At 42.5% G+C, this 144179-nt stretch overlaps 1 protein-coding gene across 1 annotated transcript; it reads right to left on the bottom strand.

Moving 5' to 3' along the window:
- Positions 1 to 60637: 60637 nt before the first annotated feature.
- On the bottom strand, positions 60638 to 142444 carry LOC124777610 (dnaJ homolog subfamily C member 8). The gene is made up of 6 exons (XM_047253074.1): positions 142263 to 142444; positions 115651 to 115809; positions 94345 to 94411; positions 88116 to 88210; positions 63656 to 63895; positions 60638 to 63138 (listed from the first exon to the last, which is right to left on the bottom strand). The coding sequence occupies exons 1-6, from the start codon at positions 142353 to 142355 to the stop codon at positions 63010 to 63012; spliced, it is 783 nt and encodes a 260-aa protein (XP_047109030.1). The 5' UTR covers positions 142356 to 142444; the 3' UTR covers positions 60638 to 63009.
- Positions 142445 to 144179: the final 1735 nt, after the last annotated feature.

Below are 144179 nucleotides of genomic sequence, written 5' to 3'. Positions count from 1 at the left end.
TTCCAAGTCGTATCTTAGGAGTCCCTGGTTTGTCAGTTAGAGGTGGGACTCCATCACCTCTAAAGATACGACTAAAATAAAAATGAGAAAAGAAATAACATATAAAGTGAGGTAAAATATAATGATATAATACTAAAATATTTACATAGAATGGATATATCGTCATCATAGATCAGCTAGCATGTGCCTTCTCAGTGAGCAGGTTACAGTCAGAGGAGTTCATTTTTGGGAGCTCTTCGCCGAGTATTTGCTTGATAGAAACGGAAGGACAAGGAAAGGCGAGGGGGGAGGGGGGAGATAAATAGATTGGTGATATGAATGATGTCATTGTGACTAAGCTTGCGTTGACGCACTTTAATTGGGCTTCTGCCGTCTTTTCGGCTGCACCAACAGACATATTGTGTGGATTTATGTCTAATGATGTACGAGCACACTGTAAGAGCCCCTACGAGTTCTCTATTCTTCCTATCGAGCTTGTGTCAATTTTCGCATGTATGAAGTGTGCTAGCACTTTATTTTTGCATTTGGTCTCGTTTCTTTAATACGTTTGTTTCGTTCGTGTTCCATAATTTTCTTATCTCAACTTAGTTTCCATCACATGTGCATTCAGCAATGTGGCGCCATCTGCTGAAAAAAATCCGATCTTCCCGAATATCATCAAGTGTACACTAGATGGAAACCAACACCGTTTTACGTTTTGCATTATGATTAACTTTTGCTCTTCGATAATATGATAAATAATTTAAATTTGTTTCATTTTTTAAAATTTTTTCTATAGTGTGCTTCTCATCTATGTTTGTTCCTTTTTACTAATTTGTACAATCGCTTTTTGGCATATATAAGTGTACTATGTGGTTGACAAAATCTTAGTCAATATATCCGTTTCCTGTAAATATTTTAGTGTTATATCATTATATTTTACCTCCATTTGTATGTCGTTTCTTGTCTCATTTTTATTTTAGTTGTATCTTTTCGCATAGAGGGCGGGTTTGCTTTGCAGCGCCCCCTTATGGTTTCTCTTTGTCATAGTCAATTCTCGATGTATCACTTTATGTCTTACCTCTGCTTAAGACAGTATTACTACTCAGGGCACATATTCGTTGAAAGGTAAATTTGTGTGTGCATTTTAAATGGTTTAATGCGTCTATATACATTTAATAGGTTTTACGTTGCTTTATGTACATTTATTCATTTGGTCACTGTTATTAATTATTTTTATTTTTATTCTTGCATTTGTAGCAGCGATGATGGCTGTTAATCAGTTGAAATCGATTTGCAAAAGTGAATAAATGAAACATGATGTTGCGACTGGTTGCTGCTTATTTGGAGATTTAAGTTTACTGGTATCAAACATACGCCTTAATTTGAGGAAGAAATTTCTGAGAATGTACTTTTGGAGTACAGCATTGTGTGGTAGAGAAACATGGGCTATGGGAAAACTGGATCTGGAGAGAATCGAAGCATTTGAGATGTTCTGCTTCAGGCAAACGTTGAAAATTAGGTGGTGTTACAAACAAATGTTGAATATGAGGTGGACTGATAAGATAATGGATGAGGAAGTTCTCCACAAAATTGACGAGGAAAGGAATATATGGAAAACACTGACAAGAAGAAGGGCCAGGATAATAGGACATCTGTTAACACATAAGAGAATAACTTCCTTGGTATTAGATGGAACTGTACAGGTTAAAAACTGCAGGGGAAGGCAGACATTGGAATACATCCAGCAAATAATTGAGGACATAAGTCGCAAGTGCTACACTGGAAAGAAAAGACTGGCACAGGAGAGGAATTAGTGGTGGGCTGTATCAAAACAGCCAGAAGACTGATTACTCAAAAAGAAAGATGTTCTTGCTCTAGGCTGTAGATCACAAACTGCATTAGCGACATGTTTGCTGTAAGTTGTGCATTCATCCCTCTTCATTGCTTGTTGTAATAAAGCATATACTTCTTCTTTCTGGTTAGAATATGGCGATGTGGGTGTACATCTTTCAGCTCTCTTCTTGGGTCAAAAACATTGCTTTACACTTCCTTCATTACTTGACAAACTTGTAATATTATCCAATCGTATTTGTTGTGTGGTAGACGGCGGGTTAGTAAGCTGACACAGATGTATCAGACGCCAAATCGTCTTTGTCCTTAAAAAAAGGGGAAGAAATAGAGACTAGAGCTAACTCGTTTCCATAAAATAAGACATGCTATCTTTATTTATGTTGCAGATTCCAGCAAATGAAGATGAGTGGAAACTAAAAGGTAATGAGTTTGAGAAAGCCTGGAACTACCGATACTGTATCAGAGCTGTGGATGGAAGTCACATAGTACTTCAGAGCCAAAAGAATAGAGGCAGCTATTTCTTTACTTACATGTGGTCCTGCAGCTATGTTTTGATGGGAATTACAGATTCTTGTATGCCAATATTGGTTGTCACGGGAGGATTTCTGATGGATAGTGTTTCGTCCAACTTTACTTTACCGAAAGCTAATGAAAGAAAGAACTCGCATTACCAACCCCTCAGTCTCTCCCTGCAAGCAAAGTGTTATCTCCTTACATTTTAGTGGCTGATGAAGCATTTCCAGGACTTAATTTCGACCAGAACGCGCCTGAACACGTTCCGGCACCTCCCAGAGACCCCTTTTTTTCTTTTTCTTTAACAGTTCAGCACCAGAGATTTGAAAAGTACACGTGTATTAAATCGCAACGTAAGTATAATTTGCCGCTGCGCCACTACAAATCAACATGACACAATCGGTCGCCAACGTGATGTGACAGGCAGGAGGTACTGTGTGTGTGTGTGTGTGTGTGTGTGTGTGTGTGTGTGTGCGTGTGTGTGTGTGTGTACAGTCTTATCACTAGGGCCCGGACTTTAATTACCTAAAAAACAGTGAAATATGCAAGCATTTATGACTTAAAACTTACTTAAATATGACCTTAAAAAATAAAATATGACTTAATAGAAGTTTATTTAAAGCATTCTTGTTTGTTTATTTAATTTTTTATTCACCATAAAGTAATACAAAATTCACTTCTCAAAATATTGTAAGTATAGTACTTTCTTTCTGTAGGGTTTGTGGCTAATTTGCACCTATTTTTTGAATGTCTGAATGTTTTATTTTCTAAACACAAAGTACACTGAAAAGATCATCTATCGAAACAGTAAAACAATGTTTTTATTTCTACATAGTATTTAAAGCGTTTCACATTATTTAATACCATATGTCAATCTTAAGTATCTGCAAAGTTGCACTGGATCACAAGGTGCATTTTCAGGTTTTCCATTGTCAAAGATCTACGGTTGTCGCTGAGGATAGTTTTGTACCTGGAAAAGCTCCTCTCCACTTCACAAGACGTCAATGAAGCGTATTTGAAGGCAGGCAGGTCACTGAAGTTCAGCTTTGTTTCAGTATCTTCAAATGTTGCGGCATTCCCTGACAGACTGTCACTAATTTTGCACAGTGTAGAATATCCAGGATTCCGTCAGAGAACACTTTGCAATTTGGTTTTCACTTTGTCAGCCACATGACCACGAGCTCGACCCAACTCACTCTGCACGTGTTGCACAGTACTCAGGGCCTCACATAGCTGAGTGCCAACAGCTTCCAGTCGTTTGATGGCTTTTAATATAACTGAAAAATTGGCGTTGATGTATGTCAAGTTTCGAGATAATGTATCTGTAAAAACTTCTTTCACAATTTTGATAGCACTTGATTCATCGCTATCAAGCTCTCAAGAAGATTGTCTTTATTTGGGCGTAGTTGATGCAATAATACTCAGCAGCATTAAGCCAAGAACCCCATCGTGTAAGAACAGGTTTAGGTGGGAGGGTCGTTGAAGGTGCTTCTTCCTTGAATTTCTGCACAGCCTGCGCAGCCTTAACATAGATTTTCTTGCCACACGAAATTAATTTGTCCACATCAGTGTAAGTTGATCGCACTTCTTTGGCAACTCTGTGCAACGCATGTGCAAAGCAAGTGGCGTACGCCATACTGGGGTAGATTATCTGAAGCCCTTTGGCTGCTTTAGCCATATATGAAGCACCATCTCTTACAAGCAGCAAAACGTTGTCTCTTTTCATACCATCCGGCCACAGTAGCTTCAGAGAGTTGTCAAACAAAATAGCAATCGTCGAATTGTTTATTCTATCGAGAGCTTCACACGTTAGCAGGAACATATCGCCTGGGTCATCAACTTTTAGAACACCAACAACAACATTTGCAATATATCACCCACTAATATACGTAGTTTCATTTATCGATATCAGATTCGTATTTTGTTGAGCACATCATTGTAGTATACGGATAAATAGTTCTTACTCAGTGTAGATTGATCTGGAACTGGATGTGTTGTGTATTTCTCCAAGGAGCGTCTGAAGCGTGGATTCTTCAGCTTTTCGAATGGGATGTTGCAGGACACCATCGTCTCACACAAATCCTTGCAGAAGGATTGCACAGTTGACGATTGACCTGTCTGCTCAAATAACAGCGATTGCGTGCTGTTATTTTCAGCACTTCGTTTCACACAGCTGCTGTGTTTAGCGGTATTACAGTGTTGTTGCACATTAAAGCGCTTTTCTACACTAATTTTAGCTTCATACAGTTTACAAAATAATATTTTCCCTTCAGTACTAAAGAACTTCTCTCCAAATTCTCGAACATATCCTCGCAACTTCACGCTGTCGGAGCACTTTGCTTTAGGCATGTTGAACAAGGCAAAGGTTGTATTCAAACTGGTTACTAGGAACACCTGTGCGGCTGCGATGATTATTACGGCAGAAGTCGACTCTGCGCAACAATGTTTTATGTTCGCGAAACGACTGTTGTGGTACGCCAATTTTCTGCTACAGTCCTGAGAAATAAAGCTGTGTACTAATTTATCTGCTTATCTTTCATGATAGCACGTTAAATATTGTCTCGTGAGCAACATATTCATTTTCTTTCATTTTCTTATTCATGTATCCTGTAAGATACGAGAAAAACGGTATATGCATTTTTAGCAAAAGTTGACGGAAACATGACCTATTATATTAAAAATTAGCCGCAGCACGACCTATTACTAAAATTTGTTGAAATATGACTTTATATTCACAAGCAAAATACATTTTTCGACACTAAAATGCCTAGATTTGTGTATAAATTGTTCTAAAATTCACCCTATAGTTCAGAAACAAATGACTTGTCATTAAAATCCGGGCCCTACTTATCACAAGTCTCCCTCTGTGGCCGGCGGGGGAGGGGGGGTGGAGTGACAGAAGGGGGCACGTTCCGGACGTAAAGATTTAGAAATTAAGCAATGCGCATTTCCCTTACAGGTACACATTATGAAGCCTTATGCAGGTCATCAAGAAAAGGGTTCTAAGAGCAGAATATACAATTACCGAAGAGCACACCCCGCCCACAAAATACTTTCATATTACTAGCATTAGTGGGCCAGCCGACGTTGCCGAGCGGTTCTAGGCGCTTCAGTCTGGAACCGCGCGACCGCTACGGTCGCAGGTTCGAATCCTGCCTTGGGCATGGATGTGTGTGATGTCCATAGGTTAGTTAGGTTTAAGTAGTTCTAAGTTCTAGGGGACTGGTGACCTCCGATGTTAAGTCCCATAGTGCTCAGAGCCATTTGAACCATAGCATTAGTGTTTCATGTGTTTTGAAAACCTTTAATGGTAAATATTGAGAACTCGGAAACTATCATATCTGTGTGTGTGCATATTTACACAATTTTTTAAAGATAAGTAATAATTCAAGAACTCTTTATATGCATTATGCAACATAAGATACTGATACACAAGGTGAAACTGTTATTCCAGGATCATGGAGAAAGGTAGTCGAAGATGATACACGTATGGTGAACTTATGGTGTAAGCCACAATAATCAGATGAAGATGCAAAAAAGTCCAGGAAGAATTCGTTAGATATTTTGTGTCAAAAGAAGATAAGGTGTCTTGGCTAGACAAATACTAAGAGTCCAAACACACACTCTACAGATGTAAAATAAATGTGTTTAGCTGCAGTATTATTTCATGACTTAATTTCTTCTTATCACTCAGAAGTATCAAAAGGTCAATTCAAGAAAAGTTATTTTTAATATTTATTTACTAGAATCTAAACTGGAACACTAATTTTTACTTCCTATGAGCTAAATTGGTAAACACTTTTGTACGCAATCTGTAAATAAAGCCTATACTAGTGAACTATCTATTATGACAATTTTTAATACAGTGAAATCACAGCTGTACATTTCTCACCACTATGTTTTTTTGCGTTTATACATTGTCCGAGGAGGGACCGAAAGAATACAAGGATATCATTGCCATGGGCAGATCTCGTGTAGTAAGCATTTCTGCCGCTAGGTGTGTATAGCGCAACTCATTGCCATTTCAGTGCTGCCTGTGTTGTCGACCTGGCTTGTTCTCTTCATCTGCAGTGATTGTATTTGCTAGCGCTATTTTGTTCTTCTTTCGTTTTTTACTATGGCAAGTTTAAGTGAACAACATGCAGCTGTGAAATTTTGTTTTCTACTTGGTAAAAATGCTGCTGAAACTTTTTTAATGTTGAAAACAGCTTACCAAGATGACACTATGGGAGAACCTCAAGTGTACGTGTGGTTTGCTCAATTTAAAAATGGTGTCAAGTCGATTGTTGACAAACCTCGTCCTGGACGTCCAACAACTGCTCGACTCTACGAAAATATTGAAAAAATTCGAGAACTTGTGCTCACAGACCGTCGACGACTTTTGACCAACGGTCAGATGTTAGTGGCTTATTTTGGAGCTTGGTTCAGTGAACTTTAATGGAAGATTTTGGAATGAAAAGGTTTGCTGCCGAGCTTGTTCCTTGGGTTCTGACCGTCATTAAAAAGGAATGTCGAGTTGAAACATGTCATGCTTTGAAACTGATTCAGATAGGTCATTACTGGTGATGAGTCATGGTACTATGGCTACCACCCAGGAACAAAGGAACAGTCACGCCAAAGGCAGACGTCATCTTCACCCCTCCAAAAAAAAATGTTGTCAAGTCAAATCAAACATCAAAACAATTTTGATTTGCTTATTTGATGCCAAGAGCGTAGTTCATTCAGATTTTGCCCCCCCCCCCCCCCCCCCCCCCCCAGGTCAGACCGTCAATCAGACATCTTATTTGGAAGTTTTAAGAAGATTGTGCATCAGGGCTCGTCAAAAAAGACCCGATTTGTGGAATACAGGGGACTGGTTATTCTACCATGACAACACACCTGCGCACACAGCAATTTCTGTTAGACAATGTTTCGCTAAAAATGACATGGTTCCACTGCCCCACGCATCGTACTGGCCTGACTTGGCTCCGCGCAACTTTTTTTTTATTTCCATGCATGAAAAGGGGCATGAAAAGACACCGATTTGTCAAGCAGGAGGAGCAGTCAGCCATTTCAAAAGATGACTACAAAAAATGTTCCGAACAGTGGAAGCACTGGTGGGACGAATGTATTAGTTGTAATGCAGAGTATTTTGAAGGGGATAAGGTTGTTTTGTAAACAATTTGGAAATATATAGCTTTTAAAAAATAATTCCCATTTTTTGGGTTCCCCCCGTATATTGTGCACTTTTTCGATTTTGGATACAAAGTTACCTCATGTTCACATTTTCCGGTAATATGTTTTCGCATTTTTACGCTATTTTTTTACTCCCCAACGCGCTTATACATTTTAAAGACCAAGAAGTCATCTGGAAACGTTTCGTATATGGTGTGGGCAGTGACTGTCGATTTACTGCCTGCATTCAAACTTGCAGTCATTATTGCAGGCTTTAGCTAGAGTAAACATGGCGACACTGTTGTTCATGACTTTGTGGCAATCGATTTCAGAACTAAAGTGGGCGAATGCAGTCTGCAGTCCAACAATCACAATATATAGCGGTGGCATATAGTTTTTTTTTTTCACATATCTAGGCGCTGCAGTAGGCCCTACGTAACGACTGCTTGGTATCAGCTATGGGGTGAAGGTTGTAGGACGCCCCTCGATAGATCAGGGGTGCACTACACACAGGAAGCAGCTACATGAGTAGCACAGTACTTGTGGCGTGCACATGGAAAAATTACAGTTCATGTCACTGATGTGGGTGTGCCAACTGTAAAAATTGTTAGTTCATCTAAACAGGTCATTCCAAAGGATTTAAATATGCTTAATCTCATGTTAGTGAATTGCCGAAGAGTCTGCAGCAAGATCCTCAAGTTAATCTCCGAAATAAACAGTAGCAATGCCAATATTGTTTTAGGCACCGAAAGCTGGTTGAAACCAAACATAAAAAGCAGTGAAATTTTGAATTCTGATTGGACAATGTTTAGGAGGATAGGACTGATGCTATGGGAGGTGGTGTGTTCATTGCAGTTAAAAGCTGTTTAAACGCAGTTGAGATCGATACTGGGTCTGACTGTGAAATAGTCTCGATAAAGCTATCAATTAGACAAGGATTGACCACTGTATTACGATGTTTTTATAGACCACCAGCATCCGCAACAAACGTCGCAGACCGTTTCAGGGAAAGTCTTGAGTACATAGGAAGTAAATATCCAAATTATCCATTAGTTATAGGTGGAGACTTCAATCTGGCATCCATTGACTGAGAAAATTACACATTTATCACAGGGGGCAGAAGCAAAGATTCGTGTGAAGTTATTCTAAGAGCGCTCTCAACATACAACCTTGATCGATTGGTTAGAAAACCAACTCGAGATGGGAACATATTAGATATCTAGGCGACAAACACACCTGATCTTTTTGAGGAGGTTAATCTAGAAGAAGGTATTAGCGACCATAATGTCGTTGTGGCTTCTATGTCAGTAGAAGCTGGAGAAAAAAAAAGAAAAAAAACCAGCGTAGAGTTTTCTTGTTTGGGAAAGCAAATAAAAGTGTCTATGAATATCTTCATAGTCAGCTCCAAGCATTCACTGTGGGACACAAAGATATTGAGCATCTTTGGTCGGAATTTAAAGGTATTGTCCACCATGTGCTAGAGAAGTATGTGTCTAGCAAAAGTATAGGTGAGGGAAAGGATCCACCTTGGTACAACAAACATATTATGAAGTTTCTGAGAAAGCAGAGAATTTTGCACAGTCGTTTTAAACGTAGTCACTGCCCCGCTGACAAACAGAAATTATAAGAAATGAAAGCAGCTGTCAGAAGGACAATGAGAGACTCTTTTAACGAATTTGAAAGCAATATTTTATCAGTAGATTCTAAAAAAGCTCCAAAAAATTTTGGTCGTACGTAATATATATGAACGCTACAAATAATTCAATACCTTCTCTTGCTGACAGTATGGGTAATGTAACTGATGATGATAAACAGAAGGCCGAAATTCTAAACCTAGCTTTCAAAAACTCGTTTACGGTAAGGCACTGTTGCACCAGCCCCCCTTTCAATTATCGAAGAAACGAAAGGATGGCTGACATAGTGTTTAGTGTATCTGGGATTGTAAAACCAGTTAAGATCCTTAGACGCCAGAAAGGCATCTGGCCCAGACGGTATCCCCGTAAGATTTTATGTTGACTATGCTACAAATATAGCACCATTCTTATCCGTCATCTATCAGAGATTATTGAAACGGCGGAAAGTTCCACAGGACTGGAAGAAGGCCCAGGTCATAGCAATCTATAAAAAGGGTAGAAAATCAGATGCACATAATTACCGGCCAATTTCACTGACATCGATTTGTTGTAGAATCATGGAACATAGTTTGTGTTCAGACATAATGACCTTTCTAGACTCTGAGAAGCTCATCTGCAGAAACCGGTGGGTTTTAGGAAACAGCGGTCATGCGAGATACAGCTGGCCCTCTTTGTGCATCGTATACAACAGGCTCTAGATACCGGCTCCCAGGTTGATGCCATATTTCTCGACTTTCGAAAGGCATTCGACTCAGTTCCGCACTGTCGATTGCTACAAAAAGTGCGCGCTTACGGTCTATCTAATGACATATGCTGTTGGATAAAAAGTTTTCTAACAGACAGGGAGCAGTATGTCGTCCTGAACGGGGTAACTTCAACAGAAACAAGAGTAACTTCAGGTGTGCCCCAGGGCAGCGTAATAGGTCCTCTGCTTTTTATGATTTACATAGACGATCTGGTTGATGGTATTGACAGCGGCCTTGGACTGTTTGCCGATGATGCTGTAGTCTACGGGAAGGTAGTATCACACGAAAGTTGTGAACAAATCAATGAGGATTTGCAGAAAATTAATGCATGGTGTAATGACTGACAGTCATATCTCAATATTAGTAAGTGTAACCTAATGCGTATAACAAGGCGAAAATCCCCATTAATGTATGAGTACAAAATAAATCATCAGTCTTTGGAAGCGGTAACATCAGTCAAGTATCTGGGTGTGACTATTCGAAATGATCTCAAATGGAATGATCAGATTACACAAGTAACGGGTAAGGCGAACTCTAGATTGCGGTTTATTGGAAGAATCCTGAAGCGATACAGTCCTTCAACAAAGGAAATGGTTTACAATACGTTAGTTCGTCCAGTCTTGGAGTACTGTTCGTCTGTATGGGACCTTACCAGTTGGGGCTGATTCAAGAGATTGAGAAGGTCCAAAGAAAAGCGGGAAGATTCGTGACTGGTACATTTAGCAATCGCGAGAGCGTTACAAATCTCAGAGAGAACCTGCAGAACGTCGTGAAGAAGTTTCGTGATCATACTATTGTAATAGGGGGAGACTTCAATCTACCAGGTATAGAATGGGATAGTCACACAATCAGAACTGGAGCCAGGGACAGAGACTCTTGTGACATTATCCTGACTGCCTTGTCCGAGAATTACTTCGAGCAGATAGTTAGAGAACCAACTCGTGAAGCTAACGTTTTAGACCTCATAGCAACAAATAGACCGGAACTTTTCGACTCCGTGAATGTAGAAGAGGGTATCAGTGATCATAAGTCAGTGGTTGCATCAATGACTACAAGTGTAATAAGAAATGCCAAGAAAGGAAGGAAAATATATTTGCTTAACAAGAGTGATAGGGCACAAATCGCACAATATCTGAGTGACCACCATCAAACGTTCATTTCTGAGGAAGAGGATGTGGAACAAAAATGGAAAAAATTCAGAAACATCGTCCAGTACGCCTTAGGTAAGTTCGTACCGACTAAGGTCCAAAGCGAGGGGAAAGATCCACCGTGGTATAACAATCATGTACGAAAGGTACTACGGAAACAAAGAAAGCTTCATCATAGGTTTAAGAGTAGTCGAATCATAGCTGATAAGGAAAAGCTGAACGAAGCGAAAAAGAGCGTAAAGAGAGCAATGAGAGAAGCATTCAACGAATTCGAACATAAAACATTGGCAAACAATCTAAACAAGAACCCTAAAAAGTTTTGGTCATATGTAAAATCGGTAAGCGGATCTAAATCCCCTATTCAGTCACTCGTTGACCACGATGGCACCGAAACAGAGGACGACCGAAGAAAGGCAGAAATACTGAATTCAGTGTTCCGAAACTGTTTCACTGCGGAAAATCGTAACACGGTCCCTGACTTCAGCCGTCGCACGGACGCCAAAATGGAAAATATTGAAATAAACGATATCGGAATTGAAAAACAACTGCTATCACTTAGTAGCGGAAAAGCATCCGGACCAGACGAGATACCCTTAAGATTCTACAGTGATTATGCTAAAGAACTTGCCCCCTTTCTATCAGCAATTTATCGTAGATCGCTGGAAGAACGTAAAGTACCTAGCGACTGGAAGAAAGCGCAGGTCGTTCCCATTTTCAAGAAGGGTCATAAATCAGATGCGAATAATTATAGGTCTATTTCGCTTACGTCAATCTGTTGTAGAATAATGGAACATGTTTTGTGTTCTCGTATTATGACGTTCTTAGATAATACAAATCTCCTTCATCCTAACCAACATGGATTCCGCAAACAGAGATCATGTGAAACTCAGCTCGCCCTATTTGCCCAAGAAATTCACAGTGCCGTAGACACTGGCGAGCAGATTGATGCCGTATTCCTGGACTTCAGGAAGGCATTTGATACGGTTCCGCACTTACGTTTAGTGAAAAAAATACGAGCTTACGGAATATCGGACCAGGTTTGTGATTGGATTCAGGATTTCCTAGAAGAAAGAACACAACATGTCATTCTTAACGGTTCAAAATCTGCAGATGTAGAGGTAATTTCGGGAGTACCGCAGGGAAGCGTGATAGGACCTTTATTGTTTACAATATACATAAATGACTTGGTTGACAACATCGGTAGCTCCGTGAAGCTATTTGCAGATGACACGGTTGTCTACAAGAAAGTAGCAACATCAGAAGACTCGTACGTACTCCAGGAGGACCTGCAGAGGATTAATGCATGGTGCGACAGCTGGCAGCTTTCCCTAAACGTAGATAAATGTAATATAATGCGCATACATAGGGGCAGAAATCCATTCCAGTACGATTATGCCATAGGTGGTAAATCATTGGAAGCGGTAACGACCGTAAAATACTTAGGACTTACTATCCGGAGCGATCTGAAGTGGAATGATCACATAAAACAAATAGTGGGAAAAGCAGGCGCCAGGTTGAGATTCATAGGAAGAATTCTAAGAAAATGTGACTCATCGACGAAAGAAGTAGCTTACAAAACGCTTGTTCGTCCGATTCTTGAGTATTGCTCATCAGTATGGGACCCTTACCAGGTTGGATTAATAGAAGAGATAGACATGATCCAGCGAAAAGCAGCGCGATTCGTCATGGGGACATTTAGTCAGCGCGAGAGCGTTACGGAGATGCTGAACAAGCTCCAGTGGCGGACACTTCAAGAAAGGCGTTACGCAATACGGAGAGGTTTATTATCGAAATTACGAGAGAGCACATTCCGGGAAGAGATGGGCAACATATTACTACCGCCCACATATATCTCGCGTAATGATCACAACGAAAAGATCCGAGAAATTAGAGCAAATACGGAGACTTACAAGCAGTCGTTCTTCCCACGCACAATTCGTGAATGGAACAGGGAAGGGGGGATCAGATAGTGGTACAATAAGTACCCTCCGCCACACACCGTAAGGTGGCTCGCGGAGTATAGATGTAGATGTAGATGTAGATAGAAAGTTAGAAGTGGGACACACTTGCAGATAGACGACGCGCTAAACAGAAGGGGCTGCTCACTAAATTCCGAAATCCAATCTTCACGGAGGATGTAGAGCATATATTATTACCACCAAATTTCAAATCGCGTAATGATCATCATTCAAAGATAAGGGAAAAAAGAGTTCGTACTGAGGCGTTCAGAATGTCGTTTTTCCCTCCCGTGATCCACGACTGGAAAAGAGGGGGGGAGGGGGGGGGGGAAATATGTCTTTGGCGCGAATTACGCCCTCCGCCACACACCGCTTGGTGTCTAGCGGAGTATATATGTAGATGTAGAAGCGGAACACAATAAGCCAGTGCTTTCGAAAAAGTGGTGTCACAAAAAATGAAACTGAAGCTGAGCCCAAAAATTTTGAAGATTTTGATGTAGATTTCGATCAGAAGACAGTGACTGGACTCGTATCTCAAATGGAATTGAACTTGATGATTTTGTTGTTTGTGATGTAGATACTGCCATGTGTTGTGTGCAAAATTATGATGAAATAATTAGATTTCGTCACACTATTAGCAGAAAAAAGAGTTCTGTGATAATTCCCTCCTATGTATGGCAAGGAAATATACAATCACCAACACAATGTAGATTCAAGAACAATTTTATTACGTAACTGACCACATATACACAAAATATTCAAGAAAGAACAATGCAGAGACAATCATATCAAACTGGATTTTCTGATGCTGTGAAATCAGAACGATCGATGTTTTACTTGGTAAAAACTCTCCAAAGCCAAGATTACATAAATATTTATCTATTTACAAACCGGAACAGGTACCGGTTGTTTGTAATCAAAGAAATATTTATGCGACCTTGGCTTTAGAAAGTTTTTACCACACAAAGATTGCCAATCAAAGAGTCTACCAGTCAAACTCGAAGTTGATGTTACTTGTGGGCAATAGTTGTCACAGAACCCCCGCACTGCCCTTGGTTGGGCATGGGGGAGGAAAATGTACTGCGCTGTCCTTTAGGCATTGACCACCCGTAGAAATAACACGGTACAAGCAGACGCTAGCAACACTGCGACACATAGGACAGAAAGCAACGCCGAACTGTAAAGGCTCTACCTTGGAATACTTCACTTAGCTGTGCAGACAAGACAGTGCCCGAGATCAACGACGTAATTTGTGTATTTAGTAATGATCGTCTACCCAGACACACCAATGACAAGTAAGCTTCGATGTTAATTTTCTCTCATTTCAGATCGCACTAAGTATCACTACAACGACGCTATGTACAGCAGGATAGCCAAAGTCAGTATTTTCGTGGTATAATGGGTCTAGCTGTAGCTACCAGGATATGTTAATATTGATCTCAATAAGACATCTGACTCACAGGATAGCCGGCCGGGGTGGCCGAGCGGTTCTAGGCGCAACAGTCCGGAACCGCGCGACCGCTGCGGTCGCAGGTTCGGATCCTGCCTCGGGCATGGATGTGTATGATGTCCCTAGGTTAGTTAGGTTTAAGTAGTTCTAAGTTCTAGGGGACTGATGAGCTCAGAAGTTGAGTCCCATAGTGCTCAGAGCCATTTGAATTTGAACTCACAGGATATCACTAGGTTCGTGTCCGCGGCTCGTGGTCTTGCTTGACGTTCTCGCTTCCCGTGCACAGGGTCCCGGGTTCGATTCCCGGTGGGGTCGGGGATTGCTCTGCCTCGAGACGACTGGGTGTTGTGTGTCTTTCATCATCATTTCATCCTCATTCATTCGCAAGTCGCCGTAGTGGCGTTAAAGAACTTGTGGAGCGGCGGCCAAACCGCCCCGCGAGGGATCTCCCGGCCACCAATGCCATACGCTCATTATTACTAGGTTCGTAGTGTTAACAACCACCGAAAATACTATGCTCAAGAGTATACTATGGATAGAAACCAGATACTCCACTTTAACACTGCCAGCGACAAACTAAAATCTCCGGTGTATGAACTGACAATACGACAACGTACTTCAGTAAGCAGCAGCGTAACCAAAATATCCCACCAACATATAAAATTAATAAATATGGACTCTCTGATTCCACTTAAATGCTTTTCCTGCCAAAGGTTCGAAGTTTTAAATAAACTCATGAAATCAATGTGGGTTTTAAATATTTTTATGTAAAATTAAGTTCAACTTCCAAAGACGTTATTTAATCTTTACCTATCAGTCGTTCTAGCCAATGGTAGGGTCTATACGTAGCGTCTCACTACAACAAGATCATTGGTTAAATTGAATTATAACGTGTTAACTCCTTCTCAAAAATCTCCAACTTTCTGAACAAGCTGGATTCCGAAGCAATTTTAGCACTATTGACCACATTCTGACCGTTAGTGAAGTGATAAGCAGAGCGAATGAATACCAACTGCCTCTCTGCATTGCCTTTGTTGACTTTGAAAAGGCATTTGACTCCGTTAGCCATGTAGCTGTCCTCCAAGCTTTGAGTGAGCAAGGAGTGGGAGCAGCATACATTGAAGAGCACAGGAAAATCTACGAGAATTCTTCAGCTTATGTTAACATCGGCGAATCAACTCAAGAATTCCGCATCATGAGGGGTGTCAAGCAAGGCGATCCCATCTCCCCAAAACTGTTCTCTGCTGTATTGGAAATGGCTATGTCAAAGCTGAGCTGGGAAGGTAAGGGAATTAGAATTAATGGAAGAAGGCTTACCAACGTGAGATTTGCTGATGATATTGCCTTACTGGCCAAAGACTTCGCAGAGCTCCAAAACTTAGTTACAGATCTTGCATCGGAATGTCAGCTGGTTGGCTTGAACATGAACCTTTCCAAAACAAAAGTAATATCCAACAAATGGGTCCCAGCTGGAGATGTGAAAGTCAAGGACAGTCTACTAGAAGAGGTCAGTGAATATGTCTACCTTGGCCAGATTATAAATATGAAGGGAGACATAAGGCCAGAAATCTATCGACGCATCAAGCTTGGCTGGCAAGCATTTGGGAAGAATTCAAAAGTATTCAGATCAAAAATGCCAGTAAATCTGAAGAAAGCAGTATTTGATCAATGCATTCTTCCTGTGATGACGTATGGCTGCGAGACATGGACACTGAACTCATTCACAAAAGGGAAACTTAGGACAGCACAGAGAGCCATGGAGAGATCAATGCTGGGCTATACAAGAAAGGACAGGAAAAGGGCAGATGACATCTGGTCTGCGACGAAGATTAATGACATCTTAGAGAGAGTAGGTTCCTTGAAATGGCAGTAGGCTGGCTACGTCGCAAGAAGAAAAGACAACAGATGGACGAAGCTAGTACTGGAGTGGACTCCGAGAGAGCACCGGAGGCCTAGAGGAAGACCACCAGACAGATGGGACAAAGACATCAAGAAGATCGCTGGTAACACCTGGCAGAGAACTGCCCTAGACCGTCCCACTTGGAGAAGACTTCTGAAAGCCTACCTGAATCCACAACTCGAAGAGGCCACATCATCTAATGATTGAATTGGCTGATGATGATGATGATGATGATGATGATGAAACCGTAAACTATCTTTCCCTTTGCTTAAAGCCTTAATACCTTTCCGCTTGCTGTAAATCAATAAATATAAATTATTATTTCAGTTTCTTTGAGGGTTAATATTCTTTACTTCGACACAGTGCTAACATTTTTCTTTACGTATCTGTGGCGTCTCTTTAATACTCTGCTATACTGACAAATTAATCTTGATAATAAAAAAATCGAACAAAAAACATGAGTATCATCGCCACTTTTAAACTATGTGTACTTTAAATGAGACCCAAATCTTAACCACTTCAGACGTTGATTTTCCGCGAACCCACTAACATTTAAATATTTAATCACACAGCACTCTTTATGCACTGAAGAGCCAAAGAACCTTGTACACCTGCTAATATCTTGTAGGGCCCCGCGAGCACGCAGAAGTGACGCAACACGATGTGGCATGGATTCGACTAATTTCTGAAGTAGTGCTGTCCATAAATCCGTAAAAGTATGATGGGGTGGAGATCTCTCCTGAACAGCCCGTTGATATGCTCAATGATGTTCATGTCTGGGGTGTTTGGTGGCCAGCGAAAGTGTTTAAACTCAGAAGAGTGTTCCTGGAGCCACTCTGTGCCAATTCTGGACGTGTGTGGTGACGCATTGTAGTGCTGGAATTTCCCAAGTCTGTTGAAATGCACAATGGACATGAATGGATGCAGGTGATCAGACAGGATACTTACGTAAGTGTCACCTGTCAGAGTTGTATCTAGACGTATCATGGGTCCCATATCACTCCAACTGCACCTGCTCCACACCGTTACAGAGCCTCCACCAGCTTGAACAGTCCCCTGCAGACATGCAGGGTCCACGGATTCATGAGATTGTCTCCATACCCGTACATGTCCATCCGCTCGACAAAATTTGGAACGAGTCTCGTTGGTCCTTTTCTTGCAGAATCTCTTTGCGGCCACGGCAATGTCGGAGATGACAATGTGTTGAAAATGGTTTTCATATGCCTCGATGCATGCAAGTACGCACTGTAGCACATTCTGCCTCATGTGTTCACATCGGCCAGGTTGCATCCGAACAGTGTCAAAGGCAGCATGAATACGCTGCTTCGGTGTCTCCACATTTGGAATGGGCTCTGCCTGCACGATAGATTTGAGATGGCCTCATAGCCAGAAATCGCACAGTTTGAGGTCCGGTGTGCGAGCAGGCCATGCAACTGAACCCCTCGTCTGATCAATCGACCAGGGAAAACATGATTGAGATATGTATGGACGTTAATGGTGAAGTTGTTGGAGCACCATCATGTATGAGCCCATAACCCTTCGAATCATCAATGGCACTTCTTCCAGCAGGGGAGGCAAAGTCAGCCGCAGGAATCGCTGATAGTTCCGGCCTGTTGGTAGACGTGGAAGGAAGGCTAGTCCAAAATACGATCGCCAGTTATCGCGGCCCACACATTCCGGCTGCACCGACGCTGGTAATTTGCTGTCACCATGCCATAGGGGTTCTGCATACCATTCCACAGATGACTGTCATGAAAGTTGAAGATACCACTCCGCGCAAAGGTGGCCTATCTGTGAATAGGATGGATGACACAAATCCCAGAATCGTGGTTGCCTGGTGAAGAAACCAGTGACAAAACTACTCCTGATGTGGAAAGTTTGTCGCTCGTACGCCCTGCAGACGCTATAAATAATAAGCATACTAACAGTTGTCATGGAGAATGTTCTGCACCAGGCTGTTCCAGCTCGTTGGCTCCGTTGTGAGCCGCGGAGCGCTCCCTGCTCCAGGGAGCCGTGTCGCTCGCTGTGACCATTCAAGTGGGCCGGCACGTGGCACGGCTGGCTGAGGCAGGCAGCAAGGCAAGCGTTTTGATGTGCCAGCTGCGTCTTACAAGATCGACAACCTCATACTCTTAGCTGCTAAGACGTGGTGCAAGCTGCACCAGGAAATAACAAGTTCGGGAAATAAATAAGAAACAACTGTTTTACAAGAAATTGCGTACTAAATTTATCGGGCCTCTGTAGCTCGACATTTTCTTTTCATTACAAGATCGGAAATATCAGGCGTCAAAGTGTTTGCAGCGTTAATGCGGAGGATGGCCTTCATTGTTGCATCCTGAAGAAACGATCGTTCCTTACTTTTTCCTCTTTTCATTGCTGAGAAAAGCTGCTCACAACAATACGTAGATCCAAACATGCACATGACGATACCATCGTGACAAATCCAACGTGTTGTAGTACCTCTCTTTCAACAAAGTTGAATTTTTGCAAATCAGTTTTAACTTTGCTTGGTAATCGCCGAAACTAGTACCTTCAGGTTGTTTTAAAGAAGCAAGACGACTGAAGAACGTTAAATGTCCATTACTCATCTGCCTCTCAAATAAACGTAACTTTTCCATGAACTCTTTGATCTGGTCGTGCATGTCAACGATTACCTGCCCTTTGCCCTGCAATAACAGATTTAAATTATTCAGATGCATAGTTATGTCAGCTAGTAACGTCTGGTCTGATATCCATTTTATATTTTTCAGAAAAACGCATTTCTTCCCCTTTCATTTCGAGAAAAAGCAATATTTCCTCACGAATGGCAAAGAAAACATCAAGAACTTTTCCCCGGGTCAGCCAACGAACTGTACTGTGGTAAGCTATATCCCCATACTCCGCTTCCATATCTTTCAGGAATCCTTTGAATTGGCGATGATTCGTACCGTGACGCCGCACAAAATTCACACACTTGACGACATCTTTCATTACGCCACCTAGCTCTACTGTTTCAGCACACAGTGCCTCTTGGTGAATAAAACAATGAAGAGTCAAAATGTCTTTGCCGAATTCGTCCCTGAGTTTATTTTTCAAACGAGAAGCAAAACCTTGGTGACGCCCGGTCATTTGTGGTGCACCGTCTGTCGCTACAGAATGGAGCTTATCCCATGTCAAATTCATATTGTCCACTGATTCACAAACAGCTTCAAAAATGTCACGTCTTGTTTCGGTGTAATCGAGTGGTACCACATCCAAGAGTTCTTCAGTTACTTACAGCTCCACGTCGACACCACGCACAAAGACTGCAAACTGAGCACAGTCCGATACGTCGGTGCTTTTGTCAAGCACTAACGAAAATGCAACAAAGCTCTCCGCCTTTTTCCTGAGCTGTATCTCTAAATCCGCTGCTATTTCCAGGATTCGACGAGACATTGTTTGCTTCGACAGGCAAACCCCTTCAATTGCCTGCACCTCCCTTGGAAACAAACATTCTGCAATTGCTACCATGAACGATTTTACGAGTGGTCCCACCGAAAACGGCTTGCCACTCGTCGCAATGATGTGAGCGACCCTTGTAGCTTGCTCGAATTGCAGATTCAGTAGTGTTTTCTCCGCTCTCATTCACCTGAAAATTATAAACGTATTACAGAACATGAACTATGTTGCATGTTTTGATACCCTCCGTATTACGAAACCGTTTTGAAACGTACGTCTCTTGGTATGTCGTTCGTAAGCCAGGCTACCAGTTCTCTGCGTGCAACGCCTTCTACCTGATCGTAGTGCGCTGCGTGAAGACGTGTATAATGTTGTTATATATTGTACCTCTTCGCAGAATTAAATACTTTATGACATACAAGACACTGCGGGCGACCATCCCTCTCAATGAATAGAAAGGTATCCTCCAATAGAGGTACAGGGCTCCCGCGGCTAGTCATAGCTGTCATTGAACACGGGTTATTCCGTCAGTGGCGGCTGCATGCGGCCAGGGAGCAGTGAGTTCGCTTTCCCCCTCCACGCGGGCTCCGAGCTGTCGCAGTGAGCGCTCCGGCTCCCTGGAGCTCGGTTGGAACAGCCTGTTCTGCACAGTCGTCTGGGTTACCCTGTACTGGCGGGCCAGCTGCCTGATACTTCGACAGTGTTAATCATATTTGCTCCAAGTCTGGTTTCCGAACATTTAGGGTACGTCTTTCATGATTTCCTGCTTCCTGAAAGGACCTTGTCTCAGACAAATGGCAAAACAGGCAAAACACTGTTGTAAACAATGAGTGTTGTGGTTGTTGTCGGTGGGGATAGGTCTCTTGATACAACTTTCCTGCCTATCGCTCTTTGCCATTTGTCTTTCCGTAAGTAAACGCTATGTCGGCAAGTTCTCGATTCGAATAGGAACCACTGAGTACAACGCTATATCACCTCCACTACAAGGCGCGTCAACAAGAGAAGTGAATCGGACAACATTATCAATTACTGTAGCAGGATAGGGCGCTAGGGCATGACTTATGAGGAACAGTACAACCCTCTAGGAGGTAACCATGTGTACTGTAACTACGGCTGCATGGTACGGCATTTATTAGACCGCACTCTTTGTAACAAAGTGTAATTGAATAAATGGTCTCTAGCATGAAAACCATGCATTTCCGGACATGAGTAAATGGTTCTTACTTTGTCGTTTAGGGACCGTGGAAAAAGCTATAAAATCGAGATAGCATACGCAAATCTCCGACAACTCCCGATTGGTTCTCAATACTACATTAACAACGTAGGACTTCCACTCCTCTCGCAACAGCATTTATACTTAGAGTGTATCTCTAGAGAGATTTGCAATACTTATTGCAATAAACGACACTCAAGCTAAAGTCACAAAGTACATCCTAACGCAAAAACACAAATTCTCGTTTCCTGCGTGCTTGCTTTACATTCCGCAGCCACTATACACAAACGCAGCGCCACTATTCCTTAGTGCTTGCTATAAACCATATCACAAAATTAAATAATGACTTCTTGTGATAACGTCTCTCCTCTTCCACAAACCAACGGAAAACCTCCAACTAAATGAGGCATCTACATCTACATGGATACTCTGAAAATCACATTTAAGTGCCTGGCAGAGGGTTCATCGAACCACCTTCACAATTCTCTATTATTCCAATCTCGTACAGCGCGCGGAAAGAATGAACACCTATATCTTTCCGTACGAGCTCTGATTTCCCTTATTTTATCGTGGTGATCGTTCCGCCGTATGTAGGTCGGTGTCAACAAAATATTTTTGCATTTGGAGGAGAAAGTTGGTGATTGGAATTTCGTGAGAAGAGTCCGTCGCAGCGAAAAACGCCTTTCTTTTAATGATTTCCAGCCCAAATCCTGTATCATTTCTGTGACACTCTCTCCCATATTTCGCGATAATACAAAACGTGTTGCCTTTCTTTGAACTTTTTCGATGTACTCCGTCAGTCCTACCTGGTAAGGATCCCACACCACGCAGCAGTATTCTAAAAGAGGACGGACAAGCGTAGTGTAGGCAGTCTCCTTAGTAGGTCTGTTACATTTTCTAAGTGTGCTGCCGATAAAACGCAGCCTTTGGTTAGCCCTCCCCACAACATTTTCTATGTGTTCTTTCCAATTTAAGTTGCTCGTAATTGTAATACCTAGGTATTTAGCTGAATTTACGGCTTTTAGATTTGACTGATTTATTGTGTAACCGAAGTTTAACGAGTTCCTTTTAGTACTCATGTGGATGACCTCACACTTTTCGTTATTTAGGGTTAACTGACACTTTTAGCACCATTCAGATATTTTTTCTAAATCGTTTTGCATTTTTTTTTTTTTTGATCTTCTGATAACTTTATTAGTCGATAAACGACAGCGTCGTCTGCAAACAACCGAAGACGGCTTCTCGGATTGTCTCCCAAATCGTTTATACGGATAAGGAACAGCAAAGGGCCTATAACACTACCTTGGGGAACGCCTACAAGCGTTGGGCTATCAAGCAGCCCAAGGTTCAGCCACTGTGACTGCACAAAATTAACAAACTGGAGAAACCGATCTCAGACTTCAGTTAATCGTAACCTCAACTGCTACTACTCTCAAAATTCCACCTTTCGTCACAAATTTACCTTTTGCTTGTCCCTCCACATCTTCTGCTTTTACCTCCACAAGGAGCTTAAGTTCCACCCAAATCGGCGAGACAATTACTTTCTCCAACAAACCGGTAATATTTTCAAAGTATCTACCTAAATGACTCAAGAATTGCCTTGAAGTCTCCAGAGTCTACACCCCATAGTAGACAAACTTGCAACTCGCTCATTGAGACAAACTCTTGAGACCATCGCTAGAGACTAGCTCTTGAGAGACTAACTAAAATTCTTAACGGGTAAGCCAAGAACCATTTACAGCGAACAAACTCACGCTAATTCTCTGTTTAACAACAGGTGTTTCTTCTTAGCAGCCGCTGGCGTAATCTTGTAAAGGCGAGCTACTCTGTAGCTGTAACCTTTACCACACGATGCGCCTCTGCAATCGGCTGGACGTAGTAAACTCGCAGACTTGACTGGAATCTGCTTTTCATCAGGCGACAAAATCTACAACTTTTCATCACACATACATATATAAGAAAACTTCACAAACTCATAAATGAACTCTCGATTCTTCCAAATACAGTCAACTCCAATAATTAGATCACGCGATAACACCTGGTAATGTGCTTTAAGTTTGGTGCATTACGAACAGAGTTGCTATCCACACCGAAATCTTGAACACATATAAGTGGGCGAAGGTGTCATCCCACACTGGAGTGGGGAGGTTCATAAGGTGGAGAGACGTCTGTGAGCTGTGAGCGGAGAGGCACGACAGCAAGAGGATGGCTTTGCCTGAGATTTTGGCCACTATGAGGTCCTGTTTGGCATCTGGTGGGAGCTCAAGGTATTTCAATGGCTGCGTGTTAGTTGTTGAGGCGGCGTGTTGCATCAGCAGAGGGACAGCGAAAACGAAGGCAGTGCCGCCTTGGACCTCGATGGAGCGGTCGTCTGGGTTGATATCTGTGATAACGACGGTAAACGCTATCAAGAGGGACGAAAGATTGGGAGGAGAGCATCACAATGGGTGGTGAAATCGTTGCACACTGCAAGCGTTGTGTGCAATAGAGGAAGGTTGTTGACTGTAGGTGGTGAAGCTATGGGAACAGATAGCTGTAGATCATCGGTTAACTACCAGGCTGGCTTTACCCTACTTACTGAGTCTGTTTGGCGTTTTCCATTTAGGAGAATCTCCACTGTGTTCTATCTCTAGTTGAGGACTTTGTGAGGGCACAAGTATGGAGGCTGCATAGATACGAGGGTGACTCAAATGAAAACCTTAAATATTTACCAAATATTATTTATTGTGCAGAAGTGGTACAAAGCTGTATCACTTTTCAACATAATCACTCCACGCTCAATGCAAGTCCCCCAGAGCTTACAAAGTGCATAAATTCCTTTAGAAAAAAAAATCTTTTGATAGTCCGCGCAACCACTCATGCACAGCGCGGCGTACCTCTTCACCAGAACGGAAATTGCGTCTTTGAGTGGTCCAGACATACGGAAATCACTTGGGGCTAGGTCTGATGAGTATGGTGGATGCGGAAGACACTCAAAATGCAGGTCTGTGATTATTGGAACGGTTGTACGGGCAGTGTGGGGCCTTGCATTGTCATGTTGCAAAAGGACACCTGCTGACAGCAATCCACGTCGCTTTGACTTGATTGCAGGCCGCAGATGATTTTTTAGGAATCTGTGTATGATGCACTGGTGACAGTGGTCCCTCTAGGCACATAATGCTCCAAAATGACGCTTTTTTTGTCCCAAAAGAGAGTCAGCATAACCTTCCCTGCTGATGGTTCTGTTCGAAACTTCTTTGGTTTTGGTGATGAGGAATGGCGCCATTCCTTGCTCGCTCTCTTCGCTTCCGGTTGGTGAAAGTGAACCCACGTTTCGTCCTCAGTACGATTCTTGCAAGGAAGCCATCACTTTCTCGTTCAAAGCGCCAAAGAAGTTCTTCACAAGCAGCAACACGTCGTTCTCTCATTTCAGGAGTCAGCTGCCGTGGCACCCATCTTGCAGACAATTTGTAAAACTGCAGCACATCATGCACAACGAGGTGTGCTGACCCATGACTAATCTGCAAACATGCTGCAATGTCATTCCGTGTCACTCAGCGGTTTTCCTTCACTATGGCATCAACTGCTGCAATGTTCTGTGGAGTCACAACTCGTTGTGCCTGACCTGGACAAGGAGCATCTTCCACTGAAGTCACACCATTTGCGAACTTCCTACTCCATTCGTAGACTTGCTGCTGTGACAAACATTCATCACCGTACTGAACCTTCATTCGTCGATGAATTTCAGTAGGTTGCACACCTTCACTAAGCAAAAACCGAATAACAGAATGCTATTCTTCCTTGGTACAAATCGCAAATGGGGTGGCCATCTTTATTCTGAGACTGCGACGGTATGTGTGCATCTGGACTACTCTGCCACCTACAGGCCATTCTGCATGCTGTTTGTACCGCGTTTACCAACTTACAAGATAACGGCGCGAAATTTCGATTTGTTATTACAAATTTGAGGTTTTCATTTGACTCACCCTTGTACATAGTTGGAGTTGTCGCTGAGCGTAATGAAATCGCAAGATGCTGGATTTTTGTGTATGAAGACTCATGGTAGGGAATCTGGTTTTGATGGAGGAGTACAGATGTGCGAAATATGTTCATGTACTCGATCAGGAAGTACGTCCTCGCTCAGAAGGTCCGAGTGTTTGGCGAACTCGGCCAGGATGATGAGTGGTTTGCCAAAGAGGATGTCAGCAAGTGACATTTGTAAGTCCTGTGCAGGTGTTGGCGACAGAGTACGTGTGGGCGTGTCCCTGAAGTGTCGCTGGGGTATGGTGAATGCTCGACAGAGAGCTAGAGTGTCTGATGAGTACGCGTCAGTTGTGTGGATACTGTATCATTCATGATGTGCGCATGTAAAGCATTGGAAGCACAGTGCTCGAGCTAAGTTCAAAGAATAATGCATTGAGTTGAGCTATTATATTGGAGCACTCAGAGAGAGCTAAGGAGGGGATCCTTAGAAGGAAAAAGGGAATATAGCTGAACGAGCCTGTGACTTGGTGACCGTGGGCCAGCAGAAAGTGGCCGCAGCTAGCGATGCCGAAACTTTGTCCGCAGTGCTGTTTGTAGTGGTGGTGGTGCAGGAGACAGGTGGTCCTCCTAGATCTAGTGCGCATGCTACAACGTTCAGGAAAAGCCCCCCCCCCCCCGTTGATCCGTTGATAAACTCGTGCGCCATCTCTGCTCTGTTGCGAACCACTCACTTCCACAACCGAGGCTGCGTCCACATAACGCCGCTCCGACGTGGTATGGGCATTCTTCTCATTCTCGGAGTCCATGCGCCGGTGTGACGTAGGAAGGATGAGGCCTCCAGCAGAGCAAGTTCAGCTGAGGGGCGATCCATCACACTATTCGCTCAAGCGGCCGCATAACGACTTCTCGGGCGCAATTCAGTATTCGTCTCGGGGTCCGTTGTCATCTGCAGGTTCGTCGTTGGTAGGGGGCCGGATGGGGCCACCGGCAGAGCGTGGGAAGGCTATCCGTTTTCGGTCCGTTGCAGTTGTAAGTGTTCCCTCTGCAATACGCTCCCGCTAGCAGCGTACTTAGGGGTTCAGTCTTTGATCTAGTACGCCATGGCGCGCGCTGGTGTTTCGTCTTCAGTTCCAGGTACCTGTCTGAGCGCTCGCGTTGTGTTTTCGATCTGGTGTTCTGTTTGCGGTCCACTCCTAGCAAAAGCGCACTGCAACCTGCAACGTTCCATCTTCATTCAGGGGTTCGTTTTCCATGTCTACAACCTCAGTTAGTTCCTCTTGTTGTGGAATTCTGCTGCTGCCCCCATTTCGTTTTCAGCAAGTCCAGTGCAGGATCCCATGCTCTACTGAGTTGGTACCCTGTGTCACGGTTCATAAGGTTTCATGTCAACTTTTTCTCCAAGGCTCTCATTTAACACTGTCCCAGTATCTGGGGGTCTGTGCTAGATCCCTCATTTCATCACAGTTCGTGGAATGATTGAATTCCAGACACTGCTTAGCAATGGATGATTTAGTTGTCTGTCTTGGTTGAGTATCTGTTCTATCTTTGCATCTGAGGTCTAATGTCCTAGTTGGTTAGTCGATGTATGACATGCCACATTGGCAAGGTATATTACAAATTTCTGGTTGTTAGAGTCCTGGGTCGTCTTTCACATTTGCCAGTAGTTCTCTTATTTTGGTCAGTGGTCATAACATCCTGTAAGTTGGTTCAAATGGCTCTGAGCACTATGGGACTTAACATCTATGGTCATCAGTCCCCTAGAACTTAGAACTACTTAAACCTATCTAACCTAAGGACATCTCACAACACCCAGTCATCACGAGGCGGGGAAAATCCCTGACCCCGCGGGAATCGAACCCGGGAACCCGGGCGCGGGAAGCGAGAACGCTACCGCACGACCACGAGCTGCGGACTGCTGGAAGTATCCTGTTTGTATGTTGGCAGCGCTATAGATTTTGTTAATATCGTGGACAGCGCTCTGCGGCCTCGGCAAGAGATTCTGTGGTTGGACGGACTAGCAGTTAGTGAGCGGATGGAGAAGTGTATGGACATGTTTTTTCTTAGTGGAGACTGTGTTGGTAGAAGATGCATTGTAAAGTGAGACGCAAGGAAATGTAAAATGAGGATGATGTTGTTGGTAATGTTTGGGTTGTGGAATTATTGACAGCTATATAATTTTTGGAACTAGATGTCACATGAATAAGGTTAAATTTTTCTAAATACATTGTTTGCTCTTCAACAAAATATCTCTATTGCTAACGATATGCCTCCTTGTAGTTACAGTCTATAGCAGTTAGAATCTTTTTATTTAGCTGGCTGTAGTTGCAGCTTACTGTAGTTGCTGTAGTTCATGTTATGAAGATTTTCTGTGAGGTAAGTGACTCATAAAATAAAAAAGTGGGGTTTGTCATTGAAATGAGTTTAGGCAATTAACAGAGTTGGAGGTAGTTTCATATTTCTTTAATTTCATATTTTTTGGGTTTTTATTATTGTTAGGATTTCTTGCAATTCATGGCCATTGTTTTGTGTTAATTATTGGAAGTCATGTTGTCTCTGTATAGCAGTCACAATACGTTGGGCTTGTATACGAATAGGTTAAGCTTCAGTTGCTCTGTCGGGGAAAATTCTGTATGTCAATGTTTAAATGATAAAAATAAGTAAAGACATAGTTTCAACACATTTAATGTTGAGCTTTCTGAGAACCCTGTTGATTTGGCAGAAATAGATCCCACATAGACAGGTGCCCCTGAGTCTCTGTCTATCTTGCTCCTCTCCTAGGTTTTGTGGCAGAGTGGCTGTGCTTTGCGAAAGACGGGTGGTCCTTCAATAGTGTCTGTCCTGTGCACAGTATCTCTCTTAACGACATAGTGGCTATGGATTTGAGAAGCACTAGCCACACTTAAGCGGGGGATCATGTCACCAGATGAACCGCCACTAACCAGTAAGTATTCCACTAATCCTGGAAGAATGTTGTTCTGCGAAGAGTTGGAGTCACCAGCGATGATTCCAGTTATTTAGTGCACTTGCGGATGATATGTACTGCTTGCCTGCACCAGCGTTACATGTCCTCATTGCCTCTAGTATCCACCACATCCAAGTCCAATAGAGTCTTGGTAAGTAACACATCCAAGTATTTCCTTATAGTCCTTGGCACTGTCTTTGAAGCTGTGTATCTACTCCGTAAACTCTCTCCAGTTTGCAGTATGCCCCTGAGACTGTAATCAGGGTACGAATGATGATTAACGTTAGCACCTGTGGAGACCTTCAGCGATGATAGCTGACATTCTGCCTCAGTCAGTTAGCATCACTTGTCATGTAAAGTCACACACGAATCTTCGTCCTGTAATGCCAGGCAATCTCTTTTGCTGCCTACGCACAAATGAGTCGTCGTAGTCAGCTGCTCAGCTCTTGATGATTTCAACAGCTGAATTTCACATACCAAAGGCTTTAAGGGCCCTGCTTGTTGTGGAACAACTGAAACCAGAGGTCTGTTGGCCATACCTTGAATGAAATCGCCAGTCACTTTGTTGAGAAGTAGACTCTCTCTTATATCAGGACACCAATGATAAAGGTGCAGGAACTCAACCTCTAGCATATTTTCGTTAACGTCAGCTGACATAGAAGTCCATGTAAATGTTTTTCCTTGATCTAAGTAGACGTTGCGAGTAGCGGAATTGTAAGTCGTCGTAGATGAACTATTCATAGCCCTGAGCTGCGACAAGAGTCTTGAAGTGTGATGGAGGACAGTTTTTCTTGGGATTGTGCTTATCTCAGAACTCGAGTCAAACTACAAAATGTTGGTTGGTACTCGCCTCGAGAACATAGAGACGCCATTGTGGTTGGAAGCATGAAGCTAATTAGTTTGATTTACGTATATAGTAATCCCGCAACCTCTGACGCCTAATGAACATCGCAAAATGGAGTTAGTATGCTCGCATGGGGAAGTGCATTGAGTTTAGCAGTGCTGAAATACACATGGAATCTGCGCCAAGGTGCAGTCTGTCCATCACTGTTGGAACTCTGGGTAGCATTCGGTGCTGCCTGGTGCATCGTTTTCAGCTGATCGCAGTGCATCTCCGAGGTTGTTTACTAAAACAGTTTATTAAAAGATTCAATCACATACATGCAAACAGCACTAAGGAGGCATTTAATTTCGTAACATGCCAGGAGGGCAAGAATTTTTTTTATGGTTGTGTCCTGGGAGCTTTAAGGTAATTTATTAGATAGACCAGCAGTTCCAGATGAGCTCAGATTACTGTCCACTCTTGATGATCGTTCCACATATCTGACCACCAAAGGTGAAAGTTAAAGTCATGTTGTAACTGATAGTGGGTTAGAAACCCTCTCACAAGTACTTAAAACATTTAGAGGGCGAGATGTGTTTAATAAACATGCTTCTGCAATGCTCTGCACTGGCCATACGCATACCGAAGTCCTACATCGAGAAGAACATGCTATAGTGGCTGGCACGAAAATAGGGCTTCGAGGTCTTAAAGCATTGCCAACTTTTTAATAGTGATAATTTCAAATGTTCATAAAAATTCTAAATAAAATTGGGCAACTCTATTTTTAGTCTAGAATATTATGGAGTACTTTCCAAAAGTAAATTCTCACTGGCAGCTAGGATAAAAATGAAACCTAACATTACAAGAAATTTTGGAGGAAAATAATTTTTTACTTTAACCTGTGGTAGTAACATAATCACTAATGTAATTGAACGGAAAAAATGAACATCCTCAAAGTTTATAGATGCATATGTTGCATCTTTTATTTCGGAAATATAAAAGTGTTCTGAGATAAAAAATAAAATATTATGAGTTGTGAAACTGTGACGACCACATAGGGAAAAATGTAGTCGCTGATGAATTTTCGTTCTCTAGGACTGCGAAGAATCTTCCCATGAGAAAGTTAAGAAGACTTGTAAATTATTTTTGGTAACATTTCAGACATCATTATTGTATCGTATCACGTACAGGAGCAAATTACTTCCGTGATATTTCATGTGCAGCGGTGCGCGAGCCGTCGTAGGCCATGGCCAAGAGTTTTGTTCGGACGGCTCGCTTTAATATGACCGAGAATATTCCCTACATCCCGAAAATATTTTACTGGCTGCTAATACATATCCTTCATTATTGCATCCATCACTCAAAACGCCAATATACGCTACGCAAAAGTAATTGTAGTTTTACGGTATATCGACAATTTTTACTTTATGGACCGTCTGACAGCAACTGAATATAACACAATTTTAGCGCCATACACGTTTCGCCTTTATTTTCTGCAAGGCATATATGTATATATGTTTACTATTTAATTTACATTTTGGTCACTCTACCTATAAGCTATAAACAGTTCTGGTGGTTGGAATTTCCTATGAAGTAGTAATATTTTGAACTGTAGTTACAGGTTGCATGGACGATGTCCTACATATTAAGCTCCTGTCGCATTTTTGGTGTTCTTCTTCTTCTAAATGCCAATTTGCGGTTTTTTTCCCCACATTTCACAGCACTATGAACTTGACGCTTGTTTCGATGCAGTGTTTTGGTTTGTGTTGTCGACTGTCAGACGGTATTGTCAAAGATTGAATACTATTGCACAACTATCGAGTGTAATTATTGGAGAGAGAGAGAGAGAGAGAGAGAGAGAGAGAGAGAGAGAGAGAGAGAGAGAGAGAGAGAGAGAGTGTGTGTGTGTGTGTGTGTGTGTGTGTGTGTGTGTGTGTGTGTGTGTGTGTCCAGAAGGGGAAGGGGGAAGAATTTTTTTCCTGGTTGTGTGAGAGGGACGATTTTTCATCTTATCATTTCTTTTATTAAGTGTAGTAGGTAGCCTGTGCTGATGTTGCTTGTTCATTTATCACGTTTGTTTTCAGCGATGGCTTTCTGAATGTGGAAGTTTTCTTGCATTTGTACAAGATGTTTGTCATGATTGCTTATTCTCATTATTTTCATTTCTTGTTCCATGTTTGTAGGATGATGGTTATGGCGTTTTAAATGTTCTGCAAATGTGGAATGGTTTGTTTCGTACTTCCAACACCTGACATGTTCTTTGTACCATGTTTTAAAATTCCTGCATGTCATTACGGCATCAAAACTTTGACATTCAAGTTTATATATTCCTGATTGTTGGAATTTGTCCCTCTTGGTAGCTGGTTGGCTTAGGTGTGATTGGAGGGTTTTCCCAGACTTATATGCTGTTTGTAAGCCCTGTCTCTTTAGGATGTTCGCAACTTTGTGTGTTAGTTTGTGTGTGTAGGTCATGGTGTACCATCCGATTCTTTTGTGTGTGGTGTTGTCATTGTGTGTGTTTGTTGAGTGTTTTTGTAACTTTTCAGCTTGTGAGTTCTCTTGTATTCTGGAAATGTTGCCTTTATTCTGTATTTGTGTTTTTATTTTTTGATTGAGCCTGTACTACATGTGTGTCATACCCATTGTTCCTAGCTATTTGTATGATTGTACTCATTTCTTTTTCATAGTTTCTCTTGTTGAATGGGATTATGTTTAATCTATGTGACATATGTCATTGCTGCAAGTTTCTGTCTGTGGGGGATGGTTAGGTGTGAAATGTATTATTGCATCTGTGGCTGTTAGTTTTCTAAAGATGTTAAATGTATGTTTGCCACTTCCTTTTTTCATTGTAAAGTCAAGAAAATTTATTTGGTTTTCTTTTTCAATTGTGAATTTTATGTTCTGATGAGCTTTGTTGATTTCCGAATGGAGTTAATCTATTTTTTAACTTGGCTCATCTACCAGACAAATAATGTCATCCACATATCTGTACCAATATATGATTTTGAAACTTTCATTAGTGGTTGTCTTTTCAAATGTCTGATTTTCTAGATGACTGATCAAAATTTTTGCTAATGTTCCTGATATTGGGGATCCCATGGGCAGTCCATCACTTTGTAGATAATATTCATTCTCATACTGAAAGTAGTATTGTTCAGTTGTCAGTTTGAGCATATTTGTTATTTCTTGTATTGCTTCTGTGGTGAGGTTTCTGTGGGATGAGAGACTTTGTTCTGATTTCTATTGTTTCTGTGATAGGGATCGAGATATACATATTTTCTACATCAAATGAAATCAGTGATGCTGTGTGTGGTACCTGTATGTTCGGTATGTGTTCTATTAAGTTTCCTATGTTTATCACTGTTCTGTTGTTTTCTACTTTATAGTGTTTTGTAGCCAACTTTTGGAGGTGTTTGGCTATGTGGTGTGTTGGGACTTTCTTGAAGTTAATAACAGCTCTCATTGACATGCTCTTTATGTGCTTTTGGTTGACTGCGGAGTGTTGGTGCTTGTGGGTTTTTCTGTATTATATAGTATTTCTGTGAGTGTGTTTTCAATGTTTTTCAGTGTTCATTTCACGTCTGATTGGAAACGTGTAGTTGTGTCTGACTTCAGTTTTTGTATAGCACTGGTGTTTATGTATTCCTTGGTTTTTGTCATGTATTGCTCTTTATGCATGAGTACTGTTAAATTTACCTTGTCTGCTTTTGTTATTAATATGTTATTGTTTGTTAACTTTTGTTTTAACCTTTTCATAGTGGCTGCTTCTGTTTGGTTGTTCTTATTGTGTGTCTGCTGTGTTTGTTTTATTATGCCTTTTATTTCTTCTTTTGCAAGTTCTCTTGTCAGTCCTATGTTTATTTCACAATTAGTTTGTTGTTCTTCTCATGTAAGAATGTGCTCAGTTTCTACTTTGCTATTGGTGCAGTGTTTCAAGCCTTGTTCCAAGAGCATTTTTTCTTTCTTGTATAGTTCTGTCTCTGTTAGGTTAACTAAACGCAGATGGAATGTGTGTTGGTGTTCATGTGACTTCATGTTTAAAATGTAAATGTATTTTTGCGTCTTTTTTACTGTTTCATTATCTTCTCTTTAAGCTTGTTTTATAAATGTTTCACTGCTGTGTAGGCCTATATGTTGTGTTCAGTTTTTTCTGTTAGTGCCATGAAAGCTGTGGCGTTTCCTATGTTTTTGCCAATTCTAGATGAGTCTCGTAGAGCATCATGTTTAAGTATTGTCTTTTCGAATATAGCATCTTAATTGCATTTAGTAACCAATATCGTTCTGCAACTTGATTTCGACTTTTGGGCCACTGTAGAACTGTTTTTAACCTTAACATTAATGTAACTTGGAATTAAATCGTTCTTTGTGCATATTTTGTTGAATTTTATGTGCTGTATCGTCTTATGGAGTCTCAGATGTATTTTCTTGAACCTGTTGTACATGTTGACAGGGAACGCTTGACACAGTTGTATTGACCTCTTCAACTTTTGTAGTCCTGTCTTCCTCAGTTGCTTGTAATATTACGGTATATTGATAATTTTTACTTTATGGACCGTCTGACAGCAACTGAGAGAAACACAATTTTAGTGCGATACGCGTTAAGCCTTTTTTTCTGCAAGCTTCTTCAGTGGCCTGGAATATGTACATATGTTTGCCATTTAATTTACATTTTGATCACTATACCTATAGGTTATAAACAGTTCTAGTGGTTGGTATTTCCTATTAAGTAGTAAAATTTTGAACTGTGCTTACAGGTTGCGTAGACGATTTCCTACGTATTAAGCTCCTGTCGCATTTTAGATGATGTTCTTCTTCTTCTTCTAAATGCCAATTTGCGTTTTTTTCCCCACATTTCACAGCACTATGACCTTGACACTTGTTTCGATGCAATGTTTTGGTTTGTGTTGCCGACTGTCAGATGTTATTGCCACAGATCGAAAGTTGTCGCCAACTTTCGAGTGTAATTATTGAAGTATCTGTGATCTGTTTGTGAATGCATTTCTGTGTGTGTGTGTGTGTGTGTGTGTGTGTGTGTTCAGATGGCGGAGGGCAGAAGATTTTTTTTTTTTCCTGGTTGTGTGAGAGGGCGATTTTTTATCTTATCATTTCTTATGGTCCATAAAGTAAAAATTATTAAAATACCGTAGTATTACACGCAACTGAGGTAGACAGGACTACAAAAGTAATTGTAGTTTTTTTAAGCCAGTATTTTCACTGAGGTCGAGCAAAATATTTGTTGGAAACGTTTTGTGAAACCCAAGTTTTATCTGAATTTTCTGTAAGCCTATTATTCTCAGCAAGCAATACGTGCTTGGTACACAAATACCTTGTTCTTACTACTGCAATGTCCCTGTCTTGTGTTACAAATTTCGTCCATCATTACAGTTTCTGAATTAAAAACTAAGTGGGCGGAGAAGACAGTGTATTGAAGTGACTGGCCAGAATAGTCAACATTATCACGGACATTACCCTGTATTTCTCTAGCCATCGGATACTATCCTCAGTCATTCTAAAATGGTGCAATTCTACGTTCTAGCTTTTTGTAAAAGTCGTCAAATATTTTAGATTTCTATGCTCTTCTTGGAGAATCAGAATAGGTGCTGGGACTGTTCTGATGTTACTGCACTGTTTATATACACAGTCGATACAGAAGCACCACAACGTTTTGTCATTTTATGAACTGCATTATCCTTACTACGAAACAGTCAGTAAAGCCTTCTATGAAAAAAAGGTATTAAATTTCAAATGTACAAGTTAACCGAATGCAGTAAGATTATATCCGAATGTAAAGACATTCGATACAGGTTTTTAGCAAAAATTGTTGTTAATTAATGCAGAATTGACAATCTTATTTGAATTGACAGTTACTGTCGAGTAAACTAATCGCCATCACTTGTGATAAATTTATCAGACGTCTACTGTAAGGGGAAAACATTTACAGTATGTCCTCTATAACTGAAATAAATAGACAAACATTTAAATCAAGTCAGCTTATTACGTAGACGGCAATTACCTAAACTGAAGGATCTCCTGGCGCCATGTCTTCAGATTCACTGTCGTTTGTTTCAGCTAGGTGTATCATCACAGATTCCACTATGGTGTCTCTTAAACCCTGATTCAAGAAATCAGATTCTTGCAATGCTTCTGCGTGTTTTACGCACCTCTTCCAGTCCTGCTGAGTCTACGATTTCTTCCTTGGACAGGAGTTGAGCCTTCATTTCATCGACTGAAAATGAGATATTCTTTCTCTTTAACCATTCCATAATATCTGCCTGCGCCAATTTGAATGTGGCAGCTTTTCTATCTGAATGGAATGGTAGCTGACGTTATCCATCACGATAATTGACCCTTCTTCCAGCGCAGACAACAGTCATATAAACCAATTCTTAAAAATTTCTCCATTCATTTCTGAGTGGTAATGGGATTGCCAAGAACGTTTCCCACCACGAAAACCAAGTTTGGCCTCTGGTATGAAGCCTGTGGTTAATGAACCAGCGTGGGCGATGATTAATCGGCCACCTCTACCAGTAGGCACTTTCAAACCGCCGTTTCCTCTGGAGTCGTGCCACGTATATTTATTGGTGTGGTTCTGGAAACTCAAGATTCATCCAAGTACACTAGGGGCCTGGTGTCTTCAGCACGCAAGTGCATTGTGTGCAAAAACTTTGCTTTTGCTGCTGCAATGTTTCTGCATTCCGTTAAGAATTTCCGTCCGTAATTACACTTCTTGAAACGGAAACCAAGGGAGCGGATAAGACGAAGAACGGAGGTCTCTGAGCCCGAGTAATTAATTTTTTCATGGAGGTCAGCCTGTATTTTTTTAGCCGTTGGATACTCTGTCGTAATATTCAAGAACAGTTCTACGCGCGAGCTCTTTGTTAAAATCATCGAAGTCGGTTGATTTCCGTTCACGTTCTTATCCCTTTCTTGGAGAATCGAAACTCATTCATGTTTGGAGATTCTGCCAATGACACAGATTTGCTAGTACGGCCTATGGTTGACTTGGGAGACACCATATGCTTTAGCAGTAAGTTTATGAATTTGCTCAAAATTTAACTTATTCCTTGCTTCTTCATTGTCGACCAGATTATTAAAAAAACTAGAGCACATTCTATATGATAATTCTCTATTGTTTATGAATGTCTTTCTGCCATTTACGCACACTGAACAGAGGAGTATTACAAATAGGCCGTTGCTCTTGAATTGTTGTTCACCACCGAACACACGTCAAAGCACCTTTCTAAAGACAATAAGGCACTGAGATCAGACGTGAATACTAGATATAGCACGCAAGAAGTACATTGTGTGCAAAAACTTCGCTCTTGTTGCTGCAATGTCTCTGCATTCCGTTAAGAATTTCCGTCCGTCATTAAACTTCTTGAAACGGAAACCAAGGGAGCGGAGAAGACGAAGAACGGAGGTCTCTGAGCCCTATAATTAATTTTTTCACGGAGGTCAGCCCGTATTTTTTTAGCCGTTGGTTACTCTGTCGTAATATCCAAGAACAGTTCTACGCACGAGCTCTACATTTACATCTACATCTACATGACTACTCTGCAATTCACATTTAAGTGCTTGGCAGAGGGTTCATCGAACCACAATCATACTATCTCTCTACCATTCCACTCCCGAGCAGCGCGCGGGAAAAACGAACACCTAAACCTTTCTGTTCGAGCTCTGATTTCTCTTATTTTATTTTGATGATCATTCCTACCTATGTAGGTTGGACTCAACAAAATATTTTCGCATTCGGAAGAGAAAGTTGGTGACTGAAATTTCGTAAATAGATCTCCCCGCGACGAAAAACGTCTTTGCTTTAATGACTTCCATCCCAACTCGCGTATCATATCTGCCACACTCTCTCCCCTATTAAGTGATAATACAAAACGAGCTGCCCTTTTTTGCACCCTTTCGATGTCCTCCGTCAATCCCACCTGGTAAGGATCCCACACCGCGCAGCAATATTCTACCAGAGTTTAACATTTTAAATGTTCGGATAATAAGTTGCCGTCTCTTTAATCTAAGAATAGATGATCAATGCAGCTAGCCGCTCTCTCTGTGTAATGTTTTGTCTGTATATACGTGTATCTGTTGTCTTTAAGATCCCTTTACCTTCACACACAAGTCTATACAGTAAAGTAAGGCCCTCCCAGTTCTTGGCTGATCCGTGATAAGACAGGCGAAAAATTAGGCTAATGGAGGATTATTAGTATTATCTCTATTTTCATTCGCTCTTTCTCTTTCTCTCCTTTATCTATGTATAGTTTTTAATATACGATTTCATTACGTGATAAAAAGAATCAGCCAAATAGAATCTTTGATGGAGTCCTTCGTCTTTGTAATCAGCGGCTGGCTTGCTGTAAGAGATCTTTACATTTATTATTACTGTTAAACACTGCAGTCAGTCGGGAGAATCAATCGTTTGGACAATTTGTTCCTTTTACGAAAGATTGCGAATTCCAGATGTGTACGAAGCCTTTTTGGACGATTTAACACAGACTCAGTGATTGTAGGCTGTCTTCGACACAGCTGAAACTTCCCCACTACTTACAGGGCCAACGTGATCAACAAATGATTCAGAAAAAAAAACTCATTCGTTCATTCACTCCAGAACAAAAAAGTCACAAACCTTATTTATGGAGGAAATCGTGTATTAAATCCATTTCCATTACATGTCCAGATCTCCGGTGATTCCACGCCTTAATTATTTTCCTTTTACAATCTCTCTCTCTTCAAAACAAACCGCCAACGGCACAAATGTTAATTGGCTCGCTTTAGCGAGAAGAAAAGCAGAATATGTATCTCCCAGAAACACGTCAATCCCTCAACAGATACTCCAAAAGCTGTCCTAGTTACCACTTTAACAACCATGGAGAATGCACATATGCATCTCTGTTATTTCAAAGAATAAACGCACTAGAAAATACTTCGGCGTCGACGAGCTGTCGCCGCATATATTACGAGTAAATCAGATCAGATAACTTTTCCAAAGTGAATGAATGTGGATGGTTTGATTGAAAATGATTAATTGGTACGTGGTAGAGGGTATTTGCTGTGGGGACATTACAAGAGGACGAACGAGTGTAGTGTAAGCTCTCTCTTTAGTGGACTTGTTGCATCTTCTAAGTGTCCTGCCAATGAAACGCAACCTTTGGCTCGCCTTCCCCACAATATGATCTATGTGGTCTTTCCAACTGAAGTTGTTCGTAATTTTAACACCCAGGTACTTAGTTGAATTGACAGCCTTGAGAATTGTACTATTTATTGAGTAATCGATCTCCAACGGATTTCTTTTGAAACTCATGTGGATCACCTCACACTTTTCGTTATTTAGCGTCAACTGCCACCTGCCACACCGTACAGCAATCTTTTCTAAATCGCTTTGCAACTGATACTGGTCTTCGGTTGATCTTACTAGACGGTAAATTACAGCACCATCTGCGAACAACCTAAGAGAACTGCTAAGATTGTCACCCAGGTCATTTATATAGATCAGGAACAGCAGAGGTCCCAGGACGCTTCCCTGGGGAACACCTGATATCACTTCAGTTTTACTCGATGATTTGCCGTCTATTACTTCGAACTGAGACCTTCCTGACAGGAAATCACAAATCCAGTCGCACAACTCAGACGATACCCCATACGCCCGCAGCTTGATTAGAAGTCGCTTGTGAGAAACGGTGTCAAAAGCTTTCTGGAAATCCAGAAATATGGAATCAACTTGACATCCCCTGTCGATAGCGGCCATTACTTCGTGCGAATAAAGAGCTAGCTGCGTTGCACAAGAACGATGTTTTCTGAAAACATGCTGATTACGTATCAATAGATCGTTCCCTTCGAGGTGATTCATAATGTTTGAATACAGTATATGCTCCAAAACCCTACTGCAAACCGACGTCAATGATATAGGTCTGTAGTTCGATGGATTACTCCTATTACCCTTCTTAAACACTGGTGCGACCTGCGCAATTTTCCAATCTCTGGGTACAGATCTATCGGTGAGCGAGCGTTTGTATATGATTGCTAAGTAGGGAGCTATTGTATCAGCGTAATCTGAAAAGAACCTAATCGGTATACAATCTGGACCTGAAGACTTGCCCGTATCAAGCGATTTGAGTTGCTTCGCAACCCCTAAGGTATCTACTTCTAAGAAACTCATGCTAGCAGCTGTTCGTGTTTCAAATTCTGGAATATTCCATTCGTCTTCCCTGGTGAAGGAATTTCGGAAAACTGCGTTCAATAACTCCGCTTTAGCGGCACATCGTCGGTAACAGTACCATCGGCACTGCGCAGGGAAGGTATTGACTGCGTCTTGCCGCTTGTGTACTTTACATACGACCAGAATTTCTTCGGATTTTCTACCAAATTTCGAGACAATGTTTCGTTGTGGAACCTATTAAAGGCATCTCACATTGAAGTCCGTGCCAAATTTCGCGCGTCTGTAAATTTCAGCCAATCTTCGGGATTTCGCGTTCTTCTGAACTTCGCATGCTTTTTCCGTTGCCTCTGGAACAGCGTTCGGACCTGATTTGTGTACCATGGGGGGTCAGTTCCATCTCTTACCAATTTATGAGGTATGAATCTCTCAATTGCTGTTGCTACTGTATCTTTGAATTTGAGCCACATCTCGTCTACATTTGCATAGTCAGTTCGGAAGGAATGGAGATTGTCTCTTAGGAAGGCTTCTAGTGACACTTTATCCGCTTTTTTAAATAAAATTATTTTGCGTTTGTTTCTGGTGGATTTGGAAGAAACGGTATTGAGCCTAGCTACAACGACCCTGTGATCACTAATCCCTGTATCAGTCATGATGCTCTCTATTAGCTCTGGATTGTTTGTGGCTACGATGTCAAGTGTGTTTTCGCAACCATTTACAATTCGCGTGGGTTCGTGGACTAACTGGTCGAAATAATTTTCGGAGAAAGCATTTAGAACAATCTCGGAAGATGTTTTCTGCCTACCACCGGTTTTGAACAAGTATTTTTGCCAACATATCGTGGGAAGGTTGAAGTCCCCACCAACTATAACCGTATGAGTGGGGTATTTATTTGTTACGAGACTCAAATTTTCTCTGAACTGTTCAGCAACTATATCATCGGAGTCTGGGGGTCGGTAGAAGGAGCCAATTATTAACTTGTTCGGCTGTTAAGTATAACCTCCACCCATACCAATTCGCACGGAGTATCTACTTCGACTTCACTACAAGATAAACCACTACTGACAGACACAAACACTCCACCACCAATTCTGCCTAATCTATCTTTCCTGAACACCGTCTGAGACTTCGTAAAAATTTCTGCAGAACTTATTTCAGGCTTTAGCCAGCTTTCTGTACCTATAACGATTTCAGCTTCTGTGCTTTCTATTAGCGCTTGAAGCTCAGGGACTTTCCCAGCACAACTACAACAATTTACAACTACAATTCAGACTGTTCCATGATCCAAGCAAGTCCTGTATTTGCCATGCATCCTTTGAGATTGCAGCCCACCCCGTACTTTCCCAAGGCCTTCTAACCTAAAAAACCGCCCAGTCCACGATACACAGCCTCCGCTACCCGTGTAGCCGCCAGCTGAGTGTAGTGAACTCCTGACCTATTCAGCAGAACCCGAAATCCCACCACCCTATGGCGCAAGTCAAGGAATCTGCAGCCAACTCGGTCGCAAAACGGTCTGAGCCTCTGATTCAGACCCTCCACCCAGCTCTGCACCAAAGGTCCGCAGTCGGTTCTGTCAACGATGCTGCAGATGGTGAGCTCTGCCTTCAACTCGTAAGCAAGACCGGCAGCCTTCACCAAATCAGATAGCGGCTGGAATCCGGAGAGAATTTCCTCAGATCCAAAGCGACACACGTCATTAGTGCCGACATGTGCCACCATCTGCAGCTGGCTGCACCCTGTGCTCTTCATGGCATCCGGAAGGACCCTTTCCACATCAGGAATGACTCCACCTGGAATGCACATGGAGTGCACATTGGATTTCTTCCCCTCCTTAGCTGCCATATCCCTAAGGGGCCCCATTACGCACATAACATTGGAGCTCCCAACTACCAATAAGCCCACCCTCTGCGACTGCCCGGACCTTGACCGCTGAGAATCATCATCTGAAACAGGGCAGGCAGCTGCATCTGGCTCAGCAGAGACAGTGCCTGAAACCTGTTTGTCAGACGCACCGGGGAGGCTTTCTGATCAGCCTCCAGGGACGTCTTTCGCTGCCTGCCACGCCTAGGAACGACCTCCCAATCAACCACAGGCGAGGGCTCACCCCCACTGGGGGCAGCAACCGGGGCAACCACAGCGGCAGACCGATCTGGGGACAGACGGGACGAGGTTGACATCCCCGTGATACCCAAGTCCGGCTCCCCACAGTGGTGCCCATTGGCAACAGCTTCAAGCTGTGCGACCAAAGTCAGCGCCGCTTGCAGCTGTGAGCGAAGGGATGCCAACTCAGCCCTCATCCGAACACAGCAATCACAGTCCCTGTCCATTCTAATCGATGGTATTACAGGGTACCAAGTGGAATTTATTACTTCTGGGTTTTTTGGTAGGAACAGCACAGCATGTTGTCTTGGTTGGAGAGCCATTGAGAGACGTAGAAGTAACTTTGGTGTGTCCCAGGGATATGTGTTGAATAGTAACGTCACACCTTTTGCAGAAAATGGCAAAAAAATAGCATGCACAAATATTCAGTCAGATCATGATAAGATTTCAAAGTGGTGAAAGGACTGGCAACTTGCTTTAAATATTCAAAAGTGTAAAATTGTGCACTTCACAAAACGAAAAAATGTATCCTATGACCACAGTGTCAGCTAGTCACAGCTGAAATCGGTTAACTCACGCAAATACCTGGCCGTAACGCATTGTAGGGATATGAAATGAAACGATCACAGAGATTCAGTCACAGGTAAAGCAGTGGAACACTTAGTTTATTGGCAGAATATTAATGCAATGGAAAAAGTCACAGAGGAAGAGGCAGCCACTGCCTTTGTACCGAACACAGGCACACTTTCGGGAAAAAAAACGGACGCATATTGAAGAAGCACCAACTAAAAACTGTCTTTTGCTCGCCCAATAAAACACGAGCTTTATTGAGAAGATAATATCGGTTTGTGGACGGCTGATGTATACCAGATTCCATGTCAATGTGGAAAGACATATAAAGGACAGTCAGTACACACCATCGAAGATCGTTGCCGAGGGCGCCAGAGGCACACTCGATTCATGTACTCCAACAAGTCAGCGGTCGCAAAGCACTGTTTGTCCGAGAACCATGCGATGGAGTACTAGGATCTTGACACAGACTTCCACATGCTGAGACATCGTCGTTAGAGAGGCCATGGAAATTCGCACATGGGAAGATCTCATCGACCGAGATTGCGGCTATAAGGCTTGGGAACCAGCAATGAGCTTAAGAAAACTCTCAGCAAACAAAACGACCTGGCAACAAGGGCGGCCGAAGTTTCTACACCAAAGCTACAAAGACGCCGACGCTAGCGGCTCGGCGACTGCCGACACGCGTCGCGCGCGCGGACCGCTGAGGAAACGGCTCGCGGGGGGGAGGGGATGTAAGTCGGCCGCTACCGAGAGGACGAAACCAAAACGAGAGGTCAACGTTTTCAGCATGAATCTCAGAAGCAGGAACAGCACGCACTTTTTAACCTAGATCACCTACGGTTGACGCACGCGAGTCGCCTCTGTCTGTCTGTCGGGAGTTCAGTTCACAGCGCACCTGACGATGGCATGTCCGATCGTCGAAATACATTACTTGAAAAGTTTCATGAACCTACATTACATCCTGAAGCTAGGACTGTACTACAAAAAAATTGCTGTGAGCACTATGGGACTTAATTTCTGAGGTCATCAGTCCCCTAGAACTTAGAACTACTTAAACCTAAATAACCTAAGGACACCACCCTTACCGAGGCAGAATTCGAACCTGCGACCGTAGCGATCGCGCGGTTCCAGACTGTAGCGCCTAGAACCTCTCGGCCACTCCGGCTGCACTACACTACAGACCCCTACATATTGCTCCTGTGTGCATCGAAGAGACAAGATCAGTCTAATTACAGTGAGCAGAGAGGCGTTTAGGCAATCATTCTTCCCGTGCACCAAACGTGAACGGAACAGGAAGAATCCCTAACAGCTGGTACAATGGGAAGTACCCTCAGCCAGCAATTCACAGTGGTTTGCAGAGAATAGATGTAGATGTTGATGTAGGGACACTCTGAGGTTTCCCATAAAAATATACACTGAAGAGCCAAAGAAACTGGTACACCTGCCAAAAATCTTGTAGGGCCCCCGCGAGCATACAGAAGTGCCGCAAAACGACGTGGCACGGATTCGACTAATGTCTGAAGTAGTGCTGGAGGGAACTGACACCATGAATCCTGCTGGGCTGACCATAAATCAGTAAGAGTACGAAGGGGTGGCGATTTCTTCTGAACAGCACGTTGCAAAGCATGCCATATACGCTCAACAATGTCACGTCTGGGGAGTCTGGTGGCCATTGAAAGTGTTTAAAATCAGAAGACCGTTCCTGGAGCCACTCTGTAGCAGTTCCGGACGTATGGGGTGTCGCATTGTCCTGCTAGCATTGCCCAAGTCTGTCGAAATCCACAATGGACATTAATCGATGCAGATGATCAGACAGAATGCTTAAGTACGTGTCACCAGTCACAGTCGTATCTAGACGTATCAGGGGTCCCATCACTCCAACTGCACACGCCCTACGCCATTACAAAGCCTCCGCCAGATTGAAAAGTCCTCTGCTGACATGCAGTGTCCATGGATTCATGCGGTTGTCTCCATACCCTTACATGTCCATCTGCTCGATACAATTTGAAACGAGACTCAGCCGACCAGGCAACATGTTTCCAGTCATCAACAGTCCAATGTCGATGTTGACGGGCCCAGGCGAGGCATGGAGCTTTGTGTCATGCAGTCATCAAGGGCACTCGAGTGGGCCTTCGGCTCTGAAAGTCCATGTGCTGGGGTATTATGAATCAATAATGATGGAATATATCAGAAGACAGGAAAGGCAACAATAACAACTGAAAAAAAGAAGGCGCACATTTTTTTCAAACATTTATGCAAGACAATTGACAATAAGCTGGTCTAGTATCCCCAAAAAAATAAATTGAGAAGCTGGAGCCAAGAAGTTAAAAACGATTTACAAATGGATAACATAAAAGCAAAAAATGCGGTGTTACATATTTCCAATAGAAAGTGTTAAATTTAGGACTCCTACATCTACATCCACATACATACTCCGCAATCCACCACACGGTGCGTGGCGGAGGGTACCTCATGCCACAACTAGCATCTTCTCTCCCTGTTCCACCCCCAACCTGAACGAGGGAAAAATGACTGCCTATATGCCTCTGTATGAGCCCTAATCTCTCTTATCTTTGTGGTCTTTCTGCGAAATGTATGTTGGCGGCAGTAAAATTGTACTGCAGTCAGCTTCAAATGCTGGTACTCTAAATTTCCTCAGCAGCGATTCACGAAAAGAACGCTTCCTTTCCTCTAGAGACTCCCACCCGAGTTCCTGAAGCATTTCTGTACCACTCACGTGATGATCAAACCTACAAGTAAAAAATCTAGCAGCCCGCCTCTGAATTGCTTGTATGTCCTCCCTCAATCCGACCTGATAGGGATCCCAAACGCTCGAGCAGTACTCAAGAATAGGTCGTATTAGTGTTTTATAAGCGGTCTCCTTTACAGATGAACCACATCTTCCCAAAATTCTACCAATGAACCGAAGACGAATATCCGCCTTCCCCACAACTGCCATTACATGCTTGTCCCACTTCATATCGCTCTGCAATGTTATGCCCAAATATTTAAACGACGTGACTGTGTCAAGGGCTACACTACTAATGGAGTATTCAAACATTACAGGATTCTTTTTCCTATTCATCAGCATTAATTTACATTTATCTATATTTAGAGTTAGCTGCCATTCTTTACACCAATCACAAATCCTGTACAAGTCATCTTGTATCCTCCTACAGTCACTCAGCGACGACACTTTTCCGTACACCACAGCATCATCAGCAAACAGCCGCACATTGCTATCCACCCTATCCAAAAGATCATTTATGTAGATAGAAAACAACAGCGGACCTACCACACTTCCCTGGGGCACTCCAGATGACACCCTCACCTCCGATGAACACTCACCATCGAGGGTTCTATTACTTAAGAAGTCTTCAAGCCACTCACATACTTGGGAAACAATCCCATATGCTCGTACCTCAGTTAGGAGTCAGCAGTGGGGCATCGAGTCAAACGCTTTCCGGAAGTCAAGGAATATGGCATCCGTCTGATACCTTTCATCCATGGTTCGCAAGATGTCATGTGAAAAAAGGGCGAGTTGCGTTTCGCAGGAGCGATGCTTTCTAAAGCCAAGCTGATGCATGGAAAGCAACTTCTCTGTCTCAAGGAAATTCATCATATTCGAACTGAGAATATGTTCGAGAATCCTGCAACAAATCGATGTTAAGGATATTGGTCCGTAATTTTGAGGGTCCGTCCTTCTACCCTACAATATACAGGGGACACCTTCACTTTTTTCCAGTCGCTCGGGACTTTACGTTGGGCAAGAGATTCGCGATAAATGCAAGCTAAGTAGGGAGCCAATGCAGTAGAGTACTCTCTGTAAAACCGAATTGGAATCCCATCAGGACCTGGCGATTTATTTATTTTCAACCCATTCAGCTGCTTCACAACCCCAGGGATGTGTATCACTGTGTCCTCCATACGGGAATCTGTATGAGACTCAAATGGCAGTATGTTTGTATGATCCTCCCGCGTGAAAGATTTCTCAAATGCTAAATTTAAAATTTCAGCTTTCGTTTTGCTGTCTTCCGTTTGTAATGTCCCCACAGCAAATACCCTCTACCACGTACCAATTAATCATTTTCAATCAAACCATCCACATTCATTCACTTTGGAAAAGTTATCTGATCTGATTTTCTCGTAATATATGCGGCGACAGCTCGTCGACGCCGAAGTATTTTCTAGTGCGTTTATTCTTTGAAATAACAGAGATGCATATATGCATTCTCCATGGTTGTTAAAGTGGTAACTAGGACAGCTTTTGGAGTATCTGTTGAGGGATTGACGTGTTTCTGGGAGATACATATTCTGCTTTTCTTCTCGCTAAAGCGAGCCAATTAACATTTGTGCCGTTGGCGGTTTGTTTTGAAGAGAGAGAGATTGTAAAAGGAAAATAATTAAGGCGTGGAATCACCGGAGATCTGGACATGTAATGGAGATGGATTTAATACACGATTTCCTCCATAAATAAGGTTTGTGACTTTTTTGTTCTGGAGTGAATGAACGAATGAGTTTTTTTTCTGAATCATTTGTTGATCACGTTGGCCCTGTAAGTAGTGGGGAAGTTTCAGCTGTGTCGAAGAGAGCCTGCAATCACTGAGTCTGTGTTAAATCGTCCAAAAAGGCTTCATACACATCTGGAATTCGCAATCTTTCGTAAAAGGAACAAATTGTCCAAACGATTGATTCTCCCGACTGACTGCAGTGTTTAACAGTAATAATAAATGTAAAGATCTCTTACAGCAAGCCAGCCGCTGATTACCAAGACGAAGGACTCCACCAAAGATTCTATTTGGCTGATTCTTTTTATCACGTAATGAAATCGTATATTAAAAACTATACATAGATAAAGGAGAGAAAGAGCGAATGAAAATAGAGATAAAACTAATAATCCTCCATTAGTCTAATTTTTCGCCTGTCTTATCACGGATCAGCCAAGAACTGGGAGGGACTTACTTTACTGTATAGACTTGTGTGTGAAGGTGAAGGTATCTTAAAGACAACAGATACACGTCTACACAGGCAAGACATTACACAGAGATAGCGGATAGCTGTATTGATCATCTATTCTTAGATTAAAGAGACGGCAACTTATTATCCGAACATTTAAAATGTAAAACGTTGACAGGCCAGATTGATCAGTGAGTGACTGGATGGAAGCCTTCGACCCGCTTACCGATTTTACATAAGACCAGAATTTCCTTGGATTTACAGCAAGATCTTTTGCTAAGGTATGATGGTGGTAGTGGTTGAATGCTTTGCACATCCCTCTTTTTACGGCAGCACGAATCTCTACTAACTTTTGCCTGTCCTCATTCTCCTGATCTTTCTTGTACCGCGAGTGCAACTGCCTTTGATTCCTGAGCATTCTCCGAATTGCGCTGTTAAAGCACGGTGGGTCTTTTCCATCCTTAACCCACTTTTCCGGCACATACTTGTCCAATGCGTGACTTACAATGTGTTTAAAATTTGCCCATAATTCTTCCACATCCATCGTACCGGAAGAAAATGAAGTCGATTCACTTACGAAGTGGGATGCTAACAACTGCTTATCTACTCTTTCTAGAAAGAATACTCTCCTAGCCTTCTCGACCGACTTCTTAACTTTCGTAACCATAGTCGTAATGACAACATCATGAGCACTAATCCCTGTCTCAAAACTGACACCGTCGATGAGGTCTGGTGTGTTCGGTGGCTACCAGATCTAAAATATTTCCATTACGCGTTGGCTGTCGATTTAGCCGCTCAAGACAGTTTTCAGATAATGTGTTCAAAAGTAATTCACACGACGGCTTGTCTGTACCACCTGTAATGAATCCATAGACATCCCAGTCTATACTAGGTAGGTTGAAGTCGCCTCCGACTAATATAGCATGATCCGGGTACTTCTGCGATACAGAATGTAGACTCCCTTTGAATGATTCTAGAACTGTCATGGTGGAACCTGGTGGCCAGTAATAACACCCCACAATTAACTTTATTTCCCCTAGTCCTGTTAAACGTGTCCAGATAACTTCACAATCACACTCTACTTCGACCTCAGTAGACACAATATTTTTGTCAACAGCAATGAAGACACCACCTCCTACGGTGTCTAATCTGTCTTTCCAATACACGTTCCAACCCTCACTAAATATTTCAAAACTTCCTATCTCAGGGTTCAGCCAGGTCTCAGTCCCGAGAATAATTTGCACGCCACATGCTTCCTGGAGGGCAGTAAATTCGGGAACTTTATTCCGACCACTCTGAAAATTTACTGCTAATATCTTGATAGCTGAAGTGTCTTTACACTGAGCGTGTCCTGACTCCCCTGCCTGCACGTCGACTGGTGAGTTCATCAGGACATCTCGCACTACTGCCTAGCCTAAAAAACCCCCATGTGCACGCCACAAGTACTCTGCTACCCGAGTAGCCGCTTCCTTTGTGTAGTGAACCCCTGAACTATCTAGGGGCGTCCTACAATTCCCCACCCAATAGCGCAAGTCTAGAAATCTGCAGCCAAGACTGTCACAGAGTCAACGAAGCCTCTGGTTGAGACCTTCTACTCGGCTCCAAACCAAAGGAGCCCAATCCACTCTGGGAACGATGCTGCAAATAGAGAGCTCTGCTTGCACCCAGCGTGCGAGGCCAGCGGTCTTCACCAAATCCGCCAGCAGCCTGTACGAAGTGAGGATCGCCTCAGAACCCAGGCAACAGGCATCATTGATGCAGATGTGAGCAACTACTTGCAGACAACTGCACCCCGTACGCTCTATATCTGCAGGCAACGCCGCCTCCACATCTTGGATGAGGACCCCCAGACAAACCGAGTACACGTTGGATTTCTTTCCAGCCCTGTACGCTATTTCTCTAAGGGGCTCCATCACACGCCTAACGTTGGAGCTCCCAATAACCAGCAAGCCTTTTCCCCCGTGTGCCTGCTCAGGCCCTGCTGAAGGAGCGGCCACCTGCCCACTGACAGGACGAATGGGTGAGGCCAGCCCGACAGCCTCCACATTGACCCTCCGTCTCGAGCAACGCAAACGTGTTGCAGTCCGCCACTCACCATGAGATGAGGATGACCCCAATGCGCTGGGTACACTAGAAGGTGCCTCGGCGGCTGAATCAGCAGACGCAGCAAGCGACACCTGGGGGTGTCTCAAGCAACGCGCCAGACCCTCTGCCGCCGCTGCACCTCGAGGCAGCAGCCTGAAGGCGGCTTTTTTTTTGTGGTTTTAGGGCGCAAAACTTCTATGGTCATTAGCGCCCAGCCCGTGACGTAGGAAACAGGAAAAAAACGAAATTTAAAATCAGCAGCAAGGGGAACAAAGTCATAAAATTTGAGAAACTAAAGGCAGAAGGAATGCTTAAAAATCCACTATAGAAAGGGGTTGGTTGTCCCCAAAAAAAAAAAAAAAAATCAAATGACTGACGTCATTTCACTGTCACTAATAAACTGTAGAACGCGGTCAGCTGAGCGCGCGTCATCTGCTAAAAATCAACGATAGATCAGGCGATAGCTGTAGACGGGAGCGTAACGGATTAAAATAGGGGCATTCAATTAAAAGGTGTCTGACCGTCCACAGCTGAGAGCAGTGGGGACAGAGTGGGGGAGGATCACCGCTTAAAAGATGTCGATGGCTAAAAGGACAGTGCCCTATCCGGAGTCTAGCTAAAATTACCTCCTCCCGACGACGCGTTCGGGAGGAAGAGGTCCAAGCGCAAGGAAGGGCTTTCACTTCCCGCAATTTATTGTGGGGAAGTGTTGACCAATGCGCATGCCATAAATGAGCAACTTGGCGACATAAACCGCTCCGTAGATCGGTAAACGGAAGAGACTGAATAGCTGGCCGAGGAAGAGAGACTGCAGCCTTGGCCGCTATATCGGCCGCCTCATTCCCACAGATACCAGTGTGTCCCGGGAGCCAGAGGAACGCCACTGAGACGCCCCCCAGGTGGAGCAAGCGCAGACAGTCCTGAATCCGGTGGACCAGAGGGTGCACAGGGTAAAGAGCTTGGAGACTTAGGAGAGAGCTGAGAGAATCTGAGCAGATTATGTACTGTATCCGCTGATGGCGGCGGATGTAGTGGACAGCCTGGAGAACAGCGTAAAGCTCCGCAGTATAAACCGAACACTGGTCGGGAAGCCGAAAGTGATTTGGGGTGTCGCCAACAATATAGGCACTCCCTACACCTAACGATGTTTTCGAGCCGTCGGTGTAAATAAATGTGGCTTCCGTCATTTGTGCACACAGAGCAGCAAATGCCCGACGGTAGACAAGTGTAGGGGTACCATCCTTGGGAAATTGACATAGGTCTCTGAGCAAGTCGATCCGGGGACGGAGCCAAGGCGGTGCTGTACCCCAAGTTGTCAAGAAGGTTTTAGGAAAGCGGAAGGAGAGAGAATGGAGCAGTTGACGAAAGCGGACTCCCGGGGGTAGTAGGGAGGAGGAGCGGCCTGCATACCCGACATCAAAGGAGGTGTCGAAAAAAAGGTCATGGGCTGGATTAGCAGGCATGGAAGACAGATGGCTAGCATAACGACTCAGAAGGACTGCCCGCCGATTGGACAGCGGAGGTTCAGCAGTCTCAGCATAAGGGCTTTCCACAGGGCTGGTGTAAAAAGCTCCAGACACTAAACGTAATCCACGGTGGTGGATAGAGTCGAGACGCCGAAGAATAGATGGCCGAGCAGAGGAGTAGACTATGCTTTCATAATCCAATTTCGAGCGCACTAAGGCGCGATAGAGGGGGAGAAGGACCACTCGGTCCGCTCCCCAGGAGGTACCATTCAGGACACGGAGGGTGTTAAGGGAACGCAGACAGCGAGCCGAAAGATAGGAAACGTGGGAGGACCAGCACAGTTTTCTGTCAAACATAAGACCCAAGAATTTAGCGACGTCGGAAAACGGAAGGTTGACAGGACCTAGATGTAAGGAGGGCGGAAGAAACTCCTTACGTCGCCAAAAATTAACACAAACGGTCTTACTGGGTGAGAAACGGAAGCCGGTTTCGATGCTCCACGAGTGGAGGCGATCGAGACATCCTTGAAGACGTCTTTCAAGCAGGCTGGTCCGTTGAGAGCTGTAGAAGATCGCAAAATCGTCCACAAAGAGGGAGCCCGAGACATCAGGAAGGAGACAATCCATAATTGGATTAATGGCGATGGCAAACAGTACAACACTCAGCACGGAGCCCTGGGGTACCCCGTTTTCTTGGGAGAAAGTACGGGAGAGAGTAGTGTTCACCCGCACCCTAAATGTGCGCTCTGCCATAAATTTGCGAAGAAAAAGGGGCAGCCGGCCTCGAAAGCCCCAAGAAAACAGTGTGCGGAGGATGCCTGTCCTCCAACAGGTATCGTATGCTCTCTCCAGATCAAAAAATATTGCTACCGTTTGGCGTTTCCGGAGAAAATTGTTCATGATGTAAGTGGAGAGAGCAACAAGATGGTCAACTGCAGAACGATGCTTTCGGAATCCGCATTGGGCAGGTGTTAAAAGCCTGCGGGATTCCAGCCACCAAGCTAAACGGTAATTCACCATACGCTCTAAAACCTTACAGACACTACTCGTGAGAGAAATGGGGCGATAGCTAGAGGGGAGATGTTTGTCCTTTCCAGGTTTCGGAACGGGAACGACAATAGCTTCCCGCCATCGCCTGGGAAAGGTACTGTCGGTCCAAATTCGATTGTAAAGGCGAAGGAGGTAACGCAGGCTATGGGTTGATAAATGCAGCAACATTTGGACATGGATACCATCCGGTCCTGGGGCGGAGGAGCGAGAAGAAGAGAGGGCATGTTGGAGTTCCCACATGGAGAAAACAGTATTGTAGCTTTCGCGATTTTGAGAGGAGAAAGCAAGATGTCGCACTTCCGCTGCACGTTTCTTCGGGAGAAACGCTGGCGGGTAATTTGAAGAGCTCGAAATCTCAGCAAAGTGCTGACCCAATGAGTTAGAAATTGCGACGGGGTCCACTAAGGTATCATGCGCGACAGTGAGCCCAGAGACCGGGGAGGAACTAGGCGCGCCTGAGAACCGTCGAAGCCGACTCAAAACTTCCGAGGAGGGAGTGAAGGTGTTAAATGAGCTAATAAAGAATTTCCAGCTTGCCTTCTTGCTATCGCGGATGACGCGACGGCATCGCGCACGGAGCTGCTTATATCGGATACAGTTTGCCAAAGTTGGATGGTGACGGAAAATGCGAAGAGCACGTCGCCGCTCACGTATTGCGTCACGGCATGCCTCGTTCCACCAAGGAACTGGGGGGCGCCGGGGCAATTCGGAGGTGCGTGGTATTGAACGTTCCGCAGCTGTGAGAATAACGTCGGTAATATGTGTGACCTCATCGTCGACGCTGGGAAAGCGACGGTCATCGAATGTCGCTAGAGACGAAAAAAGTGTCCAATCGGCTTGGGCAAACTTCCAGCGTCGCGAGCGCATATATGGCAGTTGAGGCTGCAGTCTAACACCACATGGAAAGTGGTCACTCGAGTGTGTATCATCAAGGGCGAACCATTCAAAGCGCCGAGCTAGCGGAACAGTACCGACCGCAAGGTCCAAATGAGATAAATTTGTCGTGGAGGCAGACAAAAATGTGGGGACCCCAGTGTTGAGGCAGACTAGATCCGCTTGGTGGAAGACGTCTAGCAATAGTGAGCCACGTGGACAAGGATGTGGAGATCCCCAAAGCGGGTGGTGGGCATTGAAGTCCCCAACCAGCAAATAGGGGGGTGGAAGCTGACCAAGAAGATGAAGGAGATCAGCTCGTGCCATTGGTGTGGACGATGGAATGTATACCGTACAAAGAGAGAACGTGTATCCAGAAAGGGAAAGACGAACGGCGACAGCTTGGAAGGAACTGTTTAAGGGGATTTGGTGATAATGGAGAGTATCGTGGAGCAGAATCATGAGTCCTCCATGGGCTGGAGTGCCTTCAACAGAGGGGAGGTCATATCGAACGGACTGAAAATGAGGGAGAACAAAGCGGTCATGGGGACGCAGCTTTGTTTCCTGAAGACAGAAGATGACCGGCGAGTAGGATCGTAAGAGGATCGACAATTCATCCCGATTGGCTCGAATGCCGCGGATATTCCAGTGGATAATGGACATAGGGTGAACAGAAAATGGAGGAACGTGACCAAGGGTGCTGTCAACTCAACGACTGCTCAGAGCTTGCGACCGACAGCATGGAATGGCATTCAGTCGAAGGCAGAAGATCCTGATCCATAGGTTGGTCAGGAGCAGCTCCAGCCACCAACGATCGGCCAGTTGACCGGCCACCAGCAGTGCGCCTCGGCGACACAGAAGACGGCCGAGGGCGATTTCCGCCAGGTGGTGCTGTAGATGGGACATGCCTTGGCGGAGAAGGAGAGGAACTGTGTTTCTTCGTAGCCTTCTTGGAAGTATGATGTTTAGATGAAGGAGGAACCGATGGTTGTGAAGTTGCGGTACGTAAAAACTCTTCACGAGAATGCTCTTTTTTCGAAGACTTGGCGTCTGACTTTTGGGCTCGAGATTTAGCAGAACCCGACGAAGGGTGAGCCATTGAGTGGACAGGCGAAAGTGGTGAGGTTGAACGGGCGATCTTTGCGCTGGCCGATCTGACGACCGTGGTACTAAAGGTGAGGTCGCAAGTCTGCGTGGCCGCCTCCTTTGTTGGCCGAGGAGAAGCAAGGACAGTGCTGTATTTTCCTTTCTGAGGCACAGTGGGCTGTCGACTGGCGAGTAACTTTCGAGCAGCAAAGGTCGACACCTTTTCCTTCACTCTTATTTCCTGGATGAGTTTTTCGTCCTTAAAAACGGGGCAATCTCGAGAGGAAGCAGCGTGGTCACCCATACAGTTGATGCAGCGAGGGGATGGAGGTGGACAAGCACCCTCATGGGCATCCTTGCCACACGTAATACATTTGGCCGGATTGGAACAGGACTGGCTGGTGTGATTGAACCGCTGACATCGATAGCAACGCGTAGGGTTTGGGACATAAGGGCGAACGGAAATTATCTCATAGCCTGCTTTGATTTTTGATGGGAGTTGAACTTTGTCAAATGTCAAGAAGACAGTGCGGGTTGGAATGATGTTCGAGTCAACCCTTTTCATAACCCGATGAACAGCTGTGACGCCCTGGTCAGACAGGTAGTGCTGAATTTCTTCGTCAGACAATCCATCGAGGGAGCGTGTATAAACGACTCCACGCGAGGAATTTAAGGTACGGTGCGGTTCCACCCGGACAGGGAAGGTGTGGAGCAGAGAAGTACGCAGCAATTTTTGAGCCTGGAGGGCACTGTGTGTTTCCAACAACAGGGTGCCATTCCGTAATCTGGAACAAGACTTTACAGGACCCGCACAATTGCGTCGACACCTTTCTGAATAATGAAAGGGTTGACCGTGGAAAAGTCGTGACCTTCGTCAGACCGAGAAACAACAAGGAACTGTGGCAACGATGGAAGAACCGTCTGTGATGAGACTCAGTGAACTTACGTTTGTGAGCAGACATAGTGGAAGGTGAGGAAACCATTGCGGAAGAATCCCCCATGATTACCGGTGTCTCCGATGGCGCGCTCCTTCCTTGTGGGGGCCCTCACCGAGGGCACACCCGTCTTAGGTGATTGTTCACACCTCAGGTCACACCTCCCGACAAACGGACGGAGGGACCAATCGGCACTTTCGGAAGGTATCAGCTCGGGTAATCACCCCTCCCTGGGCCTGGCCGTTACCAGGGGGTACGTACGTGTCCTACCTGTCTACCCGGGGCGGGGAATTACGCGTTACCCCGTCACCGGCTACGCATGGAAGTGCGTGGGTCGGCCTTCAGACACGCACAGGGAGGAAGAAAGAGACAGGGAAAGGAAAGAAGAGGTCTCAAACGCCGCAGCGGAGAAAAGGGTAAAGAGAAGAGGTAAAGAGAAGAGGTAAGGAAAAGAGAAGGACGAAGAAAGATGAAGACATACAAGCAAGGAAGGCGAAGAGTGCGGTACATTTACAAGCGTCCGTCTCCGGACGTAGGCACAAACCATACTCCCAGAGGGGGAGAAAGGGAAGGAAAGAGCCAGAGGTGAGGGGGGGGGGGGGGGGGGGCGAAGATGAGGGATGGGGAAGGATACGGAAAGGGGGGGTATGCAGCCCGGAAAAGAAGGAAGGCCACATTAGCTCGGGGTCCCGTGCTCGCTACACACGTATCCACAAAAGAGTTGTGGATCCCCTGGGGGGCCTGAAGGCGGTTGACCGTGGCCAACAGCACACACAGCTGCTTGCAAACCGCAGCCAGCTCCTCCTGCCCCCACACACAGCACGCACACACCCTATCCATCCTACTGCTAATATCTAACGACTCCGCGAATTTATACTCTACAGCTATCAATAAGCAATATTACTCCTCTGAAATACGAGAATACGCAAGGATTTTATGTAATTCAATATGCAAGTGCACAAACACTTGGAAAGAAATTAAGAATCAAACTACAAAACAAATATGAAAGCTAAATATGCGACTCACTACTGCACTGATACTTCACCAGCGGCTGCTCAAGACTCCAAAGTATAAGTTGTAAGAGAAATGGTAAAAAGTGGGTGAAGAAGCAGGGCTAAGATAAAAAGGAAAAATAGATGGCACAAAAATGAAATATTGGAGAAAAAGAAAAGAGCATAAGAATAAAGTTATAACTGTCAAATGGTTCATAACTGTGGCTGCAAAATTGAAGGCACTGAATTTCCAATTTGTTGACTGTGTCCCCTATTTACTTGACATGGCCCCCTGGGACTACAATGTTCCCACACTGTGTGGTTGGCATTTTTGTGTCACTGGCATGCTGCCAGGAGCTGCTCAAATCAGCTGCAACAGTTATGTTAAACTTTACTGGTCTGGATTCGGAGAGGGTTGGGAAAGGTTATGTTGAATAAGAACTACTATTCTTTTTGCACAAACCCAGGAACTTTACTACCTTCTAAACTCCAGAGTTAACTACAGTTTGATAGCAAAGTCTCTATCATACAATATAACCACCTGTGGATGAAGCATCCGAAGTAATGAGCAATCCCTCTCCAGGATGCTGGAGGTCTTACTAAAGCTTTAACAGATAGGCATTACCCATCAAACCCAACACACAAACAGAACTCCCATATCAAATCTGTACACGCCACTAATTCTCCAATTGCTTCCACAAACTGCGAAGGAGCACCCTCCTCATTACCAAATATAACACTGGACTGGAACAACTTAACACGTCGGCGTCTGTGAGGCCACCAGTGGACACAGCAGAGGTGCACACCTGAAGCCATGTGCCTCTTGCTGGCCAGGTGCTCCACTCTCTTTAGTACAGTATATCTTTCAATTTATCCCACAATAAATTTATGTCTCGCTTTCACAATATAACAGTACAGCTGCAGAACTGCTACACAAAGGAGTGAGCTACAGAAGAGGCACATGTTGGGACTACAGTGCTGTGATGAGTGTACTCGTCCTTTTACATGACTGAGTTAAGGAATTGATATCTGGGCACTAGCCTGCAAATCCTATAAATGTGAACAAAATCAGAAAGGTTCGGTCCACAAGGTCCTCTACTGAAATATACAGATGGACTAAGACAGGCAACATCATATTCTCTTGAGAGTTGAAAAATGCTATGAAAGTTGGTTGAATTCTTGTATATTTGTTGTGAACCACTGAAAAACTTATCTTGAATTATTGTAAACTATTGTAAATTTGCAATCTGACAAAAAACACAATTATTAAATAATGATTAACGTAAGTATTAACATCACAAACAACAGGGAAATAAATGTATAAGGCTGCAAATACACTTGTGTCCAAAATTAAAAGAACAAATCATTATTTCCCCATCCTGCGTCTAATTCACAAGACTCATACAAACTGTCACCTGATGTACGTACAATCGTTCTCTGCATGGAGGACGGCGTTCCGGTCAACGAACAACGGCACCAACGACGACATCAGAGCTCCTATCAAATGGGATAGTGTCTGCTGTGTAGTCACATCCACAATTGCTGTGTACACAGTCACAGACAATGCATTATGGCGCAGAGAAGATGCCTACCAGACTCTCTGCTGCTTTAGGAAGAATGGAGCACGACAGTCGCAAACTGATGTGGCCCAATGGCTTTATGTGAATTGTTCTGTTGCTTCTCGGATGTGGTGAAACTGTATCCCAAGACAGGCAGGGCCAAGACAGAACAATTATTTGGCTGCAAGAGCACAATGGTACAGCCTCCATACTGCATGGTAACTGGCATCTGACCTCACAGCATCCACTGAACATGTATCGAGGCAAGTGGTGTACAGCAAGCTTTGGTAGAGTGGTCTTTATTGTCAGAGAGCTGCTGTATGTGTACCCCTGAAGTATCTTCACATAAGGGTATGTCGACGAGTGGAGTTGTCATGTCACCTGGGCTGTCGAGCAGTGGGCCAATGTTCTCTACACAGATGTGACTTGATTTAGACTGGAGTGTGATTCTTGACGAATTTGTATCTGGAGGGAATGTGGAACATGATCTCGAGATCCAAATATTGTAGACGGAGACCGATATCAAGGTGGATCCCTAATGATGTGGACAGGGATTATGTTGGCCACTCTAACACCACCTCATGGAATTGTACAGGTGAATTAGCAAGGTTTAACTACTGTCAGGTATCGTGACGAGATCTTGGGATCTGCTGTGTGGTTGTTGCAAGACGCTGTGGGCCCAGACTTCGTATTGACGGACAATAATGCTCGACCTCATGTTTTTTGGAAACAGAAGTTACTGCACACATGATGGGGCCTGCTCACACCCCCAATATGAATCCTGCAGCACACATCTGGGATGCATTAGAGAGATGGGCTGCATAACGTCATCATCGACAAAACCACTTTCCGAGACTAGCAAGCAGATCAGCAGGAAGAATGGATGTTATTTCCTGGACATGAGATTGATGATGACATTCACAGCATGCCCCATTGTTACCAGATCTGTATTGTTCCCAGATGTGGTTACACACCATACTGAGCATAATTTCAGTTGTCGGAATGGGTGTGCAAATCCATTAAGTTTAAAAAAGGAAGAGCACCTTTGTCTACTGTTATACATGTGCAGTTGTTTACATTCTGTATTCTTTACATTGTTTCTACTTTACTATCACCTGTTTATACTGTTTTGTGGCAAAATAAACACAACCTTGCAAAATTTCTGTTTGTTGCTTAATTTTGGACAGCAACATATTACAATGTTATGAAAAGGATGGTTGGTATTCCTCATATACCACAGATACTGAGTTGCAGATGGGCACAACAGAAACAGTCAGAAAATGAGCTTTTGGCCAACAAGGACTTTCTCGGAAACAGACAGCACTCCTGCAAACATAACTCACACACCCACGACCATAGTTTCTAGCTGATGGGGCCAAATTGCGAGCAGCAGTGCATGATGGCAGAAGCAACCAGGTTGTGAGGGTAAGGAGGCAGCTGGAGTGGGGAGGAAGAGGGATAGCAGGGTATAGTAAAGTGCTGCTTGTGGGAGTGTACAGGGATGATGTTGAGAGGGTAGAGCAGCTACGTGCAGTTGGGAAATTATATGATGGGGAGAGGGAGGAGGGTAGCGGGAAAGGAGAGAGGTAAAAACACAGTGGGTGTGATGGTGGAATAGAGGGCTGTGTAGTGCTGGAATGGGAGCAGGAAAGGGGCTACATGGGTAAGGACTAACAAAGGTTGAGGCCAAGAGGTCTATGGTGGGAAGCACTGAGATGGCACAGGTTGTGGAGCAGTCACTGAAATGAAGAACATGAGTGTTGGGCTCAGCAGTGGGGTGATCCAGCTGTTTCTTGGCCCAGTTTGTTGGTGGCCATTTGTGCTGACAAGACTGTCAGTTGTCAAGCCCATGTAGAATGCAGCACAGTGGCTGCAGCTTTGCTTGAAGATCATTCTCCTCCAGGATTTCCGCTATCTCAAATTGCCCCCTGAAATGAGGTATGTGCTACTCAATATCCTTCCCACCCGACCACAGGGGTATTCCGCAGCCCACCGAACCTACACAATATCCTCGTCCATCCCACCACAAGCCCTGCTCCCATCCCCTTGCTTTATGGCTCACATCCCTGTAATAGATCTAAAGATAAGATCTGTCCCACACATCCTCCCACCAGCATCACCTACTCCAAACCAGTCACAAGCATCACCTATCCCAACAAAGGTAGGGTCACCTGTGAAACCAGTCATGTGATCTACAAGCTAAGCTGCAACCACTGTGCTGCAATCTACATGGGCATGACAATCAACAAGCTGTCTGTCCACATGAATGACCACAGACTGTGGCCAAGAAACAGCTGGGCCTTGCTGTTGCTGAGGTTACTGCTCAAAACGACTTTCTGCATTTCAATGACTGCTCTGCAGCCTGTGCCATCTGGATGCTTCCCAACCGACACCAGCTATTCTGAATTGCACAGGTGGTAACTCTCCCTGCAATGTATCCTATGTTCCCATAACCCTCCCGGCCTCAAACTTTGTTAAGTCATCGTCCTTACCCATGTAGCTCCTTCCCTGTTCCCATTCCAGCGCTGTACAGCCCCCCATTCCACCCACTCTTTTTACTTCTCTCCTCCTCTGCTGCCCCCCCTCCTCCCCGACTTACCCACCTTCTAACATCCCGACTGCACCTAGCAGCCCTACCCCTTTACACCTTGTCCCTGTAGGCTCCCACAAGCAACAATCTACTGTCGCCCACATGTACTCTGCTATCCTCCTCCATCCCCACCCCAACCTCCTCCTCGGCCCCACCACCCAGTAGCCTCTCCCATCGTGCACTGCAAGCTTGCAGTTGGGCCTCAGCAGGCACAGACCGAGGTCACGTGTGAGAGAATTGCGTTTGCACGTGTGTGTGTGTACACATTGTGTATTTCTGACGAAGGTATTGTTGGCCAAAAGCTCAGTTTCTGACAGAGGTTGGGTTTTTTTTGTGCCTATCTGCAACACAGCATCTCCGCTATATGGTGAGTAGCAACTATCCTTCTCATAACATCGTTACATTCCATCCTGTATTTTCCATTGTTGGATACAAATATTTTTGCTTCAAATTACCTTTTCCATCACCTTCTTCCACACTGACCTTGGACACCCAAGTAGATCAAATAATTTGAAAACAAAAGTGACTTCAGGTATAAATTACACCCGCTTGCTTGATAAAGCTTTCCAGCTGATCTCATTTTGTGAAGGAAAAGTAATTTTCACTATTTCAATACATCTACAATTGCCATGGACAAAGCAGAACATTTACTGTCACTGTCACCCATAAATTCCCAGATATGATACCTTGTAACCACTTTCCAGTCTTTAAGAAATGGTTCAGTCACAGAAAAGTTGTTCTGAAGGGAGACATTGTGGTGAAAACAAACCTCGTTGACAGTGTTTGAGAATCTTATTTATTGGAAGACTTAGATGAGTTGAGAAGAGTATTAATAATAAAGACAACTACTAAGAATTTTATGTTAATAAGAAAGATTTAACATTTCAAGGAAATTTTTAACCATCCATTATGACTGGTTTCATGCATCAATAATTAGCAGCTTGCTTAAAAGCAGAATATTTCATTTAGAAATGGGTAACGGAGTGAAGGGGATAGGTGTACAGGGAAACGTTTTCGCCCATTATATCTTACAGACTCCTTTTCAAACAATGGAAAATCCAAGACTGAACAATTAGAAGGACTGCTAAAATATTTGAACTTTCAGACAATCTTCTGAAACACACACACACATGCACAGAGAGAGAGAGAGAGAGAGAGAGAGAGAGAGAGAGAGAGAGAGAGAGAGAGTGTCGCTTGGCACTGCAGCTCCAGCACCTGGATACAATGACCACGTATGTGTGTGAGTTGTGTTTGCATGAATGTCTTCTGTTTAGGAAGAAGGACTTGTCCGAAAGTTTAATATTTTAGCAGTTCTTTTCATTGTGCCTGTTTGCGACTCACTGCCTCCTTTATGTGGTGAGTTACATACTTCCTTCGTAATTTCTCTTCTTAGTTGATTGAAAAAATTTGTAATGGTCACTCCATACCAAAGTGTATCACATTCTCTGATAAACATAGCTTGTCGACTAGTCGGGAAGGGAAGAATGGTAAATATGAAGAAGTCCTCTGTTACTGATATTTATTACAATAATACAAAACCGATTTTACAGACCTCTGGAGGAATACATCAGAGAGCATATACAAAATTTTGACAGTAAGTACAGTTCTCACATATGACTAAGCTAGGTAACCTAAAACTTATTTTGTATTAACGTTAACCCAGTAAATGCTAAAATAGTCACAAAAGGGGTTTCTTTCAAACTAAAACTGAAACATTTGAAATGACACACTGGGCATCACCTAAGTATCTTCTGTCTCAAATGTTCCGACTGTGGCATATCACACACGTGTATTTAGTCCTTTGTCATATACAATAAAAGGAAACTTAAATGTCTGATGATACTTCAGTATTTCTACAAATAAAGCAGGTAATATTCGGCAACAACATGCCAGTTTGCAACCTGATTATAACAAAGCAAAAACATACTGCCCTTACAAGTTCCATCTGCAGGTGACTAAAGAGAAAGTAGGAATTGTGGAAGTTTCTCTTATTCATGTAACACCTCTCTTTACTACATTTTTATTTTGGCTTTGTCAACAGGACACCACACACAGCCAAAACTCAGGACGTAATGTCAGCCTCTTCCACAAACTGCAGAAACAATTACCAGGTAGCAAGTATATCTTTAGGTACACCAATTCACAAAGTTTTATTAATAGTAATCAATGCCTACGAGTCCTCTCCTGAATTTTAAAGAAAACATGCCACACCATTCTATAAAGTTATCACATACTATGTGCAATATGTGCAAAATTACTGAAGGGTTCAAAAAGATGCAATAAAATGAACAACTGTACACTATGGCACACGTTCAAGATGATGTCTAACAATGCAAACTTCAGCAGAATGATCAAATAATAATTACATATAGTGTTTTGTGTACTTTCATTTTTCTCAGACTAAAGCATTTTTACAACAAGAGGACACACTTTGTGTGATAAGTAACCCAAGGTACGCAGTGATTGTTTCCTTTCTTCTGCAGTATTAATACTGGTCATTCGAATTTCAGTATTCAAGATTTTCAAACAAACTGTAATTTACATAAAAACATTAAATCTACTTTTGTCTGTACAATAGTTTTTGTCACCTTACCATTATGCTAACGCCCATTTGACAATACTGGAAAATGGGAAGAAGCCAAAACTTTATTTATAAGTATCTGACAAACCATCAAATACTGAGCTCAATGGTCCAATATTATCAAGTATTCCATACAGCCTGTTAAAACAAGACCTGAGAAACACAACTCCTGGAGACACACTGTAGAGTCAGTAAAACTTAATTCACATTCACACAATATATGGTACTAGTCAAAAGTCTGTGAACTTGCTGACTTAAGACAGTTTCAGTTTTGAAAGTTTTTGGTTTCATAATATTTGATGGAAGTTTGTGAAAATGACTTGTACTGAGATTTTATCTACGAACGATGAACAAACGCAAACTGCTACATGAACCAAACCTCTTTCTTGTTTTAAGGTATTTGATGTACGATAGGTGCCAATAAAATTTACAGAAATACTAAACACAACATTACAATTTTGTGGCACATTAATGCTGAGAATATGCTGCAGTTATTTGTAAACATTTTGTGGATAGTTCAATTAAAATTTATTATTATCAAAACACATTTTTCAACATAAAGGGTTAGCTGTTATTGCAAAACAATATACGTATTAGCACAAATTATCTGAGACATTTGGGAAGTTTGCTAATACAATAATTTACATCAAGAAAATTCTGACATCAAAACACCTATGTCATTCGTAAGTAAAAACTAGATTTTTCTCTACTCTATTATCACCCTGACAAAGTAAATCCATAACAGACGACTACCAGACTTCCATTTTGATTACTTCAACACTTATGCACAATTTTTTTTAATCCCAAAATTCAGCTTGGCAAAGAGCGCACAAAATTTAACACCAGTCAGTCAGTCAAGACTGACGGGTAGAAAGTTCTTTTAATATTCTGTGCATAATCTTCAGTGAGATGTTATGGAAATTTTTCAGCAATTCAGCTCGTAACAACTTCTAGACAGAATATTCTCTTAAGCCCCTCTCCCCGCCTAAATCGTCCTTCGCAAAAACAGGTGTTTTCAAGAATTGCCACAATCAGGAAAAATCCACGATTTCAAATAAAAGCAGCAGACATTTATGAAAACTATTAATTAGTCAATTAGCATTTTACTTTTGTAAACACAATAGCAAACATAAGGAAATCAGTGACAAGTATTTATACACAGGTTGTTCCAAGGGAACTAATAAAAGGTATCCTGAAAACACATGGATGAAAATGCTACGAAGAATGATATACAAGGTTTACCGATGTATGAAATAAAAGTAATTAACTGTTTGATGTAATCTGCAATATCGATTATCTAGACTCTGCTTTGTGCTTTGGGGGTTTGAATGTCCCTTTAAACTTCTTGTTTTTAACTTTTCCTGATCCGGAGCTCCCGGCCTGGAAAGCTTTCCAGCTGTTAACACGATTTTGTCGAGATTCCTACAACAGAAAGAGAATTATGAGACAGTCAACATTAACAACGAAGAAAACACATTACGAAATCAAAATGAAAATCACAAATGCACATCATGTAAGAAAAATTTAAAATTTTTGAAACTGAAGATCTCTCTCTACTATAAATCTGCAGCATACTGAGATTGTCTCTCAGTTCAGTAAGCTGCTTATGAAGTTTATATACTATAGCAACTGCACATGTAAACTGTCAAACTGTAGCAACACAAAGAAAAATCACCAATTCTGTGGGGCACAAACTATATCAACTGATTTTATATTTATACTGACAAAACCTATTTTAATGTTTTATGACGTACTTGTATCAAGATAACTAAATCAGTACTCAAACCAGTTTCCTGTTAAATACAATTCCAGTTAACTAAAGTGAATCAGTTTCACTAAAATTGTGAATTCAAAATAGTCAGAGGTTATACTTGTAGCAAACTCTTTGCTGAAGTTTAGCATATTTTCAATAATCCAAAAAAATTACAGCACAACTAACTTCGAAATTCTTCTGCCATTCTCTCTCCAAATTTGCCTTCTCTTCTTCTTCAATTTCCTGTTCACGTTTACGTTTTCTTTCTTCCATTTCTCGCTGTTCTAGGTCCCGTCTCTTTCGCTCCATATCCGCAAACAATTTCATCGTCATTACATATACAGCATGTTTGTAATTTGCAGGGTCATCCTCATCAATTCTTGGATCTTTGCCTTCTTTCTTAAGCTTTTTCCGTTTCTCTGAAATCTGAAATAAAATAAAACTACATATTTTTTTGATGTCTTGACACTAGAAATAAATGTTATACATGTGGCAGTACAAATGGGTAACACAAATGAAAAAGAATGAATCTGAAAACAGCTTGTGATAAAGCCATTTCTCTCGCATTAAATGATGACAATACGCTCACAATTAAACCCTAGTTTTTCCATGTCCCTTGGATACAGTAATTCTTTCCGAAACTTCATCAACTTTTTAATAAATTATCCCTCTTTTCCTGGCAGTAAGGTTGAATGATATAGACAGCATAAAATCAGTCAAAGTCCATTAGCTAGTAGCCTCACTAATAGTTAATGCTGATGGAAACTCCTGATCTATTCACACAGGACTGAAAAGAGTACAGTATAAGAAAAGATATGCAGCTGACAACTTACAGTTTGATGGCAAAAACAAAGGTAATACGATGAAAAATGGGAAACAGCATATTACAAGTGAGATAAAAATTCAGAACACCTCCCAGGATACAAAAGAAGCATAAGATATGTACCTAACAGGAGTACAAGTCTCTCTCTCTCTCTCTCTCTCTCTCTCTCTCTCTCTCTCTCTCTCTCTCTCTCCCCCCCCCCCCTCCCCCCCAAAAAAAATCATGAGGCACATTCTACACTTTTTCATTTTATTGAAACAGCATCAACTACTCTTTATTAAATACTGACCAAAATGAAGGGAGCAGGTCCAAAGATGCCTTACAATGGAGGAGGAGAATGCTTACAACCGAAAACATTAGAGAAGTTCAAGAGAACTAAGAGTTTGGACAACAGCTGAATTTGCTATAGTCCCACAATGACTTGGTTCTTTTAAGCTTCGCAATGTTGTCATTCGTTTTCCAATATTTTCATTAAACTTTTTCCCAGATTTATTTAATTCTTGATATTTTTATTTCCAGTCTTACTAATCCCACATTTAATATTGATGAATAATGGAACTTATTTTTTAGCAATATCCACATTTAATTTCAGTGAGTATTGTAATCACTTACTACGAAAAAAAAATAAGCCAATTTCTGCTGTCTGTAGTATCCTTTAATTTTAGACTTTTTGAAAAGAAAAGTCTATGCACCTGAAGCACAATGTACAGTCTCCAAACGAAATGACACTTTCTCATATTCCCCCTACACACTACTCTCTTCAACTATTCAGTTTGTTTAGACTTTAAACCTTAATTACAAAGTTATTGCTTCCACTTATAAGGTGAATTAAATAAGAAACAGACTGGAATAAGGTGCATTGAAACACAACTCAGCTGGAGGCTGTAAATAGAAACTATTAAATGGATCCTAATGTCATTCTCTGCAGAAGATACAGTCCCTATAATAGATCTGATGTTCAAACACTCTGCTAGAGGGCCACGTTGCACCCCCACCCCCAATGACTGTGAGCAAGCACACACATCAACCATCCACTGTACTCCGCCATACTGAAAACAATGGCATCAAGCCTTCAAAGGAACAGTAAAAGGGTGTAGCACATTTCCTGACAGTGGAAGGAATGCAGGGAACAGAAATTCATCTTAGAGTGGCACAAGAATACTGAGCACTGCATGGGCTGTTGCAAGGGTCAAGGCATGACACATACAGCTCAGGGAAGGATAGACCTTGTCTGGCAATTATGCATGGTTTGGAATATCACAGGGAATTAAAGGTGGCATTGTCCAGGAGGTAAATGCCTTCAGCGTTCAAGACTGACAAGTTATGGTAGCAGCCATTGCCACAGAGGTCGGATGGAGTAAAGTGTTCATATCATCATTAAAGACAATTTGAAATTTCACAAACTGTGTAGCCAATGTGTGCCTCACAGTCTCCAACCAGTAAAGGAAGCATGTTGACTCTCTTGAACATCCGAAATGCTATGCCATGAAAGAGAGTGAGTTCCTGCCATGTGTGGTCAATGGAGATGAGACACAGTATCACCACTTTGAACTCCAGTCAAAACCATAGTCTCCAGTGGAAGCATGCAGTGATGCTATCATCTAAAAAATTCAACGCCATCAACGCAAGTGCGGAAAAGTTTATGCTTGCCACCTTTTTGACCAAAAGGGACTGCTACTTATTGAGTTCCAGCAGCATTGAACAATGGAGAATGCACAGCGATATTCACAAACACTGTCCACCCTTCACAAAGCAATCAAATCAATATGACAAGGGCAACTCATCTGAGGAGCCATTCTGGTTTACAAAAATGGAAGGCTCCGTACACTCAACTTAGTACATGAGCTCTTGCAAACATTCAAATGGGAGGCTCTCATTCACCTTCCATACAATCCGGACCTATCTCCTGGTGATTATGTCATTTTTGATGAGCTAATCAAGGCTCTCAGAGGCAAATGATCAGCTCTTACAAGATCAACATGCAGTACATTTTGGAACTGGTTCACAATGTAGTGCAAGGAATATTACAAGACAGCCATTCACCATCCCAACGCAGTGGGACAAATGCTTCAACAGTGCCAAACAATACTCTTAATATAAAGTTACATGAAGAGTTTTGCTTACAGGCTCCCTCCCCTTTTTTAGGCATCTGTTTTATTCCTTTTATACCCCCTCATACTATCAAACACACTAAAAATTTCCATCCCCTGTACAGTATCTGGTAGTATTCCATTTAGCAAGATCAGCTCCTCTACTAATCAAAAATCCAGAATGGAATAACTGTACGAATCCAACAGATTGCTATTCACCACAGAGGATTTCAAGTGGGAGACAGAAACATTTGAAGGCATACTGCTGGAAAATCTCAGCTTTCAGACAAAATCCTTCATTCTATCTGATTTTTTTTCAGCAGTATGCTTTTAAATGTGCCTATCTGCCACTAACTCCTCTGTGGCCAGTATGAATCTATCCAATTCACATATTGAAACCACTCTACTACTATAATCACATTTCAAAACATTACCTATAACTGAAAATCCTACAAAATTCTGTTATGTGAATAGTGTAGGTTTAAATGTGAAATATTCACCCAAGAGCACAAAAATTTACCACCGCTCAGAATTCAAAGTCCAGTGATCTGCATGATCTGACAACACTGTAGGATGCAGGAGTGTCTGAAATGTTGTCTACCCCTCAAGTTGCTGCAGTACAATAGCTGCACCTGGTCTAGAGGTAAACGTCATGCAGTGTAGTCATGAAGTCCAGAGTTCAAGCCTAATCATTTCACTGTTTTTTTAAGCGTATTTAATGTGTCTGCTAAAGTTATCAGTCTAATGAAACCACCTCAAAAGGCAGTTCCATTCACTCTCCAACCCGCCGGTATGGGTAAATCCTTCCACAAAAGAGCTCGAGACTGCATCAAGATTAGAACAGTTTATGCTTGAGGCTTTCCTCACCCTACAGCGGCCACCAGCAATCTGCCACCTGACACCATCTGAACAGATGAACATGGTGCATCTTGAGCACATTTCTGCATTCATAAGCATGTTGTCTGATTTTTCATGCAAAATAAATTCTATAAACTGAGGGAACAACATGCAGTTACACAACATACATAGTTTACTACGAGAATTTGATCAACTGCCCTTTTGTTATTTGAGGTTCTAGTATATATCATGTAGCTAGACACTGTATTTTGTATACTTTAATCTCATGAAAGTTATTAAGCATTAGAAAATAAAATCAGAAGTGGAAAAAGGGGAAGGGCCAATCTTGCGACATATTGTTCACTTTGCGTTTGAAAGAGGTGTGAAAACAGCAGGGGCAGATTGCAACATTTGTGTCATCTGTGAGGTGAATGCTATCTGACAAATCCTGGCAGAAAATGATTTTATCGTTTTGAGAAAGACTGTCTGGCATTTCCTGGATTTAGGAAGTCTCTACAATTTATGTATGTGATGAATTGGGACCATTTAACTTTTATGCCACATCTGCAATCAACAGGCACAGTTCTGAAGTCAGGTGTACAAAAAAAAATCATCGAAGGGCATTTTTGTTTGAACGTCATCAACCCACTCATTGTGCATTCCTATGCAGTATTGTTACTGGTGACAAGTTATGATGCCTTTATGTTAACTTCTCAAGAAGAAATTAATGGCCAAGTTCTAACAAAAGACATTACTCACACAAAGGCAGCGTGAACATGTAATATTTTGCATCCAATGGCAGAAAAAAGGGTGTTATGCACAGCAAACACCTTGCCATGTGTGTGTCCATTGCAGCTGGCATTTAATGCCAACAACTGGGACACTTAAGTCACAATGTAAGAGAAGTGGCCGATAAAGCTTCATCAAGTATTGCTAGTCCTTGGTGATGCACTGTGCTGATTTCACAAACAGAAATATCCACAGAATCATCCCTCACACATTTACTCGTCAGATCTTGTGCCTTCAAATGTTCACATATTTCATTCCTCATTGAACTACCATCACGCAAATTCCTTTCCTGACAAAAATGCACTTCAAACTTGGGTTGACAACATCTGTCAACTGCTAACGAGTGGGTTTTCATTGATGCGCAATTGGTCAACTATCTGAGTATTGTCCGAGTGTTTTAGACAATGTTAAACAATATATTGATGGTTAATTTCTCTTAAATTTACTGTCATGTTGAATAAACTACACTGTAAGCTGGCCAACACTGACCACTGTTAAAGTAGTGAGAGTTCGCTGTCTCAGACATCCTTGGTATAGTGCAGCAACTTTAATTACTAAATAAAGAAGTCTTCCAATCCACACTGTATACCAATAAAGTTTCTTTCAGAGTACGCTGATACAATAGCTCCTTATTTAGCAATCATGTACAACCACTGCTCGACAGAAGATCAGTACCTGCATACAGGAAAGTTGCTCAGGCCATGGCAATGCTCAAGAAAAGAAATAGGGGAATCCCCTGAATTATAAGACACTTATCACTGGCATTGATAGGCAGAAGGATTTTGAAACACGTACAGAGTTCAAAAGTATGAATAACCTCTAGGGAAACTATTTATTGACACAAAGTCAGCTCGAATTAGGAAAAAACCACTCTTGTGAAACATAACTACCTCTTAATTCGCAGAAAGTAATGAGTTCTAGATGGCTTTTGGCACTGGTCCTCACAAGCTATTGTGTACCTATGGAGCATTGTTCTCAGTTGCGATTTCCTGTCAGAAAGACCACAGTTCATAGTAAATTGACATAAAGTCATCGAGTGATATCTGGCGTTCCTCAAGGAAGTGTTATAGGGCCTCTCCTGCTCCCAATTTATGTGAACAATTTAGGAGACAATTTGAGCTGCCCTCAGATAGTTTGCAGGTGATGCTGTCATTTATAATCTGAAAGTCATCATCTGATCGAAATCAACTGCAAAATGATTTACACATTTCCATTAGAGACTGCCTGCACTTTCCTTCTCTGTCCTCTACTGGAGTACTGTTGCTTGGTATGGAATCAGTACCAGATACAATTCACAGAGGACATCGGAAAGTTCAAAGAAGGGCAGCTCCTTTTATATTATCATGAAATGGGGAGAGGGAGTCATGAATATAATATGCGAGTTGGAATGGCAATAATTAAAACAAAGGCACTTCTGTTGTGGCAAAATCTTTTCACAAAATTTCTATCACCAACTTTCTCCTGCAAGTGTGAAAATATTTTGTTGCTGCCTACCTAGAGTGGGAAAAATAATCTTAACAAAATATGAGGAACTTAAGCTCAAAAGGAAAGATTTTTCTCCCCCACATTATTCAAGAGTGGAATGGCGCAAAAATAGTCTAAATTGGTCCGATGAACCCTCTGTCTGGCACTTAAATGTGAAATGCTGATTAGTCATATAAATGTAGCACCAGCAGTGTATGGGCAGTGCCTACAAAATCTAAAACCGTCTACTGGTCTGTGCCATCACATTACACCTCCATAATTCTCAGAAGAATTTGTGGTAGTCCAGAGGCATCATTTGTACAATACCATCACGGACATTCTGTACTGACTGTAAGGTGCTGTGTAGAAAATCATCACAATGATTAGGTGAACTTCTTATAATTTTGGGTTCTCTGTCCTAAGCATACTTTAAGTTGAACAGCTCTTTAATATAATTGCTTTCTACAGTAGTATACTGTAATCACTGTGTAGATGATACTTTTCGTTCTTGCAGTATTGCTTGAGAAGGCCGTATTCCAGTGATTTTTAGAGCAGGAAGCAATGGGAAACCCTCTTTCAGGGCCAATTGTCTGTATATAAGTAAAACTTTTTAGCTTCATTTAAAGTGAGCAATGGTTGGCTATGGAATTTCAAGCAAGGCACAGTATTCGTGAGCTGAATTTAAGTGGTGTAAAACTTTAAGCTGACCCAAAATCAGCATGAAATTTCACTGAAAAATTAAAAATTTGAGCAGAATCTTATGCCTCTGAACTTTTATAAATGACAGATGAGACTGGCCTTCCCTGGAAGGCTCTGTGTGAAACTTTAGCATAAGTTTAGTAAAGGAAGGCATTACAGCTCACTGTCAAAAATTGAAGTTAAAAGACTGCTCTTCAGCAGTGGCAGAAGCATGGAGTTTAGTTAAGACAAGCATTTGAACTTAAGACGAGGTACAACGTAATTGAAGAAACAGAAAATCTAGTCACCAAGTGGCAACAGGAGAACACACATATAAAGGTACTGACATATGCAAGCTTTAGGAGCCAACACACTTCCTTCACAACAGAAGGACTGAAGGGCAAGGAAGAGTGAAGAAACAGAAAGACTGGTGAGGTTTAGACAATGGGGAGAGTTCAGAAAAGTCGCCCAGAATCCTGGGTCTGGGGACAGGGTGAGATGGTTCCTTCTCATCCCATACGATATGTCTCCCCTGTGACTTTGCATCTACACTGCGCGACCTTCACTACTAGACCACGAGCAGATAGAGCACTGTAGCATCTTGAGTGGGACAACACTTCCTCCAGGTTCTTCTGCACCTTGCAGTGTTGCCAGATCATGCTGGTGGCTGGACTTAGAATTCTAAGAGCCAGCTAATTTTCATGTTTTCAAGTGCACTTCAAATCCACAGAAGACACTCACTCCTTCAATAGACCTCTCAAACCAAAATGATAATGTGACTGCGAAAAATCTGGTCTTCCCTGAAAGCTAAGCTTATATTAGTTAAATACACCTTTTTGGTTATATTATTTTACTGTTTCGTTAATATGAACATGTGCAGTATCTTTTCTGTTTTAAAACATTGTAGACAAATGATTTATCCATACAAACCAATAGTTTTACACTGTACTACAATACTGTACTCTGGGCAAATATTTCCCAAAATTATTCATTCTGGATATTTTCTATATGATTTCTATGGGAACACACCAAATAATACTTTCTTTGTTCTGCGGGGGGGGGGGGAGGAGAGGGAGTGGTGGGGGAGGAGAGGGAGTGGTGGGGGAGGAGAGGGAGTGGGGGGGGGAGGAGAGGGAGTGGGGGGGGAGGAGAGGGAGTGGGGGGGAGAGGGAGTGGGAGTGGGGGGAGAGGGAGTGGGAGTGGGGGGAGAGGGAGTGGGGGAGAGCATGGGGAGAAGGGAGTGGGGGGAGAGGGGAATGGGGAGAAGGAGTGGGGGGAGAGGGAGTGGGGGGAGAGGGAGTGGGGGGGAAATGGGGAGAGAGGGGAATGGGGGAGTGAGGGAGGGTGAGTGGGGGAAGAAGGGTAAGGGGGAGGGGATGAGAGAGAGAGAGAGAGAGAGAGAGAGAGAGAGAGAGAGAGATTGTGTGTCTTATCGGCAGTTTGCTATTGGTCTCTGTCTTGCACTAAACCTCTGGAAAAATTGCAATGCTGTGAAAACTACTGTTTGAGGATATTGTTTCTTCCACACAAAATGCTCCCCTCTTACTTACTACAATAATATTGGTTGTGTCCTTTGTCAGATGTAGTTAATATTCAATTTTAAAGCAGCAATGAACAAAAAAATCAATACTAGAATTTCTATGCGCACTCTAGTAGGGTGCCAATCTAAATGACACTTCCAATGTTTGTATCTGCTAATCAGCAAAATTTATGCAGTCAACTGAGTAATCTGCAAGGTACCATATTGCTACCTGACTGGTAGACTTCAAAGTAGCCCTGTACCACTTTGACAGTTTGTTGGTATGTCATACCATCTGAGCATGAGGCTGTTTATAAAACTTCATCAATAATTTTTTTTCTATAGTGTTAAAATGACTTTTTGCACAAACTTTAACAACATGTACACACTGAACACAAAACTTATTTGTCATATGTTACAGTCTTAACTATGCCATTTGATGTGACTTTGCTTTTGAACCATAACTTTTTCTTAGAGCACATCTACTCCTTCCACTGAGACATGTTACAATTAAATTCAGAGCATGTAAAACACAGAATAAAATAATTATTAAGGTCCACAAGAACAAAGAGACGGTGAACTTTTACATACCAGACAGCAGTTATCTGACAGGAACCTAAAAGGGTATAGATACATATTCTTTCACGTCCTTAGGTTCCTTTGTGTCAGTAAGAAGTAATTATGGAAGTCACCTGCATGAATAAGAGACAATAGACAGTGATACCAAAAAAATCAGTCTGCTGCTGCCTGGTACTATGTTTTTGGACTGTTTTCCATATAAGGTCTTCCACAAAGCATTTTAACAGGAGTATCAAAGTGGATGGCAACACACACACACACACACACACACACACACACACACACACACACAGGAATGAATGTGGGATGATGACTCCCAAAGTCCCATATACAAACAATGTGTTACAATTAGCTGCAATTACTACACTAAAATTCAATAGTCTCAAAGCTCAAATTTACTTTGTCAATTAAATTTATTTGATTAAGTGCATTAACATGTGGTTTGTCTTCTGTAAATTCAATCACAGCATCAAGAGATCAACTTCTTTGCTTTAACAATAATTAATAAGAGGTTACTTTGTATTATGTAAATTTAAAAAAATTAAAGTATTTATCTTGACACTGCACTGAAACACTGTAACATTACCTGCTTTTATCTTCTAGTGAAGAATGCAAGAAACTAGGTGATGTGATATACACATGAAACCAAGTTACCAAGGGTCTTCCAGCATATACGTGCAGATGAGATCCAACATTCTTGGAATTTCCTTTCCTGTATTGGAGAAACAGGATAACGAATGTCTCGTCACAAAATTACAGCAAGAAAATGCTAAAAGGCTCTCAGCAAGTTCCGTAGACTTAAGGAAAGGGGCACATAGGGTACACAAACGAGAAAACATGTACAGGTACAATGGGAAAAGAAATTCCAGGAATGGGGGCATTTGCACCCCATGAACTGAAATACAAAAGAATTAGAACAGTTACTGACTGCACTTACATTCCTAAAAATATAATTTAACTTTATTTTCAGACACATAAGTTACCATGTAGGCTAGACAGAGCAAGTGCATTGACTTATTTTGTAAAATTCACAAATATCTAAAATTTTAGACGTATTACAATGCATGACATCATTATAGGTTGTGAATTAAATGTTTCTCAAAATACTAATTGTATGGCCACATAAGTACCCATATTTGCAAACATTAACATGGAAATTATGTCACAGATATTTTGTTATTCAAAAAACAAAAATACTGAAGAAATCAGAATACAAATAAGAAACAAACAGTGCCTACTTAATAACAGCTAAATAAGAAACCCCTGCTAACTGAAGGAAATGTAAGTTAAACCTGGAAAAAGTTGTCACCTCCAGCTCCTTACCCACACCTTGTGCCAATCTCTACTTTCTGAAACTGAGACTAATTTAAATCTGAATGATCCACTACATTACCTTCTCATCAAACACCAGTCCGCACTACTCCACCTGTAAGTATTTCTATTATGTTTTTCATTTCCTATGTTTTCCCAGCACAGAAACTGCATTCCAAAAGCCTGAGACCAAATCTAAGTCTGTTTTGGTCGAAATTTCATTATTAACTTACATGTCAATAGAGCAGCACTTCTCTTCACTTTGCTTTTGTATTACCCTAAAACCAAGTAAAGCTACCTTAATGCTACATGTATCATTTTATTGTTACTTCAGTTGAATTTTTGACCCAATATACAACAGAAAATAGCACAGAAACTGGATCTTAACTTCTCACTTCCTGTGAATGACAATTCCAATTGCAGTTCACCTCCCAAGGCTCAGACAAGCTGAAATGTATTAAAGGTGCCTTAAAGGCTAGAGACAACAGTCGCCTTGTTTGTGTGTTCTACGTGTGATTAAGGACTAATTGTGACAGCTGAATAATATCTAGCAGTTTCTTTTAATGTGCCTGCTTGCCACTCAACACCTGTATGTGCGGAGTACAAATCTATCCTTTGCATATTGTTGTATTAGAGGAAATCAGAACTTATGTACTCTGGCTGGTGCACCAGCTTAAGTGGGGCTAATTTAAATTTGCATTTTACACTACATTACCTTTCTATCAAATGTCAGCCAATATTAAAAGTAATATAAACATGGTAAATTGAATGCATATTAAAAATAACAGGGTCAACACAAGTAAGCTTGGAGCTTGGCTGAAGAATGTCACCACTAGAATCTTAAAGTAGAAAGCAGAAGTACGGAGTGAACAAATAGTTACTTGTGAGGAGTGCTATATGCACTGAGTACTGCAGGCCGAAAGACGCAGCACTGCGTAAAACACCCAACACAACAATTGTGAATCCAATAACAACTGAATATGGTACTGCAATAGATACCAATGTTAAATATGCCTCACATGGGTGGACTATCAATGAAATTTATTTGCTTCATGCCCACTGGATGACTAAATTGAGGAAGGTCTGAAGAATGAGCTATAATTTTTATACCACTCAGTAGTAACTGTGTGATGCTACAATCCATTATTCAAACTGGCCACTAGGTAGTCCACAGTTTTGTGGCTGTGTATAGTGGGAATATTCAGATGCCAAGTATGTGAATCCCTAGTACCTGTAGAAAAATGACATATGGGGCTGCTATCTCATTTTGGACTGGGTGTACTCAACAGTGTGGAACTTTTCTCAAATTGTGATTGTATCTTTAATTTTACAGTAAACTTCATTATCATGCTTGTCTGGTGCCATCTTAGTTCAAGGACCTCACAGACTGCTCACCATATTCATTTAATCTCTATCCCATTTAGCACTGGTGCAGTACACTGGAGACAGTATACGGGGTGGTCCATATGAAGTTTCAGATGAGATTATCTCGAAAACTATACATCAGGTAAAAATAGAGGGTAAGAGAAGTTTGTAGGCTCAAAGGGGACATCAAATGATACTATACGTGACCTCCAGCCCCCGGTCCCCTTGGGTGGGGTGGGTGGCAACTTTTAAATCTTAAGTGGAAACACCCATTTTTTATTGCAAATTCGGATTCTCCATAAAAAAGCAATCAAGTTTTGACTGAAACATTTTTTTAAACCATTGACAGATGGCGCTGAAATTGAGAGAAAAGTAAAATTGGGGAAGAACTCTGATTTATTTACAATTATCCGAGAAAGATGCATCAAATCGATAAAAATGTGCACCAATTCTTTCGTTACGCCAAATTCAGCTTTTTTTGTACAAAATGTACTGTATCCTACTTCTAGCGTTACCCAGAAACAACGACATGGACATAGTAGAATGGTGTTCCCATGGGGTGCTTCATTAGTGAGCCCCCATGCCTCTCACAATTTGGGGTGCTTAATTAATGAAATTAGCCACAAAGTAATTGTTCAAAATTATCCCCATTTGCTTCAATGCATAAAGTCAATCGTCTGTGAAAGTTGTCCACAGTTTTAAGCAGCACATCCTGTGGTATGGCTGCAGCACATGCTCTTTGAATGCGTTGCTTCATACTGTTTCGGGTTGTGGTCTGTCTGTCACACACAATATTTCTTAAATAACCCCACAAGAAAAATTAAGGAGATGTTAGGTCTGGTGAACGTGGAGGCCACTGAATTGGTCCGCCGCATCGTATCCACCGACCAGGGTAGCGTAAATTTAAAACGTTCCACACATTATTAGCATAAGGGGAGCTGCAACATCCTGTTGGAACGACATTCATTGCCTAGTTTCTTCCATTAGCTCCAACAAATCATAGCAGAGAAGTTGTAAATAAGATTCCCCAGTAAAATTTCGGTCAAAAAAATATGGTCCTATCAAGTAACCGTTTAAAATTCCACACCACACCATTAACAACCATTTGTGTTGATTGACAACGGGTCTGTGCCAGTGTGGTTTCACAGGGGACCAATAACGACAATCATGACGATTTAATTCGCCACTGTTTTTGAATGTGGTTTCATCGGTGAACATAACGTCGTCGTTGTTGTGGTCTTCAGTCCTGAGACTGGTTTGATGCAGCTCTCCATGCTACTCTATCCTGTGCAAGCTTTTTCATCTCCCAGTACCTACCGCAACCTACATCCTTCTGAATCTGCTTAGTGTATTCATCTCTTGGTCTCCCTCTACGATTTTTACCCTCCACGCTGCCCTCCAATACTAAATTGGTGATCCCTTGATGCCTCAGAACATGTCCTACCAACCGATCCCTTCTTCTGGTCAAGTTGTGCCACAAACTTCTCTTCTCCCCAATTCTATTCAATACTTCCTCATTAGTTATGTGATCTACCCATCTAATCTTCAGCATTCTTCTGTAGCACCACATTTCAAAAGCTTCTATTCTCTTCTTGTCCAAACTATTTATCGTCCATGTTTCACTTCCATACATGGCTACACTCCATACGAATACTTTCAGAAATGACTTCCTGACACTTAAATCTATACTCGATGTTAACAAATTTCTCTTCTTCAGAAACGCTTTCCTTGCCATTGCCAGCCTACATTTTATATCCTCTCTACTTCGACCATCATCAGTTATTTTGCTCCCCAAATAGCAAAACTCCTTTACTACTTTAAGTGCCTCATTTCCTAATCTAATTCCCTCAGCATCACCCGACTTAATTAGACTACATTCCATTATCCTTGTTTTGCTTTTGTTGATGTTCATCTTATATCCTCCTTTCAAGACACTGTCCATTCCATTCAACTGCTCTTCCAAGTCCTTTGCTGTCTCTGACAGAATTACAATGTCATCGGCGAACCTCAAAGTTTTTATTTCTTCTCCATGAATTTTAATACCTACTCCGAATTTTTCTTTTGTTTCCTTTACTGCTTGCTCAATATACAGATTGAACAACATCGGGGAGAGGCTACAACCCTGTCTTACTCCCTTCCCAACCACTGCTTCCCTTTCATGTCCCTCGACTCTTATAACTGCCATCTGGTTTCTGTACAAATTGTAAATAGCCTTTCGCTCCCTGTATTTTACCCCTGCCACCTTTAGAATTTGAAAGAGAGTATTCCAGTCAACATTGTCAAAAGCTTTCTCTAAGTCTACAAATGCTAGAAACGTAGGTTTGCCTTTCCTTAATCTTTCTTCTAAGGTAAGTCGTAAGGTCAGTATTGCCTCACGTGTTCCAGTGTTTCTACGGAATCCAAATTGATCTTCCCCGAGGTTGGCTTCTACTAGTTTTTCCATTCGTCTGTAAAGAATTCGTGTTAGTATTTTGCAGCCGTGACTTATTAAGCTGATAGTTCGGTAATTTTCACATCTGTCAACACCTGCTTTCTTTGGGATTGGAATTATTATATTCTTCTTGAAGTCTGAGGGTATTTCGCCTGTTTCATACATCTTGCTCACCAGATGGTAGAGTTTTGTCAGGACTGGCTCTTCCACGGCCGTCAGTAGTTCCAATGGAATATTGTCTACTCCGGGGGCCTTGTTTCGACTCAGGTCTTTCAGTGCTCTGTCAAACTCTTCACGCAGTATCATATCTCCCATTTCATCTTCATCTACATCCTCTTCCATTTCCATAATATTGTCCTTAAGTACATCGCCCTTGTATAGACCCTCTATATACTCCTTCCACCTTTCTGCTTTCCCTTCTTTGCTTAGAACTGGGTTTCCATCTGAGCTCTTGATATTCATACAAGTCGTTCTCTTATCTCCAAAGGCCTCTTTAATTTTCCTGTAGGCGGTATCTATCTTACCCCTAGTGAGATAGGCCTCTACATCCTTACATTTGTCCTCTAGCCATCCCTGCTTAGCCATTTTGCACTTCCTGTCGATCTCATTTTTGAGACGTTTGTATTCCTTTTTGCCTGTTTCACTTACTGCATTTTTATATTTTCTCCTTTCATCAATTAAATTCAGTATTTCTTCTGTTACCCAAGGATTTCTACTAGCCCTCGTCTTTTTACCTACTTGATCCTCTGCTGCCTTCACTACTTCATCCCTCAAAGCTACCCATTCTTCTTCTACTGTATTTATTTCCCCCATTCCTGTCAATTGCTCCCTTATGCTCTCCCTGAATCTCTGTACAACCTCTGGTTCTTTTAGTTTATCCAGATCCCATCTCATTAATTTCCCACCTTTTTGCAGTTTCTTCAGTTTTAATCTACAGGTCATAACCAATAGATTGTGGCCAGAGTCCACATCTGCCCCTGGAAATGTCTTACAATTTAAAACCTGGTTCCTAAATCTCTGTCTTACCATTATATAATCTATCTGATACCTTTTAGTATCTCCAGGGTTCTTCCATGTATACAACCTTCTTTCATGATTCTTAAACCAAGTGTTAGTTATGATTATGTTGTGCTCTGTGCAAAATTCTACAAGGCGGCTTCCTCTTTCATTTCTGTCCCCTAATCCATATTCACCTACTATGTTTCCTTCTCTCCCTTTTCCTACACTCGAATTCCAGTCACCCATGACTATTAAATTTTCGTCTCCCTTCACAATCTGAATAATTTCTTTTATTTCATCATACATTTCTTCAATTTCTTCGTCATCTGCAGAGCTAGTTGGCATATAAACTTGTACTACTGTAGTAGGTGTGGGCTTCGTATCTATCTTGGCCACAATAATGCGTTCACTATGCTGTTTGTAGTAGCTTACCCGCATTCCTATTTTCCTATTCATTATTAAACCTACTCCTGCATTACCCCTATTTGATTTTGTGTTTATAACCCTGTAGTCACCTGACCAGAAGTCTTGTTCCTCCTGCCACCGAACTTCACTAATTCCCACTATATCTAACTTCAACCTATCCATTTCCCTTTTTAAATTTTCTAACCTACCTGCCCGATTAAGGGATCTGACATTCCACGCTCCGATCCGTAGAACGCCAGTTTTCTTTCTCCTGATAACGACATCCTCTTGAGTAGTCCCCGCCCGGAGATCCGAATGGGGGACTATTTTACCTCCGGAATATTTTACCCAAGAGGACGCCATCATCATGTAATCATACAGTAAAGCTGCATGCCCTCGGGAAAAATTACGGCTGTAGTTTCCCCTTGCTTTCAGCCGTTTGCAGTACCAGCACAGCAAGGCCGTTTTGGTTATTGTTACAAGGCCAGATCAGTCAATCATCCAGACTGTTGCCCTTGCAACTACTGAAAAGGCTGCTGCCCCTCTTCAGGAACCACACGTTTGTCTGGCCTCTCAACAGATACCCCTCCGTTGTGGTTGCACCTACGGTACGGCTATCTGTATCGCTGAGGCACGCAAGCCTCCCCACCAACGGCAAGGTCCATGGTTCATGGGGGGGGAACATAACGTATCTAAAAAAAAAAATTCATTGTCACCTCTTACCATTCCCAAGGCCCACTGGCAGAAATGCATGCGTATTTGCATATCTTTTGGCGTTAATGCCTGTGTCAGTGTGATATGATACGCATGATATTTATGTGCCTTCAAATTCCTCAAAACAGTTGATTTCGGTATTCCAGTTTGTCTCTGAATCGCACTACTCATTTCGAGATCCAGTTGAACACAGGCGAGAACAGTAAGGATACGAGCGTCATTTTCATTGTATTCGCAATGACGAGGTAAACGGTGCATGTATCCATTTCGAGCTCGTTGCGTGCAATTTCGAATAATGTTTTCACTTGGATGTCGTCTGTTTGGGAAACGATTCGCATACAACTGTACAGCTGCAGTGTAATTGTTATGGCATTCACATAAAAATTATCATCATATCAACAATCTCTGTAGGAGGATAGTGAGCCATGTTTTGCTAAATAATAATTTACATTCATCAGTCGATGTTTACGGTTCATAATCTGAAATTGGAGTGATGTCTGATCACACTGCACCAACCTTTATACTGAGCTATAGTTCGCAGTTTGGCCATGGTAGCACCACAGTTGGGTGAGTAATGCAGTTGTGAAGAGTTCCCCAATGAGATTTTAATATCATTCCACCTCCCTCCATCAAAAACTGTGGTGGATAGGATGGATTTTGTAAAAAAAAAGCTTAATTTGGTGTAATGAAAGAATTGGTGTACATTTTGTACCGATTTGATGCCTTCTTCTCGGATCATTCTAAATAAATCGGAGTTCTACCCAATTTTAATTTTTCTCGATTTCAGCGCCATCTGTCAATGGTTTTAAAAAAATGTTTCAGACAAAACTTCATTACTTTTTTTATGGAGCATCCGAATCTGCAATAAAAAATTGGGGGTTTCCATTTAAGAGTTAACCCCCACCCGACACAAGGGGGCGGGGGCCACATGTAGTATCATTTGATATCCCCCTTTGAGCTTACAAACTTGTCTTACCCACTATTTTTAACCATTGTATAGTTTTTGAGATAATCTCATCCGAAGCTTCAGATGGACGAACCTGAATTCCACCTCAACAAACTTTTTGCTATCACCAAACCAGAGTGAAACTTATTTCAAACAAAATGTGGCTGGACAAACCACAAGACTGCTGATATCCCCTTAAACACTAGCAATATTGCACAAAATGAGAAAGCAGAAAATAAATACTTTTTAAAAAGACAAGCATCCTTAAAATGATTCCAGACCATATCTCAAGCACTTGGATACAATGCAACCTCGCATCAGTGAACACTTATTTTCCTAATTCAATAGTAAATCAATGCCTTGTCTTTCTTTGCAAAAACACAACAGCTATAATACACTGGCAATATACTCATATTATCTAGTGCGAGTAAAGTGAGTGTGTGTGTGTGTGTGTGTGTGTGTGTGTGTGTGGGGGGGGGGGGGGGGGGGGGGGGGTCTATTTTATCAACATTTATTAATAAGACAGTAAAACACTAAGGATTGCAGCAGGCAGTGCTGCTGATTGGTGGTAGCAGACAATGCACGGCAGGGCGGCACAAAAGATGGAGAAGTTGAACAAAGACAACGTTGCAAACTAATGTTTGCGGATCTTTCAGGGTCTCTTGTAGTTATCGACTGCCTTATAGAGTGGTCGAGAGCAATCCACATAGCCACAGTAATAATATAGTATCACTTTCACGGTGATTTCATAGAACAGTCTGCTGTTCCAGCTCTACATCCCAATCAGACAAATAATAGCTACTTAATTTCACCACATTGTAGCATTAAGGAAAAAGCAGAAAGTAGACAAAAAAAAAAACTTCAATTTAACATAGTTACTACACTTAGTAAGTGGAAAGATTACTTTTACAGCCCGATTTCTGACCATCTGAACTGTCAATAAATTACTTATCACCACAGTAATTTTCTTGAACTGATTTGCATGCCATAATCAATGAGCTTATTACTCTACTTCGTTACTACTTCTTTGTTGTGAACATGTGATCCATTAAAAGTTCACAGAATATAAAGGTGTTCAAACAAACCACAGTTTTATTCTTAATACAGCCTACAAATGGTGCTCACTGTTTCAGGCAGCACATTAAGTGCAGAGGATGCCTGCCTGATGCAATTTTTCATCTCTTCACAGTTTTTAAACTGTTCTGCATACACTACATCCTTCAGCATCACTCAGAAATAGAAGCAGAGGATAGATGGATTGTATAACCTTGTTGGCCAAACAACATCCACACATCTCCCTGTTGTTTTATTGAGAAAGCAGTCTCAGGCTGCTTGGGGCACAGGTGGCGCACAGTGGCTGTGGACACCATCCTCCTGCATCCACATTATTTGCCTTACATCAATACATCCGAGGACATCAGGCAGTTCTTTCTGAAGGAAGGTCATTATGTTATGCCATTCAAGAACACAGCAATTGACAGTCAATTTATGTTGATGAGCTGCCTCACACAGCCAGTGGGGGTTCACAGACAATAATGATCCACAGAACAATCTGGTCTACCTGTGCTGCAAAGCGCTGACTTGTGTGAATACAGCCTTCATAAGAAAGCCAGCAGCATGGTTTAATGCTGTAGCTGACTGGCCTTGACCTTTACTGAAAACTTTCACTGCGTTTTTGAGGCTTTCAACATGTCACACACCATGATGTATGTTATATTCTCTAGTGAGCATCCATGTACTACTGCATTGATCTGCTTTGTACCATATACAATGCAACGGCATTTTGCACATGCCAGTTTCTTTGGCATTTAACTAGGCAGAAATCCCCAGCGTCTCAAGCTCATTTTACTACAGCCAAAAACTTGTCTGCACTAGGGTGTTTCCCTACTCATTCTGGATAACTTCCAGGATACATCCAAGCTGCCTCCCTGAAATTTCTTTACACATGTCTGGGCAAATCAACTTTATATTACAGTATCTTTTCAGAAAGATTCACTACAGCAACAACAAGATGCACGTCCAGAAGAGCCTTGCCAGCACTCACCCTTAATCAAAACCGTGCCTCCTACTTCTGAAGGTGTTTACATGTTGCATTCTGCATGCACCATGATGGAAAGAAGACTAAGGTGCATTAACTTCCAGCTCCCTGGTCCTATTGTAGTTGGAGCTGGTCCTATTGTAGTTGCCATATTGGTAAATATTTGTTCACCATGTCCCTTCTCGTATTCCGCCCTGCCCTATGCTGTCTGCTACTGCCATGCAACAGTGCTACTCAGCTGCTGCCAGAGAGTCTGTTATTCTTTGTGTTTCACTGTCTTGGTAATACATATTAATAAAACAAGCGTTGCATTGACCAAATTTGGGACTGCTCCATAAAAAGAGCACCAAAATTCTGCTTTAAAAACATTTTACTTATAATGGGAAACAAACAAGTTTTCCACTGACACTGGTTGTCACACAAAATGTGATGAGCAGTATTTATATTTTAGGGCAGAATCCATTTCAACACTGGAAAAATGATACTGCAAATATCTGAGAACCAGTAGAGAAAATGTGCCTGATGTCTCTTGGGAGAGACACCCTATACGGTCAACATATTGCGGCATAATCTTCATGACAATGACCAGTTCACTGACAGGCAGCTTATCAAATTGCCTGTCTGGAGCACATGCTGTGACCTCTTACAGGTTTCCATGCTCCATGAGGAGTAACAAATGAAACAGAGTTTAGTATCATTTCCTTTACTTAAATTCATTTTCAATTTGTGGATGTACAAATTTTCCTTTTATTCTACCAACACAACAATTTGGGAATGCACACAGCCCTTGTTGACCTTTCCCAGATTTCTTAGCAATGCAACATCTGTGTGTTAACCTGTCTCAACTTAATTTTTTGAGAGGTGATGAAATTTAGTTTCGATTTTCAATATCCATAGCCACCTTTACAGTTAAATATTTACACGGTATAAAAATTATTCTCTCAAAGCACATTGTTTTGAAAATGTTAACGCTATGCCCTTGGTGATTTTTGTTTTATGGACATCGGGCCATAGTCCAAGACATATTTCTCTGCACAATGTTTTATCTTCCAATGCTGTAGACATCTTCAGAGGCTATAATGAATCGAAAAGCAGTTACAATCTCAAAAATGCTCAGCAAGCTGAACTGACAACATTTTCAGCCTTAAAAGACTAAGCATTAGGCAGAGAATGTGTGTGTGTGTGTGTGTGTGTGTGTGTGTGTGTGTGTGTGTGTGTGTGTGTGTGTGTGTGTGCGCGCGTGTGCGTGTGTGTGCGCACGCGCGCGCGCATGCACACACACATACTCTAGCTCAAGAAAGGATTAGTCTGAAAGCTAGTGCAGTTTACAGTCTTTGCTTTTTTGAAACTTGGGATCCAAATGGCTTACAAAATGATTTTTGCAGTCCCCAAGCGTACTTTGCTGTTGACTGGATTATCATTGATCTTTACAGTAGAACAAGGAGCTTTCTGCATTTGTATACCCTATCACAAGTGCTGATATCATGTCACTGCTGATATTTGTCATCAGCAACAATTACAAAAAGGATAAATTGCTAATCATCGTAAAGATGACATGTGGAGTTGTAGACAGGAACAACGGCACTGAGCTTTGAAGCAAAGCCTTCTTCAAAAGACACACACACACACACACACACACACACACACACACACACACACACACACACCTGCTACTTACAGTTATTCTGGGCAGACCAACTGTTGCACTGAACAGAAACAGTAACCTGGAGTGGGGCATGAAAGTAGGAGGGATGTCGTGGAGTGGGAGGGGAGGGAAGGAAGAACACTGTTTGCACTGTCTGGTGGAGCGTGCAGGGACTAGAAAGTGACAGAACAAAGTTGCTTGGCACAGCATCAGGGGCAATGAAAACTGTTGGGTTGAGGGTATGGGGACAGTAAGTTATTATAGGTGAGGCTGGAATAGTTTCAGAAACAGAGAATTTGTTACAACAGCGAACTGGACAGTTAAGGAAAGCTGGTGGCTGGTGGTCGCAGGGAGAATCCAGATGACCTAGGACATGAAGCAGCCATTGAAATCAAGCACGTTATGTTAAGCTGCATATTGTGCCACAGGGCAGTCCACTTTGCTCCTGGTCACAGTCTGGCAGTGACCATTCATTCTGGTGGACAGCAGCTGGTTGGTGTAGTCATAACAATAAAAAAAAAAACCTGTGTGCAGCAGTGCTGGTATATGACATGGCTGCTTTCACAGGTGGCTCAGTCTCTGATGGGGCAGGATAAGCCTGTGACAGGACTGGAATAGGAAGTCCTGGGTGGTTGGATCAGGAATGTTCTGCAATTAGGCCTTCCACAGGGCAACAATCCCTGTGATAAGGGACTGTGATTGGGAGTGGCACTGGGATGGACTAGGATGCTTTTCTGAATAGTGCAAATGGGAGTTACCCTTACAACACATTCTCCACCCCAGAAATTATCAATGCCTCAACCTACGATAACCTGCTGTCCCCACACCCTACACCGAATAGTTTCTGTCCCTCTGTCCTATCACCATCTCCAATCCACGTCACCTCAACCTCACTGTGCGCAACTCTCTGTCAACACACCCTCCAGTTTTTTCCTCCCTGTGGTCTTCTCCTATTCTGCCCCATATCCCTCTCCCACAGCCTCCCAACACTGCACCTGGGAGCTTTGACTCACCACCTTCTAGTCTCTGCATGCTCTGCCAGAAAGCACACTTCTCTTCCTCCACGCATATCCTGTTATCCATTCCCCTTTCCTGCCCCACTCTAGACTGCTGCTTTCATTCAACCCAACAGTTGCAGTCTGCCCAGAGCAGATTGAGATAGCAGCCGTGTGTGTGTGTGTGTGTGTGTGTGTGTTTTTTCCTTTCTTTTTTGACGAAAGCTTTGATTGAAAGCTCAGTGTGTAAGTGTTTTTAGTTGTTCCTGTCTGCAACTCAATGCATCATCTTTATGATGAATAGCCATCTATCCTTTTCATAACTTGATATTCCAACCTCGATTTTCCACTGTGTGTTTTGATGCTAGCAGCTAATAAAACATAAATTATGTGTTAGTTTCTCCACCTCATGAAATGGCAAAATAAACTTAACAAAGTGAGAAAAACAACGACAAAAACAGGTATTACATGGGCATTAACATTTAACATCTGCACATGCACTAATAACTACTCACTAAAAATCAATGCAGGGAAATAAGATATGAAATCATGGTCTCACAATGATCTGACAAGAGTATTTCCACTTGTTTATTCCTTCAACTTTTGAAACAATTTAATCATTTGGTGTGATATTGCCTAGCAACACAGCAGCTTGCCCGTGCAATCTGTCGAGCACAAATGTATTTTGTTGGAACAGTAGCCTCCTCTCTGCAGTTTACAAGATGGTTACTAATATTATCACCAATCATATGGGGGGAGAAGGGGGAGACCACATGCACAAGTTAGAAGCTGTGAATGGGAGAGCAGAAAGTGATGATTCTTTACAATGCTGCTTGAGATTCAGAAATTATGAGAAAGCTTTTCACTAAATTTTAACATAATCCGTACAAATTTCATCAAAGACACAGTTTCAATAGATTCAATTATGATGATGATGAAGTCCCATTCTCCGTGACAAAGCATAGGGGAACGATGCAGAAGACCTGCACCGCCATATTCAATTAGACTCAGGAAAACAAACTAAAAATGAGATGGGAAAAGCTTCCATATCAACAAAACTAACTATTCTACAACAAATTTCTAGATCATTCAATTGGGAAAATGAAGAAGGAATATATTTTAATGGGCCATATAACACTGCCTTTGTTTTAGTGGCACTGTACTGTTAGCCTCTAGTGCATATGAATTTCAGCAAGGGGAAGAACTTCGTAGTTCAAGTCTGAAAATAAGCATGAAAATATTATAATTCGATTAATGGAAAATCCAGGATGGAATGTAACACTATTATGAAAAGGAGAATTGCTACTCACCATATAGAAGAGATGCAAAGTCACAGACTGGCACAACGAAGACTGTCAGAAAATAAGCTTTCAGCCAACAAGGTCTTTGTCAAAAATAGATCTCTCTCTCTCTCTCTCTCTCTCTCTCTCTCTCTCTCTCTCTCACACACACACACACACACACACACACACACACACACAAAACCACAGCATGGCTTCAGCTGCCAGAGACTGTCGTAATGTGTGTGTGCGTGTGTTTGTGTGTGTGTAGCTTATTTTGTGAGAGTCTTTTTGTTGTGCCTATCTGCGACTCAGCACCTCTGCTATATGGTGAGTAGCAACGCTCCTTTTCATAATATTGTCATAATTCAACTAAAAATAATGTACAATCAAAAAGAAAAATTACAAATTAATAATGGGGGGTCTGAGGTTTTGGTAAACTATATATAGTATTCAAAATTAACTTTCTGATGTCTATGAAACCGTAAGTTTACATTTAATGTGTGTTGCCAGTGTTGACTTTAATCAGCCAAAGTTGGACTTCTGAAAGTGAGAAACCATTAAAAAACTGAAGATGCCTCAGAGCAATGGAGAAATGCACATGGGAATTGCCACAACAGGTAGGAAAAACAAATTGCTCACAAAACAGACTGGAAGATCAAATTATGACTGTACACTGAAAGACAGGTGGGCAGCATATACAGCCAAGTAAATAAGAGGACAAAATCAAACAATGGAAAATCCAGGAAGCAATAATGACAATATTATGAAAAGGATAGTTGCTACTCACCATGTAGCAAAGATGCTTAGTCGCATATAGGCATAACTAAAAGACTGTCAAACAAAGCTTTTAGCCCAACAGGCCTTTCATCAGAATTGGGGAACACACACACACACACATACGTGTGTGTGTGTGTGTGTGTGTGTGTGTGTGTGTGTGTGTGTGTGTGTGTGCGTGTGTGTGCGTTTTGCCTAATTCTGATGAAGACCTGCTGGGCCAAAAGCTTTGTTTGACAGTCTTTTTGTTGTGTCTGTGAATCAGCATCTCCACTATATGGTAGTAGCAACTGTCCTATTCAGAATATTGTCGTTAAATAAGAAGAGAGATATTTGATGAGTAGGGATCTAACCTGACATGATCTTTGATTTCCCATCATTTTTCCTACTCTGTCTGTCCGCATTTATTCAACTTTCCCTTCTAATCTACCATTTGTCAAATGCTTTCTACCATTTGTCAAATGCTTTCTTCCATTTGTAAAATGCTTTCTTACTAAGTCTAACTCAAATGTTTAAAAACAGGTATCTATTCTGGAACACTACTACCAGACTTTGAACCTGTATAGTGTGCCTGGTCTGGTGTTCCTTTGTACTTCCAAGCTTCAGATTCTACAAATATTTTTAATGCTCTGCATAAGTGCATTACAATAATTTTCATATCCAACAATTTAATCACTGATACCAAAAGCTTTCATATCTTATTTTCTTGTTTGTATTTGTTAAAATTAAAACTTTGACATTGAAATGGTGTAAGGGAAATATATACCAGGAAAAAAGGTAAATAAATAAAACAAGACACCATAGTCTGAATGACAAATTTACCTTGCAGCATAAATTGGCTATGAAATTTCTCTCTTAAAGTAAACAAAAAACTTGCAAGACAACTTAATTCAGAATATGTGTTACACAAGGAAACACCTCAAGCTGCAAGAGTCAGCCAGTGATAATAATTGTATCTTACCATATGATCAGTTCGAGCTTTTGCTTCTTCAATAACATCAAGACATTTCCTCCTCGTCTCTTCATTTTCTAGTGTTTTCCACGCCTTATTAATAACTACAAGAGGAAAAAATGTAAATGTCAAATAATAGATAATAAAACACACTTCTTTAATTAGAGAGACCAGATTAGCATAAGCACTGACTACTACTATATTTACCTAAGTGTAAGATGACTTTCATAATAAGACGACCCCCTTTTTCTCACAAGGCTTCTTGAGAAAAATTTATTTTTAACATATTCTTGACTAATCACAATTATAAACTGTTTTCTCAATAAAGTATCTGTCTAAAAAGTTAACATTATACCTATCGTAAATTTATGCCATTTATTGATTGTCTACATTTCTGATACTGCAAGGAGAAATAAAATAATGAGAAGAACTGTTTTATATTAATTTGTGGACCATTTTCTTTTTTACAATTTTTGCTTCTAGCCTTGTCACCTGTGGTATCACCACTTTTATTCACCATCCTAATAGCACAGCTGTGAAATTTGTATCACTGTTCGCTGGCCCTTCTGAATATGTTAATTTCTGTTGTGGTTGTTACCCGTGGGACCTGAGAACACAGCTGTTTTTATCTGAATATGCATCAGATTTTGATTCTATACCAATGTGAGAATAGTGTAACAGGAAATGCTGCAAAATGGTTCAAATCTTATATCTCTGGCAGGAAACAAAGGGTGTTATTAGGAAAGAGACACGTATAAATCTATCAGGCATCATCCAACTGGGAACTAATTACATGTGGGGTCCCACAAGGTTCCATTTTAGGGCCCATGGAGAGCTGCATCAAACCAGTCTCAGGACTGAAGACCACACCAACCACACTTTTTCTTGTGTATATCAATGACCTTTCATCAGTAACATTTCCAGAAGCCAAGTTCGTTTTGTTTGCCGATGATACAAACATTGCAATAAATAGCAAATCAAGTGTAGTCTTAGAAAGGTCAGCTAATAAAATATTTATGGGCATTAATCACTCGTTCCAAGCCAATTCTTTGTGTCACTAAACTTTGAAAAAACACACTACATGCAGTTCAGAACTTATAAGGAGTGTTCCACGAGTATATGCCTAGCATACGATGACAAGCAGAAAGAAGAAGTGGACAACGTTAAATTCTTGCGATTACAGCTTGATAATAAATTCAACTGGGAGGAGCACACCACAGAACTGCTGAAGCGTCTTAACAAGTCTCTATTTGCAATGCGAATTGTGTCAGACATATGGGATATAAAAATGAAAAAGCTGGCATACTATGCTTACTTTCATTCCATAATGTCATATGGGATTATTTTTTGGGGCAATTCATCAAGCCAAGCTAAAGTTTTCCGGGCACAAAAACGTGCAGTATGAGTTATATGTGGTGTGAGCTCAAGAACATCCTGCAGAAGCCTGTTTAGGGAACTAGGGATACTAACTACTGCTTCCCAATATATCTATTCCTTAATGAAGTTTGTTATTAAAAATATCTCACTTTTTCAAACCAACAGCTCAATTCATGGAATCAATACTAGAAATAAGAATAATCTTCACAAGGATTTAAAGTCACTTAGTCTTGTACAAAGAGGTGTGCATTATTCAGGAACACACATTTTCAATAACTTGCCAGCAGCCATAAAAAGCTTAACAACCAATGAAATTCAGTTTAAGAGGAGCCTAAAGGATTTATTGGTGGCCAACTCCTACTCCATTGATGAATTTCTCAGTAGAACCAACTGATTAGTATATAATAGAAAGAAACATTCCACGTGGGGAAAATATATATAAAAACAAAGATGCTGTGACTTGCCAAACGAGAAAGCACTGGTAGATAGACACAATAAAAAACACACAAACACACACACAAATTTCAAGCTTTTGCAACCCAAGGTTGCTTCATCAGGAAAGAGGGAAGGAGAGGGAAAGACGAAAGGATGTGGGTTTTAAGGGAGAGGGTAAGGAGTCATTCCAATCCCGGGAGCAGAAAGACTTACCTTAGGGGGAAAAAAGGACAGGTACACACACACACACACACACACACACACACACACACACAGGCAGACATGCAATCTAACTTCTGCACCAATTCAGTGCAGTAATGTGTTCATTGTAAATAAGTATTTAGTAGTTGTATTACAAGTTTATTACCTTATAAATAAATATAAAACTTTTTTATTGTAAATTCAGAGCATTAGTATTTGTAAAATGATTCTTTCATATAGCGTTCATTAAAAAATGACGGCCATGCCACTTGGGACCTGTGGAATGGTACATTAGCTTTATTTGTTTGAGTTGTAAATATTTGTCATGTATTGTTGTTTTTCTGACATGTTCTACATCCTGGAGGACCTCCTCACTATGGATCAATTGGAATGAAAGTAAATCTAATCTAAAAAAAAGAATGCTACAATGTTTCTTGCTTGCAAACTTATCATCTGCCTGCTGCACTCTCATTGGATACACAGGACCAATAGCTGACATACCCCCTTTTGTTCCCATCATTCATTACACTGAGCGTCAATAACACTGTGGCATGGAACATGTAAGTATGCCACTGACCCCAATCTAGACTTTTACTGTCTTCTGCAAAAATACCTACTGTTGTTGAATAGTTGTCCAATTTTCAAGTAAATCCAATTCCGAATACAACTCTAATCATGCAAACTGCAGTTTAAATGTGGTAGACATTCCTAAAAAGCACCAGTATGCTGTGTAGATTCCCATGGTTGGTAGCACAACGTAATTTGTTGTTCACATACTGTTCCCCTCCTCTCCCCGCACTCTTCTAGTTCTCGACCAAGTTGGTTATCACTGTTCCCCCTCCAAACCTTCCATAGTGCTGTGATTGAGCAACTGTGAAAAACAGACTGCAACGTCTTCTAAGGTGCAAGTCATACGTAACAGCAGCAACTAATACATTAATAAAAGATAAAAATCATGAATCAGTCCAATTCTCTAACTTTCGCTCGTCATCTACTGACATCAGTTGGTACTATCTCCATAATGGGTCTTGCTGCTATAATTTATTCTTGCAACACCAATTACAGTCTGTTTAATTCTGGATTAATTTCCCTTCTTGTTTCATCTGAATGTCATTATCAGGTTCCAAAGCCAATTAAAAGCTGGTAATCTTTTTACTCAGTATTCTGCTACATGAACAGCAACTGAATCTCTCATTTGCAATTCACTTAGTAAATCATTAGTCCTTCGTAAACGAATAAAATATTGTTCTCAGTTCAGAATCAAGTAATGGGTTTGGAAGAAAATTTCCACTTTTGAATGTTACCTTTCGTTAAAAAGCTGCATCAATGTTTGTTTGCAGTATTCATACATGGATGAGAACTTTTATTGCAAACCTGTTCAAATACAACACAAGTTTGTTTGACAATAAAATTGAGTGCTACTTCCTCATGTGTTTCACAAAATTGTAAAATGTTAAGCAGAGCAATACACTGTTGTGGTGGCTAGTTCATAGTTTCACATGTATCCCTCACACTAGCATCACACGAGTGAAATGTCATGCAATTGTTCAAACCACATTGATATTGTATCAAGCACCTCACCATATCAGAACATCTTGAGCCTCTTCAAACGCAAATATTGTTTGCCCAATCCTCTCCCCCAAACCCGAGCTATGTCAGATGTGTAATACACTATTTTTCAAACAACTCTGTGTTTTGTGCTTCATAATTGGAAGGGGTACACCTCTACAAATAAAACCCCTCCTCTCCAAGAAATCAAGGTAACACCTGTTGAGAGTCTCTGAATTATTTCATCATTTCAAAACAAATGGTACAATGAGTCTAGCTCTAGATAATCACTATTGGAAATATCTGGGAGTGACTAGACTGACAGGGGTCTTCTGGCATACACCAACTGAACAGAGTCCAACAACCAAGAAAAGTTTGGCAAGCAATACATGAATAAAAAATGCAAACAAAGTATAAATAAATTTATTTCAATGCCACAATAGATTCACAGAAACCAAAAATGTAAAGGGGACTGTGTATAAATCTCTATGTTTTAAACAGAAGGAACTTAGTGTATCATGAAACCAATTATAGCATAAAAATTGTGCAGCACATCATCAGGAAGATGTAGATATGCATTTAACAATAATGATAAATAAACAGGATAAAGAGACAGCACATTACCACAGCACATCACACACATATATTGTTATTTTAATTTTTAACCCTTTTGCTGCTGTGTGCATGCACACACACCCTGCTACACCGTTCCCCAAGTGTTGTGGGTGCGTATAAGGACGTCAGTCAGTTTTCCTACAGTACTGTGTATGTCTGAATGCATTCTGAGCCGCCAACCTCTCACTGTTGCTGATCAGTTACTTCCATATTTAGTTGAATACAAAAGTTTTCAGTATTTATCATACAACATATGTGCCTCACTGCATGCTATCATTTGCGGAGAACCTTGTTTCGATATCTTAAATTGTTTATGAGACAAGACTATTGGCATCAAGGACATCTTCCCTCATATACCAAACTGAGTAACTCAAGAAAAATGAGATGATGTCCTGGTCCCAATTTTAAATAAAATCTAGACACCTTGTCTACATTTCAATGTATGAGCTAAAATCAATCACATGCAAAGTTTACAGAATGCATTTTTTAACTCTGCAAAATATTTAAAATTTCATGCAATATTTTACTTAATTTGCTGCAGCAAAGTAACTATGGCATAAATGATAACAAATTAAGTCTTTTATCAAGCAAAGATATCAGAGCATAAGATGCATAAAATTAAAATTTTTTCTCCCACTAGTTTCTTCTTGAAAATGGATGGTAAGTGTTTCATAGCAGCTGGCAAGTCAGCATGGACATCGGATATAAAACCCAATAAATAGAGAATAAAATGAGACAACATTCTGCTCTCAATTTTAAATAAAATTTTCATATCTTATCTACATTTCATTTCATACACTAGAAAGTATAAACTAAAATTGCCCATACACAAAATTTTCACAATCCATTTTTACCTCTGCAAACTCTTAAAAATTTGTGCCATGTTTTAATTAATCTGATGCAGCACAGTAAGTATGATGCATAACGAAAGGAAATTCAGTTCTTTATCGAGTGAAGATATCAGATTGTAAGATGTGTAAAAATCTATTTTTTTTCACCAACAGTTTTCGAAAGATCAAATGACAAGTACTTCATATAAGCCAGAACACCCTCTTTCAGCAAAGGCATCAGTATTTGGTGAGCAGTAAAGCCATGACAAAAGCAGCCTCAGCACGGAATGCAAAGAGCTTGTCTGCAGCAGATAGAGTGTTAATGAATGTGTTGCCATTATGAAGTATCCACCCAAGAGAGCACCATTTGATTCACTGAAATGTTCTCCAAACGACAAGACTGGGAGTTCAATTTAATACTGCTTCTTGTAGGCAATGTATTATCAGATTAGCTCACACACAAAATATTCTCCCAAAAAGAGACTTTGCAAGTACCTCCCACCCCCTGCCCACCAGTCTTATCAGGCATCAGGCATTTTGCCACATTTCAGTTCCCCTCCAACACGAACAACTTTTTTAAGACCACAGACTACATCCCCCCCGCTTCAGCATTTATTATTCATATTATTGTGTATGCTGTGACAAAAGTGAAAGCTACTTTTTTCCAAAACAAATTTGTCCTCACCTGTCTAAAGATTACTCTATGCTAACTGACTAGATGAGATTGACCCTTTTTCTTTCATAAAATCAACTTTTATTGAAATAGAATGAAACTGTCATCCTGAAAAATTGCAACTGAAAAGATATCTCCAACCCCCAAACAAAAAGTAATTACACAAATACATAAAAAAAATGTTCAACAACAATATGGAAGAGAAACAATAATTGAAATTGTTATATACACTTGCCCCCTCTTCATATTTATAAACAAAAACAACAGTACAGTAGAGACATAATAGCAGCACATTTACCCAGTGTTACTGAAAATGTTAATCAGCTTTGGTTTCAGCCACAAATTAAGTAACAATGATGCCTATGATTAAAATACAATGAGTAGCGTATTATTAGTTATACTGGTTACTGCAGTACAAAAAAACAATTTATAGACATTGGCTTCAAAAATTCACACTCGAAGGGTCTGTGTACAAGGATCTTAAAACACTAACTGAGTAACGAACATCACCTTCCTCCAACTAGTTTTGACAAAATAATTCTCTAACTTGAATACTCACTTTCAAATGCCTGCTGAGCACGTTCTTGGTCATCTGGGTTCTTGTCTGGATGAACCAATATGGACAGCTGAAAGTTAAATTTTATTATTTATTAAACTTTCTGCATTTCATACTTTACAGAAGGAATAATCTGACAACCAAATTGACACAGAGATGACCTAATGAACATACGGACGAATATTCAAACAATGCAAATTTAGCATCAGTTCTGATATAATGTCTTTAAAATACTTTATATTAGTAACTTAACCAACAAAATTACAAATGGCTGCTTCCATTAAATTTCAGGGCAAGTCGAACAGAACTTTCAGGATTAAAAAATCTTGTGTACATCCAGAGCCACTACCCAACCTTTGTTCCCACCTGCATACCATCCACTGTCCTGTAGCAGTTTTAGTCACTGACTGCATATTTCAGATTAGATTCTCACCTCCTGCCAATGATTCCTAAATTCAAATTTTCAAGTTCAAGAAGATTTAAAGGCCATATTCCAATGACAGAGTGCCTATGCAGAAGGAAGTTCACCTCTGTTTGTGTTGTGATTTAATGTTTTTCTTTCACTAATGACACTGCTCTCTTATTCAGTAGGTGATTCTGATTACTATGAAAAAATTTGGAGGCTCGGGTACTTCAGATCACCACAACCTCCACTCAATTGCACACAGAAAAGAGAAGTCAAGAAGCTCACTCACAGGTATAAGAAAAATGAAGGTTTTGTTATGTCTGTAACACTTCCTGTTCCTTTGTTTACTGGCAAATCAACACAGCTGCTATCATCAAATCTTCACAGTATGGAGTCATATTCAAGTCTTATTTTCATGTTAATACTTCAATGTAAACTTTGCAAATGTTAGGTCCATAACCAAGGAATGAGCCTTACGCAATTAAGAACCCCAACACAGGTTGTACATTGCTCTTTAAAAGTAAAGCTGTCCAAGTCAAATGCTGCTTTAAAACACAAGAGTGCTTCACTAATGACAGCCCTATCAGAGTTGTTGCTATGATATTGCCTTTCTCCAACCTTTGATCTGACTCAGCAAAATAAGGGGAGGGGCTCTAGCCAAGATGCTATCTGACATTTTTCACACTTCATGCCAGAAGCAACATGCCAAAACAAAATGGTTCAAATGGCTTGAGCACTATGGGACTTAACTGCTGTGGTCATCAGTCCCCTAGAATTTAGAACTACCTAAACCAAACTAACCTAAGGACATCACACACATCCATGCCCGATGCAGGATTCGAACCTGCGGTCGCGCGGTTCCAGACTGTAGCGCCTAGAACCGCTCGGCCACTCCGGCCGGCCGTGCCAAAACATCCTAGAACTGACTAAATCTTGAGCCCTAGACCTTGCAATGTGTAGGACACTCCCTAATGCATCAAGCCCCATCTGCTTAATCCAACGTCCATTAACTGCACATCCTTCATTCTTGTATTTGGCAGACACTGGTCACAGTCCAACTAAATGGTTTTTCAAGTCAAGAACCGGCGAATACAAAAATGCAGTGGAACACTATGATGTGCCTCCCAATGTCTCCTTTTACTTTGACAGAACAGCACAGAAATGGCTGAAAACATCAATAGCTGCAAAACATACTAGTTGGAAACTGTCAACACACTTTCAAATTATGCAATAAATTGCATAATTTCCTTTATCACTTAATGACTAGTTCTGAGCCTAAACTCACTATCACAGCATCCAGTAAGCTATGCAATAACACATTATGACAGCCACATAAGTTTTCATTGTAGTTCAACACAGCAGTACAGGGCTGAGCTTCATTCCCTGCAAAGCTTCATTCACTGATAAATCTTTTGGTAACAACTAGCAGCCACATCACTTGTGTTGAAAGAAATGAAGCATAAAGCATGTATGAAGGAAGACTGCAGTCAGATATACAGATTTATATTGTATCAAATGGTGAATTTGAATATTGTAGAAGCTGATATAGTTTCACACAGAACACAATGTGAAACTAATGATGATATAGCAAGCATTCTTTCTGAATGATGTCACTAAGAGAAGGTAGTTCACAATGTACTGCCCAGAACACTGAGGCAATATACCAGGAAACCAGAAGGTGAAAATAACACAAGAATTTGACAATCATGACTGAAAAACCCCGCACACCTGGAGGAAAGGGCAGTTGTTCACAAAAAGCTGAGCTGACCTTTCACACCATTCATGGAAATAAAATGTCCGATACACAATGGAAGCATTGCAAAATGTGCATTCAAGTTGTTTCTCCTTGCAACAGCTCCTCCCTTAACATAGAGCAGTGGTTCCTAAACTGTTATAGTTCCCTCTTCCATTAAAACAGTACTTCAGGATTTTTCTGCAGTGCACCAAGTCAAAACACTAGCCTGCTTAATGCAGCGATCTATTGACCAGATTTATCATTAACAGGATGTAGCTAAAGTAGACACTGCTTGCAAGGAATATAGTGACTGTTGAAATCAAATTTATCAGGACACCCACAAGTCACAACCAGTATGTGTAATTTTTATGGTTTTCTTCTATAACTTTAAAAGAGTATCATCAGCAGCTCTGTAATTTACAGTTTAAAGTAATCATCCAGCTAATATATTTCAAACTGTGAGTTCCGTTTCTGATGATGCTATTGTAAAATTATAAAGTGAAACTGATAAAAATAAAACATACTAATTGTCTCTTGTGGCTGTCCTGGTAAGCTTACTTAATGGGATGGATGAGCTTTGCTGTTCACTAGGAACTTCTCAAATCTAGGAATCAGTCTGCACATACTCATCTCTTGTTCCTTGTTAACTTTCACACAATCACTAGCAGTGGATGGCATGTACCTTGCAATGACTCACAAATATAAGTAAATGGAGTTTTTTTGATTGATTGAGGGGGGTCATGGGATTAAACAGCAAGGTCATCAGTCCACAATACAAACGTTACACGAGTAAAATAGAAGCATCTGGTAAAAGTGGGCAGATTCAGTCAGAGCGGTCACACTAAAAAGCGAGGATGCTGAAAAAACACACAGTAAAAGACATAAAAGGGTACATCAACTCTAAAAACTGGAAAACCAAAGGGATAAAAGAGCAGCCTTTTCACGGGGGAATGGCAATGGGTCACACACCTATAAAACACAAAGAGAGACTCCAATCACAATCACCCTGCCGCTGTTCCAGGAGGAAAACAAACCTTGTAACTGAAAATAAAAACCACTTTCACAAAGGAAACTGAGGAACAGTTCAACATTCAATGAATCGTCTGCTAATTTTTAAAGACAAGGAAATTAGAAGGCTATACTTAGTATGAAGGGCCAAAAGAAGGGGACATTTGACCAATATGTGGGAGATCGTTAGTCTGACTCCACAACCACACTGTGGAGGTGGCTCATTACACAAGAGAAAACAATGTGCGAGTCTAGTATGACCGATGCGTAGACATCATAGGACAGAGGACTCCTACCGATAGGAGCAGAGGGAAGAGTGCCGAACTGATGTAGTCACCTTGATTGTGCAGAGTTTGTTACTGAGAGCAGTAGTGCACCAAATGTCATTTGACTTTTGGGCGAAAAGAGGTTTGTAAATAAGTTATACAGAACTGCAACCAGTCACTTTTTTGAATAATTATGTTTTATTCCATGAACTGGTTTTCGAACCTTTCTAGGTTCATCTCTCTGAAGATTCAGCAGATTCAGTCAGAGCGGCCACACTATAAAGCGAGGACGCTGAAAATACACACAGTAAAAGACATAAAAGGGTACATCAACTCTAAAAACTGGAAAACCAAAGGGATAAAAGAGCAGCCTTTTCACGGGGGCGTGGCAATGGGTCCCACATGGTTTCAGGAAGTTACATCATTACTGCTAGCATAATGCTGGGTGCTGGCTTGCGACAGCCATCCTTGCAATAAGATTTAATAAAAAGTGTCTTAGAAAATGTGACTCCAAATTATATCAGAATAAAAATAATGAGTCAAAATATGTCAGCCAAGATAGCAGAAGCACGATGTGACTGGACATCAAAATGGAGGCAGACAGATGGACACTAACCGAAAAAAGCTGCCTATACTGTCGCAAGCCAGCACCCAGCATTATGCTAGCAGTAATGATGTAACTTCCTGAAACCACCTGAAGATGAACCTGAAAAGGTTCATAAACCGGTTTATGGAATAAAACATAATTATTCAAAAAAGTGACTGGTTGCTGTTCTGTATAGCTTATTTACATTCAATATACAGTCACAGTTCTAAGATATCCGTAATGGATAAGCATAATCTGAAAAGAGGTTTGATGTGATTCAGCATATCTGCACCTGGAATCATGAAAGGGAATGGGGAGTAAAAATCTGCCTCTCTAGTCAAACTGTCAGCCAATTCATTCCCTGGGATACGCTCACGTGGGGCCCAGAGAAAGACAATTGAGCAGGTGACATGGCCAAGGGCAGAGATAAGGTCATGGATAGCAGAGATCAAAGGGTGACGAGAATAGCATTGGTCTGTAGCCTGCAGGCTACTCATTGAGTCAGTGCATATTAAAACTCTGTGGAGGGAGGCCTGACTAACAAACCAGAGGGCCCTATTAATGGCTTGCAGCTTTGCTGTGAACACAATACATGATCCTGACAGTAAATGGTGTTCCATGCCACTATCATCTCTGAACCACCATTGTAGAAGACCCTGCAATAGGTTAGTCCTGATCTGTGGTCGAGGCACCACCCAAGGTGGGGTGCAGGAAGAATACACAGTGCACATTCCAGGGAGTGGAGATCCCAACAGAGGAAAGTGAGACACGTGCCAATCGGCAAACCCACCCAAGGGCAGGTATCAGAAGATGGGATACAAGGGATGGCCAGGGAATCGTTGAATGGCGTTTGCATGAGAAACCTAGAGTTGGTTCCGTTGTATTTGTAGAGGGAGAATACCTGCATCTGCGATTGATTGATTGATGAACTGAGAAGGGGTTACGGGACTAAACGGTGTGTTCACCAGTCCTGAGATTCCAAAGTTACTCCCAGAAGAGAGAGGGTCTGCTAAAAGTGGACACATGCAGTCAGAGGTGTCAACCATAAAATGAGGAAGTTAAAACACACACACAGTAGAAGGCATAAAAGGATAGACCCAACACAAAAACTGGAAAAACAAAGGGATAAAATAGCAGTCACTGCTCGGGGAAGTGGTCATGGGTCCCAGACCGAGAAAACTGAAGAGAAGAACCAACCACAACCACCCTGCCCCTGCTCCAGGAGTAAAGCCAAACATTATATCTGAAAATAAACCACTTTCACAAAGGAAATAGCAGACTAGTTCAACCATTATTGAATTGTCTGCTAACATTAAAGATACGGAATCTGTGAGACTATACGCAGTACAAAGGGCTAAAAGAGGTGGGGACATCCACCAATATACAGGATACCGTCAGCCTAGGTCCACAGCCACACTTGACACATTACGTGAGAAAAACAATGGGTGAGCCTGGTATGACCAATGTGTAGACCGCATGGGACAGTGGACTATTCCTGAGACAAGCAGAAGGAAGTGTGCCAAACTGCAGTAGTCTCCTTGATTGTGTGGAGTTCACTACTGAGAACAGCAGCACACCAGATGTCATTCCACTTTCGGGCAGAGAGACTTGATGTAGATCTGCATATCTGCAGCTGAAACCATGTAAGAGAAGGGGGTGTCAGTATCTGTTTCTCTAGTGAAACGGTCAGCCAGTTCCATTCCCTGGGACGCCCACATGATTTGGGACCCAGAAAGACAACTGAGCAGGCAGCATGGCCAATGGCAGAGAGATGGTCAAGGATAGCAGTGACCAAAGGGTGACAACAATAGTGTTGGTCTGTAGCCTGCAAGCTGTTCTTTTAGTCGGTACATATCAAAACACTGTGGAGGGAGGCCCAGGTAACAAAATGGTAGGCCCTGTTAATGCCAAGCAGCTCTGCTGTGAACACACAACATAATGCTGGCAATAAATGGTGTTTTAAGCCAATAGGAGACATGAAAGCATATCCCACCTTATCTATCAGCCTAAGTGTATAAGATGGTAGCACCCTGGAACTCCAATGGTATTGAATGTACAGGACGCCAGATGACCAAAGGCGTGACAGAGACCGTGGAATAGGTCAGTCCGAGGTCAAGTATTTTCAGAGTGGAAAGAGCGACTGAGCCATAAGCCTAATTACCATAATCTAGTGTGGACAAAACCAGACCACAGTAAAGATGGAGAAGAGTAGCACGATCTTCACCCCAAGATGTGTGACCCAAGAGACAGACAGCATTAAGCTTCTGCATGCAGATAGCCTTCAGGTGGCGAATATGGTGCAGCCATGTCAGCTTTTTATTGAAAATAAGCCACAAGAAATGGGACTGTGCTACAATATCTAGGAATTGGTTGCCTAAATAAAGTTCTGGATTGGGGTGTACTGGAGGTCGAAGGCAAATGTGCATAACTCGCTTTTTGGAGGGAGAAACCTGAAGCCATGTGAGAGGGTCCATGCAGAAACCCACCGTATGGTGTCTTGAGGGCTGGCGCTCAGCAGATGCTATTGAGTATGAGAGGCACCAGATGCAAAAATCTGTCCACATACAACGTTGGGGTAACCAGATGCCAACAGGAGGTACAAGTCCATTGACGGTGACGAGGACGAATGTGACACTTAACACAGAACCCTGTGAGGTACCGCTCTCCTTAGTCCAAGGAGTGCTGAGTGAGATGCAAACTCGAACCTGGAAAAGCCGAAGGGATATAAGCTCGCAGATAAAAATCAGATGGGGACCACAAAAGCCCCAGACATGGAGGATAACTAAAATGTGATGGCACCAAGCTATGTCGTACGCCTTATGTAGGTCAAAGAAGACCACGAAAAGGCATTAGTGGTTAGTAAAATCCTATTGATTGATGTTTCCAGTCTGAGTAAATGGTTAGTTGTAGATCGTCGTCCTTGGAAGCCACAACGATACAGGGGACTAAAGGCCCCTAGATTTGAATGTCCAACGTAATCTGAAGCTAACCATCCTCTTCAGCAGTTTACAAAGTACATTGGTCAGGGGCTAATTGGTTGGTAGCTGTCTAGAGTTGATGGTTTCTTCCTGGGCTTAAGGACATGGATAACAACACTGTCTCGCCATTGCAAGGCAAAGACATCCATGAGCCAGATGCGGGTGGAGACCCTGAGTAGATGCTGCCTCTCGGTAACATCCAAGTGGTGGATCATCTGGTTGTGGATGGAACCTGAGCCTGGGGCTGCGTCATGTGACGAGGTAAGAGCCTACATGAACTCTCATTTAGTGAAGCGTTCATTAGATGCTCCAGCCTGGCAGTGGTTGAAACAGAAGGCGGGGGGGGGGGGGGGGGGGGGGGGATTTCAGCTCATCGTTTCTCCCAGAGAAAGGTAGCAGGATAGGAATAAGATGCCAATGTTGTCACAAAGTGTGTTGCGAGCGGATCAGTGTATGGAACACACTGCAGGATAAGGCCCTGGCAGCCCAGAAGGCTTAGGAGCTTGGACCAAACATGTGATGAAGAGGCATGCACCCCAAGGTAGGAAACAGTGCTCCCAGCATTCATTTTTACTCTGCTTAATGACGTCGTGAGACTTAGCATGGAAATGCTTAAAAGCAATAGGGTTGGTTTGTGAAGGGTGTCATTTAAATTTTAACAGTGCCCGTTGGCAGGCCTGGATAGCAACTACAATATCCTCGGTCCAACACGGTACTGGCAGACAATGAAGGGGGACCTGTGGATAGTAGGATAGCAGTGCCAGCAGAATGAAAAATCTTGTCAGAGACTTGTTGCATGACCACATCAATACAATCCGAGAGGGGGCTGTCTAAGTGCACAACCCATGTATGTAAAAGCCAATCGACTCTGTGGACTGCCCAACGTGGGGGCCTGTCTGCCTGGTAGTGGCAGCGAAACGATAGAATCACTGGATAGTGGTCTGTCACGAAGACCATCATGGGGTGACCAACGTTGGGAAGCCACGAAAGCAGGGGAGGAGATCACGAGTCAACAGAAGAAAAGGCCCCTTGAGTAGCACTGTAGTGGGTAGGGGAACCATCATTGAGGGGAGACAAATTGAAGTCTGCAATAAGTTGGTCAATTAGAAGACCCCTATCCATCGAAGTGGCACTCCCCCACAGGCGGTGCTGTGAATTAAGTCCACAAGGGGGAAAATGGCATCTCCGGCAGGAGTTGATTGTATTTTTGATGAGCCTCAGCGTAAGAAAGGTGATCCAGGGACTTTTACTCTTTGATCTTCTTTTCTCTGTTGTAAGCTGGGCAATCTGGTGAGCATGGAGAGTGGCAGTCATAACAATTTACACACACAGGTGACCGAATGTAGGGGCTTCCCCTCATGGAGTGGGTGTCCACAGTCACCAAACAGAGGGTCCACCATACAGCAAGAAGGCATGTCCAAAACACAAGCACCAAAAGCACCTTATGGGTGGCGAGATGTTCGTCTTCACATCACATTGGTAAAAAGACTCCACTTCGCAAAAACTTGTCCTCAGCGTTCTCCACAAAAAACAACAGCTTTGTGGCAGTGAAACGTGTTCCTTTCCATCCTATTATAGACCAATTAGCCGAGAAAGTGTTTCATCCCACCTATGGCAAGTCTAACCCTTGTTCCAGGGTATGGCCAGGGAAGAGATGGCTCCAGGGTCATATGAAGCACCATTTGGTAACATTGATCATCCAGAGTTGGTCATTTGAGAATGGCCAGATTTTTGCAGCTTGATATACTTCATGCACCAAACATCCGCCCCAGTACCACCTACTCGCTCAGGTCAGGGGCTCTTCCCATGCGCACCACCCAGCCACAGCAAGTGCCGCCTGGCATGGCGTGCTGTTGCTGGGACTTCCGATTGCTCCAGGATGATAAGCAACCACTCCTTGGCATAAAGAGGAGGCAACAGCTCAGGTATCAGCACAGTGATCCCTGTGTTGTCAGGGGGCTCAGCCAGTTGGGTACATAAACCAGCCCCACGACACAGACTGGCTACATGTGCAGGTGACTAGCAGGGTGGAGGGAACGGCTGTGGCAGGGCAGGAAGAGGAGGGAGAGGAGATCCACACCACAGGCACTAGGGAGAGAGTTCTTCCCCAAATGGCTCACACTAAAGACAGAAAATTGAGAAGTGGAGGTCAAATCCCAAGAGGGGACAATAAACACCAAAAAGGATGAAAAACCAAGGAAACCTCAAGGAATAAGGAACCAGGTGGATAGCCAGGTTGACACAAATCAGAGCAACGAGAGATAAGGAGGAGGGGGCAGCGGAGAAGGAGCGAGGATAGGGAGGGAGGGACATGGTGAAGGAAATGCAGCCAGGGAAGGAAGAATGGACTGCAATAGCTCAGGGCCCTGTGTGCACCACACACTAACTCACAAAAGAACTGTGAGCCCACCAGGAGGAGTGCCGTTTTTTCTCCTACACTCTATATCAATCACTGTTGTAAGACATGTCTGACACTGGAATATTTTCGCAGTGGCTCTGTAGTAAGGATGTCGTGCCTTGGAGCCCAAATTTTGACAGCCACTGTCATACAAAGAAAGTAGTTAGTTACAAACTTGAAAATGGGCAGCATGTGAACATATACACTAAGTGCTCAGAAGTATCAGGACACCTGGCTGAAAATGACTTACACGTTCACGGCGACCTCCACCAGTAATGCTGGAATTCAGTATGGTGTTGGCCCACCCTTAGCCTTGATGACAGCTTCCATTTTCACAGGCATATGATCTATCAGGTGCTGGAAGGTTTTTTGGGGAATGGCAGCCCATTCTTCATGGAGGGATGCACTGAGGAGAGGTATCTATGTAGGTCAGTGAGGCCTGGCATGAAGTCGGTGTTCCAAAACATCCAAAGGTGTTCTATAAGATTAAGGTCAGGGATGTTACTGTTGTGTAATCACTCTGCCACAGGCCGTGCATTATGAACAGGTACTCGATCGTGCTGAAAGATGCAATTGCCATCCCCGAATTGCTCTTCAACAGTGGGAAGCAAGAATGTGATTAAAATATCAATGTAGGCCTGTGCAGTGATAGTGCCACGCAAAACAACAAGGGATGCAAGCCCCTCCATGAAAAACACGACTACAGCATAACACCACCACCTCCGAATTTTACTGTTGGCATTACACACACTGGCAGATGACGTTCACCGGGCATTTGGCATACCCACACCCTGCCATCGGATCGCCACATTGTGTACCATGATTCGTCACTCCACAAAACATTTTTCTACTGTTCAATCGTACAATGTTTACACTCCTTACACCAAGCGAGGTGTTGTTTGGCATTTACCAGCATGATGTGTGGCCTATGAGCAGCCTCTCGAACATGAAATCGAAGTTTTCTCACCTCCCGCCTAACTGTCATAGTACTTGCAGTGGATCCTGATACATTTTGGAATTCCTGTGTGATGGTCTGGATAGATGTCTGCCTATTACACATTACAACCCTTTTCAACTGTCAGCAGTCTCTGTCAGTCTACAGACGAGGCTGGCCTGTACGCTTTTCCACTTCACTATGGCATCGGAAACAGTTGACCTAGGGATGTTTAGGAGTGTGGAAATCTCGCCTACAGTTGTACAACCCATGTGACACCCAATCACCTGACCATGTTCGAAGTCTGTGAGTTCTGCAGAGTGCCCCATTCTGTTCTCTCTCAATGTCTAATGACTACTGAGGTTGCTGATATGGAGTACCTGGCAGTAGGTGGCAGCACAATGCACCTAATATGAGAAACCTATGTTTTGGGATTGTCCAGATACTTTTGATCACACAGTGTATATTTTTTTAATTGCCTATCCCATCTTTTGTTCAACTAACACACTGCACATCATAATGATGTTAAAACAGATTTCCACGAAATTCAACAGTGTAGTTATTAGCACCTTTATCCTTATAATTAATGAGCCAACAGAAGGGTTGCGAGTAATGTGGATAGAGGTGAGCCAAGAGCTGTGATGATGCCCTAAGAAATGACTTACAGAGAACAGTGAACCTAAAGTATTGATGAAAGAAGATTTAGGACATGCACATATAAAGTAGAGTAGCAGGAGAAGAGCACATGCTTAGGTTTCCCAGAGCACCAACAAGGGTGAAATATGTGCCGTACAACTCCATTGCCCACTGCATCGACACTAGGGGTGGGTATCATAAAAAGGAAAAGTCATTTAATACATTACATGTGATACAAACAAATGACATACATTTAATGTACGGAGGGTTAAGATTTGGAGTTTATGTCTCTTTATGTCTCAACTGGGGTGGGGCTGGGCCACGTTCTCCCTTTGAACAAAACAACTGTCAGGAAATGCCCCTCCTAACTAACACCTAAGTCATCTACAAAAAAGAGTGATTTTAAATCAAATTGTAATACGCATTTTCCCCCACAGGAAGGTTAAAATGTGATCTGATCATATTGCATGATCATCTAGGATATGTGGTAATGTTTCCTCAAGAAACAATTTACACAGTAGGTGTGGTGGTGGTGGTGGTGGTGGTGGTGGTGGTGGTGGTGGGGATGATGATGATGATGATGATGATGATGATGATGATATAGGGATTAGGGCAATTATTGGCACAGTTATCAGCAGCCTTGCCAAATATGAATTAAATGCTTAATGAAAAGAATTATTTTCTTATGAAAAGAACTATTAAAAAACTGTGCTAATTTAGAAGTAGTCACCACAATGGACAGACCCCAAAATACACTTCTATCAAGCAGTCCTAAATATCCGTTTGAACAATATACAAGCACAATCTGTTGCCATGTATAGTCAGCACACTTGCACAACAATACTGACTTAGTTTTTTATGGACAAGCCTCTATTTATACTTATTGTAAATTATCTAAATGTACACGAATGTTTATAACATTTCTCTTATTTAAATACTGTCAGAATAGTTTAGTCTAGGAAGTGGTCAAGATGAGTTAAATCATGTCTGTAGTACGAGAGAACTATGTATTTTGGTGGGGATGGCCTTCAGCCAATGGAAAAGCAGACAGTGGTGGAACACTATGGGAGTTAAGTGGAGACTGGGACTTCTTGAGTGAAGAGTTAAAGGGAGCAATTCAACACTGTTTCAAGTGCTGAAAGCATGCAGACTTGACCATGGTAATGTGCACAATTCAGTTGTAGCTTTTGAAGGGACTAACATGAGAGCTCTGAATGTGTTCCAGAGTAGGACTCTCTAACTTTTGCAAATGGAGTATGAGTTACTATTCTTTGCATCAAGTGTGCTAATTTGTAAACCATCAGGTTTAGCTCTGAACCATTTTGAGCTGGTGAATGTTTAATGTACAGTATTATGGTCATGAAATGGGCTTAGTTTTCATGGATTACAAGTTAGTTTTGGGATTTTGCTACCGTATTTTCTGTTTGCGTTTTAACTAAAAATTGTAGGACCACTTTCCATTTACTTGAGAAGTTCTTTCTTGAGCAAACATTATTCAACATAATTCTCCATTGTCTACATCAATTACAGATGTTAAAATAGAATCCTTGTTATTAAATTAATCATTTAAATTTTATTTTATATTTCTGTGTATTTTATTAACTTGCAATTCTAACCATACATATGCTATTTGACTGCAGGATCACAGCTACAGGTCATTATTTGCAGTGAATTAGCTGAGGGAAACAAAAGCAGATGTGCGCGGCTCGACCCAATGACTACATCAAGCTATTCTTTTTAAACTGAGCAGTGCAAAGCTCAAGTAGCCAGGGTTCGAGTAACTGCAGGTAAAGACAACTGATTTGCTTGTATGGGATGCCGTTTGGAAAAGTAACAACAATGCAGTAACCATTCGGTAATGTCACAGTTCCTGGATGCTGGATTGATATTGGGACACAATAAGGATGCTGTAAACATCAAGTTGGCTTTGTTTAAGACCCCATTTATGTGGGTTGATTGCATATGTTTGTGTATCTGCCGGATGCACTTTAACTGGAAAATGATCACTAGAGTGCATATGCTCAGCTTTTTCTAAATGAGTGTTAAACTGTGGGAGTGCCAAGTAACAGGTCAATAGCTGTGGGTGATCTGTTTGCAGTGCTGGAAAATTCAACGTTCCTTTTATTGAGAAAACAAACAAGAGAAACCTGTAGACTATTAGATCCCTGGGACAACTGTATGTAGAGTAACATTGCAGTAGATGTTCACTGAATGCCAAAGGAGGAGAACAGCACAATGGATTTTATAGCTAAAACCCTACGGTCTCGTCATAACATATTTACATGGTGGAGGGTACAGGGAGCACTCAGGTACTCTTAATGGTGAGTAAACCTGAATGGCTGCACAACGAGATGGTTGGTGAGGATAACATGTACAGAATGGCATGTATCATAATGAACACTACTGCTCCACCCTTGTCCCTCTCACCCTCTCTGTCATCCTTCCCACAGATTGTGTAGCCTGTCTGAAGGTTTGAAATGAATCTCTTGTATGCATAGGCACAACTGCCAGTACTGTGTTACAAGCTTTACTCCTTCCATATGTTTAAGAAAACACTCAAATTTCAGTATAGTTCAGGAGCAGTTACAGATTTTCTTTCAACATGTCTCTTCTTTGGTGACATCATGGACAATGAGAGTAGAAATACAATGACCTATTTTGTTAATATGTGTATTCACAGTTAATACTAACCTCCTCCTATCTGATGCTTTTGTGCCAAGTTTCTTTTGATTTTGACTTTTTTGGTGTGTATTTCATTTTTTGTTGTGATCCAGACTATACGGATCAGGTTGAACTGCTTTGTGCATCTAGCTTTGAGGTTGAATGTTCTCTGCTCTATTCTCTGTTGGAACTAGTTTACAAGTAGCTGCAGACTTGATACAATGGGCATTACCATTTGTACATTTACATGGATATTTGCTTATGCAATACGTATTGCTTGTGTTTCCATAGCAGTACTGTCTTTGAATACACTTTTCACACAATAGAAGCAAAGGAAGATGGGAAAGCAAGAGTTGCAAGGCCTTCTGGGTAATTTTCTCCTTCTCAGTAAAAGGAATTGTCTTAGTCACTTTAATTTCTTGGATTTTCTTTTCTTTTACAAACACATGACAATTTTTGCTCCAAGCAAGGCGATTACTTAAGCTGTTTACAATGAAATCTGGCACTGGACAAATGACCCTGCTTCGTGGGCAATAGAGTGTCATGGGCAACTCTAAGGGCGTGATGTGCATACTAATGTAGTTCTTACTGACATGTGATACTCTGAGTGGAAATAGGATGAATTAAATCTAAGCTATCGTCAGTTTTTCTATTTTTATGTGCACTGAGAAGAAAATATTTGAGGATGACGCATGACAGCTATTTAAAAAGAATCGTTGGGTAGAAATAGCTGCTTGGATGTAGCAATAGTATATCTTTGGAGCACAACACACTGCCCCGCAAGTCCATAGACATTCCATGAGCGTATATATGTAAATTTCACAGGATGTATATGAAAGGAAAAAGAGGGACTAGTCTGATCAGTTAGTCTGGAAGCAGCCATGATGCAACCTTGTCACACGTTGACTTTGGGCCTTGAGTAATTGATATATGAATGATTAGACAGAAGCATTGGTGTTGGGCACTTATTTAAAGATAAGAAAACAAGAAAATATTAAATGTAGTATATGTCGATCACTGTTGTTATTTTATTCGAGGTACAAGCTGGAGATCGGCGAAGACATTAGAGTATTCATTGCAAGACTTCGTTCATCCAAGTAAGTTATCATCTTAGACCATGTATGATAGACGTAGCACATGACATGACGTGACACTGAAATCAACAACTCAACTGGATGATTAGCAGCAGCATCCATTTGCTGGTGACTTCTGGAATACCATTTGTTTTATGTTACTTTTAGTATTGGCAGTAAATGCTTCTTTATTACAACAGTATAATATTGTGCACTGCGCCAAGAGATATGTGGAAGAAAGTACAGCTGTTTTAAAAACATAAAAACATTTACGAAGAATTTTTTGAGCGAGTCAGTGAATTCATAGGCTGAAGCTAATGGGTGACAGTTACCAAGCAGATGAGAATAGTCATCTATTTCAAAGTATTTATTTGTCCCTGAATTTTAAAAAATGAATGATAAGGATTGTTGGTTCTCGTATCTACAACTATGAATGACAAATAATTTGAGATGACAGAATATGTAACTCAAAAGATTTTTATCTATAACCAATGTTGTGGCCTGTAACAGCCAATCCACACCATTTACAAATTTGCTTTTGTGTTTGTGTGGTTACATGGTGTTCCCACAAACACCTAGTGATCTCTACAGTTCACCCAGTCAGAGTCCCATTTGTCTGGTTAAGCCCAGTACAACTGATGCACTGTAGGTTCCCCAGAGGTTGGCTGCTAATGACTTTCGCCTCAACAGCCAACCATCCCTTCAGTGTGTGGCACACCTTCAGATTGACTTTATAACATCCTTGCGATATTCGTGGAAGCAGGAGTAGTGCACAGGCTTCAAGACTGTTCAAATCTACATTCCGATTTCCTTTTTCTTCAGAAGTAAAAGTCTGCCAATAAATTGCTTCAATTTAAGAACAGCATCAATGAATCAACCAAATTTAAATACATATCCATTACAAAAACATCCAAGATCACTTTTCTGTGTATATTATTTGTGCATTCAAACATGCTGAGTAAAATCTAAAATTTAACAAAACCAGATTACAATTTATGTATTGTCACTGTTGCTATTTACAAGATGCAGAAAATAATTAGCATTTAAGTTTTAATCCAGTAACCTAGTCCATCATAAGTTGCATTGAGTGATTGTAGTAGGTTTCTTTTTTTCCCTTGTAAAGGATGTGACAGGTGCAAAATCCAAGTTTTTGACCATAGAAGCCGCCCCCCCCCCCCCCCCCCCCCCCCCCCCCTCCCCAATCACTTTTGAAACTTTGCAGTTTTTGGACTTTTTTTAGTTTTTTCCCATTTTGACCATGAAGGAGCTCATTTTCAACAACATTCATTCTACAGATTTTTAAACTAGGCTGAATTTGCTACACTTTGAGATCAAAACAGGAGCAGAAGACCTAATAGTTTCTGAGATACAGCTTTTCAAAGTTTGGGAAATTATCCAAACTTGACAATTTTAAGCCAATTTTCATGTTTCATCACATTCAGTTGTCTTTATATATTCAATAACCTCTCTAAAATGATTCAGTGAAGTAAACATTTATTCAATTAACATTTTGAAGAGTGGTGGAGGGGATGTTTGATGGGACATCACTGTTCAGGACAAGTCAACAAACTGATGGAAAAAAAAGAGCATATAAAAATTTAATTAACAAACATTTACATCATGTGTTCACAAAAAGTGTAAATAAAGTGAATTATAGTTTACACAAGATTTGAATTAAAGATGTTTCCTCCTATTTGAAGGACCAGGGCCAACAAATCTGCCAATCCACCTCCTCCAGTGCCATTTTCCTCTTCCTGAACGTACTGAGATGGAACACAAATATTTGTTGATTATCCCAAGGCAAAACCTTGATGGAAGTATATCTGTTATTGTTCCTTGATTTGTTCAAACAGCCTGTCCATCTCATCGTTGTTGAGCTCGTCCGAATCTTGGGTGTTGAAATCAAAATCTACCATAATTTCAGGAAGGTTTTCGCATGACTGGCTGTTGCCTGCTGCTGCACCTGGTGGTATATGCAAAACAAATGTAGCTTTGCTGCACCTTTCGTGGGAGGAACTCTGGCCAGGTTGAAACTGGTCTCGGCTGTAGCCTTTGTGAAGAACTGGTAGTGCAGGTAACAGAGGGTTGACTGGGTCTTTCCTCGCCATACAACTCAATGACTGTTTTTCCCCAGCTTCGGATATTTCATCTGGTGTCACAGCTGAATTAGAAAAAAAACTGCAGCTGTCTCTTTAAGGTCTACATGTTTCTGTAGTATCTGGAGCAACTTCAGCTTCTCCTGTCCAAAGAAGCATAACGTGAAATCACACCCACTGAAGGCATGAGTGAAAGTGATGAGGCGATTGACCACGAATGTCAAGGTCGATGAATGGAAGACATCTGGCATTTTGCCTTTTCAACACTTCTGAAGGTATATGATACCTCGTGTGGGACTCCTGAGACCAGTGAGAATGACTAACAAGTCTACATCCTCTACTGCAGTAACCACAACCTGAAAATGAGAGGCCTTTCTGATAGCTATAGTGATGATCAGCACACCAGCATAGTCTTCACCCTCAAACCCCTCCATGTGATTGGCTTCAAATTTCCCATTCAGCAGCTGTGATATTTGTTTTTATCAACAGACAAAAAAATTTCTTGGGAAACATTAAAAGTGATTGTCTCCTCAAATATCCTTTCCAAAGAAGAATGTGCCTGAACTCAGCAATTATGTTCAGGGTCCTTTGTACTCTTTTGGCCAGGCGCTGTTGGATAACCATCAAACAAAACAGCTATTGTCTGACTGTACCATGCCTTGATATATTGTACATATTAGGCAACTATCAACTCAAATGAGGAGTGCTTGGGTCACAGCACTTTGTGAAGGAGACAACCACCACCTACAACAACAAATTTAGTTTTCCCTCATGACTCAGGATTGACAGGTTGGAATGCTGCATACAAAAAGAACTTATTGCCTTCTTCATTCCCGCAAGAGACTAGAGACATTGCGAATGGTGAAAACTCTTATGTGAAGAAGATCAAATCCTCATCTGACTTTTTCAAAATGCATATCCTGTGAAACAGTGTGAGGTAGTCAACAGTCACATGAGAGAGAACTTTGGTTTTACACTCTAATTTGACATTTTGTAAGTTTTCACCTACAGCCTTCAACATTGCTTTCTTCCCAATATTTCTGGCCGTAAGACAGTTGACCCTTTTCTCTCCTACAACTCCACTGCTAAAGAACATTATCACATCCGTTTTACAAAATAAATCTAATTTCTACGTGCTGCTCAGAATGTGACCACACACAACCAGAACTGCTAATGTGACCACACACAACCAGAACTGCTAATGTGACCACACACAACCAGAACTGCTAATGTGACCACACACAACCAGAACTGCTAATGTGACCCCACACAACCAGAACTATTGTGAACAACTGATGGTGAAGGATCCATCAGCTGTAAATACTGAATATTCAGTGGAATCCATCTTTTTGCTTATGTCCAAGATGTGCTGCAGATAGATGCGCACACTTGGCATAAAAAGTGGCCTGCAACATGAAAGAACAGGAGCAATTGTTAGACGGTGTCAGATGCAAAATATAGTCTCTCATCCTCAAGGTTCAGATGAACTATGTAACCAATTCCACCCAGTTCTTGTGGAATTTTGTTACTATCAACTGGAATTGTCTTTTTCACACACTTTTAAAATTGTAGATTTGTCACAGTCTGACAGAATATTTTGTGCACAAATATTGCTTCTGCTGTCAAGGCAATTGTTTTCACCACCTCCTGTGCTAACGCTAGATAGGCACAAGTGTAGCCCCTTGCAGCTTTGACATATGAATGGACAGGTATCACCTTGTCGATACTGTTTTAATCATAAACATTCGCATACAATTCTTTCAATCAACCCCCCCCCCTACCGCCCCATTATATTGCCAATAATACAAATGACACTATTAGCTGAAATACTCCCAATCCCACACCCACATTATTTACATCATAATCACTACTGTTGCTTAGGATCTCTTTTGCTTTAAAGTAAAATGGTTGGTTGAATGTGACAAACCAGGTTTTCTGGCCATAAGCCTGACATTTCTGGTTCACCATTCGAAGGGAAGTGAATATGGTATCACAATGAGATGGGAGGTCGTTTATGAATGGTAGGCATACCACTTTCATTTTCTGGAATGGCAAGTCTTTTGTAGCCTCTTCCATGAACCCACCCACCCAGGTAGTAGCAAACTCTTGCCATACAGCCATGCAGCATCTGTATTGAGTTGTGTAATATCTCTAGGTATTGAATGAATGCTGTTCAATTCTTTTATAACAGCTGTTGATAAATCTTTGTTGTTCACATGATTGTCAAATGTGTCCAACTGCACAAAGCAATTCCGGCGTACGAGTTGATTAGCAGAGCAACATGTCAAGCAATGTATTTTTCCTTCTTCCTTCCAGGTACTGAGTTATTGGGATTTACCAACTACCTGAAAATCTTATGAATTCCAGCATTTCAACAAGATGTTCTGACTTAAACTTGTGATATAATTACAGTCCAATGCCATGTAGTACTAAAAGAAAAAGAAGTGGGGCCACACCGATGATATTATCGAATGTGTAAGAGCTACACACTTTGTACAATAACAATCCACAATGATTCATTTACTTGTGAGGATCAAAGTTTCCAAGAATAGTTTGAGTGACTCAATGATTACAGATCTTACATCACTCAAGAATTCAGTTGACATTTGTGGGCAGCTGTGTCATAAACTTGCGATATAATGTCTTCTTAAATGGTATGAGCAGCTGCCTTCGCAACTGACAACCTTTCATGCTGATGACTTATTTTACCGGTTTCTTCATATCAGCCATTTCTAAGGATCTTGCGGTCAGTATTCTCGGAGCATATAACTTTTTTTTAATGTAATGTCTGTGATGAGTATGTCATCCCCATACTTGTCAGTCAGTTATTTCTTTATACTCCATCAAGCTTTTTCTCCTATCAGGTCGAAAAGTAGGGGAAGTAAAAACTGGCACTAATCTGCATGCTTTTCAAGATAAGCAAATATGGGTACACTGTGTATGACCACCGCTTGGAAGTTCTTTGGATGTTGCTTTTCATATCATCCTAAGCAAAACAGATGCTATCTCATGTCAAGTGCTACTAACTTAGTCTCCTCTGTAATTCATTCCTTTAGTTTCATCACCCATTCATCACTTCTTTTAGTGACTTTCAGTATGAGTTCCACTCCTCCTTGACAGTAATAATAGTATCACTTTTTCTGTCAATTTTTTCTTCTGAGCATCAAGAAATTCTTTTGTTATGACTTCTCCACGTAGGAAACATTGTTCTTGAAGTTTAATTTCTCAGTGGAAGTTCTTGTCACATGTGTGTCTCCACATTTAACAGTTGTTCTGATCAATAGGATTGTTGTAAAGCTTCTGGCATGTTGTATGTACATAAACTTCAGCAAAACATTTCAATAAACATTGTCACTACTTCCCAATGGAGCATTGGACATTTTTATGATTTTAGCTCCTTTTATTTCCTCAACGCTAGATGACCTTCCTTTAAAATTGCACTACATATGAAACACATAGAACTCTCAAACAATCCCTTCTCCAACATTGTGGAAATTTCAAGTCTCAATGGCACAAATACCTAATTTCAAGTCATGATATTCAAGATATTTAAAAGTGAATCAACCGCATGTTACTGTTCTAGCCTTTGCTATCAACTGAGTGGAGAGTGGAGGAGATAGTTTGAAAGGGAAGAGGGAGTTTTGAAAGGAATGGAAACAGTGGAGAAGAGAGAGGGTGGCGGGGGGGGGGGGGGGGGGGGGGTCCTTTCTTTCATTGCCTACTGGTTTAGTGCTGCTGGAAATGCTTTGCCCACACACAGCAGGTGACGCTGACTCGCACATGCTAGACACACTACATAAACAGACTGTTTTAGTTTGTTCCTGTAAACATTCACAATGCACTGTTGTGACTAACTTCATATCACATTACATTTCCTTAATTTTTTTCTATCAACTCACTCATAATATTAGGTTCACAGAAATCATCAGGTTCCTATCCCTTATTATGTATCGTCATTCCTATACCAATGCATCATCCCCTTTAAAATATTACATTGAATAAATGTTTACTTCACTGAATCACTTCAGACAAATTATCCAAGATACAAAGATAACTGTATATAATGAAACATGAAAATTAGCTTGAAATTTTCAAGTGTGAACATTTAATAGTTTTTGGGATACTCGGAAATCCGGGGGAGGGGGGGGGGGGGGGGATATGCCGTGCCAAAATCGCAACCTTGAATTTTGCATTTCACTCACATTCCTCCCCCTCCCACATCTCCCCAAAAAATTGTAACTTAGGCCCTCCCATTTTATGACAAGGTTACTGGACTATTCCAAAAAATCTAAAAGAATCTTTACAATACACAGTAAAAAACATACAACTGGCTTAGCTGCAGCATTTGAGAAAGGGCTGGAAAGAATTAACTGCTTACAGCTGGGCGACTTTCTTTTTTTATTTTATATTTTTCTCTGATTAACAGAATAGACCTAACATGCAGAAAATTCATATGAGCAATAATGATCATTTTACTAAATATGGCATTACCATCGACAAAGCTTGTAACATGAAAATATATAAATACATACACGCTTGTACTTTTTCTTCACTTCATCAAGATTGGCTTCAGAGTCAACTTGCAGAACCTCAAATGGGTTGAGGTTAAAATAGGTAGATCCCGGTCGCAAAAGGCGATCAATTTGTTGCTTTGGTGTAAGTACAGCATCACGTTTTTCAATCTCCTTCACCTATAAAATAAAATTAAAACAGGTAATTTTATAAACTTAAATCAATGATACAAATCACAGGAATTTGCACTCAGTGGCTTAATGGTAAAGGGCCAGACTAAAAATAAAAAAGCCTGATGTTAAATATTTCCTCAATCCTAGGATTTTTATGTTTCACTTATTTCTCACATCTCTGACAAAAATTGTTAAGATGAAAAAATGCAGAGTTGCACCATAGCTCTGAGCCCACATTAAACTGTAGGTTATGTGTGTGCAACACAAAAGCCGCAGCTACTCAGGTAACAGAGGAGTTGTTGAGTGCACATGAGGGATTTTAAGGCTAGGTTGCACTTTGAGGTTCCCTGATGAATGCTTGCCAGACAAATGCAGAGAATGAGTTCAAACTATGTATGAAGTAAAAACATGTTTACTGTCAAAAGTTTAACTGTAAGTTGAAGTACTTATAACATTGTTCTTGAATTTTCTGCCCTCCAGGGAAGTTGCCATGTTCAAATTATTCTTGGAACAGAGCTGGCCGAACCCCGAAGTAGGAAGCTATGAAATATTTAACTAGGTATGGAATATATACTGGAAAGAGAGATTAGATACCGTGGAAGGGGAGTGTTCATTGCAGAAGATGAAAATATTGTGTCTATTAGGTTGAAATTGAGCCTTGCTGTGAAATTATCTGAAAGCATGTAACATATCTTGGTAAATTCTAGTTAATTATTGGACATTTTTAACAGTCACCCTATGTTGCTGTAACAGTTTCTGAAGCATTCAAAGAAAGTCTATACTCAACAAAGCAAAAATACACTGAACAGGCAATATTAGTTGGAGGCAACTAACCTATCAAGTACAGACTGGGACATCTATGGTGTCATTGCAGGTGGTATGGACAGGCAGTCTTGTGAAGTACTTTTGAACACATTTTCCAAAAATGCCTTGAGCAGCTAGTTCAATAGCCAATATGCCATGGAAATATTTTGGACATTAGCTACAAACAAGCCTGACATTATCAATGATTCAGTACACAAGCAGGGATTAGTGGTTATGATGTCTTCACAGCAATATACCCATCAAGCAGGCAAGGGAAATATTTCTGCTAGAAAGAGCAGATAAGCAGTTGTTAGCATCCCACTCAAGACAATGAAAGAACATCATTAGCCTCAATATGATGGATGTAGAGGAGTTACAGGCCAAGTTTAAACTGATTCTAAGTCACACTCTGGAGAAGTATGTGCTGAAGAAGTGCACTCAGGATAAAAAAGACCCACTTTGGTTTAACAACAAAATTGAGATTATGCTGAGGAAGCAGAGACTGTTGCCTTCTTGGTTCAAAAAAGAACATGCAAATGATAACTGGCAAAAAATAGTAAAATTCTGGTGTGTGCAAAAAGATCAACACACAAAGCATACAACTACCACTGTCATATCTTAGTAAAAGATCTTGCCAAGAACCCAAGAAAATTCTGGTTCCATGTCAAAGCACTAATGAGGTCAAAGGTTTCTAACCAGTCACTTACTGACCACCCTGAAGCAGAAATAGAAGACAGCAAAAGGAAAGCTGAAGTTTTAAACTCTAGCATTTACGAAATCATTCACATAGGAGGGTCGTACAAACATACCTCCGTTTGATCATCACACAGACTCCCTGTGTGGTTGACACAGTAATAGGCACTCCTGGCATACAGAAGCAACAGAATGAGTTTTGTTTTGTTTGTTTTCTTTTCTTTTCTTTTAGGGTGCACAAACAACTGGGGTCATACATGCCCAAGTCAAAACTATATAACTAAGACAGAGAGGAGTTAAAAAACGGCTATAAGTCAATCACAACTAACATAATAGAAGACAGCTAAAGATGGGCACAAGGAAAAAGGGCTAAAAAAGACACCATACAGAAATAGAGGTCCAAAAATAAAACTCAAATGGCCTTCACCATATTGCTTTGGAGGATAAAAAGTAAAATGTGGTCAACAGCCCGCGCGTCATTTGCTAAAATGGTCAATAACTCAGACAGCAAACCCAAATGGGAACATAAAAGGTCAAAAAATAGACATTCCATCAGGACGTGACGAACACTTAAAAATCGGGCGCTATGTGTACAAAGTGGTGGGGTAGCGCCACTTAGCAAATGATGATGGCTAAAAAGGCAGTTCCCAATATACAGCTGAGTTAAAATAACTTCCTTCCGGCAGAAGGGACGAGAGGTGGTCGTCCAAGCCGCTGGGAGAGGGTAAGCCACAGCTTTATCTCGTGAAAGGGGGACCATTGGTGATGCCAAAGGAACACCACCTCTTGACAGACGGCAACACAGAGATCACTGGAGGGAATATAGGTATTGCAGACTGCTGTACAAAGACCACAGCTTTGGCAGCAGCCTCGTTTCCTGGCAGACCAACATGACCACGAACCCACAGAAACATCACACTGGCTCCACCAAGAGTGAGCAGTTGATAGTTTTCCTGGACCTGCTGCGCTAAGGGATGGGCGGTTTACAGCGCACATAGACTGTGAAGGACAGAGAGAGTTTGAGCAGAGGACACAATTGAAAAGGCTGTGTTGCCAGATGTACTCCACGGCCTGGTAAAAAGAAAAGAGCTCAGCTGTAAATACTGAGGAGTGTGACTGAAGCCGATATCAAAAGACACAGGTGCCAATGACAAAGGCACACCCGACCCCACGGTCAGTCCGAGAGCCATCAGTAAAGACAAAGGTACTATTGTGAAGTTCCATGCGAAGGTCGTGAAACTGAAGGTGATAGACCGAGGCTGGAGTAGTGTCCTTAGAAAGTGAATGAAGGCCAAGGTTAACATGGGCCACTTCACAAAGCCAAGGTGGCGAAGGGTTCACACCCACCGGGAAAGGTGCAGGTAGTGTGAAGTTAATCCGCTGTAGCAAGTGCTGAAAGCGGACTCCAGGAGGTAACAGAGAAGAAGGACATGCCCCATACTGACGATCAATGGAATCATCAGAGGAGGTGGCATAGGATGGGTCGCCACACATGCAGACAAACAGCATGCATACCTGCTGAGGAGAAAGTCACAGCAGTAGGACAGTGGTAGTTCAGTAGCTTCAGTCGGGCTGGTGTAAAAGGCACCCGTGGCCAAACAGGTGCCATGATGGTGGATAGTGTTAAGACGGCATAAGAGGGATGGGCATGCAGATGCATAAACAAAGCACCCATAGTCGAATTTCAAACGGATAAGGGATTGGTAGGTACAAATGGAGGGTGGTGGTTCAATCGGCACCCAAGGAAGTACCATTGAGCACATGTAAGACATTGAGGGACCGCGTTGCGGGCTGCCAGGTAAGATACATGGGAGGACCAAGAGTTTCCTATTGAGCACGAGTCTCAAGAATTTCGTAATTTCAATGAACAGAAGGGCAACAGGACCAAAGTGTAGAGATGGTGAGAGAAACCATCTGCACTGCCAGAAATTCATACAGACGTTTTTGGCAGTGGAAAAGTGAAAGCCATTGTCAATGCTCCAGGAGTTAAGAAAATCAAGACAGCGCTGAAGACACTGCTCAGCAAGACAGGTCCATGGAGAATTACAAAAGATGGAAAAATTGTCAACAAAAAGGGAGCCGGAGATGCCCGGCAGGAGACACGCTATTATAGGGTTAATGGCGATAGCAAAGAGGATGACACTCACGAAGGAAGCCTGAGGCACACCATTTTCCAGGATAAAGACATCCGACAAAGCAGAACCCAAATTCACCTTGAAAACTCTATCTTGTAAAAATGCCTGAAGGGAACAGGGCAGGCGGCCAAGGAAGCCCCACGTGTAAAGAGTATGGATGATACCAGTTCTCCAGCAGGTGTTGCAGGTCTTCTCTGAATCTAAAAATACTGCCAATCTGGGATTTCCGCACAAAACCATTCATTCATGAAATGGTTGGACAAAGTAACACATTGGTCAACACGATGGTCAACTGCAGAAGGCCACCCTCTAAATCCACACTGTGCATTCGTTAGTAAATTGTGAGACTCAAGCCACCATACCAGCCGGGCACAGATCATTTGTTCCATCACATTGCAAACACAGCTGATAAAAGAGATGGGGCAATAGCTAAAAGGAAGGTTTTGTCCTTACTGGGCTTAGGTATGGATATGACGGTGGCTTCACACCAGCATCCAGGAAATGTGTCCTCTGCCCAGATGCGGTTGTACATGTTAAGCAGAAAGAGCTTGCCCCCCCAGCCCAAGAGAAAGGTGCCACAACAGCTGAATGTGGATGGCGTCTGGCCCTGGAGTGGATTGAGATTAGCTGAGAGAATGATCCAATTCCCTCATAGTAAAGGCGGCATTGTAGCACTCACAATTCGTAGAAGAGAAGGGTATCACGTGAGCCTCCTCTGCTCATTTCCAATGGAGGACGGCAGGGTGATAGTGCAAAGAGCTCAAAACGTCCACAAACTGGCGGCCCAGGGTGTTGGAGAGAGCAATAGGGTCCACAATGACATCGTCTGCTACTGTCAGGGAAGAAATTGGGAAATGGATCTTGGTACCAGAGAGCCGTCGGATGCTGGCCCACACGACAGAGGAAGGGGCGGAACTGTTAAAAGAACAAGTGAATGAACTCCAGCTAGCTCTTTTGCTATCCCAAAGAACGTGACAACACTTTGCACGCATCTGTTTATAATGTATGCAGTTTGCCATCATAGGGTGGCAGTTAAAAACCCAGAGAGCACGTCTCCGTGCGCGAAATGCGTCGCGGCATGCCTCAGTCCACCAAGGGACACAACGTGGTAAAGAGGAAGTGCAAGGAATGGAACATTCTGCAGCAGTAAGGAGTCGGAAAGGAAGGTGGGTGCTCCAGTGTTAAAGAAGAAGAGTTTAACGTGGTTAAGATGGTCAGCCAACAGAGCACCTCTCTGACAGGTCCTGGGAGAAGTCACCGAGTAGCAAAAACAGGGAAGGTAGCTGCCCAATAAGCTGAAGGAAGTCTGCCCTGGTGACATCAAATGATAGAGGTACATAGTTGGTACAGAGGGAAAGAGGCGGGAAAGAAAATGGTGAAGTGCAACAGCTTGAAAATGGGTAGTCAGAGAGATGCGTTGAATACGAATGTCATTCCATATGAGCAGCATGACGCCCCCATGAGATGGAAAGCCAAGCTCAGGGGGAAGGTCAAAACGAAGCAGTAAGTAATGTGAAAGCTCAAAGCGGTCGTGAGTGCACAATTTAGTTTCCTGAAGGCAGAGTACAAGGGGATGCTGTGATGCTAAAAGCAGCCATAAAGCCTCTTTGTGGGACAGACAGCCGCAAACATTCCATTGGAGGACAGTCATGATGAGAAAAGATGTAGGGGTGTCAACTCTGCAGCTGCCGAGCGACAGCCAGTGTAGTCACTACTAAAGGGCACAGAAGCACGAGGATCCTGCTCCTTGAGGTCCACAAAAGCATCAGCTTGCTGGTGCAGTCGGTCCGTGGAGTCCAACGCTGAAAAACGGTTGGTGGTGCGAACTGGCGAGACGGAGGCCGGCCTGGTTAAGGTACCACGTGGCGACACCATCAAACAGGATCGTCGAGTTGGTGAAGGAGAAGACCGTTCCTCTTTGACGGTCTTCTTCGAGCCTTTCTGTTTAGAGGAAGAATCCGCTGTTTGGCTGGAGGGATGGAAGAAGTATACACAGGAGTACTCCTTCTGCCCTTTGCTGCCTACTGGTTGTGTAGCTGGTGGCTTTGCCCCTTGAGGCGAGAGTTTGATGGTTTGTTGCACAGCAGGACGGGGGGATACGATGCTACCTTGACACTGGGCGATTTCGCAATCTCAGAGCTGAATTTGATGTTGCATGTCTGCATGGCCATGTCCTTCATGGAGCGAGGGGTAACAAGAACAGAACTATAGACGCAAGACAGGAGACCACAGAGTTTGTGACTAGCCAGTAACTTGCGAGCTACCGGGTAAGGCACTTTTCCTTTACCTGGATCTCTCTGATAGCTCGCTCATCAAGATACACGGGACGATCCCGAGAGGAGGCAGCATGGTGACAGCAGTTGATACAGTGGTGAGAAGGAGGCAATCACCCTTGTGTGCAACCCTACCACAGGTGACATTTGGCTGGGTGTCGACATGACGTTCTAGTGTGGTTGAAATGATGACACTAGTAGCAGCACATCGGGTTCGGAATGTATGGCCGGACTGTGTTAATTTCATAGCCTGCTTTGATCTTGGATGGCAGCACCAATCTATCAAAGGTGAGGAAATGAGTGTGGATAGGCACTAAGGAGGAATCTACCATTTTTGTTACACAATGGACGGCAATGGAGGGAAGAACATGGTGGGAGTCTCTTTGATTGCTCAAAGTTTGTTAAGAGGGCCGGGGGGGGGTGGGGGGGGGGGGGTGGGGGGTGTAGCCTCCTGAGAGGTGGCCCACTATTGAGTAAAAAGGGATTTGACATGAACTCATAAATCCACCACCAGAGATGTCATGGAGAATGAAGGTTAGGTGGCTGACGACCTGGCAAAAATATTATTTTTACCCGGAATACCCACATGGCCGGGAACTCAAAGGACAACCTAACAAGCAGCATCCACCGAGATTGGTGAGAAGGTCATTGATGGCAGAGACCAAGAGGTGGCAGGAAAAACACTGAGCAATAGCCTGAAGGCCACTCATTCAGTCTGTGTGTAACAAAACATGGTTGAGGGAGGACTATTTAACAAAAAAGAGGGTCTGATAGATGGCCATCAATTCCACCATCAACACCTTACACACAGCAGGCAAGAGATGGTACTCCGTGCTAACAGTAGACATGAAGGCATATCCTACATGACCAACGGATGCAGAGCCATTGGTGCAAAAACGATGGTATCCTGAAACTCCGGTAAGAGTGTTTGCAACAAACAATGGGACACCATTGGAACAATGGAAGCTTTCAAACACCAGAATAGATCCATCTGAATCCAGGGCCAAGGAACTACCAAGGGGGCATGGCTGGCACAGAACGTGGGGGAGAGGACAAGGAGGGGAGATGGAAGTCACAGCAGAGAGAAGCAACACAGATTGCAATAGAATAGGAGGGGTTAACAGTGAAGAGCAGATAACGATGCCACAGGAAACCACAAGCTAGGACTGCTGAACCGAAACGGGAGGGATCCCAGTGTCAACCAGAAGACTATTGACAGGGCTAGTGCAATGGCTGAATGGGTACCACAATGGTGAACCGGGTTATACAGTACAGACGAGAAAGAACTAATGCCCGATAAAGGTGGAGAAGGATCAAATGATTCGAGCCCCACGAGATGTTGGTTGTCGGCGTCAAGAAGCTCTGGATCTGAGTGGACCATAACACTGGAATGGAAATGCACCACACTTGACTTAAGGGGAGAGAACTGAAAACCATGTGAGTGTGTCCACCTGGATGTGCGCCAGATGGCATCCTAGATTTGCTGTTCTGCAGAGGCAACCAAGTGGGAATTAGCCCAAATATAGAAACATCTACCTACAGATCAGGGGTGATCAGCAGTCCTGCAGAAGCCCCAAGTCCATTAATAGTGATGAGAAAAAGGACACTTAATATGGAGCCCCATGGAAAACCATTCTCCTGCATCTGCAGAGAGCTGAGAACTGTGCCAACTTGAAGTCTGAACAACCGGTGGGACAGGAACTGGTGAATAAAATTTGGCAGGGGGCCCCGAGGACCCTACTCATGGAGTGTAAGAAGGACAGTTGGCACCCAGCTATGTCATAGGCCTTACAAAGATTGTAGAAAATGACGACAAGATGGTGGCTCTGAGAAAAGGCACGCCAAACTGCGGTTTCCAATCAAAGCAGATGATCAATCCAAGGCTCCCAAAAGCCACACTGGTAAGGAAATAAAACGTCCCAAAATTCAAGGACCCATTTGAGTCAACAAACCTCCACCCATTCTATAAACTTGCTGGGGACTTTGGTCAATCTGACTGGGCATTAACTATCAAGAGATGATGGATACTTGCCGAGTTTACAGGCACGAACCATGAGAGAGGAAAATGCCTTTGAGTCAAATATGGTTAAACACCTGGAGGAGATGATGCTATGGAGGACTGAGGTGTTCAAGCATTCATTGGTTATGGCTGGAATCAAGAGTGAAGGGTTGAATGGTGGGAAGAAGAGAGGGCCATAAGAAGCTCCCAATCAGTGAAAGGTTGACTGTAGGATTCCACCTGACAAGGGGTAAAACATAAGCTAGAAGCTTCAGCTTGCTGTTTCCAGAGGAGTAAGGTGGCTAGATAGGAGGCTGATGCAATCACAAAATGGGTAATGAGGCATTCCACAAGAACTGATAGATCTGTACAAGGGCCACCTAGAACTGCAAGACCCAGAATGGAAAACAGCTGTTGACAACCTTTGAGGGTGTGGAGTGTAACCCACACCCGTGACAAAGGGACTGAAGAACCTAGAGGAGACAAAGCATTCCAAACACACCCACTTGCTCCATTTGATTAAGTAACAGGCTTTGGCACGAAGCTGTTTTAAGATAATAAGACCAGCACCGGACGGGTGCCGTTTAAAACGTAACAAGGTATGATGATCATAATGGATGGCAGTGGCAATGGCTGTTCTCCAAGGAGCTGGCCGGTGGTGAGTGTGGCCCATTGAGCAGGGAATAGCAATGCTTTCAGCACATTATTTTATACGACAGATCATGTATGACTTTATCAATACAACCTGACAAAGAAGGTGTAAACACAACATGGGAAGTACATAGGGCCCTATCTGCACAGTGGAAAGCCCAGCAGTGTAACCTGATCATCAGCAGGTGGGAAGGTAATAAGAGAATCAACAGGAGGTGGGCACTATCACAGAGGTGGTCATGCGATGACCAGTGTAAGGAAGGGAGACGGGGAGGGGAAGTGAGCGAAAGATCAATGTCAGAGAAAGTGCCATATGTGGCACTAAAATGAGTATAGGAAACATCATTAGGAAGGCACAGGTCATGGTCCATAAGAAACTGGTCAATGGGAAAGCCCAACTACATGAAAAAGCACTGCCCCATAACGGACGATAGGCATTAAAATCCTGAATGAGGAGGAAGGGAGGAGAGAATCGCTAAAGGAGGGCAGTTAGGGCAGCAGGTGTAGACGGCCTGTCAAGAGGGAGACCACTGACCACAGAGTCCAAGTGGACCCGGATAGCAAATGCTTCCAATGTGGTACGAAGGGGATCCATATATTTTGTACGCCCTCAAAGGGCTGACCCCATTCCAATAGATAGCACAGAAACCATGAAGGATCATTAAGTGAGTACCAGTAAAATGAGATTCCTGGAAAATGACAAGCTGCTGAGCAAAGGTAATAACAGACTGCAAAACTGTAAGGAGACAGTAGCATCCATTACAGTTCCACTGAATAAGCACGGAGTCAGTCTCCAAATGGAAAACGAACATGCTGGAGCCAATCATGCCGCCGGGTCACCATGCATCACCAATGAGGATGGGATGACATCAATAAATAAGGGGTCAGATGCAGGTTGCAAGGGGGGAGGAGATAGCACCTCTGGCAGCATCGGGGGAGGGGGCACTTGTCCCCCCTCCTCTTTCGTAGGTTGAGGAGGACACGGCACAGAGGGAGAGCATGCTCCTGCAAGATCAAGAACTGAAAGAGAGCAGGTGACCTTGGGATGCGCAGACTGTGGTCAAGTTGTGGTAGGGGGCCTCTGACATGAGAGGCCCCAGACAAGGGGTGCCAGGAGGAGCCCCATCACCAATGAACACTGAAGGAGGACTGGAGGGGGCGAGCGGCACCCCCAAGGGAAGGTGTGGGAGGGGGAGATCGGTGGGGGGGAGGGTGTAAGGAAGAGGGAGAAAGGATGCAAAAGATGCAATAGTAGAAGTCATCAGCACAGGTGAAATGTCATATTTCTGATGAGCCTCAGTGTAAGATAAATGATTAAGGGACTTGTCCTCTTGTATCTTCCTTTCCTTCTTAAAGCTGGGCCATCTGGTGAGTGTGGAGAGTGACAGTCATGAGAAGTAACACACACGGGACGTGGAACACAAGGGCTCCTCTCATGGAGTGGGTGTCCACATTCACCACATAAATGACAACATTTGTCTTTAACGCAAGAACCAAAAACACCTTATGGGTCTTGGGACATACAGCTTCACTCACAACGATAATACATAACCTTGACCTTTGAGGTCCCTGTGAAAAATGACTTCTCGAACCATACTCAAAGACTAGTGGGGATTGATGGACACCAGGTAGTTGCCAAGATCATCACAAGCAAGAAGGGCTGCAGATCGGGCCGCAGTAGTAGTATTGATCGAAAATGAGCCTGGCCACGTCTTACTGAGAGACTCCACTTTGCCAACCTTGTCATCAAAATTATCCAGCAAAAATTACAGTGTTGTGGTGGTGAACGTGTGCCTATCTGTCCTACAGCAGACCAGATAGATGTGAAAGTGTTTCACCCAAGCTGGCGAGCCTGGCACCCCTCCCCCTCCCAGGGTCTTGCCAGGGGAGGGGGAGGGGGAGGGAGTGGTGAAGGAGGGGCGGGGAGGTGGGAGGGAGGGCCACATGGCCGTAGGAAGCAGCATTAAATAATCTATTACCAACCAAAGGGACAGCCATAGAAGAATGGCCAGTCTTTTAGAGCTTGATATGTTTCGTCTACAATGTGTCCGCCCTGATACCACCCACTCTGATGCTTCAGGATGACAAGCAACCACTCCTAGGCAAACATGAGCATGCAGTAGCTTACGTATCAGAAGTGTGATCCCTGTGTTGACAGGGAACTCAGCCCAACGGATACATAACAGCCCCACGACACAGGCCATACGTGCTTGTAACCTAGCAGGGTGGGGGGACTACGGCAAGGAAAGGAAGAGAGGGGAGGTATCCACACCATAGATACTAGGGAGGGAGTTCTTCCTCAAATGGCTCACACTACATAGAGAAAATTTAGAATTGGAATACAGGAAGCCACGTAGGTAGCCAGGTCTACATAAGTAAGAACACCGAGAGAGGTACGAGGAAGGACAAGGAGGGAGGGAGGTGTAAGAGGAGAGACAGGGAGGGGGGGAGGGAGGAGCATGGGGAGGAAATGCAGCCTGGGAAGGAAGAATGGGCTGCAAGAGCTCAGGGCCCGTGTATGCCACGCACGAACTCATGAAAGAACCTTGAGCCCGGCGGGAGTATGGATGTAGATATAGATCCTCTATTTACATACTTGAACTGACTAGCAGAGTAAGCAGCAATCTTTGGCATTTGTTGCACAGAAAGAGGAGACCACATATAAAACACCAGTGTGACCCATTTTTGAGTAATGCTAGTGTCTGGGATCCATACCACAGAGGATTAAAGGAAGACTTTGAAGCTATTCAGAGCTGGACCGTTAGATTTGACCGACACTTGGGTACTACAGATATGTTTCAAGAACTCAAATGGTAATCTCTGAAGTGATCACTCCATTCTGTTTGTGAAACACTATTGAGAAAATTTAGAGAACTGGCATTTTAAGCTGACTGCAGGGCATTTCTACTGCTGCCAACGTAGATTTCACGTGAGGACCACAAAGATAGGAAAAAGTAGGGCTCATACAGACGTGTGTAGATAGTGTTTTTTCCCTCATTATCTGCAAGTCGAATGCGAAAGGAAATGTGTAGTAGTGGTTCATGGTATCCATCCCCAAGTACCATGACAGCTTGTAGAGAATGTATCCACATGTAGATAACTGGCTGAATAAGTCAGTTCAAAGGTAAGAGGAAACCAACAGCATAGGACAATGTCTAAAAGCACTGCCCTGCTCAAACCAACCTTCAGGCTGACAGCATTAACAGTCGAAACTTGAACATTCTATTCTTTTTCTACTTTAGAACACATTCCTTATTTCTTGTGAATGGTGTAACCACTCATTATTATTTTACAGCTTATATCTATGTGAGCAGCTCAACTGTGAATTCCCATCCTTCTAGACATCCTCATGTCTTTCCACACAGATCTTGATTGCGCACGTATACAAAGACAAGATAAATAATGCTTATGTATGGCAGTGCAACTGTGGTGATTTCATCGAACAAAATCACACCTAACCACAGCACCTGACTTATGACAGGATGGTGCTTGCCATTGCAAAATGGTTCAAGGAGGAAATTTGTCCAACAGCTACTTCTCAACATTAATGACTTCAGAATTACGAATTCTGTCTGCAGATGTTACCGTAGGAGCCACGAACACTGACACCTATTATAAACTCATTTAAGTTACAAGTGAAACATGAGAAAACCTTGAGCAGGCTGGTCAGTGGCATGTGTGAAGGAACTGACTAATGAACACTGCATTAATTACATTCCAAAAAAGATTTTACATCTGAATACCAATTCTTTATTTGGAATAATCATAAAGTTGAAATGAGGTCCTAAACAACATGGTCCTAAGTGCCCTTACTGAATATTAGCATGCGCAATTAAAACATAATGATGATGTATTTGGACTGACTAACTCTTAACACACTAAAATCTCATAGGTCTGATGGGGCATTACTGACTTAATTGTAGGAGTAATGCTCCCCAGGATGGACTGAACAAGAATTGGGGCAATGCACTTGTCAGCCCACATTTGTGAAGACAAATAGTATCTTCTGTTCCTGGTCAAACAGTACACCAACATAGCGAATTCGATGTAGGAAAAATTCTCATATGACCACCTGTGGTAAAATCAGATTATCAAGAGGAGTGATACCGTCAAAATCCACACTAGAAGCAACTTTGCGTTTTGTACATCCGTATGTAGGGAGATCCTTGCTGGGTTTCAATTGCAGGATCACCATTGCCTCCAAGTGTAGAGACATTGTTCATGTAGCCAGGTTTTAATGAAACAATCTATGGCTACATCTTTAGTGTCCTAATGAACATTTTAAAACTGTGAATACTACATTTGTACTGCTACAGAAATTCCGATGTACATCGACAATCTTTTATTAGATGTTTAATTAAGAAAAATATTATTTCTGAGTTTGATTTTTTAGAAAAAGAAATTACAGTAACAGGAGCAGGTGTTAATTTGAACTATAATATACTCAAAAAGGGAAAATCTTAGCTGTTGTAACTTAGTGTTTATAAAATTGCCCAAAGCTCTGAAAGGTTCCCGCTGTATATTTCTTCTGCCCCTCTCACTTTGTGTGGTTGGTGTCCACAGCAGAGTGCTGTCCACAAAGTGGCCAAGATTCCATGTATTTTGAAGTATCAGAATGCGTCAGCAGTGGGCCACTCAACTTTAGAAAAAATAGTGAAGAAACGGTCTTTGTTAACCAGGAATGATTAGATTCATCCAGGAACTTTTTCGTTTTCACGATTTCAACCAAAGTTCTCACATTGTCAAAAACATTCCCACAAAATGCTTTAATCTTATCTTATTTCTTCAACTGGAAGCAACCTAGAAGAGACTTAACACTTGTTTACCCAGAGGTATGGTCTTTGATGTCTGAGTCAAGCGTTTCTATCAGCTATATGGGCTGAATTGGCCAAAGCTGCATCTTCCCCACTGAGCGTCTTTTTTTCAATCACTTGTAAAAAAAGGTTGTAATAAAAATAAACACCATTAATGGGCAGGTCTACTTTTTTCATGAAGTTTGATTCCCATATATCTTTTGTTGTTGACAAGATATCACAGACTGGTCAAAGTTCCCCAACTACATCTCTGAGAAATAAACTTATTAACACTCAAAGTTCTCTATTACTCTGGTCTTTTAAGGGTACAGAAACGACTAGGGTCATACACACACATCAGAACCATAGAAAACAAAGACAAAAAAGCAGTTGAAAGTGACTACACATTAAAATCGATGGAAGGAAAGACAGCGAAAAACTGTTACTTGGAAAAAGGTTCATAAAATACGCCACTGAGACACAGATGTTCTGAACTAAAGATTAAATGTCTCTTGCCATATTGCTACGACAGATTAAGAAGTAGAACGCGGTCAACAGCCCGCACATCATTCACTAAATGGCCGATAACTCAGGCGGTAAACATAAACCGTAAAATAAGTAGTTAAAAAAGGGCATTCAGTCAGAAAGTGGTGAACCATCAAAGGTTGAGGGGAATCACAAAGTGGTGGGGGAGCAACACTTAAATGGCAATGGCTAAAAAGACAGTGCCCAATATGCAACCCACCTAAAATGATCTACTCACAGTGAGAGGGCTGAGAAGAGGTTGTCCAAGCCGATGGAATAGGTTTGATTTCCCAGAGCTTGTTCCTATGAACAGTAGACCAGTGGTGATGCCAAAGTGACAGCACCTGCTGACAGACGGAAATGCAGAGAGGGAATGGAAGAACTAGTTGGCCGAGGTACCAGGACTGCAGCCTTGGCAGCAGCATCATCAACAGCCTCTTTTCCTGTCAGACCAACATGACCGGGAACCCACTTAAACATCACAGTGACTCCATCAAGAATGAGCAAGTGACAACTTTACTGGACCCGCTGTGTTAAGGGATGGACAGTGTACAGCACACAGAGGCTCTGAAGGGCACAGAAAGTCTGAGCACATGACAATTGAAAAGCCCGTGTTTCTGGATGTACTGTGTGCCTGATACAGGGTGAAGAGTTCTGCTGTAAATAGTGAGCAGTGTTCTGGAAGCAGACACCGAAAAACATCAGTGCCAATGACAAAAGCACACCAGACACCAAAGTCAGTCTGAGAGCAATTGGGGTATGCAAAAGTACTATTGCGCAGGTCTTGAAACTTATATGGCGATAGAGCGAAGTTGGAGTAGTGTCCTTAGCAAGTGAATGAAGGATGAGGTGAACATGGGCCACTGTATGAAGCCAAGGTTGTGAAGGGTTCAAACACATTAGGAAAGTGGCAGTTAGTGTGAAGTTAAGCTGCTGGAGCAAGAGCCGAAAACGAGCTCCACGAGGTAACAGAGAAGAGGGATGTGCTCCATACTGGCGACCAAAGGAGTCATCTAAGAAGGAGGCATAGGAAGGGTGCCCAGGCATGGCAGACAAACAGCTTGCATATCTGCTGAGGAGGAAGTCACGGCAGTATGGCAGTGGTAGTTCTGCAGCTTCTGCATACAGACTCTCAACCGGATAGTGTAAAAGGTGCTGGTGGCCAAATGGATGCCACGGTGGTGGATTGTATTGAGCGGCGTTAAGATGGACAGACGTGCAATTGCATAAATGAAACACCCATAGTCTAGTTTCGAGCGGACAAGGGACTGGTACAAATGGAGGAGGGTTGCCCGATCCACTTCCCAGGAAGTACCACTGAGGACATGTAGGATTGGTTGGTTGGTTGGTTTAAAGGTGGGAGAAGGGACCAAACTAGAGGTCATCAGTCCCTTGTTCCTAATAAAACAATGCCACAACAAGTGTGAGAATAAAACGGATGAAACATATAACACAAAATGGAAAGAAAGGAAAAGCTACAAGAACGAAGGTAAGGCATTAAAAGGAACAAAAGACGACAAGAAAACAACAGACACACTAGAAACAGACTAGAGTAAAACATGAAAGCAGATTACAGTGGCTGGCCAACCACGAGTAAAAAGGGAAAGCCAGCCACTCCGCAACACATTGAAACCTCCACCCTAAAAAGCACTAGGGTGGAGGACACAGAGGGACAAAGGACATGCACTAAAACCTACATAGAAGTACAAAACCCACTCTCACGGGTAAAACGTAAAACTGACGCTGCTGTGGAGGCACTGTCGCTCAACACCGAGGACAGTGTGCTGGGAAAGTTAAAAGTCTGCCACAGAGTGGCTAAAAGTGGGCAGTCCAGCAAGAGTTGTACGACTGTCATTTGGGAGGTGGGTCCTCGCGACGGAGTAGGTAACCATGTGTTAGCCACATATGGCCAATGCGGAGCCAGTAGAGAACAACTGATTCCCTGCAAGAGGCCTGCATGGAAGACTTCCACACATTCACAGTCTCCTTAATGACATGCAGTTTGTTGTGCGTACTGTTATGCCATTCCATCTCCCAAAGCCGGAAAACCCTGTGGTGTAAGACAGAATGCAGGTCAGCTTCGGAGATGCCTATCTCCAGAAACAGTTTCCACGTTGCCTGATTGGCCAGCAAGCTCATTGTTGGGGATTCCGAAGTGTGCTGGGATCCACAAAAATACAACAGAACGGCGGGACTGTTCCAGGGCATAGCTGGACTCCTGAATGGACTCTACCAGAGCGTGGCGAGGGTAGCACTGGTCGATAGCTTGTAGGCTGCTCAATGTGGATGTACTCAAGAGCAAGAGATATGGCCACCAGCTCTGCAGTGAAAACACTGCAGCCAACTGGCAAGGAGTGCTGCTAAATACGTCCTCCATGAACATAATTGAAGCCTACGTGATCATCAGCCATTGAGCCGTCAGTGTAAACCACTTCAGAGCCCCAGAACATGTCAAGAATCAAGAGGAAGTGACATCAGAATACGGTGGGGTTAATGAAGTCCTTAGGTCCAGACGAAGCTGCAGCTGAGGTATACACCGTGGAGGCGTACGTGAATGGACCCCAAGTAGAGGTGGTAAAAGGAAGGACTCCAGTTCGGAGAGAAGGGGCCACACACGAACCGCAATCGTTACCCCCAATCTGGGCTGTCAATGCGGGAGATGGACTGCCGCGGGCAGGAAACAGAGACGGTAATTCGGATGCTCAGGGAACTATGAATGTGTGCTGCGTAACTGGAGAGCAGTCGCGCGCGTCTGATCTGCAGTGGAGGGACAAGCCTCCACCAGTACGCTGGTCATCCTAAAAGCTCCTGTCGCTAACTGAACCCCACAGTGGTGCACAGGGTCGAGTAAATGCAATGCTGAAGGTGCTGCCGAACCATAAACCACTCTCTCCCGTAGTCAATTCAGGAATGGACAAGGGCTCTGTAGAGCTGTAGCAGCGTACTGCGATCTGCATCCCAATTGGTGTTGCTCAGGCAATGGAGGGCATTGAAGTGCTGCCAGCACTTCTGCTTAACCTGATGATGACGAGGGAGCCAAGTCAATCGAGCATCAAAAACCAGTCCTAGGAATTGATATGTCTCCACTACAATGAGTGGATCGTCATTAAGGTAAAGTGGGGGTTCCAGATGAACGGCACGACACTGACAGAAGCTTATGACACACGACTTTGCAGCTGAAAACTGGAAGCTGTGGGCTAGAGCCCATGACTGTGCCTTGTGGATGGCTCCCTGGAGGCAGAGTTCAGCAACAACAGTACTGGAGCAGCAGTATGAAATGCAGAAGCCGTCTGCATACAGAGAAGGTGAGACGGAGGCCCGACAGCTGCTGCTAGACCGTTATTGGCCACTAAAAATAGAGAGGCACTCAATACAGAGCCCTGCAGGACTCCATTCTCCTGGACATGGATGGAACTACGGGAGTCACCAACTTGGACACGGAAAGCACGGAGCAACAGGAAGTCTCAATAAAAATTGGGAGTGGTCCCTGGAGACACCACTCATACTATGTAGCAACGATATGATGTGATGTCGCCAAGTCGTGTGGTATGCTTTGTGTAAGTCAAAAAAGACGGCAATAAGGCGTTGCCATCTGGAAAAGGCTGTTCGGATAGTGGACTCAATGGACACAAGATTATCAGTGGTAGAGCTACCCCGGCGGAAGCTACCCTGACATGGAGCTAGCAAGCCATGCGACTCCAGGACCCGACCCGACCCAACCCAACCGCCGACATACCATACGTTCCAGCAGTTTGCAAAGAATGTTGGTGAGGCTGATAGGCCGACAGCTATCCACATCAAGCAGGTTTTTACCGGGTTCGAGCACCTGAGTGATGGTGCTCTCCCGCCACTGCGATGGAAAGACACCATCACACCAGATCCGGTTGAAGATGATGAGAAGTTGTTGCTTGTAATGACATGAGAGATGTTTAATCATGTGGCTGTGGATGCGATCAGGCCCAGGAGCTGTGTCGGGGCAATGTGCAAGGGCACTGAGGAGCTAACTCTGTAAATGGGGCATTATAGGATTCACTGCAGCGTGTAGTGAATGAGAGGACGTTTGAGTGTGCGAAAGGCTTGGGGGTAATTCTCCAACGCAGAGAATTGGGCAAAGTGCTCGGCAATCACGCTTGTGAAGGTACATAACTCGCTATTTATGGTAACACCGGGGACAGCTGTTGGGGCCTGGTACCCGAAAAGACATTTGATCTTTGCCCAGACGGGAAGGTGACGTGTGACACCCAAAGGTGAAGACTTATCTCTCCCAACCCTCCTTCTTCCATTGTTTGATAAGGTAGCGAACATGGGCATGGAGCCGTTTAAAGGCTATGAGGTGCTCCAGGGAAGGGTGTCACTTACGCCGCTGTAGTGTTCGCCGACGCTCCTCAATTGCTTCAGAGACTTCCGGTGACCACCAAGGGACTGCCTTATGCTTTGGGCACCCTAAAGAGTAAGGGATAGCGTTTTCTGCTGCAGGAACAATTGTGCTAGTCACCTGCTGAACCATCACGTCGATGTTACCATGTGGGGGAGATTGAGCGGTGACAGCAGAGGTGAAAGTTCCCCAGGCCGCCTTGTTCAAAGTCCATCTGGGCAGGCATCCGTGTGCCTGACACTGGGGCAGTGATAGGTAGATGGGGAAGTGGTCACTACCACACAGGTCGTCATGTGCTCTTCAGTGGATAGATGGGAGAAGTCCTGGGCTGCAAATTGATAAATCAATGGCCGAGTAAGTACCATGAGCCACACTGAAATGTGTGGCAGCCCCAGTATTTAAGAGGCAGAGGTCGAGTTGCGACAGTAAAGTTTCGACATCTCTGCCCCTGGCAGTAACCACAGTGCCACCCCACACGGAGTTATGGGCATTAAAATCTCCCAAAAGTAGGAAAGGTTTAGGGAGTTGATCAATCAGTGCGGCTAATACATTCAGGGCTATTGCACCATCTGGAGGAAGACATACATTGCAAACAGTTATTTCCTGTGTCGTCCTTATTCTGTCAGCCACAGCTTCAAGAAGAGTTTGAAGGGGCACATGTTCAGTACAGACCGAGTTTAGGACAAAGGCAAACACCACCTGACACTTGATTATAGTCGCTATGGTTGCTGTAATATCCCTTATAGCCGCGGAGGGTCCGCATTGCTGGGAACCACGTTTCCTGGAGAACAATGCAGATAGCAGGTGTAAAGTTTAACAGTTGCCTTAGCTAAGCCAGGCGGTAGAAAAAACCACCGCAATTCCACTGGAGGATGACATCACGAGACTGTGAAGGCATGGAACATTCAATGAGGCAGTTTACGCCTCAGAGACACCTGCTGCCACCGATTTATTGCCTGAGCAGTCTATATCCATTGCGTCTGAGGGTCTGGCGAGATCTAGGTCCTCAGTGGACGCCAAAATCTCCACCCCATCCTCAGCCACAGAGCTTGTAGGTAGCAGTGGTGTGGAAGCCACCACTATTTCCTTGTTCTTGGGGGTCTTCATATTCGATTTCTTGGCTGTTCCTTGGGTTTCTCTAGCTGGGTGGGCTTCTTTGATTCAGTCTCCAGGACTGAGGACCGTGAAGCCCTACGACCAGATGCTTTTGGTCTCTTCAGCAACTGGCAGGTGTCATCTTTCCCGCTAGAAGAAACCTGGGGAGGGAATGACCCAAGGGACCCCTTCCTAGCGAGAGAAGCTGAAGAAGACTGTTTCTCTGGCTTAGAAGTGGACACGGATGTCCCCGATGGTTGGGGGATGTTGCTCCTGAAGTAGGTGGTGCAGGAGCAACAGGGAGGGAAATGCCCCCATCATCAAGGGGGCAGGTGTAGTCTTCCGGCTCTGAAAGCTGACATGGGTTGACAGAGCTGATGGTGCCAGAAGTGTTGTAGCGGCGGCGTACAACAATGTCATACGCACAGGATGCAGGCGTTCAAATTTCCTCTTAGCCTCAGTGTAGGTCAGTCTGTCCATGGCCTTGTACTCCATGATTTTCCTTTCTTTCTGAAGAATCCTGCAGTCAGCATTTAAAGCACCGCATCGGGGGAGGGATGCAGGGCTTTACATCACACTGGTAGACCATCACCTTGACCTTCTTGGGCAATTTAACACCCTCAAAGGCAAAGATGAAGGCACCGGTGGCAACCTGATTATCCTTCGGACCCCGGTGGATTTGCCAGACGAAATGTACACCTTGCCACTCTAAATTAGCGCGCAGCGCATCGTTGGACTGCAAAAGAAGGTCTCTGTGAAATATGATACCCTGGATCATATTTAAGCTCTTATGGGGTGTGATGGTTACAGAAACATACCCCAGCTTGTCACAAGTGAGTAACTCCCATGACTGGGCAGAGGACACTGTTTTGATCAAGACTGACCCAGATCTCAATTTGGACAAGCCCTCCACCTCCCCGAACTTGTCATCTAAATTCTCAACAAAAAACTGAGGCTTCATCGTCATGAAAGATTCCCCATCAGCTCTTGAACATACAAGGTACTGGGGCAAATAAGATCCACCGCCATCCTTGGCCTGGTGTTCCACCCATGGTCTGGCCAGGGAGGGGAACGATTTGGGGTCGTACTTCTGTGTGTTGAATTGAACTCGTGATCGTGTGTCATCCACCCTGATGCCACCTACTCCAACCAGAGGCCCTCCCCACGGGCGCCACCCAGCCGCAGCAAAGGTCAGCTGGCAGGATGGCCATTGCTGGGAGTCCCGATGCCCCAGGCGGATGGGCATCTACCCCTTGGCATACGTGGGGAGTTAATGGTGCAGGCATCAGCAGAGCAATCCCTGTGTGGTCAGGAGGCTACAACCAACAGGGTACACGGCAGCCCCATCACAACGAACTGGCTACCGCGCTGGATATCAGGTGCAAGAAAGTCCATGGTCATCGCCGACGCAGAAATCAACATTGCACAGTGCCTGGTGGAAAACGCAGCCAGGAAGGTGCCCTCGCCCAAGAGATGGAGAATGGGCAGGACTGCAATGTGACAACGAGCAAGTGGGCTGAAAATCTCAATGCATGATGGACACGATGCACCTTGTAAGGCGCCATTGCCCAATTGGCTTGCTCTTTGTGAAAATTTTGAAGAATGGAAGTCAAACCCTACAGGGGATCATCACATAAACGCCGAAAAGTGTGAAACTCCTTTTAGTCACTTCGTACAACAGGCAGGAATACCGCAGGCCTATTGTAGCCCCCAGACCCGCAGGGGGGAGGGGGGGGGGAGACATGTAGGGCACTGAGAGATTGCGTACAGCGGGTGGGCAGGTAAGACATGTGGGAGGACCAAGAAAGTTTCTGTTCATCAAAGCCCGGCAGGGAGGAGTAAAGCCACCAGTTGGCCTTACAAAGCTGCAATTTGGGTGTGTGTACGTAGGTTGGGTAGGAGTCAGCAAATGGACAGCACACGGGAAATGATCGTTCGAGTACATGTCAGAGAAAACGGATCACTCGAGACAATGGGCAAGCTGGGCATTGCAGAAGGATAAGTCCAAATAGGAATAGGTGTGTGTGTGTGTGTGTGTGTGTGTGTGTGTGTGTGTGTGTGTGTGTGAAAGGAACGTGGGTGCTCCCTTGTTAAGGCAGATGGGGTTAAGGTGATTGAGAAGGTCAGCCAAGAGGGCCCATCTAAGACAGGGTCTGGAAGAACACACTAAGGAATGGTGTGCATTAAAGTCACCGAGATGCAGAAAACGGTCAGGGAGCTGTCCAATAATCTGGAGGAAGTCTGCCCTGATGACATCAAACGACGGAGGGATGGAAAAGGTCAAGTGAGGAATGAAAATTCGGACTGCAACAGCTTGAAACCGGGCAGTCAGGGAGATGGGTTGACTATGAATGTCATCCCGGATGAGCAGCATAACTCCCCCATGAGATGGAATGCTATCCTCGGGAGGAAGAAGGTGAAAGGGTGGGGAGTGTGAAGGGGGGGGGGGGATTCAATGCAGACGGGGAAGAAACGCAAGAGGTCAAAGCGGTTGTGAGGACACAATTTTGTTCCCTGGAGGCAGAGAACAAGCAGATGCAGCGACTGTATGAGCAGCCATAAGTCCTCTGTTGGGTCGAAGCCACCCATGTTCCTCTGGAGGAGAGTCATGACAAGCAATGGGGAGGGGGGAAAAAATGACGGGGTGTCACCTTGGCAGCTGCCGAGTGCTGCTTTTGAAGATTCACTGCTACAGGGCACAGAGGCTGAAGAATCTTGCTCCACAATATCTACAAAGGCATCGGCATTCTCCTTCTGTCGGTCTGCGAAGTCCAGTGCAGAGAAACTGCTGGTGGTGTGCACCAGAGACACAGAGGTCAGCCGGGGCAAGGGTGTCACGTGTCACGGTCTAAGAGGATCTCCGAGCTCCCGAAGGAGAAGACCATTTGCCTCTGTTTGACTTCTTGGAGCCTTACCAGATAGCAGAGGAAGACATGTTTGCTGGCTGGAGGGACATAGGAAGTCATCGCAGGAGTATTTCCTCTGTCTTTTCCACCTGTCAGTTGTGCAGCAGGTGACGTTACCCCATGAGGCGGAAGTTTGGTGGCTGTTGCACAGCTGGAGGAGGAGACGGGAATGCTACCGTGACACTGGATGATTTTGCCACCATGGTGATGAATTTGAGGTCACAGGTCTGCGTGGCCATGTCCTTTGTGGAGCGAGATGAAGCAAGTGCCAAATGGTAGAACACTGGGTTGCAACCAGCCAACAGCTTGCGAGTGATTGGGTAAGGCACTTTTACCTTCACCCGGGTCGCCTGGACAGCCTACTTACCAAGATACATGGAACAATCTTGAGACACACCAGCATGGTCAGCATTGCAGTTGATACAGCGAAGAGGAGGTGGCGAACAATCACCCTCGTGAGCGTCCCTGCCACAGGTTACACATTTGGCCGAGTGTCAACAGGACATTCCTGTGTCGTTGAAAAGAAGACACTGGTAGCAGCGAATCAGGTTCGGAATGTACGGTCTGACTGTGATAACTTCATAACCTGCTCTGATCTTTGATGAAAGTGCCAGTCAATCAAAAGTGAGAAAAAGAGTGCATGTGGCACTAAGGCTGCATCTACCTTTTTCACCACCTGATGGACTACAATGACAGCTGATCAGAGAGGATCAGATGTTTGGATTTCTGCCTCAGTCAGACCATCGAGCAGCATAGTGTAAATAACACCATTTGAAGAATTCGGCATTCTGAGCCACGACATGAACAGGATAGCTGTGGAGGAGCAAAGCTGCAAGCAGCTGTGCTTGCGAATCAAAAGTACTGTCCAAAAGAAAAGTTCCATTGTGTAAACTAGAGTAGGATTTCACAGGGCCAGCAACTGCATCAACACCTTTCTGGATAACAAACAGATTTACTGTAGCAAACGTCTGACCATCTTCAGTATGTGAAACCATGAGGAACCATGGTACAGCTGGGAGTGTTTTTGACCTGTGAGCTTCATTCCATTTACATCTGGTAGACAAACAGTTTCTCTTTCCAATATTTTGAAAACAATTCTTTAATGTCATCCATAAAAATGATTTACCCAGCCTTGTCTTGCTCGACATAAGAGTGGATGGATGAGTCTTGACTGTCATTGTTGATTTGCAGTAGTTTTAAGTAGTTGTAGAGCACCGAGTAATCTCAGAGATGCTGACAATACTGGAAGTGACAGTCAGACTGGGTAGCCAAATAGCTTCTTAGAAATGTTCTTTAACCCTACCACATTCAGCAATAAGTTGTATGATTGAGGCTACCCTACATGGTGGTGCCCCATTCATAATGGTTTGAGTATTTCGGTTTCCGCTCAAAGCCTGTCAAGGTTAAAGTACGCTGTTTGTACTCCAAGTAACTATTCCTTTATGTCTGGGAGGATGTAATTAGTATATTCAAGATGGGATAGTTGCCTTAGGTTATCTTTGTTAGACCATGGATCAGTCTGATTCAGAAGAACAAGAATTTCAAACATATCTTTCATAAATCTTCATTCATGAGACAATTCTTAGCAACAGATAAATTTCATTCTCATAGGTATTTTTCTTGGCTGTGACATATTTGGGTCTTTCGGATTTAGATTCTTCAAACACACACTGGCTTTCTCCAATAGGATATCAAATGCAGCTGCAGTCTTAAGATTCAAAAGACCTGCATTTAAAATGATACCCTATGTTTCACTCCAGTGCATTAAAACCTGGATTCAGTGTAGAGATCTGGCCGATTTTTTGCATAGTCCAAACACTTCAATAATGAGTGTCAAATAAAAAATCAGTTTCATATTTTTGAGCCACTTTATGTAGTCTCAAATGACTGACCATCTCATCTCTGAGCTCTATGTATTCAAAACTTGGATCACAATCCAATCAAAGTCTTCCCACAAAATTCAAAGATTTTGCCCTAAAAACCCATAAAGTCAGACGCCCTGGTATCCACTACTGAACTGTCAGATTTGGTTTATATCAACACCAGATGATAGCAAATCATCTGTATACACTTCCTTTTTGAAGCTTTCAGAATCATATGAGAGATCTTTCAAGTTACCAAAACACATTTATTTACTGTTGCTTATCTTTATTCATCCTTGGATTATCTAACAAAAAATAACATGCATTATGAAGCTAGTACAGTTGGCCACCCATGAGCTTAAGGAACCAACTTGGCATTGGTTGGTTGGTTTGGGGAAGGAGACCAGACAGCGTGGTCATCGGTCTCATCGGATTAGGGAAGGATGGGGAAGGAAGTCGGCCGTGCCCTTTCAGAGGAACCATCCCGGCATTTGCCTGGAGTGATTTAGGGAAATCACGGAAAACCTAAATCAGGATGGCCGGACGCGGGATTGAACCAACTTGGCATTGGCCTCATGATCTAGCGAAACTGTGGAAAACCCAAATCAGAATGGCCAGACAAAGGAGCATCAGCATCTTAACAGCTGCACTGCTTCATTCGTATGTCACTCCTGTGCAATGTTCCTTAAATTACTATTTGTTCCAGATAACGTTTTACATTAAACAATTTCATTCTTCATTACCACACATACTACAGACACCTGCTGAAGACTTCTGGGCAGTGAAGATGCTGCTGTGTCCTTCCATGAACTCCATACTCTATTCCCACCATAGCGCATCACAGCTTCTCAAAATCTTATGTAGTGCAAGATCCATACGATTACTGCTGTCAATGTAATAGTTCTTCGCTCGGTCTTTAAGTACATATTAAGGATAAACCGACACTACAGATACCAATTGTCAGTTCTGACCCCTGATAAGCTGAGCCCAAATGTACAACACAAACATGATTTCATGATGATAACCTGCAACCTTAAAAAATATCAAGGTGCAAAAATAAAACCTACAAGTAAAAAATTGCACAAATTCTTTATAATAAAATACTGAAGCTAACACAATTACTGCACGAAAGTGAACGTACTGGTTGGGGACAAACTAAAATCTAACAATATGAATAAGAAAACAGGCAAGTTGAAACGACAGAAATAGAGTATCATGAAAAATTGACACTCAAATCCCAAAAGAAATTCCACAATCCATCTAGAGAAAAAAAAAAAACTTGGAAACTAACAGAACAGGGTACCAGCAACCACAATTGTGCTATATGGCTCAACTCGAGAGACCAATACCTCTATATATATATATATATATATATATATATATATATATATATATATATATATATATATATATATATATATATATATATAAAAAAAAATTAAATTCTAAAACTTCTACAAATTATCAACATGCAAAACCAATACAGCAAAAACTCATGAAAACTAACTAAATGCACTATCAACTTCAAATGACCTGTCCACAGTAAAACAGAGAAACCTGCTCATATAATGAGCATCAATAACAATCTCACCAATGAAAATAAAATAACCTCCACCATATCTACACACAATCCAATGCAATTACTAACAACACAAGCAAAACATTCATAAAAATTTACACCCCCACCAATTTCAATATACAAGGACCACACAATTACGTACACAAGCACACACCATACACATTACTATAAAATACCTCAAAAAAACAAACTTACCAACCAACCAGCTGACAAATTTAGCAATACAAAACAATGTTTCAACACAATCCCGAAAATCAAGCCTAGATTTCCCAAGCCATGAACACTTCCAGACAGAACACCATACGTTGTCCTGCCGACAATACCACATATACTAGTCGCTGGACCGAGATTCAGCAACTTTGGTCAACTTCACAGTTTCCCCACAAACATAATTTGTCACTCACTTGATAATTAAAACAAAACTCTATTTTAGTTACAAAGTTTTTTCTGTTTGTGCCCGAAATCCGTGTGTTATATACTACGTGACCAAGATCCGTTTACAACCAATGCGAACGTCATTCAGAAACAATGGTACACTTAAACTAAAATTTGACACCTTAGAAAAACATCATATAACAAAATATGTCCTCACAAAGTCCTGTTGTTGTCTCTCATTGCCTCAATACTGTGTGGAGACAGCAAAATTCCACGCAACTTTTTTTTTCTAAACTTATACATATACTAGCTCACTACAGATACTTGCCCCTATGCAATCCTGTTTCACAACCAACAACGTAAACAGTTATCAAATCACACAACAACTACGTACCTCAGTATAAAATTCATTAAAAGCTACTTCTTTGTGGATTCCCAAACCGTCGCCGCCAGGAGCAGCGTTTAACCTCGGCCCACTAGAAGCCATTTCACTTAGTTTCTAGTAGAATATTTCCATCACATACGAAACATAAATGGAGGGACACCATTCCACAGTTGAAAGTTGCCAAAGATATTAATATCAAACTTTGGGGTCTGTAGCAGAGATTACTAAAGCAAAACAAAGTTCGTCGCTAATTTAAGAAAGATATTAGTATCAAACATCCTCGTCTGTAGCAGAGATTACTAAAGCAAAACAAAGTTTGTCGCCAATTTAAGAATTATTATATTATTTTCACTCAAGCGATCGAGTCCATTTATAAATGGCCAATGTACTTTGACACATCGATTGGCTTGCCTCTATGCCCATAATTTTGTCATTCTGTTTTTATGACACCACTCACAGTCACATCACGTCGTGTCACGTCACGTCAGGTCAGGTCACGTCAGGTCAGGACATTCTGCAATGCATTTCAAATGGCGGCATCCACACTAGCCGTCACGTCACGGCACCTTCATGTTTCTCGGGAAGAAAGTTTTGAAAGCTGACGTAATCCGTCCGTTGTTGATCACGTGATCGGCAAGCTCATTTGCGCCCGATACTCGATCGTGCGCTGATCTACATGTTTCGTTTCTTGTGGTTTTCTTTGTCGATATTAGTTGTTTTTTTGTTCATTATTTGTTATGAATTGTTTCGTTTCATTGTTTCTATTGTTGAAATACATAATAAATACCGAAAAATTAATTGAAGCAGCGAGACAGCAGTCTGAATTATACGACATGAGCCATGAGCCTACTGAATTACTTGCCCTCTACTACACCTATAAAGGTGATTTTTATACATAGCGGTAAGGTATTTAATATTTTACAACGAAGCAGATTGCAATATGGGCGCAACTTGAAGAGAAAAAAGTACTATGGATAGAAACAGATTGATCAGTAAGTAGAATTTATTTGTATGTTGTCAGGCATTTGTAGCGTTTCATATTTATGGACCAAAACCTACAGACACTACTCGTTGTTTGTTTAAATGTGTCTTTGCGGTTTAACAGTCACCAGTGGTTAATATTTATGTTTCACGAGCTAACCCATTACAAATAAGGCACTTGAACTATTAAAAGCCAAACAGTAGACGCAAAGAAAACCTATAAATCTTGAAGGGGTATTGAGGGAGACAGGCCAAAAAAAAATTGCACTGGCCTAGCACCGAAATGTAACGTTAACAAGCCAATTTCTCACAGGATGTGGTGGCAGCTGTTTTCGTTTTAGTAATTCTGGTTACAGTTTGACATAACAAATGAAAAAACTGATGCTTCAGCTTTATGAAATATAAAACGAATAATATGAGGGTAGTTTGTGTTGTTGCCCCGGATGATGATTACACGAATATTTTGTCAGGATTTGTAAGCAGTGGGTTCTTGAGGTACGGCAACACGCGAGCACGAGAAGTAAGTTTAAACAGTTTTATTAACAAAGGCGGATTATAAAACACGCACGCTACGCGCACCCATCATCACTGTGTCTGACATCCTAACATCGGCTAATTACGGTCGTATCGAAAGGCTCCATGGTGAGCTAAGAAAAGAGACATATTTGCGCCCGAGGCCGCGCTAGTTAATACTGCCCGCTGCGGACGGCGGCCAGTCGCGTACTCCCCATTGCAGTGCGTCTGGACGCACGTCTACTGACGAAGCAAATTGTCAGCATTCCAGACAGGTCGGCTGGCGAGTGCGTGTTAACGCACCGTAATCTGCGCGCAATCCGTACACCCTTACATCACTTTCCCCAGAGAAAAAGAGCAACCATAGGTGGCTCAAAATGACCTCCTGGGCGTTATGAATCCATTTCGCCATTTGTGGCATCAGAAGGCATT

This window comes from Schistocerca piceifrons, chromosome 1 (assembly GCF_021461385.2).
Source record: "Schistocerca piceifrons isolate TAMUIC-IGC-003096 chromosome 1, iqSchPice1.1, whole genome shotgun sequence".
Taxonomy (NCBI): domain Eukaryota; kingdom Metazoa; phylum Arthropoda; class Insecta; order Orthoptera; family Acrididae; genus Schistocerca; species Schistocerca piceifrons.
Note: the sequence above shows the minus strand (reverse complement) of the source record. Positions and strands in the feature narration are given on the sequence as shown.

Coding starts and splice junctions, on each gene's coding strand:
- LOC124777610 (XM_047253074.1), bottom strand. CDS start 142,355: ATGGCTTCTAGTGGGCCGAGGTTAAACGCTGCTCCTGGCGGCGACGGT. Junction 88,211..94,344: donor TGCTCAGCAGGCATTTGAAA/GTGAGTATTCAA, acceptor TTCCTCTTGTAG/TTATTAATAAGGCGTGGAAA. Junction 63,139..63,655: donor AATGGCAGAAGAATTTCGAA/GTTAGTTGTGCT, acceptor TTTCTGTTGTAG/GAATCTCGACAAAATCGTGT.